The sequence below is a fragment of the Hypanus sabinus genome, chromosome 9 (assembly GCF_030144855.1).
Source record: "Hypanus sabinus isolate sHypSab1 chromosome 9, sHypSab1.hap1, whole genome shotgun sequence".
Lineage (NCBI taxonomy): Eukaryota > Metazoa > Chordata > Chondrichthyes > Myliobatiformes > Dasyatidae > Hypanus > Hypanus sabinus.
Genome location: NC_082714.1, coordinates 102,489,535 through 102,633,713, shown reverse-complemented (window position 1 = coordinate 102,633,713; position 144,179 = coordinate 102,489,535). Strand labels below are relative to the sequence as shown.

The 144,179-nt window shown below is 42.4% G+C and overlaps 1 long non-coding RNA gene across 1 annotated transcript; it reads left to right on the top strand.

The window, feature by feature from the left end:
- Positions 1 to 37,476: 37,476 nt before the first annotated feature.
- On the top strand, positions 37,477 to 99,353 carry LOC132398888 (uncharacterized). The gene is made up of 3 exons (XR_009513831.1): positions 37,477 to 37,698; positions 40,178 to 40,192; positions 96,271 to 99,353. It is a non-coding gene; the product is annotated as an uncharacterized LOC132398888 (long non-coding RNA).
- Positions 99,354 to 144,179: the final 44,826 nt, after the last annotated feature.

Genomic DNA, 144,179 nt, shown 5'->3' with positions numbered 1-144,179 from the left:
TTCTCCCTATCAAAGCCTTTTTACGCCAATGGATGGGTATCAAAAGTTTCTGTGATGCAGCAGGCAAACCAGATGAAGGTGAGATAAAAATGGGAGAAGTAATGTCAATCAAATTGTCACAGCTCTGAATTTTATATTGTGAAAAAGAATAGTTCAAGGTTAAATGTAACTGCTTCCCGAAAAGACTGGAAGGGTTCTTTTGAATATCTGTTGGGCTGAATTATGTTAAAATCATCTAAAGTCGGTGAATGATTAATAATTAAAGATAAAATGACACTTTCAAGGAACTGGGCACAGGGTTGATTCTTCGACTGATTGCAAGAATGAGTTATGTTTAGAGTCAAGGTTAGGGAGTACACATGAGGAGATATAGTTACAGAGAATGTTAAAACTAAAGCAGTTTAGAATACAGAGTTTGTGGTAGTAAACAATAACATAATATTTTACACCCTATAATCTTTGGTAATTTCTGATTGCATCCTGTCAAATGTTATTATTAAACATTGCAATTATAGATCATTACAATACTTAATAAATTTTGACTAGATTTAGCCCAGCTGATTGGCCCCAGAGGACAAAATAGGGGACTACAGTCTACATATTTCTCTTTACTCTTGTTTTAGAAAGCAAAGTTCTCAATCTGTTTTGATACAAAATGTTATGAATTTCAGAGGGTCAGACAAATGCTGAAAACGTATTACTTTCCATTCCAATGACCGTACAAATCTGTCACGGTTGAAAAGTCAGAGAGTCATTGAGTAATACGGCACAGATACAAGCCCTTCTGCCCACCAAGCCCATGACAACCACAGTGCACATACAACTAGTCCCAATTCCCTCCATTCAGCCCAAATCCACCTAATCAGTCCTGTACCTACCAAGTGCTTTTGTAAATTTTGTACTTGTGTCAAACACTTCCTTTAGCAGCCCTTTCCAAATACTCAAAACGTAGCTGATGCACCATCAATAACTCACACTGAGACGTAGGCGAGATATCGGCTTTTATTGACTGGAAGAAGGAACCAGGAGTGAGTGTCTATCATACAAGGTCCTGGAGACTGAGGCCGATCTTCAGGCCGCAGGTCTCCTTTATACAGGGGCCTGTGGGAGGAGCCACAGGAGCAGTCAGCAGGGGCGTGTCCCGACAGGCACATAGTTCACCACAGTAGCATAGATTTTTTTTATCAGTCTTTGCTAATGTATAGTTTTTTGCAAATTCTATTGTATTTTTAAAAATTTTTCCTGTAGTTACCTGCAAGGTAGAATATGGTAACAAATAAATGTCAAGGTAGTATATGGTAACAAATGAATTATTTTATTTTGATAATAAATTCTGTGATAATACATTCATTTTCAACCTTGAACTTTGAACCCACTACATGAAAATGTTGACCCGCGTTCCCATAAGACCATAAGACATAGGAGCAGAAATTAGGCCATTTGGCCCATTGAATCTGCTCCACCATTCAATCACCACTGATCCTTTATTTTTCTCCAGTTCCCGGCCTTCTCTTTGATGCCAAATCCAATCAAGAGCCTATCAATCTGCCTTAAATACACCCAACGACCTGGCCTCCACAGCTGCATGTGGCAACAAATTCCACAAATTCGCCACCCTCTGGCTAAAGAAATTTCTTTGCATCTCTGTTTTGAAATGGTGCCCCTCTATCCTGAGGCTGTGCCTTCTTGTCCTAGACTCTCCCACCATGGGAAACATCCTTTCCACATCTACTCTGTCTAGGCCTTTCAACATTCGAAAGGTTTCATTCTTCTGAATTCCAGTGAGTACAGACCAGAGCCATCAAACATTCCTTGTCTGATAACCCTTTCATTCTTGTGAAACTCCTCTGGTCCCTCTCCAAAGCCAGCACATCTTTTCTAAGATGAAGGGCCCAAAACTGTTCACAATACTCAAGGTGAGGTCTCACCAGTGCCTTAGCGTCACATCCTTGCTCTTGTATTCCAGACATCTAGAAATGAATGCTAACATGGCATTTGCCTTCCTCAGCACCAACTCAACCTGCAAGTTAACCATTAGGGTGTTCTGCACAAGGACTCCCGAGTCCCTTTGCATCTCAGATTTTTAGATTTTCTCTGCATTTTGAAAATAGTCCACACATTTATTTCTGCTACTAAGGTGCATGACTCTGCATTTTCCAACATTGCATTTCACGTGTCACTTTTTTGCCCACTTTCCTGTTGTAATCTGTGGTCCACCTCCCAACCATCGTTGGGAGGCGTGTATATAACTGCCATCAGTACCCCACCATAGGAAACATCCTCACCACATCCACTCTATCTAGGCCTTTCAGCATTCAATAGATTTCAGTGAAATCCCTCCCCCCATGCAGTAGTGTCGGCATGAGAGCCCATTTCTGTGTCGTGCAACTCTGTGTATTTCGATCAATTGAATGATGCTGTTATGATAGACTGAATGACCTACTTCTACCTATTGTGGCGAGCACTTGGTCCGTGATGACAGACGAGGAAGCTTGTTGAACTCAACAACCATTTTATTGTGATAAACACAAAACAGAGCTGGCAGCATGACCCGGAGAGTGAACCCGACTAGTCTCACCAAACAGGGGAGGCGACCATCACACACCCTGGTTACAGTCAGGGCGACCCCCAAATACACAAGTGAATAACTGTGTAACCCAAGCTAAAATGTAGCAACTAATGAATTGGAACTTCCCACCATAATCCCAGAAAAGCATTTTAACACAAGAACAATAAACAGTACTGGCATTAGAAATGCAGAAACAGGCTGTTGATCATGCACCCCCAGAACGTCACACTGCCCCCACCTGAGGGGACAGCCATCCCCGGCCTCTCCAGAGTCCATAAAAAAGTCCAAAAGTCCTGGTGGGTGTTGACAATGCTGCCTGTTTGTGTGAGGCAAGAGGCAGGGCACCCGGAGTGTCCTTCCCTTCCTTCAACCTCATTGAGTAAGTAGTGGCCAAGGGCTGACATGGTGCCAACACGACTGCCTTCCTTCGCGTAGCAACCACACCTGATATACCACATTGGACATGTGGTTAAGTACCTCAACCGGCCCCTTCCAGCGGCTTCCAAGCCTGGGAGATAGTGCCTTCTTCTGGGAGGGGCAGTAGACCTATACTGGGGTCCCCACCAAGCACTGCTGCATTGACAGTCCAGACTGCAGGCCCGGCCCCTTCCGGGACCTGCAAATCTCACAGTGGTGCACGAACAGCTCCACATCCTGCCTGTACCCAGGCCAGTAGAAGTGTCCATGGAGCCTGCCTAACGTGTTTGCAACTCTGAAATGGTTGCCCCCAACCAGCCCGTGCACCGATCGCAGCACCGTGGTGCAGAGCCCCTGAGGTACCAACAGCTGCGAGAGAAGTCTGTCACCATCGGACAACTGCCACCGCTGGAACAGCAACCCATCGTGGACCTCCAGCGTTCTCCGTTGCAAGTGCAGGGCTTTGGTCTCTGGTCCCGGGCGAAGACACCTGCCCACTCTGGCCGTCGTCCCACACTCAGCCATTCCCTCACCCGGGCCAGCATGGGATCGCTCACCGGTTCACTGCAACAGCTGCTGCTCCATGGTGGGGAGGTGGTCGCTGGCTGTCACCTGAGGAGCTGACACCATCACTTGCCCGTGGCTCAGCTGTGTTGTGCTGGGCCGCTGTGAAACCGCTGGTGATTGCTGCCCCCACTGGGTCCGCTTCCTGGAGCTGCCCCCAACACATTCCCAGCGGGACAGCAGGTCCAGGCCAAGGATGCAGGGCTGTAGGATGTCGGCGAGCCGCACCTTGTGCTCCACTGCGTTTCTCACTGCGATGCGCAGCCTCCTCGTCCCTCTCATCGCTGCACAGTCACCGGTGACCGTCTCCAGTTGAACTGCCGTCATTGTCCCCCCAGGCGGGGATGGCTGGTCTGAGATGGATCTTAGTGGTGGTTGAGTCTGCGTCCACCTACACCCATCATCTGACGCCCCTCACCACACAGTCAATGTATAAGCCTTGCTCTTCCCCAAAGCGGCCCACCCGGAGCAGTGACGATGGAGGGGTTCTGCTGGGTGGCGCTGCCCGCTCGGCGTTTCCTGATGGCAACTCTGAGCTGTGTTGTGGTGCCATTGTGGGCAGACCCGGGCCAAATGACCTGCCTCACCACACTGGTAGCCGAGGTCATTTCGTGGCCGGAGGCGGAGTCGGCGCGGCGCTGTTCGGACCCGTCTCACAGGCTCCTCCTTATTAGTTTTCTCCCCTCGGTGACACAAGCCCGCTAGCAGCATGCCAGGTGATGCTGGAATGCTTTGAGGGTGGGCTAAAATTGCTTCTGCTCTCTGCCTCGGCCAGCGATGATGATGATCCAGTGACGATGGTGATGTCAGGCAAATGTGCTGCCGAAGGCGCTCCAGCGTCGGCGGGAACTGGGGGTAGCCACGCCGAGCACAGAGGCGGAGGTCTGCTGCAAGCGCCCCTCAGTTTTCTCCCATACGGCGCCGTCTGCTGCACAGTTCTTCCCTCATTGCTTCTGCCCATGGCCTCTGCTCGAAATGTCGCTCAAGTCCCACTACGAGCACCCTGTAGTCTCGCTGCTCCACCGGCGTTAGGTCGAGGAGGGCCTGCAGGGCACATCCAGCAGCAAGGCAAGGTGCACCGCCATCTCAGTTGTGCCAAGCGGCAAGTGACTTGCACCAGGTAAGGCTCTAGGCAGCTGGTACCATTGTGTCTGAGGAGTTTCAGGGTAGCCCTTGAAATGGAAATCGCCAAGACCCTTTGTTTTCTCTCTTGCTCCGCTGGCGTCTGCCATGGTGCCCATCCTCCCATGGCAACAGAGTCTTGGGTTCTCAAGTACGGGTCACAATGGAGACAAGTGATGCACTCCGCTTTACCCCTAGGTTGGGGAGCCTGGGTATGCTCGCTCCATCGGGGCTCCCTGGGAAGGCATGATGCTCAGTTCTCAGGTCCTCCCCCTGGGTCTCGTCTTCATGAGCCCTGCCTGTGGGTGCAGGGGAGGCAAACTTCTCAGTCTCTCATCTTGTTCCCCGGGTCTTAAGGCACTCTATCCAACGTTGTAGTTCTTCAATCTCGTCGTCAATCTCGCATCCCGCTCCTGACACCAATGTGGCGAGCATTTGGTCTGTAATGACAGACGAGGAAGCTCGTTGAACTCAACAACCATTTTGTTGTGCTAAGCAAAAAATAGACTGGGTACCATGAGCCAGAGAGCGAACCTAACCGGTCTCACACCGACGGGGTAGGTGACCATCACACGCCCCGGTTACAGTTAGGGTGACCCGCAAATACACAAGTGAATAACTGTATAACCCAAGCTAAAATGTAGCAACAAATGAACTGGAACTTCCCACCATAATCCCACAAAAGCACTTATACACAAAGAACAATAAACAGTACTGGTCATTAGAAATGCAGGCTATTGACCACGCCCCCCAGAGCATCATAATGCTATATATTCTGGTGTTTTTATTGCAAAATAAATGCAATTTTTTTGTTCTAGTATGAATACAGAGGAGCTGCAATAAACTAAGACAGAACAATTGACTGTAGGTAAAAAGCAGATTACCCATCTAGACTGCAATTCTCTTTCAAGCACATGTCTGCACTGTTAAACTACTTTCCACTGACTGCTATTGATCCCCGCAAATTTAGATAGAAAAGCCAATTCCTGGTATAAATGGTTATCATTTTGTTGTGCTCATTGTCAGTCTTCAGAGAGATATATGTTGGAGATTCAATCAATATCCTCCACGTTAGATTCTGGTTTAGCGTTTCCTCCTGCTCCTGAATCGATTTTCTGATGGCACGGTTCAGCCTAATTGAGCAGAAGTTTATTTTTGTGGGGAAGACTTACCTTACCTTGGTAAGGGGGCTGGGCTGCAGGTGTGGCTGAAACAGCATTGATTCAACTCTCCCCTCCCCACCATGCTACCTGCTAATATCCAGGCCATTGAGAACAAAGCTGATGAGCTAAGTGCAAGACTGACCTACCAAAGTGAACTGAGAGACTGCTGTGGGCTATGCACCTGCTTCACTTCACTGTGCCTTTCAACTTGAAGGCTTCTCAGTTCCTTAGATGGACTGTAGGGAGCCCTTGGGAAAAGCTAGAAGTGGAGAGGTCTGCTTCTGAATTAACCCCTTGTAGTACTTGATCCTGGATGGCTTCTGCTCACCCAACTTGTGTACTGTTGCCCATACCACCTGCCACAGTTCACTTCAGTTATTCTGACTGCAGTCTACTTATCACCCTACATGAAAGTTGAACTGCATGAACTATACTCTGTGGTCAACAGCCCTGAAACAAGTAACACTGAAGCCTTCTTTATCATTTTCGGTGACTTCAACCAGACCAACTTCAAGAGAGCATTGCTGAAATTTTACCAGCATATCTTGTGCCCCACTTGGAGTCCAAACACTTGGGCTATTACTCTACAACCACCAAATATGCCTACCAAGCCACTCCAACTAGGAACTCCATCCCCCCACCCCACACACACGTACTGGTAAATCAGACTACCAGGCCGTGCTTCTTCTCCCTGAATACAAACAGAACATCCAATCAGGCAGAAGATACCAAAGCCTGAAAGCAATTTCTACCAGGCTCAAGAAGTTCCTACCTTGCTGTTACAAGACTATTGAATGTTTTCCTAGTACAACAAGATGGACTCTTGACCTCACAATCTACCTCATTTTGAACTTCCCCCTTAGTGTTGCACCTGCACTGCACCTTCCCTGTAGTTGTTACATGCTATTCTGCATTTTATACTATCCTATCTTGCATTAAGAAGAGCAGGGTGAGCAGTCTTAACAACTATCGCCCAGTTGCACCTACAACTATTGTGATGAAGTGTTTTAAGAGGTAGGTCACGGCTAGAAGCAAGGAATTGGACCCACTGCAATGGTCAACAGTGGATACAATGGAACTGGCTCTCCACACAGCCATGGATCACCTGGAAGCTGACTGTATCTACATCAGGAGGCTGTCTATTGATTACAACTCAACATCAAATACAATCATACCCTCAATTCTAATCAATAAGCTCCAAAGCTTGGGCCTCTGTACCTCCCTCTGCAACTGGATCCTTGATTTCCTCACTGGGATACCACAAAGTCAGTGCGAGTTGGAAATAACATCTCCTCCTCACTGACAATCAACACTATCCCACCTCAGAGATGCATGCTTAACTCACTATTCTACTCTCTCTACACCCAAGACAGTGTGGCTAAGCACAGCTTTAATGCCACCTATAACTTTGCCGATGGCACAACTATTGTTGGCAGAATTTCAGATGGTGGAAAGGTCTCAAGGACAGTGAGACAGATTAGCTGGTGGTGGGTGTCGTAACAACAACATCGCACTCAACATCACTCAGACCAAGGTATTGATTGTGGACTTCAGAAAGTAGAAATTGATTGAATGCACACCAGTCCTCATCGAGGGAAAGAGTGAGCACTTAACAGCACCTAGGTATCAACATCTCTGAAGATCAATCCTGGGCCCAATAGATTGATACCAGTACAAATAAGGCACAACAGTAGCTATATCTCATTAGGAGCTTGTAGAGACTAAGGTACACCAAAGATGTACTGTGGAGAGCATTCTAACTGGTTGCATTACCATCTGGTATAGAGGGGCCACTGCACAGGATTAGTAAAAGTTGCACAGAGTTGTAGACTCAGCCAGTTACATTATGAGCACTAGTTTCCCTAACATTGGCGATGCCACACAAAAGGTGGCATCCATCATTAAGGATCCCCATCACCCAGGACATACCCTCTTCTTTTTGTTTCCATCAAGGAAGAGGTACAGACAGACAGACAGACAGACATACTTTATTGATCCTGAGGGAAATTGGGTTTCGTTACAGCCACGCCAACCAAGAATAGTGTAGAAATATAGCAATATAAAACCATAAATAATTAAAAAATAATAAGTTAATCATGCCAAGTGGAAATAAGTACTGGACCAGACTATTGGCTCAGGGTGTCTGACACTCCGAGGGAGGAGTTGTAAAGTTTGATGGCCACAGGCAGGAATGACTTCCTATGACGCTCAGTGTTACATCTCGGTGGAATGAGTCTCTGGCTGAATGTACTCCTGTGCCTGACCAGTACATTATGGAGTGGATGGTGTCATTGTCCAAGATGGCATGCAACTTGGACAGCATCCTCTTTTCAGACACCACCATCAGAGAGCCTGAAGACACACACACAACTTTTCAGAAACAGTGTCTTCTCCTTGGCATCAGATGTCTAAATTGACAATAAACCCATGAACACTAACTCACTATTATTTTTTTGTTCTCATTTTGTACAACTTATTTATTTTATTTTTTTATATACATATACAGAGAACTTCTGTTAATTGGGACTCATTTTGGCCCAATTAAGCATCTGCCCCAATTAGCTGAAGTTTCATGGAAATAGTTAAACATGTATTAAAAGTATATAATTACCATTTAACTGAGTAACAAATTATGTATTGAAATGAATACAGAATAAACAAGTGCATTAACAATACTATTACAGTACAATAAAATTGTGTATTATTTCCTGATAGTTGTTGACAGAGGAAATCATTCAGTGTATGTTGTTGTGTTCTTTTGATTGACTGTAAATAATCAAAATCAGCACAGTCACTTAGTTAAGAGAAAAGACAGCCTTCATACAATGTTTTTAACCATTGTATCCTCCAAATCTTCATTTTTGTTATAATAATCAAGATGATTGTCAATACCTTCAAATTCCCTGTATTTCCTGACATGTTGAAGTATTGAAATCATTTCATTTTCACTCCCATCCATTTCAGGTATCTTCTTGCCTGAATTCTTGAAACCACAGTGAGCAAAATTATTCTGAATTATCTTATTGCTAATTTCTCAACAAATATCAACGATACAAATCACTGTTTTTTTAAACACAAACCCACACAGCTGACACTCTTCACTCTAAGCACGGTGTGGTGTCTAATGGTCACAGAAGTGCACACAGCTTATTGGAAACTGTTCAACAACAATTTCATGTCCCAATTAAGCACCATAGTGTCTCAAATAAACAAAAAGAATCCTGTCTATTTTCTGGATTTGTTTTTGTTCTTTAAGCATTGTCACAAACAAGTGGCTGCCCACTGAACCGATGGGTCAGTTAACTGGATTTCAGTGTATAGTCAGCCCTTTTTATCTGCGGGGATTGGTTCTGGGACCCCCCACGGATACCAAAAATCGCGGATGCTCAAGTCCCTTATTTAACCTGTCTCAGTGCGGTGGACATTAGGACCCGGCGGCGCAGCTCTGAATCCGCAGTGTTTCTGTTCATGAAAATAATCACGATCGCGATTAAAAATAAAGTGGAAGTAATAAAGTGATTGGAAAGAGGTGAAACGCCATCGGTCATCGGAAAAGCATTAGGCTACAGTCGGTCAACGTTCAGAACAATTTTAAAGACTAAGGAGCTGGTGCTAAGGACTAAGGACCTGAGGACTTGAGGAGGGCTAAGGCACTGGTGACCCCTGTTTCCATCTAAGGGGTCAGTGTGGATATAGTGGAGGATTACAAATACCTGGGGATACGAATGGACAATAAACTGGATTGGTCAAAGAACACTGAGGCTGTCTACAAGAAGGGTCAGAGCCGTCTCTATTTCCTGAGGAGACTGAGGTCCTTCAACATCTGCCAGACGATGCTGAGGATGTTCTATGAGTCTGTGGTGGCCAGTGCTATCACGTTTGCTGTTGTGTGCTGGGGCAGCAGGCTGAGGGTAGCAGACACCAACAGAATCAAAAAACTCATTCTTAAGGCCAGTGATGCTGTGGGGATGGAACTGGACTCTCTGACGGTGGTTTCTGAAAAGAGGATGCTGTCCAAGTTGCATGCCATCTTGGACAATGACTCCCATCCACTCCATAATGTACTGGTTAGGCACAGGAATATATTCAGCTAGAGACTCATTCCACTGAGATGTAACACTGAGCATCATAGGAAGTCATTCCTGCCTGTGGCCATCAAACTTTCCAACTCCTCCCTTGGAGTGTCAGACACCCCGAGCCAATAGTCTGGTCCAGGACTTATTTCCACTTGGCATAATTTACTTATTATTATTTAATTATTTATGGTTTTATATTGCTATATTTCTATACTATTCTTGGTTATTGCGACTGTAATGAAACCTAATTTCCCTAGGGACTTTGAGAATCGCAAGATCGCTATTAAGTCAGGGCAGGAGACCCAGGAAATGAGAGAGAGACGTTTGGAATGTCCTGGCCCTCAGCGATACAAAGCCATGGAAAAGGTCATTGTCTCTTGGAGACGAAATTGTGTATTGAATACTGTACTTCATGGAAGACCTCAGGCAACGTGGGCAGGTTGGGGGATAGCATCATTCCACCCTGATTGACATCTGAGACCCCGTGAGTGGGGATAAAAGAGGGTCTGGGGAACAGCCCCTTTAGGTGCACCAGAAGAAAAGCTAGAACTCCTGTAACAGCGAAAGCCGGTGGAAAAGCCCACGTGCATCCTTTTCCATTTGCCTCGGAATTGGTGTGTCTTGCCACGGAAGAACGGCTTTAGCTAACACAAAGGAACACTCAGCCTCCACCGACTCTCGAAGGATTGACATCATAAAAGGAATGGGCAAGTTTAAACACTCTCTCTTGACTCCAACCAAAGGCTGCAGCCTGCAGCCTGCAGCTTGAATGAACTAAAGTGACTTTTATATTTGCATCGGACAATACATTATCCCCTAGACAACAATAGAGCTATTTCTTATTGATTATTATTATACCCACGCTTTTAGATTTAGTATTGACGACATATATTATCTGTATGTTTGCATTGATATTATTTTTGTGTATTTTTATCAATAAATACTGTTAAAAATAGTACCATCAGACTTCAACGGACCTCGCTATCTTTGCTGGTAAGTGACCCAGTTACAGGGTACGTAATAATTGGGGGCTCTTCTGGGATTTGACACCAAATTGAGAGGCCAGTGAATCGGGCTTGTAAGTCCAAACTTGGATCTGGTTACATGGGTAACCAGACGGGAAAACCAGCTAAGATAGACGTGGATGAATTTATAGAAAACCCGACTCTAGAGGCGCTAGAGGCGGCCACTAAATCAGACTTGATAAATATGGCGAAGGGGCTAAACCTCGCAGAGGTGAGGTTGTCAATGAAAAAGCGGGAGGTGCGAAGGGCCATAACTCAGTATTATATTGAGGAGAATGTGTTTGCAGCTGAGGTATTGGAAAATATCCCTGAAAAGGTACCAGCTAGTGGGACGACTCAGTTAGAGTTGGAGAAATTAAGGTTGGAACATGCAATTCAGTTAAAGCAGCTGAGAAAGAGAAAGAAAGGGCCGAGAGACAAAGGGAGCATGCGCTCCAGCTAAAGGAGTTGGAGGTGAAAAGGGAGCAGGACAGGGCTGAGAAACAAAGGGAACATGAAATTCAGTTAAAACAGCTAAGAAAGAGAAAGAGAGAGCCGAGAAGGAGAGAGAGTATGGGGAGGCAGAGAAACAGAGGAAACATGACTTGGAGAGGGAGAAGTTAAGGCAAGAGCGAAGAGATCAAGGGTCAGACCGAGAGGAGTGGTTTAATGTTAGTCGGGAGTTGTACCTTTGTTCGAGGAGACGGATGTTGATAATTATTTCTTGCTTTTTGAGAAGGTGGCAGTGAATCAGAAGTGGCCCAGAGATCAGTGGGTGGCGCTGTTACAAAGTGTGTTAAAAGGGAAGGCACAATGAGCATATATGGCGTTGTCCATGGAGGAGGAAGAGGCGGAGAGTTATGACAAAGTAAAAGTGGCCATTCTCCAGAGTTATGAATTAGTACCTGAAGCATATAGACAAAAGTTCAGAAATTTAAAGAAAGGGTGGAATCAAACGCATACCGAGTTTGCCTATGAGAAGGGTGTACTCTTGGATCATTGGTGTACAGCAGAAATAGTAGAAGAGGATGTTTGGCATCTCAGGGAGTTAATTCTGATTGAGGAATTTAAAAGTGGTGTTTCGGAGGATATCTGGATGTATTTGAATGAGAAGCTGAATAAGTCCATCTCCGAATTTGCTAGGTTCGCAGATAAATTTGCCTTAACCCACAAGACAAAGTTTTCCTCGAATAAAAGTTCCCAGAGAGACCGTGGGAATGATAGAGAAAGCCTGCTGGCTGAGGCAGAGGTCCCGACAGGAACTAGTGGTAAGGTTGAGGGGGAAAGGCCAGACGGCCAGAGATTTCCGGGCTTGACCTATTTTAGTTGCGGAAAGGGGGAACATATTGCATCTAGGTGCTTTGCTCTGAGGAAGGAGACAGGAAAAGGGAAAGCAGCAGACACTATTGGATGTGCCATGGTAATCAGTAAATCGACAAGAAAGCCCCGGGTAGACAGAGTATGAGAAGGATCTGAGACTTGTATGTCAAACGGAACCATATCTGTGAGGGAGGGAAACACACCAGTCCCAGTACGGATCTGGAGAGACACGGGGGCTGAACTATCATTGATTCGCAGTAAGGTGCTGGATTTTGGTCGCAAGATTGGAATGGTAGCTGTGAAAGGAATAGGAAAAGGGACAGAAATGGTGCCCTTGCATAAGGTCATTATGGATTGTGAGCTGGTGTCTGGACCAGTTGAAATAGGGGTGCGATCAGAATTCCCGAGAACTGACGCGGATGTCCTTCTTGGTAACAATTTAGCCGGTGGTAATGTTTAGTCAGCAATGACGCTGACCAGCCGGCCGGTGAGTGTTGCGGCCCCGCCCCTAGATTCCAAGTTCTATCCCGCATGTGCGGTCACTCGCAGCATGTTGAGAAGGACAGCTGAGACAGAGAGCAGTTTAAATCAGGCCAGTATCGATTTGGCCGAGACATTTTTACCGACCCTGTACCAGGAGGGTGGGAAAATGGAGAATAGGAAAGTGGAAGAGAGTAAGGGAGAGGAGGTAGACCTGCCCTTAGCGAGGAGAAAAGTTCTAGAGGCACGAAATAAAGATGAGAAACAGAAAAAGCTGTTAAAAGGTCCAGAGTTGGACATGGATGATCTGTCTGGGTTGGCAGAACTGTTTGAAGAAGTTGAAAATTGTAAAGGTGTTCCCGATAATGAAATGACGGCAGTCCTAGATGAAAAGGATGCCATTACCTTGAAGAAGTCTGTTGAGTTGGCAGATGAGTTTGCTTCAGCCCGCGGGGTTGAGTTTACTCTGGAAGGGAGTTGCCCAGAGAGTAGCTGGGAGAATCAGGGGAATTTAGAATTTGGACCAGGTATGGGTATTGAAAGCCTGGAAGAGGCAAAGGTCCCATTTGAGTGTGCCCAAGATGTGGATGCACATGGTACTGAACCTAGTAATGGAGCTCAGAAAAAGTCTGAGGTATTTGATTCAGTTGAAAAGGAATGCAGTCCTTGTGGGTCAGATGGTCTTGGTCCAGTGAAGAAAGGGTTAACCTTGGTAATATTGGGAAGTGAGAGTTCCCAGGTGTTTGTGCTCGAAGGTGTGTTAAAAGTTAGTGAGGAGATCAAAAGTGGGGAGATGAATATTATTATTGAAGGAGAAGGGAAATATGTAGTTCCCAAATTGAATGAAGAAAATTTAAAGGCTGGACTGATATCAAAAGCAGCAATCAGGCTACAGAGACAATGGCGTGGTACCACAAAGCCTGTGAATCAATTACAGGTTGACTTGGAAGGTAAAGGGGCCCCACACGCTATTGTTATTCCAGAGTGTGGTGAAAAAAGGCAGAATTTGAAATGCTGTTTGAACAAAGAGTTTAAACTGAAAACTAATAGCCTGAAGGGTCCTGAAGAGATAACTAGCAACTTGCGTAAAATTAAAGAATTGGGTGGAAATTCAGAAGATGGTCTAAGTTTGGAACACATTGTTGATAAAATAACTCCTATGGAAGGAGCGGACAAAAGCCTATTTCGCCAAGGTGCACAAGCTCCCCAGGTGGGAATTAACCGGAAAAGAGGCAAGGGTTAATGGGGACGCCACTTTTAAATAGCAGAAGCCGGTTTTAAGGGATTTCGACAAAGCATGTGAATAATAAAAGACAACCCCCATGGAAGCCTGCCTGTTAGGTTTGAAAGCAACATAAAGATTAGTATTTGCATGAATTTTTGTAGTATACCCACAAGCTAAGATCACAACTCTTTAGTTTTGTTTGCTAAAGAGAAATAAGATATAAAAATAGGTGGTTATTAAATTGGAGTCTGATGCTACAAGACTTTAGTAAGGTACAAGATGTTAAGATATTAAAGGAAGTGATAATGCAATCGGTAACCATCTAGATACTGAATTGAATGTATAACTGTATTACTCTGTAGAAAAAAAACTTTGGTATTGTGTTAGATTCTAAAATCCTGTAAGACTCTGTATTACTTCGTTTTTTTCCGATGGTAAAAAATGCGTTGAAGAAAGAGGGTGTTACACCTGTGCCCCCCCTCCTTTTTAGTACCATCAGACTTCAACGGACCTCTCTATCTTTGCTGGTAAGTGACCCAGTTACGGGGTACGTAACAATTGAAATACACACGTTTCTTAAGTGTTTTATATGCATAGAAAGGTAAAATATATACTATATACAAAGACAAATGTTTGACTAACTGATGCTAAATAATACCAGATGTACCTGTTCTGACTTCAAATCCGACCTAAAGATGGACTCAGGAACGGAACTAGTTCATAACCCGGGGACTGCCTGTACTTTTAAATCATCTCTAGGTTACTTATAGTACCTAACACAATGTAAGTACTATGTAAATAGTTGTTCTGACGAAGGGTCTCAGCCCGAAACATCGACAGTGCTTCTTCCTATAGATGCTGCCTGGCCTGCTGTGAATTTCCAGCATCTGAAGACTCCCTCGTAATTGTTATACTATATTGTTTCGGGAATAATGACAAGAAAAAAATAGTCTGTACATGCTCAAACGAGTGCTGGAGAGAGAACTTCCGAATTTCCCGATCCGCGGTTGGTTGAATTCACGTTTGCGGAACCTGGGGATAAGGAAGACTGACTGTATTTCTTATTGTAATTTATAGTTTTTTTTATTATGTACTGCTGCTACAAAACAACAAATTTCACGACATATACCAATGATGTAAAAGCTGATTCTGATTCTCATTCTGACAGTGTCAGTGCACTGCATAATGGATCGACCTATACAAACAGTTTGCAAAATGAGCTTTTCACTGTGACATGTGACAACAGTAAATCTAAATCTAAACCTAATCCACTTCACAGCAACAGGAAGGCTCTAATGACACCCGGTAATGTACTTTAAATGTGTCCCGATGGACTCAGAAATTATGCCAGTCCAAGTTCTCAGAAGTCCTGCTCTGCTTAGCCAAAACATACAGGCTATGCCTTCTCCACACAATGAATTTCAACCCCTCTCTGCCAAATACCAAAAAGTTTATTGATAGTCTATACATTAAGGGGCAGAGAATTTCAATTATTAATGATCCTATCTGCATAGACATTTCTCTGAATCTCAATCTTAAGTGGCTGGTTCCTTATTCCGAGACTATACACCTTAGCTCTAGATTCACTAGCAGAGTAAACAGCCTCTTGCATCAGATGTTTGGTGTCAACAAACATTGGCAGTCCATTTCTGTCCACAGATGCTGCCTGACCCTTGCTCCAAATTTCAGCATCTTCCAGTTGTGTCTCCAGTCTCCTGCACCTACCCTATCAAGCTCTCTCCGGAGTCATAAATATTTCCATGAAATAATTATTCATTCTTCTAAATTCTGCTGAGGATGGTCAGTCAAACATAACATTGCTTTAGTTTCAGACTGCCTTCTCCCACAAATTAATCTAGTAGATTTATAAAATAACCACCAATTTTCATTAGGATACTTTTACATTAGAGTAGTTATTAAATTCTCAATGGTGAATCTGCAGAAAGACCATGGTTCTTGTGATATGACAGCTTCACAGTAAAACAACAATTTTTTGCGTGTTTATCTGCAGAAATTCTAGTTTCACCTCCTGCTGAATGCGTGATTTCCTGGTATGGTAACTGCTGTGCCTGTGACTGCAAGAAACTGCAGAGTTGTGGACAGAACAAAATACATCATGGAATTCAGCCCTGCACCCCTCCCCCCCCCCCCCCCCCCCCCCCCGCTTCCATGAATTTGTCACTACCTTGGTAAATTAGCCAGCAGGTTGCTGACAGCAGACAGCAGGAGATTGTAAATCTGGCTGATGGTGCTACCACAACACCTGCTCTCTCAATGTAAAGAGGGCCAAGGAGATGATTATTGACTTCAGGAGAATGAAACCAGAGGTCCATGAGCTAGTCCTCATCAGGAGATCAGAGGTGGAGAGGATTTTAAATTTTAAATTCCTTGGATGTTATCATTTGCAAGGATTTGTCCTGAGTCCAGCATGTAAATACCATTTTGAAGAAAGCACGGCAGCACATCTACTTTCTTAGAGATGTGTGAAGATTTGACATGACATCCAAAACTTTGACATCCACCACAGTATATATGTGGTGGAGAGTATGTTGACTGGTTGTGTCACAGCCTGTAATGGAAACACTAACGCCCTTGAATGGAAAATTCTACAAAAAGTAGTGGATACAGCCCAGCCCATCACGGTAAAGCCCTCCCCACCACTGAACTCATCTACATAGAGCGCTGTCAGAGGACAGCAGCATCCATCTTCTAGGATGCCCGCCATCCAGACCATCTCTCTTCTCACTGCTGCATCAGGAAGATACAGGACCCTCAAAGACAGGCAACACTCACTTCAGGAAGAGATATTACCCCTCAGCCATCAGGCTCTTGAACCAGAGGGGATATTACTCAACTTTGCTTGCCCCCTCACTGAACTGTTCCCGCAACCTATGAACTCACTTTCAAGGACTGTTCATCTTATGTTCTTGATATTATTTATTTATTAATATTATTTTTCTTTTCTCTTTCCTTTTGTATTTGCCCAGTTTGGTGTGTTTTTTTGCACATTAGTTGTTGTCTCTCCTCTTGGGTGTGGTCTATCATTGATTCGATTGTGTTTCTTGTATTTGCTGTGATTGCCCACAAGAAAACGAATCTCAGGCTTGTATATGTATCTCGATCATAAATTTGCTTTCAACCATGAGCTTTGAGTATAATCAAAGATCCCTAACTCTCCAAACATTCTCTCTTCCCTTTACCTCCCACTGGCCGAATATTCAAAAGCCTGAAAGTACGTACAACTGTTGTTGCTCAGTTGTTGTAAGACTATTGTAGGTTTCCCTTTCGAATCTAAACCACACAATCTATCTCTTTTTGTGTTTGTGCCTTACTGTGTATCTGCACTATATTTTCTCTATAATTACAACACTGTACTGCATTGTGTTACTGATTTTCACTCGTACAATCACTATGTCCTGATGTAATGGAATGATCAGTCCGGATGGCATGCAGAACAAAGCTTTTGAAAGTTCAAAAGGTGAAAGTAAATTTATTACCAAAGTATCTATGACGTATATAAGCTTGAGATTTATTTTTATGCAGGCACGCAAAGGAAAATAAAGGAATACAATAGGATCCATGAAAAGTCATACATAACTGAGGCAGAGTCCCTGAAAGTAAATTTACATGTTGTGGATCGTCAGTGCAAAAGCAAGTGAAGCCATCCGTGCCAGTCCAGGAGACCAGGTTATAAGGTAACAACTGTTCCTGAACTTGGAATGGGATCCAAGGCTCATTCACCTCCTGTCAGATGATAGCAGCGAGAAGAGGGGTCAAACACAGGCAGATGGAACGGGCTCAGGTGGGAGATCGCAGCTGGCACGGAGTTGAGAGGCTGAGCACCAGTCTGTTTTCTGCTCTTGTGCCTCATCACTTTAATCTGCCTTGAAGTCCACTCTGGTGCTTTCTCTTCCAGCTCCAGAGGTACCTGCAGTACGAAGAGTTAAGTTCCCTAAATCCCTCAGGAACTTTACACTGTGGTTTGGTATACGTGACAATGCTAAGCAAATTTTATTTACCTTCTGTATAGAATTTCAGACTCCCACTCTACACAAGCATTTACTTTACTTTTATTGTCACCAAACAATTGACACTAGAGCGTACAATCATCACAGTGATATTTGATTCTGCGTTTCGTGCTCCCTGAAGTACAAATCGAAGTAAGTGTAATAAAAATTTAATTTATAGATCATAATTAGAAAATAGAAAAGGGAAAATAAGGTAGTGCAAGTCAGGTCCGGATATTTGGAAGGTATGGCCCAGATCCGGGTCAGGATCTGTTCAACAGTCTTATCACAGTTAGAAAGAAGCTGTTCCCATATCTGGTTGTACAAATCTTCAAGCTCCTGAACCTTCTCCCGGAGGGAAGAGGGACAAAAAGTGTGTTGGCTGGGTGGGTCATGTCCTTGATAATCCTGGCAGCACAGCTCCAACAGTGTGTGGTGTAAAGTGAGTCCAAGGATGGAAGATTGGTTTGTGTGATGTGCTGGGCTATGTTCACAATCTTCCGCAGCTTCCTCTGGTCTTGGACAGGACAACTTCATACCAGGTTGTGGTGCACCCTAGAAGAATGCTTTCTATGGTGCACGTATAAAAATTAGTGAGGGTTTTAGGGGACAGGCCATTTGTAGTTCCCGTTCTTCAGATATATTCTGTCTTATTTTTGTTCTTACTATGAGAGTGGCAATCATACCTTTCTCCATGCAAGTCTCAATTTGACACCTTCTGGAGTAAGATGCAACAAAAATGTTTAATTGACTGGCAAGAGATTTAAATCAAATGGTAAAAATGATTATAGATTACAGTATACGCAGAAAAGGGCCAGTAACATCATGAATGATCCCACCCACCCAGCTCAGGACTGTTTGTCGCACGCCCATCAGGGAGGAAGCTACATAGCATCCACACCAGGACCACCAGACTCAAAAGCAGTTACTTTCCCAAGATCAATAGGTGACCAACACCTTCACCCACAAACACATTCCCCACACCCCCAGCACCATTCACTTCCTGCTGGTCTCCTGGTGTACAGGCACTTCTGTGTCTGTTGTCACTTTGTGGATATTCAATCAACCTATGCATATATTTGATGCATTTATGAAATTAATACCTATTATATTTACTTTTATATTTATATTTGTGTTCTTTATCTTATTAGGTCTGTTTTTGTTCCGCATTAAATCCAGAGTAACAATTAGTTTGTTTTCTTTTACTCTTTCATACTGGGAATGACATGAAACAATTCTGAATCTTCAATCTTGAGGTGGATGAAGTGCCTTTAACTGAAGGGTAATGGAGTCTAATATTCACAGCCTCATCACATTTAAGCAATGCTTGGGCATGTACTTGAAGGCCCGTGAACTATGAACTCAGTGTGGAATTAGACTGAATGACTTATCTTTTCTTTATCTGCCCAGAAATTATGGGCTGAATGATCTCTTTCTGGTTCATAATATTTGTTGATTCAGTGATTTAGTGATAGATCAATGTCTTCACTTCTTCTGTCTTGTCTTGCTTACATATTTGCAAATCTTCATATTTTCCCATCCAGCTCTGCACCATCAGCAGTCTTGGATCCATTACATGTCTGTCACACATCAGGCGCAATTCAATAAACTTTCAAATACACGACAATACATAAAATTGCTGTTCTTATCTGCTGGCTTTACCAATCTTCAGAAGTTAACATCCTCACGGATATAACAAAATGGCAATCATTGGCATGGCAGAGAATTATTGACCATCCATTCTTTCCCCTGAGAAGGTAATAATGGTGCTTCTTGCCAATGGTGTATGGTGCAAATATTTGCACAATATTCTAAACTGGTAAGTTCCAAGCACTGACTCAATAACAATGTCACATCAATTTCAGTCTGTGAGATTTTGCTGCAAAAAAAAAACGTCAGGATGTACCCTCTGCAGTAATTAAAGTAAACTTTAATGTGACAAGCTTTGCTTTACCAGATACAGATTATATTTAAATTCTTGATTAAGCATCCACATTACAAAGAGAAGGCAGTAGAATGGGTTTGAGAGGGGTAATAAATCAGCCGCGATGGAATGGAGAAGCAGACTTGCTGAGCCAAACAGCCTAATTCTGCTCATATGTATTACAGTCTTATGATCACACAAAGGACAGCAATGTCACCAATCTACTGCTCCACTTGTTACAAAGAAGAATTTTTACTTCTGGTTAATCCAAGTTTCTTACTTGTTCTTTTTATACTTAACCTCAAGATTGGTGGAAGCAGATTTAAAGTCATTCAAAGGGGAAATAGATCTGCAGATAATTGGCAAACATTAGCAGGACAATGTGGAGTAGAACTAAGTTACGCTTTCACAGTATCAACAGTGGCACAATGTATAGGCACTCAGTAATTGCACATTTACTACCCAAGCCTCAAACTTTTCCTTTTTGAACACCGAGAATAAGAATCAGATTTCAGAATCTTGGAGAGGAATTTAGGCCATTCCTCCTTACAAATCTGCCTCATCTCTGGGATGTTGCTGGACTTCCTTGCATGAACTGCTTGCTTCAGGTCCTTCCCCAACACTTCTATAGGATTAAGGTCAAGACTTCAACTCGGCCATTCCAAAACATGAATTTTCTTCTCTTCTTTTTAAACCATTCTGTTGTTGATTTGCTTGGGTCTTTTGAATCATTGTTGTGTTGTATTATCCAACTTCTGTTAAGCTTCTGGTGTTGGCTGTCACCCTGACATTGTCCAATAAAAAGCCCTGATATAATTTTGAATTAATTGTTCCCTCAACAATTGCAAGCTGTCCAGGCCCTGAAGCAGCAAAGCAGCTTCAAACCATGACCCTCCTTCCACCATGCCTCACAGTTGGGATGAAGTTTTAGTGTTGGTGTGTAGTACCCTTTTCTCTCCAAATGCAGTAATGTGCATTTGCTCCAAAAAGTTCAACTTTTGTCTCATCTGTCCAGAGACATTGTTCCAGAAGCACTTTAGAACATCCAAGTGACCTTTTGAAACATGAGATGTGTAGCAATTTTTATCTGGAGAGCAGTGGTTTATTCCATGGTGTACTTCCATGAACACCATTCTTGTTCAGATTTTTTTCTTATAGCGGACACGTGAGCAGCAACTTTAACAAGTTCTAGAGAATTCTGCAGGTCTTTTGCTGTTACTGTTGGGATCCTTTAGCATTGCACGTTGTGCTCTTGGTATGATCTTTGCAGGATGCCCACTCCTAGGGAGAGTAGCAACAGTAATGAGTTTCCTCCATTTGTAGACAATTTCTTTTACTGTGGACTGATGAACACTCAGGTCTTTTCCTGCCTTTTCCAGCTTCATGCATCTCTACAATTCTTCTTCTAAGGCCCTCTGAAAGTTGTTTTGATCGAGGCAAGGTGCACATAAACAGATCTTACTTCAGAAGAGCAGGCTCTGTCAGTAACTGGACTTTGTGAGTCTTTTTTATAGGGCAGCATACCTCTACAACCCACACCTCCAATCTCATCTCATTGATTGAAACACCTGACTCCAAATAGCTTTTGTAGAAGACATGTTACCCCGGAGATTCGCATACTTTTTCCAACAAATACATGTAATGTTGGTTTATTATTTCAATAAATAAATGAACAAGTATACTGGTATTGTGTTATTTAATTAATTGTTTTTTCTTCTTTTGTAAGGGGTTTCTTCTTTATGTTACTGCGTATGTTAATCAAAATGGCTTCTTTGTTTCGTTAAAAGTAAGAATGCTTCCTTGTTATGCTAAATGGTGAGAGGGTGCTTTCTCTCGAAGCTTGTTTGGGTTATATTTACTGATAACGAGAATTGTATTCGTTTGTTAACCAATCGGGATAGAGGTTATTCTTCTTGTGGGTCTGTTAAGCTAGTATTGTTGGCAGGCTTTTAGGGAGTCGGTGCGAGGGGCGAGAGAGAGAGGACGCGATGCTGTAAGCTGGACGATGGAACGGACCCCGAGCGGGGGTCCGAGGCCAGGGGTGCTTGGTTGATCACTTCGGGTGGTCGTGAGCTGCGAGTCGAGGAGGTCTGAGGGGATCAAATGGTGGTCAGAAGACTTTGTTAATTGAGCTCCCATGGTTGTGCACGAAGTGGTTTGGACTTTGATAAATTTGGCGCCTTTTACTTTTCCTTTTCTATTGCATCTTTATTAAGTACATAGTTCCAGTAAGATCTAGAAAGTGAACTCATGTAATCACATGTGGTGTACTGTCTGTTATTTGGCGGGGTGGGGACAGCACGCAGCATCCACACAAGCTGATCGCCCAGTTTGGTGGGGCCAAAGGCTGCTCCCCCCAGACGGAAGCGAGCTGAGTGACCCTGAGGCTTACCAAGGGGCTACATTTTATCTAGTTTTAGGTCTTATGTGAACATTTGATCAAATTTTATGTCACATTTATACAGAAATAGAGACAATTCTACAGGATTCACAAACTTTCTAGCACCACTGTATTGTGGGGATTGGCACTTGGACCCTACTTATTTACAATCAATTTCAAAATTTAGTTGAAGGCACCAAATTGGACCAAATGTGGGGTGCTGCAGTTTGATACATCAAACGCAAATGGCAGCCCTCAACAGTATTGATGTACAGAGTGATGTATAGTGGATGATCTTGTTGCTCTATTACATATTGTCAGGTATGATGTTGAGGCCATGACTGAATCGTGGCTGAAGGATGATTGTAATTGGGAGCTGAATGTCCAAGGTTACATGTATCAGAGGGATAGGAAGGTAGGCAGAGGGGGTGTCATGGCTCTGCTGGTAAAGAATGGCATCAAATCAGTAGAAAGATGTGAGATAATATCAGAAGATGTTGAATACGTGGTTTGAGTTAAGAAATTGCAAGGGTAGAAAGACCCTGATGGCTGTTAAATACAGGCTTCCTTACAGTAGCTAGGATGTGGACCACAGATTACAGTGGGAAATAGAAAGATGTGTCAAAATGGCAAGGTTATGATAGTTGTGGGAGATTTCAAAATGCAGGTTGATTGGGAAAATCCATTTGTTAATGGATCTCAAGAGAACAAGTTTGTTGAATGCCTACGAGATGAATTTTTAGAGCAGTTTGTCGTTGAGCCTACTTGGGGATCAACTATACTGGATTGGGTTTTATGTAATGAACTGGAGGTAATTCAGAAGCTTAAGGTAAAAGAACACTTATGGGGCAGTGATCATAATATCATTGAGTTCAAGTTGAAATTTGATAGGGAGAAAGTAAAGTCTGATGTAACAGTATTGCAGAGGAGTAAAAGAAATTACAGTGATGTGAGAGTTGGCCAAAGTAAATTAGAAGGAAAAACTGGCAGGGATGACAGCAGAGCAGCAATGGTGTGAGATTCTGGGAAAAATGAGGGAAGTGCAGGATAGATGTATTCCAAAAACAAAGTAATACTCAAATGGCAAAATGTTACAACTGTGGCTGACAAGGAAAGTCAAAGCTAATGTAAAAGCAAAAGAGAGGAAATACAACAAAGCAAAAATTAGCTGGGAGATGGAAGACTGGGAAGCTTTTCAAAACCTACAGCGAACAACTTTTAGGAAGGAAACTGTGAAGTATGAAAGCAATCTATCAAACAATGTCAGAGTGGAAAGTAAAAACTTATTCAAATATGTAAAAAATAAAAGACATGAGAATGGATATAGGACTGCTAGAAAATGAGACTGGAGAAATAATAATGGGGGTGACAAGGAGATGGTAGATGAACGAAATGAGTATTTTACATCAACTTCACTGTGGAAGACACTGGCAGTGTGCCAGATGTTGAAAAGTGTGAGGGAAGAGAAGTGAGTGTGGCTACTATTACAATGGAGAATATGCTCAAAAAGCTGAAAGACCTAAGGGTATACAAGTCACCCAGACCAGATGATTTGCACCTTAGGGTTCTGAAAGAGGTAGCAGTAGAGATTGTGGAGGCATTAGCAATGATATTTCAATATCGTTGGACTCTGGTATAGTTCCAGAGGACTGGAAAATTGTAAATGTCCACTTTTTAAGAAAGGACAAAGGCACTAGAACGGAAGTTATAGATTGATTAGCCTGAACTTGGTGGTTGGGAAGATGTTGGAGTAAATTGTTATGGATGAGGTGATGGAGTACTCGGTGACACAGGACAAGATAGGACAAAGTCAGGCTTCCTTAAGGGAAAATCTTGCCTGATGAACTTGTTGGAATTCTTTAAGGAAATTACAAGTAGGATAAATAAAAGGGCTGCAGTAGATGTTGTATATTTGGACTTTGATAAGGTGCCACACATGAGGCTGCTTACCAAGTTAAGAGTCCATGGTATTACAGGAAAGTTACTGGCATGGTTAGAGCATTGGCTGATTGGTAGGAGGCAACGAGTGGGAATAAAAGGATCCTTTTCTGGTTGACTGCCACTGAGTAGTGGTGTTCCACAGGGGTCGCTGTTGGGACAGCAGCTTTTTATGCTGTGTACCAATGATTTAGATTATGTAATAGATGGCTTTGTTGCCAAGTTTGCAGATAATACCAAGATTGGTAGAGGGCAGGTGGTGTTGAGGAAACAGGTAGGATGCAGAATGGCTTAGACAGATTTGGAGAATGTGTAGGTAAGTGGCAAATGAAATACAATGTTTGGAAAATACATGATCATGTACTTTGGTAGTAGAAATAAATGTACAGACTATTTTCTAATGGGAGAAAATCCAAAAAATTGACAGGCAAAGGGACTTGAGAGTCCTTGTGCAGAACATCCTAAAAGTTAACTTACAGGTAGAGTCAGTCATGAGGAAAGGCAACTGCAATGTTAACATTCATTTCAAGAGGTCTCGAATACAAGATCAGGGATGTAATGCTGAGGCTTTATAAGGTACTGGTGAGGCCTCACCTTGAGTATTGTGAACAATTTTAGACTTCTCACTTTAGAAAAGATGTGCTAGCATTGGAGAGGGTCAGAAGATTTTCACTAGGATAATTTCAGGAATGAAAGGGTTATCAAATATGAGGAATGTTTGATAGCTTTGTTCTATACTCACTGGAAAGTAGAAGGATGAGGAGGGATCTCATAGACACCTTTTGCATGTTGAAAGACCTTGACAGAGTAGATGTGGAAAGGATGTTTCAATTGGTGGGAGAGTCTAGGACAAGAGGGCACAACCTCAGATAGAGGAGCATGCTATAAAAACAGAAGAGGAGACATTTCTTTAGCCAGAGGCTGGTGAATCTGTGGAATTTGTTACTATAGGTAGCTGTGGAGGCTAGGCCGTTGGGTGTACTTAAGGCAGAGATTGATATGTTCTTGATTGGACATGGCATCAAAGGTTATGGGGAGAAGGCGGGGGAATGGGGGTGAGAGAAGGAAGAAAGGATCAGCCATGACTGAATGGCAGAGCAGACTCGATAGGCCACATAGCCTAACTCCACTCCTGTATCTTATGATCTTATGGAGTCTTGAGGTCCAAGTCCATTGCTCCCTGAAAGTGGCAACATAGGTAGAATAGGGTGGTTAAGAAGGCATGTGCCATGTTTGCCTTTATTAGTTGAGGCTTTGAGCTATAGACTCAGGTGTTATGGTTAGCTGAAACAACCAATGCCTATTGGTCTGTTGACAGCCTATGCCAGGCTGACTTTCACTGATTGATCATTGTTCTTAATAACAGTTTGAAAATTCTTGGGTAAATTACTTAAGCAGTCGTGCTTTGGGATGTACTCTTGAGTTCTGAGTTTTGAGATTTTTGTAGTTGTGTGCTTTTATGTAATAAACATTTGTTTAGAGTTCCAGCTTTGTTCTATCTCCTGGCTTCGGGTCTTATCACTAGTTATAGGTAAGCAAATACAATATTTTTCTCCGGTTTTAGACTCTTCCACCATAGGAAACATCCTCTCCACATTCACTCTATCAAGGCCTTTCACCATTTGATAGGCTTCAATGAGGTCAGCCCTCATTCTTCTCATTTCTAGTGAATACAGGCCTAGAGCCATCAAATGATCTTCATGTGACAAGCCTTTTAATCCTGAAATCATTTTCATAACCTCTTTGAACCCACTCCGGTTTCAACACAGAGCAGTGGATTTCCGGAATGTGTTGCCAGTGGTAACTGAAGAGAGAAAAGCAAATGAAGTGTTTAAAAGGCTCTTAGGCTACATCCACACTAGACTGGATAATTTTGAAAATGCCGGTTTCACGTAAAAACGATAGGCGTCCACACTATGCGTTTTGGAAAATATCTCTATCCACATTGAAACAGAGATTTTGGCGAATCTCCTCCTACTGTGCATGCGCAGGACACATCTACTGAAAACAAGCGACATGTTTGGTGTCAGATCTCGCCGTAAAAGTGCGAGTTTGTGTAGTTACAGACTAGAAAAACTTAAAATGACGGACAGCTGTTGGCTTTTGTGCAGGAAAACTTAAAACTAAAAAAAAACAAATACTGGAGCGTACGGAGGCAACCGACAGGGAATTCACGGACTGTATGACCCGGCTGATGACGAACATTGAAAAATTGACTAAATCTGTTGCATTAATAAAGCACCTTGTTAAATGTATAAAACATTTCTGCTTCAGTGTTATCTTGTATTTCCATACAATGTTACATTAGGCTGTTACACATCTATTGTCAGAGAAGTACTTGCATAAATAGGTAAACCACCTTCATACGAGCAAGGACAGAAAACAGGGAAAAGTGAGTATACTCATATATTCAGTAAGTTATGGGTCAAAGTATTTGTGAGTATATTTCTAACTCTTCTGGCTTCAGTCTCGTTGCCGTCTGTTCTGAAGTTGTTAGGCTGCGTTCAGGAAAACAATGAAATAGCGTTCTGCCATCTGACAGCGTTTTCAGAAGTCTCCGGTTACCCCGTCCACACTGATCTGCCCGAGCAACGTTTTCAAAAATACCCAGCCGAGAAAGCGTTTCTGAAAAACTCCGGTTTCTGGGGACGAAAACGCCATTTTAGTGTGAACGGAGGGTAAAAACGAAGAGAAAAGGCTTCGGTTACGGATTTATCCGGCGTAGTGTGGATGTAGCCTTAGATTAGCATCTGAATGTTCAGAGAATGGCAGAGTAGGGAAATTGTGTTGGCAGCTGTGTGCATACATCTACTGATGCTTCTGGACACATCATCAGTGATGTTCCTGGAATGATCGGGTGTTTCGGGTCTTTCAACATCATACACCCTTCTCCAGGTGAGCCAGCCGGGGCTGATCAGACCCCAGCTTGTGTCCAGATGGCTAGCTGCACATGACTCCATGGCTCCCCTCTCTTGAGCCACAGCCACCTTGAGGCCCTCTCTGCTGCATCGGTGGTACTGTGGATGGCTCTCCTCTTCCTCTCTCCCTCGATGCCCAAGTTGCTGAAGGCTCTGGCTAAGGAATGGGCTGTGAATCCCCTACAACCATATAACTATATAACAATTACAGCATGGAAACCGGCCATCTCGGCCCTTCTAGTCCGTGCCAAACGCTTACTCTCACCTAGTCCCACTGGCCCGCACTCAGCCCATAACCCTCCATTCCTTTTCTGTCCATTTACCTATCCAATTTTACTTTAAATGACAATAGCGAACCTGCCTCTACCACTTCTACTGGAAGCTCATTCCATACAGCTACCACTCTCTGAGTAAAGAAATTCCCCCTCGTGTTACCCTTAAACTTTTGCCCCCTAGCTTCCAACTGGGAGACACCTCACTCTCCATCCAGCTTGTTGGCAGTTGCACACCAGTCCTGTGTACTTCGATAGCTTCCTTTCAAAGGCCTCTTCCAAGCCATCTTCCCATGGGACTGTCAGCTCCAGCATCACCACCTTCTTCGAGAACAAAGATGAGGAGTAGATATAAAAGGTAGGGGGAGGGGGAAGGGGAAGAGAGTGACACAGCTGATAGATGAAACTGGGAGAGGGAGAGATGAAGTAAAGAGACTGGGAAGTTGATTGGTGAACAAGATACAGGGCTGGAGGAGGGGGAGTTCGATAGGTGAGGACAGAAGGCCATGGAAGAAAGAAAAGGCAGGAGGAGCACCAGAGGGAGGTGATGGACAGGTAATGAGATAAGCTGAGAGAGGGAAAAGGGATGGGGAATGGTGAGGGGGGGGGTATTAGCAGAAGTTTGAGAAATCAATGTTGGAGGCTACCCAGAAAGAATATAAAGTGTTGTTCCTCCAACCTGAGACAGGCCTCATCACGACAATATAGGAGGCAATGGACTGACACATGGGAATGGGAATAGGAAGTGGAATTAAAATGGGTGGCCACCAGGAGATCCCACTTCCTCTGGTGGATGGAGCATAGGTGCTCAGTGAAATGGTCTCCCAATCTACATCAAGTCTCACCGCTATACAGGAGGCCACACCAGGAGCACCAAGCACAGTATATGACCCCAACAGAGTCACAGGTGAAGTGTAATCACTTCTGTAAGGACTGTTTGGGGCACTGAATGGCAGGGAGGGAGGATGTGTAGCAACCACTTCCTGTTTTCCATGGTGTTCACTCCTTATATGACTCCCTTGTCTTTTCGTCCCTCCCCATTGATCTCCCTCCTGGCACTTATCCTTGCAAGTGGAACAAGTGCTACACCTGCCACTACACCTCCTGCCTCAATATCATTCAGGGCCCCAAACAGTCCTTCCAGGTGAGGTGACACTTTACTTGTGAGTCTGTTGAGGTCATATACTATGTCCGGTGCAGCCTCTTGTATTTAGCGAGACCCGACGTAGATTGGGAGACCGTTTCACTGAGCACCTACGCTCTGTCCACCAGAGGAAGTGGGATCTCCCAGTGGCCACACATTTTAATTCCACTTCCCATTCCCATTCCGATATGTCAGTCCATGGCCTCCTCTACTGTTGCGATGAGGCCACACTCAGGTTGGAGGAAAAACACCTTACATTCCGTGGCGGTAGACTCCAACCTGATGGCATGAACACTGATCTCTCAAACTCCTGGTAATAATCCTTCCCCTCTTCTTCTCCATTCCCCATCCATTTTCCCTCTCTCACCTTATCTCGTTGCCTGCCCATCGCCTCCCTCTGGTGATCCTCCCCACTTCTCTTTCTTCCATGGCCTTCTGTACTCTCCTATTGGACTCCCCCTTCTCCAGTCCTGTATCTCTTTCACCAATCAACTTCCCAGCTCTTTACTTCACTCCTCCCCTCCCCCTCCCAGCATCACCTATCACCTTGTGTTTCTCTTTCCCTTCCCCCACCTTTTAAATCTACTCCTCATCTATACCCTCCAGTCCTGCCAAAGGGTCTTGGCCCAAGATGCTGACCGTACTTTGTTTCCCATGGATGCTACATGGCCTGCCGAGTTCGTCCAGCACTTTTGTGAGGTCTTGCAAATCTCCTCTTTAAGGAACTATTCAAAGATTCTTTGTTCTTCTGCTTGAATGGTAGCATCTTAATATTTCATTTCTGGCAGGTTACAAGACATATAATGAATCCTCCCAGGCCTCATTTGGGACTACATGATGCAGGTCAATTCTCTGCCTTCGTGGCCAATGAGATTCAATAGCAACATTGATTTCATCTGCTGCTTTATCTCACAACGTCTGCTCAATATATAATGAAAGACTTTCTCTCCACTATCTCAGTTACCTAGATAGGCTTCTTGCAGTGAATTCCAATAGCCTGAGCTGCCCTGTTTGCTCTGCGATGAGCACCTCACTTGAACTCCACAGCTCACAATCTCTCAATACGAGTCCATGTGTTATCTTAACTTTCAGGCAGAGTTTAAATTTGATGGATTCATTAACCAGTGTGTCTGACACCATATATCACTATCAGTCCTGAAGATACTGGAGGATAGCCAATAAGTTAAACTAATAGAATGCTTTATTGGAGAAAAAAACGTGACAGAGACGTGCGTTCTCTCATTCTTCTTTTCTGCTCTGTGTCTATCATGGACAAAAAGCAGCTGGCTTCTACACAGTGAAAGATTTTGTCCAGAAACTCCTCCCTCAAAGTTGCTGCCATTTGTACACAGAGTTAAAGAGCAATACAACATGCAGGCAGGCTCCTCAGCCCAACTCATTCATGCTGACCAAGATTCACTTCTAAGCTAGTCCTATTGTCAGGCACCTGGTCTATACCCACTTCATTGTCCTTGTACCCACTTCAACCACTTACTCTCTGAGCTTAATCCACACATATACACTCTCTCTCTCTCTCTCTCTCTCTCTGAATGAAAACTCTGCCCCCTCAGATCATGTCCAAATCTATCCCCTCTCACTTTAAAAACGTGTTCTGTAGTTCTTCGTTCCTCGGCCCTGGGAAAAAGACTGTGTGCATTCGTTCAATATATGCCTCTCATGATTTTATACACCTTTGTAATATCACCCATCAGTTTCCTTCATTCCAGGGAATCAAGTCATAGCCTGCCCAGCCTCTCCTTGTAGCACAAGCACTCAAGTCTTGGCAGCAATCTTGTAAATTTATTTCCTCTGCGCTCTATCCAGCTTAATGATGTCTTTACTATAACAGACAAACAGATCTGTACATATCTATGGTCAAGTGTTGCAGTCCTTAGGGGGCATCAGGAGCACAGAGGAAAACATGCTGGAAAACTCCTAATCATCACTAATTCCTGCATGACAAATAACCACTCAAAGTGGAGAAGGAGGGTTCTGTGAACCTCAAGATAAAGTATCTGGAGCACACAGAAGCCTTGTGTCAAATGAACAGTGCACAATACACAATCTACCTACTTACCCAAACATCAGCTACCTTCTGCCCCATCTGCGGAAAGGCCTGCAGTTCCCACATGGACTGCGCCAAGCATCCACTGTAGTAGAGATGAGTTGCCCTCAGTCCTGATGGATTCTCTTAGAAGAGGGAGAAAACAAATCTTACCTTTAACAAGCCATAACCCTGACAATGGTGCACAGGTATTGTCAAAGGTTTCTTTGTGCTTCTGACTTCATGGAAAACATTCATGCTACTCAACTCATAATAAACACAAGAGATTCTGAAGATGCAGAAAATCTTGGATAATGCAGAGAAAACCCTGGGAAAACTCAGCAAAACAGGCAGCATTTATGCAACCTGACTTGTGGATTTCCTCCAGCATTTTGGGTGACCTTCAACTGTTTGAGATCTCTGGAAGGTTTCAATACATATATTGAACCTCATTATAGGTCACCTCATTATAGGAAGGATGTGAAAGCTATGGAGAGGGTGCAGAGGAGATTTACCAGGATGTTGCCTGGTTTGGAGAACAAGTCATATGAAGCAAGGTTAGCAGAGCTGAGACTTTTCTCTTTGGAGCATAGAAGAATGAGAGGGGACTTGATAGAGGTCTACAAGATTATGAGAGGCATAGATAGGGTGGATACCTGTTTCCCAGGGCTCCAATAGCAAACACCAGAGGGCATATGTACAAAATTAAGGGAGGGAAGTTTAGGGGAGACATCAGGGGTAAGTTTTTTTACACAGAGAGTTGTGAGTGCCTGGAATGACTTGCCAGCGATGGTGGTGGATGCTAAAACATTAGGGGTATTTAAGAGCCTCTTGGACAGACACATGGTTGAAAGAAAAATGGAGGGTTATGGGGTAGTATGGGTTTAGAACTTTGTTTTAAGGGTTATATGGGGCGGCATAACATGGAGGGCTGAACGGCCTGTACTGTGCTGTAGTGTTCTATGGTTCTATATGATGAACTCTCCCACGACTCACTTATGGGCTTGATAGTATGGTACAATTCTCTGATGTTATGACTAATAAGATATAGGAGTATCATTGATGTCAACTGTTGGTTTATCTCACAATATCAGCTCAACATACAATGAAAGGTTTTCTCTCTACTATCTTCATTCTTCAGACAGGTTTCATACATGCACTTCCTATAGCTTGAACCCTCCTCTTCATTCCGTGATGTGGCACCCCAATGAAACTCTGACATGTTTGAAGGGCCACACGGCTCATTCCTTTTCTTTCTTTCAATCGCTATCCTCTTATGTTCTAAGTCACTGCCCCTTCCACATGTAGTGTTCCATTATATCAGTGAGAAAATATTCTTGCCACCTCTATCTGTATGTTTCTCAGGCTGAATTGCCTTTTTGCAGAAAAGCTGGGCACAGTTTACACAGAGCAGCAACTCAGAGGAAGTGTAGTACTTGACCATTCTAACTCATCAGTGATGCCAGGCAGATCATTCCATCAAGCAGGATTACCCAAGAGTGTTTCCAGCAAAGATTTGTCACAATTCTCTTTTGCAAACAGTTGCCACAAACCACAAAAGCAACTGAGTTTATTTAGCACAAGTAAAATCATGTGATTTTGCTCAAAGGTGAATGAAGATGAAACCGCACAGGTTGCCAGGCTGGCAAACCAGTCCCTGATCTGGACAAGCAGGACAACCATCCGTGTATCCTTTCGCTTAAAACCTTGTTTTCTTCAGCTGCCTTTGCCAGGTTCCTGCAATGTCCTCGGTGCTGGACTGAGTCAAAGTAATTTACCATTAGTTGCCTTTGCATTTTAGCTCTCAACTAAAGTAGGAAAAGATCTGTAAAAATGTTTCTGGACTGGTAGTGGGGGTGTTGATGTTTCTCTGGGTGCAAGAACTCTGTCTCATCCTGCGAGAAATGCCTTTCTGATCACAGTCTCTCCCATCAGGTAAATAGAGGCAGTGGGACTAGCTGGAATGATTATACATCCGGGATGTACTCAATGGCCTGAATGGCCTCCTTCAGTGCAGTGCACTTCTATGTTGGAACCCCTCGTTGAATTTCAGATGATGTAGCAAAACAGGCTGTTCGGTCCATCATGCCCTTGCCAGCGACTGCAAAGCATGATCTTTAGAATATAAAGGCAAGGAGATAATGCTGAGCCTTTATAAGGCACTAGTCAGGCTGCACTTGGAGTATTGTCAACAGTTTTGGGCCCGATATCTCAGAAAGGTTGTGCTGTCATTGGAGAGAGTCCAGAGGAGGTAGACGAGGATGATTCTGGGAATGAAGGGGTTAGTATATGAAGAGCACTTGGCAGCTTTAGGTCTGTACTCACTGGAATTTAGAAGAATTCCTGAGGATCTCATTGAAACCTAACGAACGTTGAAAGGCCTTGATGTGGAGAGGATGTTTCCTCTTGTGGGGGGGTATCCAGATCTAGAAGGCACACCCTCAAAATTGAGGTTTGATCCTTTAGAACAGAAGTAAGGAGGACATTTTTTTAGCCAGAGAGTAGTATATCTGTGGATTGCTCGGCCACAGACTGTGGTGGAGACCAAGTCTGTGCATATATTTAAGGCAGATGTTGATTGTTTCCTTATCATTTAGGACATCAAAGGATATGGCAAAAAAGCAGGTGTATGGGGTTGAGTGGGATCCAGGATCAGCTATGATGGACTGGCGGAGCAGAGTTGATAGACTGAATGGCTTAATTCTGCTCTATGCTTATGGTCTTACGGTCTATCAACACCAGTATTCAAGCCATGAGATTATGTGAAGAAATATAGCCAAGCGGTTGAAATTTGTAAGAGACTCATTGTTTGCAAAACTTTGAAGGGAAGTCCACGTTCATAGATCGCACAAAGTAGCTGCGCAAGTTGCTAGGATAGCAAAGAAGCCATATGATATGCTGGTCTTCATTAGCTGGGAGATTCAGTTCAAGAGTTGTAAGGCAACGTTGCAGGTCTATAAAATTCTAATTACACCACTCATGGAGTATTGTGCTCAGTTCTGGTCATCTCATTACAGGAAGGATGTGAAAGCTTTAGAGGTGGTTTAGAGGAAATTTACCAGGATGCTGCCTGGATTAGAGAGCTTTAGAGAGTTGTGGAAACCAGCCTCCCTTCCGTGGACTCTGCCTACACTTCCTGCTGCCAGCGAAACAGGCATTATTAATCAAAGAGTCCACCCGCCCCAATCATTCATTCTTCTCCCACTGGGCAGAAAATGCATTGGATGGAAAACTTATACCACCGGGCTCAGTGACAGCTTCTACCCTGCTGTTATAAGAATGTAGAATGATTCCCTAATATGATAAAATGGACTCTTGACCTCACAATATACTTTGTTATGATCTTGCACCTTATTGTTTAAAAATGCTGCACTTTTTCTGTCACTGTTTCATCTTGTTCCACATTCTGTTAATGCACTGTATAAAGTTTATTTTGCATGAATAGTATGCAGTATTTTTACTGTACCTCAGTATATGGATATAAACCAATTCCAGTTCCAATAACAATAGGATAGAAGCTCTCCTTGAGTCTGCTGGTTCATGCCATCAGACTTTTGTAACTTCTTTCCAGTGGGAGAGGGGAGAAGAGAGAATGCCTGTGATGGGAGGGGTCCTTGAGTATGTTAGCTGTTTTAGCAAGGTAATACCAGCAACTGTAGGACTGAGCACCCAGAGGAAGTAATTAGTTGGTTTGGTTTTTTCCCCCACGCATTTCCTAGGAACAAGTCAGTTGTGGTCATTTATTGTACCCATTGCCTCTGGTGTGGCCTCATCTACATCAGTGAGACCCAGTGAAGATTGGGGTCCACTTTACTGATCACATTTGCTCTGCCTGCCACAGAAAGCTAGATCTCTTTGTGTTCACCAATTTCAATTCAAGATTGAAGAATGTTGATGCTATTTCCGGTACACAGGTATAAAGGAGAATGAAATAATTGTTACACTGGATCGAAGCAGCACAAAAACCACAATAAAGTCAAGGACACAATAATAAAAAATAATAAATACAAATAAATAAGATAACTTGTATACATAGATTGATTGTGTGTCCATAAAGTGATGCTAAGTGCAGGAATGTACATAAGGTGGGAATTTGACTTCCCATTCCCATTCTGACCTGGCCTCCTCTATTGCCATAATGAAGCCAAACTCAACCTGGGGGAACAATACCTCATCTTCTTTCGGGGTAACCAGCAACCTGATGGCATGACCATTGATTTCTCAAACTTCCAGTAATTTTTTCTACCCTCCCTCCTTCTCTCTTTTTCCATTTGCCATTCTGGTTACCCCTTCACCCCTTCACTTCCCCACACCTCATATCACCTTCCTCTGTTCCCCTCCTCCTTCCCTTTCTTCCCTGGGCCACTGCCCTCCCTTACCAGATTCCTTCTTTAAATCTTCAGTTCTCTTTACCTATTCCACATATCCCCTCCCAGCTTTTTACCTCATGCCCCCTTCCCCACCCACCAAACTTACCCCACTACATAGCCTCATCTATCGCCTGCTATCATTTACCCCTTCCCCTCTGCTCACCTTCATATTCTGACTTCTGCCTCCTTCCTTTCCAGTCCTGATAAAGAGTCTCAGTCCAAAATCTTGATATTTTGTTCCCCTGTCTGACATGCTGTCTGACTGACTGAGATGCTCCAGTATTTTGTATGTTACACCAACTATTAGAATACAGTGATAAATAACCTTTAGGTTTGAGCAGAATCACAGGAATCATTCCTAATGGCGCTTTTCGTGGTGCTGCATGAAATGTTAATTTAGGGCCTTCTGTATAGAAGAGGAATTAATTATAGGCGGTGAAGTTTATGAAAGCAAATGTCGTTCTATTGCAGTTGAGGGAGCATTTTAATTACATGCTTTAACAAAGCAAAGTGTTTTAAAGTGATGAATGAGCTCAGAGCTTCACACTTAGCAGAGAAAAGGGTGAATGAATGCACTTCACAATTTTAGATACAAGGCTTTTAGAGATGAGTTGTGACCATCACATCCACACCGGTCTTAAGTGGCAAAGGAAATGGCTGCTATGAAGGCTACCTTTTGATGACAATATTAAACCTTTCTATAAAGGGTCACTGACTACTGCTCTAAGCCTCTTTAATTAGAAAAATGCAAATCCATTTGGAACACACTTATCTTGTTACATCTATATAAAAATTAAGTTAGGCCAAACTTAGGGTATTGTGTGCATTTTTGGTCATCCCATTGCATGGAGGGTTTGGAAATGGTGAAGCAGAGATTTACTAGGATTCGGGGGTATATGCTATAAGAAAAGTTTGGACAAACTTGGGTTGTTTTTTTGGGCTGAGGGGAGACTGATAGAAGTTTATAACATTATAAGAGACATCAATAGGGTAAACAGTCAGAATCTTTTACCCAAGGTAGAAGTGTCAAGTAAAAGAGGACGTGCAGTTGAGTTGGACGGGGGGGGGGGGGGGGGAATTTTAAAGAGAAGTGCCAGGCAACTCATTTAACTGGAGAGTCGTAGGTGTCTGGAACAAGTCTGTTCCAGACACCTACGACTCTCCAGTTAAATGAGTTGGTAGTGGTGGAAGCAGATAGGGAATGGGATTTGAGAGGCTGTCAGTCAGACCCAAGAACATTCAGGGAATGGAGGTATATGAATCATAGGCAGAGAGAAGGGATTCAGTTAATTCAGTAGGGAGTGCAGCATAACCATGCTGGGCTGACGGGTTTGTCCCTGTTCTATGTTCTATTGTTCTCTTGATTACAAGTGAAGCAGATTCAGTCTGGCAATGGGATTTTCTTGGACTGTGTCTAAGCTCTAGTCATTAGTAGTTGATTAATAAAACAGCAGAGTTAGCAGGTGGGAGGGAGGGGCCGTGAATGACAACAGCGACAATTCACTTGCACTAGTCAATATGCAGCCTTATCCATCTGAGCAAGGACCAAGGAGATTCCAATAAAATTCCAGAATGTAAGTGACATTTTTGAGTTTCATAAAGACAGTGTTGGTTGGAGATACCCTTAAGACTACATGTGGAGGAGATGCTGGAAGGGGCTTGTCATCTCATACACAGAAAGTTTCTGGGCCAGATCATAGTTGATCAGACCTATTTATACACCAACCTTTATAGATACACTACAGAAACCTTCATGTCCTAGATGTGTTGTGGTTTGGTATGCCAACTGCTCTGCCCAAAACCTCAAGAAATTGCAGACAGTTGAGGGCATATATCAGCACATCGGCAGTTTCCCTCCATCGACTCTGTCCACACTTCTTGCGCTGCTAGCAAAATCAAACACTCCTCACACACTGGAACATTCTCTCTTCAGCCCACTCCTATTGGAGAGAAGATGCAAAGGTCTGAAATCATATACCACTAGCCCAAGGAGTGCTTCTATGCCTCTGGGATAATACAGAAGGGTGGAAGACTGACTGTGTGATAAGGTGTACTCTCAACCTCACAACTTACCTTGCTGTGTCTTTGTATTGGCTGTCTACACCGCACCTTATCTGTATCTGCAATACTATATTCCACAATCTATTATTATTTTCTCTTATATTGCCTCAATGCATTGTTGTAATGAAATGGGCATCATGCAAAACAAGGATTTTTACTATATACGTCAGTTTATCATCACCTCTTCTTGTTGCTGCCATCAGAGAGAAGGCCCAGGACCCTGAAAACCCACACACAATGATCCAGGTAGAGCTTCATCAGATTTCCAAATGTTTTTTTGCACTATTTATTTATTTTTTACTTTAAAGTCATCTGATATGTTTTCTCTGTGCTGCTGCAAAGCAACAAGGTTGATGCCATATAAGACTGTATGAGTAAATGATTCTGATTCTGACTCACCAAGTTAACAATTTACCAATTTGCCGTTGCCTATGCTGACCTTTTGCGGCTGTGCAGCAGCTGGTTGTGACCCTTCAGGACTCCATTTCAGCTCATGTCACTAATTGAGGACACTTAAAAATTTTAAATTGATCCAAACAATTCAAAACTGTTTGTTTCATGAAAATAAGTTAAGAAATAGCATATTTTACTTCAATTAATATCAAACTAACAGTTAACAATGTTAAATACAAATCTACAGAAACAAAGTGGACTTACATTTTCTGGCTTTAGTCCTGGCCTTCGGTGCTCACTCTATGAGGTTTGTACATTTTTCTTTTGACTTTGGTTTCCCTGGGTGTTCCAGGTTCCTCTACACCCCAAACATGTACTGTAAATGACACCTAGTTGGTGGACGAATTGGTGGTGGTTGGGGAGTGTGAGGAGGGGAGTGGAGCTGATGTGTAAGTGAGAAAGAGTAATGGGAAAGTAAGTGGAGACTGTGTAAATTATTTGAGATCTGGAGTCAACTCAGCAGGCTAAAAGGCCTAGCTTGTAAGGAAATGCAATATAAAAGAAAGAAAATGAAACAAAAGATTTACCTTTTTAATTGAGACCAGTGATCCCTAGCTGTACTCGTTGCACCAGCTCAGTTTGATTTAATTTGAGTGGTCAGATATAAGGAATATTTGACCTTTCTGATCAGAACATAATGTGATGAACCTGGATCCCATGGTGCAGTAAGTACAGAGCATCCGCCTGCACTACAGCTACTTTCAGCAGGACCTTCTGCCAGCCCATTACTTTACAATTCCCCAGTGTTTCCCTTATACAATGCATTAATTCAAGCTTACATCAGAAACTTTTTATTCCATTAGTTTCCAACATATTCATTCAGTGACAATCAGTAAAAAAAAACACAAATCAGAATATAGTTGTAAAGTTTCCGTGAAAACACCATCAAACGAATTCACTTACTTTCTTAGTTTCTAGTTCATATGGAGCTGTTGTTTCCACTTTTTATAACCTTTACTAGAATTGATTTAGCAGCCTTATACTCAGGAAGCATTAAGGTTAGTATTGATCCTATGTAAATATATGTTAAAAATGGTCTTATTTAATGCATAAATAAAAAATGTGGCCCATGTTGACTTAATAGAAGACGAATGTTCGAATAAATCAATTTGATCCTGTTATTTGCATCTAAGCAAGTTAATTAAATTTATAATTTTATTCTGCTGTATTATGAGATAAAGATTTTGGAGCATAAGAAAATTAACAAAGCAGTAAAGTGATGATTAGTGTGATTTTTTAAAAAATCTGATGTGTTAAAATAACTTTAAATCATGAAGAATAATGGTTGATTGGAATTGATTTTGTATGTTATAGGCCAAGTCTGCAATTAATTTGAGGAATGCCACTGTAATTTATAAATAAAAGTCAAATAGCTTATTACTATTCTAAGTCATACAACCTCTAAACTCTTTACACAAGATGCATTGTTTGAAACAAGGCATTTTTGCATTTATTTTAGTTACTCAGAATTGATGAGATTTCTGTTTACACCATTTAAATAGACTACTAATAGTTAAAACAAATGGCAGTTAATACATTTAATCACACACTATGACATTATAACCAAAGTGAAGCCATCTTTTAAATTCTGAACAGGTAGAATCACATTTTATTCTGAAGATTGTATCTAGGGAATTCCCTGCTGCCTACTACAGTAAAACAAAGCGAGGTTTGAAAGTAGCTCCAAATAATTGTTGACTTCACTGCAAACTTCATAAGTTAGTTATAATATAGACAGGAAAACAGTCATAACAGTCGACAATAACCACTTGGTAGGGCAAGGAAACAAAGAACCAAATCACATCCACAGCTTGCCCCTGACTGTTTGCAAATCCTATTAGTTAAGGAAAATTTAAAATACTCAGTGAGCAACAGGTAGTGAGAACCCTGCAGATACATGACCTCTAGTCAGATAGCGATCCAGAAATAAAATGTTTGAAGTTACCAATTTCATGCATCCTCTGCTCTTTTATTAAATTCATCAGATTCTGTAACTCAAAAAGTACAGAAGCAAAATAAGAAATAAACGCTCCTGTATCTCATTTCAAATAGAAGTCTGGAAGAAAGTGAAGTCCAATATAATTCCAAAAAGCCATGCCACAGAAGTGATGACATCTAGCAAGGCAGATCTGAAATAAAGCCATCAGTCACTGTTTAGCTTCCTGTACAGCTGGATTTAGTAATGTTTAATGGTGGCACTTACCTGTTTCAAACATAATTTCACGAACTACACATGTTTAGCCACAGCATTGAAACACCTCATTTGAGAGATTGGAGGGAAGATTTTGTCATCAGTATATTGTAAGTTACAGTTCCAGCAGTTAAAAAAGGCTAAAGTCAGTCTGCCTGATCTTTTCTCTACCATGTTTTGTTGGATGAACCATCAGTTCCACTCAGAGCTGCTCTTCTTGGAACACAAAGTCTGGTGGAACTCAGCAAGTCAGGCGGTATCTACGGAGGAGAACAAACTTTTGCAGCATTTTACTTCTCTTGATCTCCAACAACTATTCACTCATCAGCAGAATAGAAAAATGTGGTTGAGAGAGAAAACAAATGAACCATGATGAACTGGCAAAGCAAGTACGATGGGCTGAATGCCCTAATTCTGCCCCTATGTGTAATGACTGTAGAGGAACACATAAACATGTATTTTGTACAGATAAGATTTTAGGATGAAAGATCTTTACCAGAAGTTTTATCTCTGTGTTTTTTTTCTCTCTCTACAGATGCTCCCCGACCTGGTGAGTGTTTCCAGCAGTTTCTGATTTGGCATTAATTAAATGTGATGAGGAATCCACATCTTCATTGTTGCAGAAAGATTGATGAAGTCGGTAGCTTTCTGTTTGGAGCATAGAGGATGAGATTTTGCATTAATGCACAGGATTAAGAAGGTGCTTGAAAATGGCAGAGGTGTGATTTTATACTTTGTGGCTCAGGATCACTTCAAACTGCTTTACAGATACTAAAATTCTCCTTATGTGCATCCCTTAACATCATGTTGGACATGCACCTGCCTTGACAAAATAGGGATATAAAGCTATAAGCAGAAGTACAACTAAACCCTTTGAGGCTGTTGCAGCTTTCAGTGAGGTCACAGTGATCCCATCCTTTACTATCTAACCAGCCTGATTCCCTATGTCCTTTGATTCATTTAGTATCCAAACTTCCATCAATTTCAGCCTTAACAAACTCAAGTTCTCAGGCCACAGAGCTAATGTATTCCAATAATTTACAACATATAGATAAATACATATTTTTTTCATGATCTCTGTCTGAACTGGTCGAGCATTTATCATGGAGTCATACAGCATTGTTGACCATCAACCACTCATTTACACTAATCTTACCCTAACTCATACCATACTCTACCCACATTCCAATCAACTCTCTCCACATTCTACGCTCTCTGGCAAAGCTCACTGCAACTAGTAAACTACCAACCCCATGCCCAGATGGCATTTCAAGAAATCTGATCACTTGGCTGTCCTTTTACCTGCATACATGCAAAGGCTAAAGAGCAAGGTTCCAGAGATAAGGACAACAAGGAGGTCTACACCAGAGGCAGAGAAGCAGCCATGAGAGTGGACTGGACTGTGTTCAAGGATTCATCAGAGGATCTGAACGTTTACAACACAGTTGTAACAGACTTTATAGCAACAGTCATAAACGAGTGTGTCCCCACAAGATTGTTCAGAGCCTTCCACAGCCAGGAGCTTTGGACTGACCATGAGATCCTCAATCTGCTAATGGCCAAATCAGAGGCATTCAAGTCTGACAACCAAGTAAGATACAAGAGGTCTAGGTACAATCTGCAGAAAGCTGTCTCATGGGTAATACTAGTCTTGAATCAATGAAGGGTGCTCAATAATTGAATGATGTTACCTCACACAAAGTGAAATCAAGTGACATACATAGGTGACTACAGAGCTTCGCTTCCAGATGAGTTCAGTGCCTTCTATGCTCACTTTGACTGTCAAAACATGAAGGAAACTTCACAAGCTCTCACAACTCCTGATGACCCTGTGATTTCAGTCTCTGAGGCCAATGAGAGAACATCCTTCAGCAGAAGAATATACGGAAAGCATCTGTCCCACAATCATAAACCAATTTACCAATTTAACAAATTTATCAGTTGCTAGGAGACCTTTCCATTGTCCCACAACAGCAAGATAGAAGCTGGCCTTCAGTCTGGTTGTAACATCTGTGCAGAACTTTCTTGTCTCATGTGACTGGTCGCCGCACTCTTTATGAGAAAAATCAAATTAAATAGTATTACACTAGGTGTTAGTGGGCCTTCAGAAGCTCTAGATATTAGAAGGAGGCAGTGAATAGAAAACACACATGTCTGGAGGTAAGTTTTGTTTATATAAAACAATATATACAAAATATTTACATGAGTAAAAACAATTCAAAATTCCAACATTCTGCTTAGGTTCCAAATCTCAGGTATCAAACAAAAAACAAATTCCTTTTTAATTAGAATCAGTGAGATTCATTAGAATAACTATTGTAACTCCAATTTCTCTAACTATTTAAATCTAGTGTTGTTCTCAATTTAAAGGTTTACAGACTAACCTTTCCTTTTTATTTATCCCGACTTAGTTAGAAAACTAATTGAATTCCTATTCTTAAGTATTATGGTTAGCTTCCATTTCAGTTCGTCAGTATGTCTACAAATTGAAATTCAAATTCAAAAATTATATATCTGTACAACTTAACACTTTTTAAAACTTAAAATCATAACAAATCAAGTAAATCTTATTCAGCAACTTCTCAGTCTTTGGAAAAATAATCAGTTCTTGCAGAAAATCAAATTCAGATCCTTCGAATGAGAATAAACTTAGACATCCAACTGTATTAAATCCTCTACATTATTAAACATTTTATTCCTGTGCTGGTTCTTCAACCTTGGGTGGCTCACTATCTTGTTTCAGTAGTTTGTATCTTTAGTTTCTAATAGTTTGCTGTGTTTCTCTCGCTTTCCCACACTGTGTCAGCTATGCTTCGTTCTCGCATAGCTTCCTTTTCCCCTAAGTTCTTTTTTTTTTAAGTTTGGTAAACCTCTTTTTTTATCCTGCCACTGGTGGAGCTTCTGGTATTACATCTTTGGGTTTAATTAAACTGGGCACATGGCGGTACATGGCTTAAGGCTTCTGTATCTTTGGCCTGAAGGGAGGGTGACAAAAGACAGTGTATATTGTGGATGGGGTCCTTAATTATGCTAGCTGTTTTACTGAAGCAGTGAGAAATTTAGACAGCGTCTATGCAGGGGAGACTGTTTCCCTGACATGCTGAGCTGAGTCTTCAACTCTCTGCAGGTTTGTGTAGTTACACACAGCTCAGGTGCCATACCAAATTGTGATGCATCAAAGGAGGCTTTTCATTGTGCACTAATAAAAATCTGTAAAGGTCAATTGGAGACCATTTCGGTTCTGCTAATCTTCTCCAACATCATTTGAATCAGCTAAATATGGTTTCAGTCACAGTCCTTCCACTTAGTTGACAGCTTAAATATTAGACTACCAAACTCAAAAGGCCACCAGCAAATAGATTTGTGCAAGTGCACAGGAAATGTTGGTTCACAGCGGCATTTAAGCTCACAATAGAACCTTTGAATAATGAGATACATTACTTTTACATCTGCTTCTACGAGCTCTCATGCTGAGTCGTTTGCCAACCGGCTCAATAAAGCCAGACAAATAAATGCTAGGAAAGATCTGTAACTACTGCCCTGTGACTATATGCTACCTATGTGTTTCTATAGCATTGTGTGATATAAATTTTATGGAATGATAGCAGACCAGTTATGTTAATACACTGCTAAAGAACAACATGGACAATTGGTCAGGAGACATAAATTCAAACCTCACTTAAACAGTTAGGAAATTAAAAACAAGGAAAATCTGCAGATGCTGGAAATCTAAATATTACACATAAAATGCTGAAGGAACTGAGAAGGCCAGACAGCATCTATGGAAAAGAGTACAGTCAATGAGCTCTGGTAACTAGTTGCTCATTTCAAAGTCCTAGGAGACGATTTGGTTCACATCAGCCAGACTGCACACCACAACAAGAATATATGAACACAAGTACTACATCAAGATGCATAGACCCAGGCAGCATCCTATTTGTGATGTATTCCAGTCTATTTACAAAAGTGACATCAGACTGATGTTAGATCAGCAAAAAGCAGGACAAATTCAATTCAACCACCCATCGGTCCACTCTCAAACACCTGTAATATATTGAAGTTGTCACCAATCTGTGCTTATAAATGAAATCTATTCACTAATCATCAAGATTTCAAGCATAATAATCTACTGGAAAAACACAGTAAGTCAAACAATATCTGTGGGAGGAATGGAATAGCCAACATTTCCAGCTGGAGCCTGCATTGGGATTGAGAATGGAGAGTTGGGATGACCAGTATAAAGAGAAGTGTGTGTGTGTGTGTGCTACTTGGACTTCCAGCATCTGAAGATTTTCTCCTGTTTTAATTTCCTAGTGCTGAGAAATGATACTGAGGTGATTAGTGGACAGAAGAGGGGTGTGAGGTGCATGCAGGTAGTGCCACGTGTGAAGGGGAGCAAGAGTGGAGTCAAGCATCTGTGGCTGAAAGAAGAAAAACATCATATGGCTACAGTAGTAGGTTCTGTGAGACCAAATCTCTTGCTCACCCTCATCCTCTGTGGTTTACACAGTCCTCCAGCTCTTCTGGTAGATTTGGTAGGTCAAATATGATGGCAGAATATAACATTACTGGCAAGAATATAACATTAATGGCAAAACTCATAGCAGTGTGGAGGATCAGAGGGATCTCGGGGTCCAAGTCCATAGGATGCTCAAAACTGCTACGCAAGTTGACTCTGTGGTTAAGGTATATGGTGCATCGGCTTTCATCAATTGTGGGACTGAGTTTAAGAGCCGAGAGGTAATGTTTTGGCTATATAGGACCTTGGTCAGACCCCACTTGGAGTAGTACTGTGCTCAATTCTGGTCGCCTCACTACAGGAAGGATGTGGAAACCATAGAAATGATGCAGAGGAGATTTACAAGGATGTTGCCTGGATTGGGGAGCATGCCTTATAAGAATAGGTTGAGTGAACTCGGCCTTTTCTCTTTTGAGCGACGGAGGATGAGTGGTGACCTGATAGAGGTGTATCAGATGATGACAGGCACTGATCATGTGGATAGTCAGAGGCCTTTTCCAATAGAATCTATTGCATCCGGTGCTCCCGGTGCAGCCTCCTCTACATCGGCGAGACCTGACGCAGATTGGGGGATCGCTTCGTCAAGCACCTACGCTCCGTCTGCCACAACAGGCAGGATCTCCCGGTTGCCACTCACTTCAACTCTCCCTCTCATTCCCATTCGGATATGTCCATACATACCCTCCTCTACTGCCATAATGAGGCCAAACTTCGGTTGGAGGAACAACATCTCATATACCGTCTGGGTAGTCTCCAGCCCCTTGGTATGAACATTGAATTCTCCAACTTCCGGTAATTCCCCCCCTCTCCCTTCCCCATCCCACCTCTACTCTGTCTCCTCTTCTAGCTGTCTATCACCTCTCATGACTCTGCTTCTACTACCCATAGTACTTTCCCCTTAGATTCCTTCTTCACCTCTCCTGCCCATCCCCTCCCTGCTTCCTCTCCCCCACCCCTTGATCTTTCCTCTGATTGGTTTTCCACCCTTTCCCCACCTTCTTTATAGGGCCCCTGCCTCCTCTGCCTTCTTTAGTCCTGACGAACGGTTTCGACCCGAAACATTGACTGCTTCTTTCAACATATGCTGCCCGACCTGCTGAGTTCATCCAGCATTTTTGTAGGGTCTTTTAAGAGACTCCTGGATGGATACATGAAGGTTAGACAACTAAAGGGCTTTGGGTAGGCCTAGGTAGTTCGGCACAGCTTTGTTCGCTGAAGGGCTTATATTGTGCTGTAGGTTTACTGTGGTTCTATGTTCCAGAATGTTCTTATCAAGACTTTTTCTCTCTGTCGCTCACCTACACAGCCTCCTGATTCCAGCCTTCTTCCCTCCCCTACCTGCACTACCTGCCTGTCACTTCACACTCCTCCCCAGTCCACCAAATGCTTTGGACTCCTTTCTGACCAGTCCCTTTCTCCTTTTCATACTGTCCATCTCACCCATCAGGTCTTTGATCTGAAATGCCAGCAACTCCTTTAGCCTCTCAGATGCTGCTCAAGCCACCGAGTTCCTCCAGCAAACTGTTTTCTAGCTCCAGTTTCTGGCAGTCAGTCTCTTGAGCCTCGACCCACTTAATAAACCTCAGTTAGTTCATGTATTACTCAGCTCCAGATATCACTGCAGCATTGGTTCACAGATAACCAGAAGAGTTCCGGGAGTGAAGTAAAAATAACTGCCTTTAAATGCAATAGCGCATCTCTCCCATCCCAATGAGCTCAATGCATGTTAAATTTCTGTGGGCTCTGTGTGTGTTTTGAGCAGTATGGCAATGAAACTACACCACCAGTCTCAACAGACACCTATGTAACCCACGGCATATGCCAGATTAGCCTTCTGAAGGGGGAGCCCTCAGAAAGCACCTGTCCTTAGAAGCTGTATATGGATACTTAGAGACATTCTTAATCTATCCCTACTTCAATCTTTAAGAAGACCTCTACCATCATATTACAAAAGAACAAGAAGGCAATGTACCTTTAAGGAACTCTATGGCTCAGACCTAATGGCTAAGATCCTGCTGAGTTCCTCCGATGTTTTCGAAGTCTGCTGCCGAATGCCGGATTCTGGCATCTGCAATCTCTTGTGTTCAGAGTTCTTTAATGAGTTCCACCCAATGTCTCTGACAACAACCATCATGAAGTTCTTTGAGAGGCTGATCATGGCATGCACTAGCTCCAGCTGCACAGGCAATTCATCTACTGCCGAAGCATATTCACAGCATTTGTTATCTCCTTGGCTCAGCATACATCACTGGAGCATCTGGACAACCAAGACACCTTCATCAAATTCTTGTTTATTAATTACAGCTTCACTTTCAATACCATGATCCCAGACAAACTCGTTGCTAAAATCCCAGCCCTCAACACCTGCTTTTGCAACTGGATGCTTGACTTCCTGACCAACAGACCGCAATCATCTTTTAGGCAGCAACAACTCCACCATGATAATGCTCACACTTGTGCCCCCCAAACCTGCATCCTCAAACCCCTATACACTCACAGATTTGTAGATCATCCCACTGCAATGGGTCATATCTCAAATAATGACAAGTCGGTGTACAGGAAGGACATAGAGAGCTCAATAACACTGGGTCGCGACAATGACCTTTCCCTCAATGTCAGCAAAATGATTGAGCTCATAACTGAGTTCTATTACAGTTATTGGATTTCTTGAGTATGCTTACAAGAAAATGAAACACAAGGTTGTATACGGTGACATATATGTACATAGGTAATAAATTTACTTTGAACTATGTAACTCAAAGACAGCAAAAAAGGAAAAGTAAAGGCATATGATATAGGAAAAATTAGTGGGAAGTTAGAGGATTGGGAAACTCTTTAAAAGGAACAGAAGGCAACTTAAAAAGCCATACAAGAGAAAAGATGAAATATGAAGGTAAGCTAGCCAGTAATATAATGTTGTAATGTAATATAATGTCAATTATTGGTCACTAGAAGTAACGTTTTTGGTTTGAAAACCTTGCAAAGTGTGAGGACCATCTCCTCTATCCTTCATGGCAGATTCAGTCAAAATCGTATCCCATTTATTAATTAAACGTACCATTGCAGCAATTTGTTGGAAGCTTTAGAGTGTACTTATTAGTTATCCTCAGCAGTCAAAATGTTCTTTCCTGATAATATTTGTGATCACATTATCATCTTGCTCTGTCTCTGAGGAAATTTATTCACTTATCAAATCTTTAGAGAGCATTTTCAATTTCTTGCTGGCAACTCAAGGGTATTAAGCAAGTGTGCTATCATGGTTTGAATAATGAAGCAATTGATAAAAGTTCAGAAAGAAGATAGTTGGATCTGCATAGAAATGGAAGATTAAACCATCACTACATGTATCCATTGGAGACAACATGAAATCATACTAACACCTCACTCATCCATAAAGTTAAAATTGGTTGCAAAGTCTCTGCACTGAGGTAATAATATGCAAACTAACCCCACAAACCCATCAGACCATGAAACAAATCCACCTATACTGCAGACAATAAAATCAGACACAAGGCCTGAAATTGTAAAGAATATTGATGTATACTCACCTCTCTCAAACAGTGGAGAGGATAACATTGAAACTCATAATGAGTAGCCCATCAGATTAATCACAAGCAAGCATCATCCCTGCATGGATGCTATAGATTCAAACTCACCTCATCAAACATCGTGTACAGACCATTTATATCAAGTACAAACCCTCCTGCACACTATCCAGAGCAGATAATCAAATGTAGCCCCTTACTAGCACTATAAAGCAAACCCATCTCTTCCATACTGTCCAGAGCATAAAGTCAAGCCTAAGTCTCTGATTCTCATTCCTTGGCCTATGAATAAAATTCCCTTTTCAGGTACTTTAAAGAGGACCATCTGACACCAATCCCTGACATTTCAAATGTTAAGCTCAAAAATCCACAGAATCAAAATGCCGAAGAATTATCCCATAAAGAAAACATCACCACAACATAAGACCATTGATATAAGAACAGAATTAGGCTATTTGGTCCATCAAGTCTGTCCTGCCATTCAGTCATGGCTGATTTATTTTCCTTCAGACATGGCACTGCACAGGTGCATCAATGCTACAGTAGTGCAATTGCTTTACATGCAAGGCATTCGATGTGCATTTAATCAGCATGGATTTTCTGCTAGTAGTAGTTATTTTTGATGTTCTGTGCAGTAAGTCCACACCTCTGTGTAATCCTCTGCCTTCTTGGAGCTTTTAAAGCAGTGCTTCTCAATGGAAGAAAACAGTTGACATTTCCAGCAACTTGACACGATGTATGTTTAAATTCAGCAAGAAATACAGTAAACGTTCGCCAACTGATAGTTATCTGATAAATTTCAGCATCCATAGAACTCTATCTAGATATTACTTTGCACTGCTGTATGTTATATTATTATTGTTTTTAAACAGAGCCAGAAAATATTTGACTGCATGCATAGTAGGTCTGTTGCTGCAGCAGTTACAATTTTTCTTAAAGATAAAACACCTCCTCCGTTTTATTTGCTAAAACCTACATTGGTGACCCCAGTGCTCTAGGATGATTCCAGAGTTATTGAACATGTTGGCCGATGCAGTTGCTTTGAAACTTCTGGAATTTTGAGAGAAAAATGCAGTTGCTTGGTCTGTACGAGCCAAGGACCAATTCGCACTGTGAGAAATCACCACCGACAACAGCAAATATTTCTGTGTGGTAGCATTGATCAGCAATTCCACAGCTGCAAGAGTGTTCCACTCTCCTCAGTAAATTCAATTTCTTTGCACCTATTTTACCTCCCATCAATGTGTACAGCACTCTTGGGTTCCTGCTGGCCTGCATTCCACCTTGTTTGCTTTCGTCCACCATGATGCACACCAATAACCCCCTAGGTCCCCTTTCAATGGCCTGCTCCGTGCTTTGGAATGGAAAGAAAAGACTTTTATCATAGATAAGAGAGATAAACCCAAATGTATTTCGGTAGATCGCCTTAAACCAGTCCACCGAGATTTGGAGGTTTCTGCTACTATGCCCCTGCTGTCAAGACATGACTGTAACCGTATCAACACACCTCTGGATGAGCCAGAGGCCCTGGCTGTTCCTCCACGCATGGAACATAGGACCCAAGGTGGGCAGCTCATCTGAACTCCGGACAGATTCACAATGCTGTTTTTAGTGAATTCTGGAGGGGTCTTTGTGGGTAATGTAATTGGTGGAAATGTACATTATTCACAACTCACCAACATTGAGTTGGGGGTCACTTTAAGAGGCTAGCCTGATGACGCGTTACATGGAGTTCTGTATTCGCACTTTTTGTGTTGTGTTCGGAATACAATAAATGAGTTAGCTAAACAGTTAGCTATTCTGTTGAAACAATCCAGACATAAAATTACTGCCTTGATCAGTTTGTATCTCCTTAGGTAATCCAAAATAAGCAAAAAAATTTATAAGGGCCTTTGTCACAGTCTTAGCTTTTATATTCCTAAGTGGTACTGCCTCTGGAAACCTAGAAGAAGTACACATGATAGTCAACAAATACTGATAACCAGTTTTTGTCTTTGGTAATGGACCAACACAATCTACAATAACTTTAGAAAATGGTTCACCAAATGCTGGGATAGGTTGTAATGGAGCTACTGGTGTAACCTGATTTGGTTTACCCACTATTTGACAAGTATGGCACGTTTTACAAAACATCGCCACATCTTTTCTTAGACCAGGCCAGTAAAAATGTTTTAAAATCTTGTCCACCGTTTACCTTACCCCTTGATGTCCACCTAAAGGCACACTATGAGCTAAAGTCAAAATCTCATTTCGATAAGCTTTTGGAACAACTACCTGGTAAACAACATTCCAATCCTCACTTGCAGGAATTGTAGGCGATCTCCACTTCCTCATCAACACTCCTTTTTCCGTAATATCCTACTGGCACCTTATCAATTTCACTATCTAGTAAAACCTGCTCTCTTAATTTTATAATCTCAGAGTCTCTATTCTGCTCTGCTATCATCTCCTTCCTAGACAAAGATAAATCTTTATAGTCAGACTTACTCCCAGAATCTTGTTCAAACAACGAAGATAAGAAAGTCTCTGACACATCCTCAAAACACGAATCCTGAGTTGAACAGTCCTGAATAACAACCTCATTCTGCGCATCAATCTTTTTAGCCATAGCTCTAGTCACAACACAGGAAGAATCTGTGTTAGAATTCAACTCTGGTTCCTCTGACTCCATTGTCAGATGCACTTCAGGAAAAACTTGTCCACCTGCCAAGTCATTACCTAACAATAAAGAAATACCCTTCACAGGTAAGCTATGCTGTAATCCTACTTTAACAAATCCAGTAACTAACCCCGACTTTAAATTTACTTTATGTAAATGTACAGGCATAAAATCACTTCCAACACCTCTTATGTAATTTACCTCACTAGTATCAGACTTCATTAAACTTCAACACACTGTCTAACATCAATGATTGAGAAGCACCAGTATCCCTAAGGATTTTTATTGGCACCAGAGTAGATCCTTCCTTCAAGGATACAAACCCTTCAGTTACAAAATGATCATATCCCTTTCTAACTTGGTCAGACTCTAACAAAGCCTCATTTGTGTTTATCAAACCCTGTAACTTTACAGGTGCTTCAGTATGTTGCACACAAGCATCTGGAACTGCTTCCTTCTCTTTCTTTTTCAATTTGAAACAGTTAGCTATTACATGAAACACGAAACATTTCCACCATTTTATTTGCGAAAACCTCCAATACAACCTGACTAAGTACACTCTATTTGTTTTATTAAATTATCTGATAGGCATATTAACTATTCCATATGTAGAGAATTGCATTTAGTTTTCCCGTGATGTACACTGCACCAACAAACTCGGGGGTGCATATTGCAAACTCATCCAGGTTCATTCCAGATGTTCTGTTTTGCAGAATGACTCCTTAAAGGCAGCTTGAAGCAGACATGTTGTGGGCAATTTCTCTTTGGCTTCACCACAAGAAACAAAATTTAAAAACAAGATTCAGATGATCTATTTATATAAGATTTTCCATGGGGGTTTATAATGATTATTCATTATGTATGGACAAGGGAGCAGACAAGATAATCTGAAGTTTTTCCCTCTCACTATTGTTCTGTTGATTTGTTATATTCAAACTATTGTCTTCTAATATCTCAACCACATTTAAGTCTCTTTTAATAAACATATTTCCCAGAGGGTAAGGCTCATTCAGAACAACTGCATTGAATAAAGCCAAACCAACATTCACACACATTTCAATGTTGGAAACAAACTGGCCATGCTTCACTGAACTGATAACCACTCTGTCAGATATTTCACTAGGAATCACAAAGGTAAAGCAGTTGATGCATTTATAATGCATCTCTCTGATTGTATCCTCGTTTTCCTTCAGCTAAATTCCGTCCCTTGCCTTTTCTTCTCCCTGCTTAGTCTGTAGCCAAATAAAGTTCCTAAGATCAAATTACAAAGAAGTATATTTTGCATTGTCTTGCATGCAAAGATTTATTGACATTTCTCAATGTACTGTGGTTCTCCAGAGCCGTAGTTGACAGCTCACCCCAACATTCCTTGCAGAACTAATATTGTTCTTGTTTTAAAATGCATTTGTGGCGTGCATGTTCAGTAGAATTATGGTGTGATGCTCAAGTTCATTTATTTTACCTTGGGTTATATAGCTGCTCACTTGTGTGTTTGTGTTGCACCCTGAATGTAACTGGAGTGTGTGATAATCTTCTCCCCGATCTGTACCTGACTGGGTTAGTTCTCACCGAGCTATTGCACTCTGTCTGTTATTGTGCTTGTCACAATAAAAAAGGCAGCGGAGATAAAGTAAATGATATTTTCTCATCCGTCATCATGGACCGAATGCTGGTCACAGTACGTTGCACAAACATCCTTGTTACTGGGGTTTTCTCCACAGCTCCAAGGTGTGGAGACAAACTGCAGCAATTCAAGACAGCTCCCCATCGCACTCTTAAAGGTTATTAAAGATGGGTAGTAGATGCTGCCCTTGCTAAAAGTGGCTGTATCTTTAAAAAATTACAATACTACAGATTGGTTGCTTGTAGAAAATGTATCAGAGCATCGCAGAGGAGTTGTGTTCCTAGAAATACATTTGTATCATTATATTATGTAACACAAACCACATTTTCAATGGCAGCAAAGTAAAAGAGCTGGTCATTGACTTTAGGAAGGGGGACAGAGTACACGCTCCTGCTTACGTCAAAGGTACTGAGGTTGAGAAGGTTGAGAGCTTCAAGTTTGCTGATTTTATTGATGCGCCACAGAATGCATTCTGTCTGGTTGCCCAGCAGCTGGGCATGACCAGCTCTGCAAGTGACTGCAAGAAACTGCACATGCCTCCAAGCTCAACGACATCTTCTATCTGTCATGGTCCAACCATGAAGAGGCCATGACCAAGAAAATGCACCAGCACTGCTACTTCATCAAGTGGATAAGGAAATTTGGCATGTCCACTTTGACCATCTCCATTTTTTATTGATGCACAATATAAATCATCCAATCAGGATGCATCAAAGCTTGGTATGGCAATTACTGTAGCTAGGTTGCAGAGAGCTGTGGAAACAACCTAACACATCAGAAAAACCAGCCTCCCCTCCATGCACTCTTTCTGCACTTCTCATTGCCTTGACAAAGCAGCTGGCATAATCAAAGACTCAATCCACCCAGACATTCTCCCTTCTTTCCTCTCCGTTTGGTGATGTTGTAGGATAATGTAAGTGGTGGAAATATACATAGTACACAACCTCTGACATTGAGTTGGGTTCACTTCAAGACTGGTTGGACATGATGACATATGATGTGAAGTTCTGTTACCATGCCTTGTGTGTTCACTGTTTCAGAGTACTATAAATAAGTTGTTACAGTTTTTCTTTATGCCTTATGTCATTTTATTTGTGAAAACCTATATTGATGATCCAAATGCTCTAGCTGGGTTCCAGGGTTATTGAATATGTCAGCCAATGTAGTTGCTTTGAAACTGTTGGAGTTTTGGGAGCAAAATGCAGTTGCTTGGTTTGTACAAGTCAAGGCACAATTCATGCTGTGAGAAATCTCTGCTAACAACCCCAGATACTTCTATGTGGTAGCATCACTCAGCAACTCCACAGCTGCAAGAGTGGTGAGTCTACTAGAACACTCACCTAAACAAGATAAATGCCGATCGAAGAAAACTCATCTTTTACAGACTTTGGACTATTGTAGTCTGAGCGCGCTAAACAGTTGCTCTCCTTGCCCAGCCTCTGCAATGCTAAGCCATCAGACCTATGGGAGCACATGCTGTGAAATCCTGGGAAATCACTATCCTTGATTTATTCTTAAAGAACTCTTCATGCAGCAAATGCATGATCAAGGTCACATAGCCTTCACTAATGCACCTGTGAAAGACTATAGGGAGTTTGCTAAAATGGTTATAGTCAACACTCATCCAGGGAATGGTACATAATGCCATCTCTTTTCCTTGTCTCAATAAGCCAGTCAGCAAGGCCTCCAACATAAGCATGGAAAGCAGACTACTAACTAATGTTGTGAAACAGACTATGCCAAGTCTGTGTTGTTATCATGCTCGCTTTGGAAAGAGCACAAGGAAGAGCTAATCATCTAGCAGCTTCAACAGTACCAGCACATTGGGATATCAGAGGTCTGTGAACACCACATATTCCAGCTGCCAAAGATGCCTACTCTTTGTTATGGATACCCTTTCAGGGCGACACTTTCTGTGTGACACAGATGCTCAAGTGAATATGCTGCCAGCATTGCCTATTGATGAGCAGGCAAAGAGCAATGAAACCTCGCTGGAGACCACCAACAGCAGCAGGATCAAGACTTACGGGACACGACAGGTGATGCTCTACTTCAGAGGGCAATGTTACACATTGGATTTCATCCTGGCTAAAGTGGCTAGATGTCTGCTTAGTGCAGATTTCCTTGTGTGCCCAAGAACTGCTGGCTTGTGCATGTCAAGGACATTGGGTCATTACCCTGCTCATGCAGTAGGTTCCCCACAGTGACTCTGTCAAGTGCATGCACCACTGCATGTGAGTATACTTGACTGCCGGGCAAATTCCCAAATTTCCCCAAGCTCATGTTCTCCACCACAGTCCCAAAACATGGGGTCAAGCACTACATTTCTACAACAAGACTACCAGTTCATGCCTGCAGGTGTAGATTGGACCCAGAAAAGCTGGCAACTGCAAAGACTGAGTTTGCAAACATGGAAGGACCTGGTATTGAATGAATAGCCCTAGGCTTTGCCCCTCCATATGGTCCCTAAGCTGCCGAGGTGTTGATTACTGATGCCTTAACTAGGTCACCACCCCTGATCATTTCCTAGTCCCAAATATCCAAGACTTTATGGCTCATTTGGCCAGAAAGTTAATTCTTTGTGCTACATCAGGTGCCTTTGTGCTTAGACGACATTTCAAAATGGCTGTTATAACCCCATTTCGCCTTTTTGAGTTATTGTGCATGCTGTTGGGAATGAAAAATACAGCACAGACTTTTCAATGGTTGATAGATTCTGTATGAAAAGTATTAGATTTTACTTTTGTTTACTTGGACACACACTTGTCGGCAGTGCCTCCAAATTGGAACACGGATTTTATCTCCACACACTCTTCCGGCATTTAAGCCAACACAGGTTGATAATTAACCCTGCTAAACTCCAGGTCAACTATTGACTTTCTCAGCTGTCGCATCTCTGCAGAAGGTGCGCAACCCATCCCATCAAAAGTTGCTGCTATTATGGATTTCCCACCACCCTGCACTACTAAAAAAAAACTACAGGAGTTTTCAGGTGGAGAAAATTTCTATCACCACTGCATTCCCCAAGCTGCTGAACTTACGCTCCTCCTGTTTAGTGTGTGTAAAGTCAATACCCTTACTCAAGTGCTTGGCTGGTCAGTGGACATGACCAGGGCATATGATGATACCAAATGACCTCTTTCTAATATGACCCAAATGACGCACCTGCTCCCCAATCGATACTGCTTTACTACTATTACAGCCATTAAAAGCCATTACTATTGACGATTTGGAATATACTGTGGATGCTGTGCACAGACAGCTGGTCAGAGGCTTTTGGCAGCAGCTCACCTGGTAGCTGCTATCCCATCAAAAGGAAGTTCAGCACATTTGACTGTGAGACTCTCAGTCTCCATCTGGCTTTCCGCCTCTTTCATTTTCTTCTAGAGGGTCACCATTCACAGTAGCTGTTGACTACAGGCCCCTCGTGTACACAATGACCAAAATATCAGAACTTTGGTCTCCACTGTAGCAAAGCCATTTGTCCTACATTTCTGAGTTCACAGCAGTTATACAACATTACAAAGGGAAATATAATGCTGTAGCTGATTGTCTCTCACAGCTAGCCATTCAAGCCATACACATAGAGGTTGACTATGCTGACATGAAAGCAGACCAAGATACTGACCCAGATGCTTACCAAACAGCAGTCAGGGGCCTGCCATTGTCTGACTTTACATTTGATAAAGCTGGAATTTCTCTCCTGTGCAATGTCTCAACTGGTCGTCCTCATCCCACAGTGCCCACAGACTGGAGGCGGACTGTTTTTAACTCCATACAGAAACCGGTTGCACTGAAGTTTGTGTGGCACTGCCTCAGAAAGGACGTGTGTGATTGGAGTCCAGCCTCTGGCAAGCGCCAGCTGGCAAAAATTAACTCTCATATCCAAGCCACAGTGGCACCTTTGGAGGCCCCTAGGCATCGGTTTGTTCATGTCAACATGGACCTTCTTGATTCTCTTCTCCCCTCCCATGGTTCACACATCTCCTTACCATGGTGAACCGTACCCTCAGATGGCCGGAGGTTATCCTTCTAACATCGACAACGGCTATAGGTGTGGTTCCGGCGTTCATCAGCACCTGGGTTGTTCAGTTTGGCACCCAGTCTGATATTGCTTCTGACCACCGTCCCCAGTTCATATCAGACCTCTGGGGTGCAATGGTGTTAGACTACGTCACACCATGGCGTATCACCCACAGTCCAATGGCCTTTGCGAGCAGTTTCACTGCTCCTTAATGGCTGCTCTTGAGGGTTTTCTTGATGAATGAGTGCTGGCATGATTGTCTCCCATGGGTCCTGATGGGGCTCAGAACAGCTTCAAAAGAGGACCTGCAGTAGTTGGTATTCCGGCAGCCATTAAAGTGCCAGGTGATTTCATTCTTGGCACCATAACTGCCTGGTCGGCCTCTCAGTAGCAAACTGCCTTCCCAAGTAAATTCAATTCCTTTGCACCAATTCCTACCTACTATCATGGGTTCTTGTTGACTACATACTGCCTCTTTTGCTTTCATCTGCCATAGCGTACCCCAGCATTCCCTTAGTCCCCCTTACCATGGCCCATTCAGCATATTGGAATGGAGAGAAAAGACTTCTATCATAGATAAGAAGGGTAAAACTGTATGTGTTAATGTAGATCACCTAAAACTGTCCCACCAAGATTTGGAGGATTCCACTACCATGCCCCTGCTATCATGACATGACCACGAGCGTGTCAACACACCTCTGGACAAGCCAGAGGCACCTGCTAAGTCTCCACCCCTGGAACATACGACCTGAGTCATGTTGTTCATCCGACCTCTGGTCTGGACTTTTGTTGTTCTTTCACATGCTGTGTCTATTTACTTTTAACATTCCATATTAACTTTATTCTGAGTCTCAAACTTCTGTGTCATGATTTCCGTGAGGGTAAATTTCTGTTTGGAATGGCTGTAATGTAGGGCTCACCTGTGTTTTTCAGAGTCCTGACAGATATATTAAAGCATAGCATAAATTCATCTAACATGCAAGGAAGAACACATAACATGCTGAGTTTCTGAACTCTGGCTGCAGGATGCCTATCCAGTTAGAGTCGTTGTTATATTATTATAGATCAGGCACAGCACCTGACTCTCCCGTCCCAGAGGATCACAGTCTCAGCCTGCATACAGGGGCAATGCACCACTGCAAATTGTTGTAACTTTACTCATTCTACAGTGAGCTACACGTGACTTCTCAACATACGAGAATTTACATTCAGTAACCATAAACAACTTGAACAAAAAAGTTCACTTAGAAGACACTTCTGAGACACTTAGTCTAGTAACTAGTATTGTGAGACTTTCTGATCTCCAGTCAGGCTTTGTTAATGAACAATGATTTGGGATTGTTTGGTTCTGATGTTGAACTCAGTAGAGCAACGAACAATCAGCTGGAGGAATCCAGCAGGTCAAACATCATCTGGCAGAGGAAAGGAATTATGTAAGGTAGAGACCCTGCTTCAGGACTGTGTTAAGAAGGTGAGGGGGTGAGAGAGAGGTGCTTGTGGGATTGGAGCAAAAGGAATGGTGTCACAACTGCAAACACTGTCGTGGAGTCTGGGTGCTCCCTCAGGTGAGGAGCTGAAAGAAGATGAAAATTATGCACGTGAGAATGCACACATTCCAGCCAATCTGTTATTGTATCTTACTCTCTTCCCTTATCTGCAGTCTTGATCAAAGCACAGTGATGGCAACATTCCTTGCTTACCTCAGTGCACATTCCGGGAAAGATTAGAGATTGAGAGAGATGTTGCTAAAGGAGCAGTATTTAATTTACCTCTAGGTTTCTGCTTTTAAGCCACACTGCCAATGCTAGCTTTTAGTTCGTCTGAGAGTTTTAATTAGCAGCTTTGTAGGCCTGGCATTTATTATTTCCTTTGTTCCGTTCAGTTCTTAGTCAAAGTCAGCAAATAGTTCGTTCCGTGCCTATGTCTCTCCCTCCGCACTTGGGCCATCACCAAATTCTTGTCAGCAAGATTTGACCACTAAATGGGCCCAGTAGAGAGAGCATAGCTGAAATTGCCACTGTATTTCATTGGTCAGGTGGGGGAGAAGTTAAAATCAGTGGAGGACAATTTGGCGAAAATAGCTCTTACAGTATGACAGCTACACTCAGAGTGGCAAGTCCAGTCCAAGCTGCAATAATGGGTGTCAGCACTCACAACGGTCAGCCAGAATCGACTGGCAGCCAGTACTGCTCTCATTGCTGCTACTCAGCAGCTCCCTGCCAGGACAGCCCAACTTCCAGACCTGGCACCTTCCTACCTTCCTCTGTTGCAGTCTCATCAGACTCAGCCCCAATTCCCTACAAAGCGAAACCCAACATCCGGAATGGCAGCAATGCTTCTCTACCAGACAACCTCAACATCTTTTATGCTCACTTTGAAAGGGAGAACAAAATCACATCTATGAGGATCCCTGCAGCATCGGGTGACCCCGTGATCTCTGTCTTGGTGGCTGACTTCAGGCTGTCTTTCAAGAGCTGAACCTTTGGAAAGCAGCAGGTCCTGAAGAAATACATGGTAAGGCTCTGAAAACCTGTGCCAAACAACTGGTGGGAGTGTTGGAAGACATTTTCAATCTCTCATTACTACAGTTGGTAGTTCCCACCTGCTTCAAAAGGTCAACTTGCCAGGGCCCAAGAAGAACAGTGTCAGTTGCCTTAACAACTATCATCAAATAGCATTCAGAGCTATGGAGGTGAAATGCTTTGAGAGGTTGGCCATGGCTAGAATCAATGCCTGTCTCAGGAAGGACCTGGACCTACTGCAATTTACTTATCTCCACAATAGGTTTACAGCAGATGTGATCTTAATGGCTCTCCATGCAGCCTTGGATCACCAGGACAATGCAAATATCTTTGTCAGGATGCTGTTTATTGACTACAGCTCAGTATTTATCACCATCATTTCTACAGTCCTGATCGAAAGGCTGTAGAACCTGGGCCTCTGTATCTCCCTCTGCAGCTGGATCCTTGACTTCCTAACATAAAGACCACAACAGATTGGAAATAAGTTTGCCACCTCGCTGACGATCAACAGACACACCACAGGGGTGTGTGCTTAGCCCACTGCTCTACTCCATCTACAACCATGACTGAGTGGCTAGGCATAGCTCAAATGCCATCTATAAATTTGCTGATGATTGTTGGCAGAATTTCAGATAGTGATGAAAGCACGTACAGGAGAAAGAAATACCAACCATTTTGTTGAGTGATGTCGCAGCAACGATCTTGCACTGAGTGTGAGCAAGACTAAAGAGCTGATTGTACAATCAGGAAGAGTAAGACAAGGGAACATAAACCAATCCTCATAGAGGGATCAGAAGTGGAAAGAGTGAGCAATTTCAAGTTCCTGGGTGTCAATACCTCTGAGGACCTAATCTATTGATGCAGCTATAAAGAAGACAGGACTGCAGCTATATTTCATTAGGAGTTTGAGGGGACTTGGTTTGTCAATTTAAAACATTCAAAAACATCTACAAATGTATTTTGGAGACCATTCTGACTGGCTGCATCACCATCTGGTGTGGGGAGGGGCTACTGTACAAGATTGAAATAAGTTGCAGAAACTTGTAAGATTAATCAGTTCCTTCCTGGGTGCTAGCCTCCATAGTATTTAAGACATCTTCAAGGAGCGGTGACATACGAAGGCAGTGTCCATCATTAAGGATCTCCTTCACCTGGGACATGTCCTCTTCTCTTTGTTACCATTGGGAAGGAAGGTACAGAAGCCTGAAGGCACACACTCAGAAGTTCAAGAACAGTTTTTTTCCCCTCTGCCATCTGATTTCTATATGAACATTGAATCCATGAATACTAACTCACTAATTTTTATTTAATTTCTAATTTTTTTGCACTACTTATTAATGGGTATATATATATATAATTAACACAATTCACTTTTTTCTATATAGTTTCATGTATATCATTGTACTGCTGCCATAAAGTTAACAATTTCACAACATATGCCAATGATATTAAACCTGATTCTGATTCTGTTTTGGGACCCACAGCCGGCATCTCATCAGGTTTCCACTCCAAGCTCCCAGCCAGACTTGGAAGTGAGTCAGGAGCTGCAGACAACACTGCATTGTCTTGTCACTTCCAACTCTAGAACCCAGAGTTCGAGCTGGTTTGGGCAAGGATTGCTCACAGGAGCCGCCAATTGTCCTCCACTGGCATGTCCCCCTTTCACTGCCAAACTGGATTCCATTCTTCCCTGAACAAGAGATTGAAGTTAGAGTCCCTGTTGCTGAACATTTAGTCCAATGCCAAAAGAACTCATGGAGATGGGCCAGGGCTTCTCTGTGCACACCCAGAAACAATATGCCTGGCAGGCTGATTGCCTCTGCCAGTAGGTGAGGTCTCTCAAACCATGGAAGAAGTCCGGCTGACGTCTAGAGATCTTGAATTGAGAGTAGAGAGGAGCAAGTTGCAAGTTCAGTTGTAAGTTAGCCCAACATTAGATGGGACCATTCATAGTGCAGAAGACAATTAACAGAGCCTTGTATAGGCTGCACCTACTTTTACCATGAAGATTCATCCAGTGTGAGATGGTATTATTAAATCATTGGTTTAAAAGAAGGTGATTTTTGCCATTGATAGAGAGAACTTCTTTAATTTGGAAATGGAAGTGGTGCCAAGGACCAGCACTGCAAAGATATGTCAATGTTTGCTGTCACCAGGGCTTTGAAACAGCAGAACAGATATGGGAGCATTGTTTAGTTTTCTCTTGATCACTGAGTGTTTCCTGGATTGATTGAGCAGATGGTGCCTCAAACTGCACAGGTGGCTGGGTATAGTCAAGGGCTATTGAAGACTTGAGCATTTGCAGTAGCCACGAACAGGAATATGCAACTAGGTACTGTGTTTATTTGAAAAACAAAAACTGTTGTTCCTGTTACTAATGTGTAATAAAACAGATTTTTGAATGTATTAATTGGATAAGAATCCTATCAATGTTTTGCAGCAGTTACCAATTTAGTTGACTTTGCATTTCCTGTAAATTTCTGATTGTGGAATTAAAGGCATTATATTCATAAACATATGGCATTAACTCGGAGACAGAAAAGAGAGACCGGTGGGAAGTGTCCAATGATGTTTCTAGGGCCACAGTCTTATGTGATGTAAAAGAGTAAGCAGATACACTGATATACACCAGTTAATGGCCTCTGAATTTCACTTCTGTACATGGACCATAAAACAGCACAGAACAGTAGAAGCCCTTTGGCCCATGATGCTGTGCTGACCTACTCCAAGATCAATCTTTCTCAAACCTTTTGCCCTGGAGGAACCCTTGAAATAGATTTCAGGTCCCAGGGAACCCCTGCATAAAAATTATATATAGAGCTCACAGTGCATGAGTGTGATCAGTAAGTTGCAGAAATAATAATCCAAAGATATTTGTCAATGCTTCTTTGAGTAGAGAATGAATTTTTCTCCACTCTTTCTTGAAAAAAAAAACAGATGGTTAAGCTTTGCACACCTTTCTTCAGATTACTCTTTCCTTCTCTCTCATAATTAAAAATTAACTCATAAGGCAAACATAATAAATTTCTCAATTCTGGTTTGAACTTGAAATAAGCATACACAGATATCATCTTCAACTGAAATAAGACAACTATCCTTGCTCTTGATGCTTGTTAAACAAGAGAAAAGCTTGCTCACACCTGTAAGAAGTTGAAAACTGCAGCAATCTGCTCATTGCATTCCTATGAATAGCAGGATACTCCTCTTTCATGGAAATCCAGAACTTGTCCACAGGCAGGGCAGTAAATCTCATTTTGAGTGCGCGATCAGAGTGCAGCTCACAAACTTTTCTCTCAAAATCTGAGCGGAAGATTCAGCGAAAGAGTCCCTCACCCAGTCATTCACTTGTGTTGAAAGAGAGGAAAAATACTTCTCAGTTTTGCTCTGCCATTCTTCCAGGTGGTTTTTAATAAGACTAGAGACTTTCTGATATCCTTCCTCACTCTCAAGTCTAAGCAACAGTGGAAACATTTCAAGTTTTGCAGTATGACTTTTCCAAATATTCAGTTTCCTTTTAAAACCGAGAATCTTGTCACTTGAAGTCAAAACGTTTTCTCCAGGGCCTTGCAGATGCTTGTTTAACTGGTTCATATGACAAAAAAGGTCTGTTAAGTAGGGTAGTTTCTGCAGCCATTCTTCATCTTCAAAGCATTTAGCAAAATATGGCCTACTATTTTCTTGAAAGTACTCTTGCAATTCACCTTTCAGCTTAAACACCGTTTTGAGAACTCTTCCTCTGCTAAGCCACAGTGTTCTGGATGGAGCAGGAGAATGCTGTGTTCTTTGCCCAGGTTGTCGTATCAAGTGAACTGCCCTTAAAGCTACTAAAAGACTTACTTCCTGTCCCTTTACTGACTGTGACTTTATTTTCAAAATCTTTAATCTGTTTGTTTTGAGATTCCAAAAGTCGTTAAAATAATTGGCACTTTTACGTGTGGTATGGCTGTGATTTGTAGTTAAGAGTCTTTTCAATTTTGCTGGAGCCATTGCTGCATCTGTAGGTTGTTTGCCACAGGCTTGACACAACGGAATAGGAAAGCATGGATCTCCAGTCCACGTAAAACCTGATTGATAAGTAGCCTTCATTGTAAAGATGTGGTACTAGTTGCTTACTTTAGTCCTGCCCGCTGCTCTTGTCTCCAGGACCCAGAAGAGACTGGTGGACTTCTTCTGGGACAACAGGAGGTATTGGGTCTCTGCTGCAGTCCTGAGTCTTCTGGTGGCGGAGTGCGGTCAGTCATTGGTGTGTGTGCTGTGGCTCTCTGCTTCGGGACCCTGCACAGATACCTGTACGGTGACTACCCTCCGAGATGGACTAGCAACGTGCTTCCTCCGCCGGGGACACTACCTGTAGGAGGGAACGCGGCTTCCTGCGGACAGCATCAGCCATGCCGCTTTGAGGGAACTACTTCACCTTTACCCAGAGCTGTTGAGGGTACGGGCTCTAGTTTCATCCAGAATGGGTGCTCCCAGTGTGTAGCTGCGAGGAGGACTGGTCCCCATTCTATCAGTGTGAGTGTCGGGGGGTGGGGGAGAATGGGGTGGCTCGGGGAAGTGGAGGGGTTCCAGCGGCACCACTATCTGATGGGCTGGAACTGCTCGTTGGACTCAGGTGTCAGATATCACGTGGGAGCCTTCTGGCAGGGATGCCTACCGTGCCGTTCTGTGATGCTCCAGAGCATTTCTTGTACGGGCTGCTTCTGCACATTTTTCACTTCCTTGCCTTCGTCTGCCAACCAGACTCACCTTGACGATCTGTTTTACCATCTGGCAGCAGAGGAGGTCCCCAGTGGAGATCTCTTTATGCAGGGGTCCTCTCCCTGTACACTGGGGACCTGGGTGGAGGGGTCTTGCTTAGGGCAGTACCATGTAACAGGTCTTTAAGCAGGTTCACTGACACCCTGTCCACCTGTCAATTTCTGTGGCTGGGGGGAGTCAGTGTACCACATTGATAATGCATGTGAGAAGTCGCAGCCCCTGGTTAAGATTCTGAAGAGGCAGTTGCTCAGGTTCAGTCTGCACTTTAGGCCTGCGCTCCTCGTATACGGGCACCCAGAATGGAAGGGGGTGGGTTGTGGAGAGGATCTACTGGTGGGCTTGCTTGTGGGCCTGTCCAAGATGGCCATTCATAGGTCTAGGTGGCAGAAAGTCCAGGTCTCTGCCAGGGCCAACTGCCTGCCCCTTTTCCAAGGATACCTTTATGCCCTGCTGTCCTTGGAAAGGGAGCCTGCGGTCACAATGGGTACAGTGGGGGATTTCCAGGAGCGGTGGTCCCCAGGGAATTGACTGTTTTGCAGACAGTAGTCACCATATTTTGATTTGAATTTATTCACTCTCGTGTAAATATTTAAATGTTTGTACTTTGTGTGTTTGTTGTGTAATTTAACTTCAGAGGTAGTGATTAGGGTTCTTCCTGTTAGTTCAAGAACCAAATGGTTTACGGGAAGTAGCTGTTCTTGATCATGGAGGTGTGGGACTTCCGGCTTCTGCTCATCCTTCCCAATGGGAACTGCAAGAAAATGGCATGTATTTCCCGTCTTGAGGTAGTATCTCATGTGCTCTTGATGTTTTGGTCTGAGTCCAAGACTCTCATCCTTTCCTGAATCTCTGACCTGAAAGATTAACTCTGTTTCTCTTTCCATTGATGCTGCCTGATCTGCAGTGTATTTCCAGGTTTTTCCGTTTTCCTCATATGGAACTTTCCTTGGTTAACCATATTAAATAGTAATTAATCTATTGATATGCGAGTGTGCTGCTTTATAACTGACATCATAAAAATATTGTCAATACATCAACTATCAGCATGTCAATATCAGTGTTTATATCTTTCTCACCAATATTGATCCATTTTTGTGCAGAATGTGTTTCATAACTGAGCAGCAACAGGCCCTGGCTTGGTCCGTATTCGACTTCTATTTCCTTTCCTTGAGTTTCACTGGCTAAGAGGACTAATAACACCAATCAATAGACTGTTAAAATCTACATTGGAGTTCCATTGGTCACCCAAATTAGTACAGCTTGGATCTTCAAACATTTTTCAACATTAGTCCAACATCTAGGTATCTCAGCACTGCCTGCAGTGACAACCTTCCCCATTCATGTGCACACAGCAGAATGAGCTGAGAGAATCTTTTGCCTTGGTGTTGGATGTATTTGAACCCTATACATGTACCTTCAGCAACAAACTTCTAAAATACAATTTGTTTATTTTGTATATATATAAAAAATCTTCTAGTGAAATAGAAAGCCCTTGTAGAAGAGAAAGTCTGACATTTGAATGGCTCTTTATAGATCCTAGTTGAGATGTCCTGAAGCACTTTGTAGCCAAAGTTTATTTATGGTCGATGCTACCTGACCTACTGCTTGTTTCCAGCATTTTCAATTTTTATCTCAGATTGTTAGTAATTGCAGTCTTTGATTTTTAATTTGCCTTGAGGTTTGGTTGTTGTTTTAATAAATCAAATACAGCAATGTACCAGTTTGCACATTGGACTCACGAACAATGGAGATGTAAAGATCAGATACTCAGCTTCACATTAATATTGGATAAGAGGTAAATATTCTCCAGTGTTAGAAATAATTTCACAGCTCTTCTTCAAATCCGTGCAACAGAAGCTTTCAATCTCTTCATCTCCACCCCAACAGAGGATACAATGTCCAATCTGAAGCATTATTTCAGTACTGATCTGTCAGATTTATGTCCTGAAAATGCAAGAACACATACAAAACAGTTCACCCAGTATATTTAAGCCTTTAAGTTAAACATGCCAGCTTGTGGAGAACAGGTGAGACCAGAATATTTTAGTTTCACTGAAATAGCTAAAAAGTATAACAGCCTTTATTAGATACTTAAAAAAAACAAAAACAAGATCTTCACCTTGGATGGAAGAGTGAGTTAGGCCAGAAAACAAAATCCTCACAAGTCTCCTGGAGAATTGATTTATATAAAGTGGAAAGTACCATATATTTGTACACAGAAAATGCCTTATATTGATGGAGTTGGCCTGTCCTGATCAGTAGTCCAGCTGCATTCTTGAAGTCAAAGAGAGAGAGAGATACAGGCGCAAGAGACTGCAAATGCTGTTTTTCAGGATTTCAAACTATCTGCTGGAAGAATTTAGTTGGTGTGCAACATCTGTGGGAGGAAAGGAAGACTTCAGTAAAACATTTGCAATAGGGTGAAACTGCATTCAAGCAGCATCCTCTTGGACACGTCCTTCTCACTGCTGTTGCTATGGCATTGAGCGCACCCATGGAGGGTGGCTATTTACACACCAGGAATTCTGGAAAGCTGTACAGTCTTGCACATGACAGTTGGGACTAAAATGCACCAGATCCTCGTTGTTGAGTTACTCTGGGCTAATTATGCCATGGTAGCTCAACCTAAAGAAAGCCTAGAACAGCTAATGGGCGGACTCTGACATGCCAGTGAAGAGATGTGATTAACTGTCAATATCCGGAAGCAAATATCATGGTCCAGTAATGCAGCAGGTTGTAACACCATCAATTAGTAGTGATAATATCTTACGGGTGACTTCTGACAGATTCACGGAGAAATGCTCCATAATTGATAACACACTGTAGCTTGATACTAAAATCAACATGCTCATTGCAAGTGCTCCAGCTGTTACATCCAAGCTGAGCAAAACTGTGGACAAACAGAGACCTGACTGAGCACTTCAAACGCTGGCTTTAACAGGTCTATGTCCTTGCTGCGTTCCACTATAATAGAGAGGTCTGAATAGCTTGTGACAGGCTTAAGAGCAAGCTTAATAGTTTCAGTTTTCTCTCTCTGATCAGTGCTGTTGCGTGAAATGAAATCACAGAGAAAAGTACTGGTGGCTTCTTTGTTCAACAAATCAAGATACAACAGGCACCATATGGAGATACTTTCAGTTGAAATGTCTTGCTGGCCCGACGTGGAGCTCGATATTTTATGTGCTAAACATCAAAGGACAATTCTATATTTACAATGTATGGACAATGCTTTCTTTGAAACTTCACACCTGATTCGCACCCACACCACAAACATCCAACTGAACTTTAATCAGCAGGGTCTGGTCTGGGATTCACGGTGTTTAGGAATCCATTTTTCAGAGCTGCCCTCCAAATTAAATCCACAATTCATATTCAGATGTAAAGTCTGGTAGCCAAAATAATTCACTAAATGTAAATGTACTAACTATGAAAATTGTTCTGACATATCCTCCTCTTGATCTTCCTGAACACAAATAAATTTGTACCAGGAAAGGTGAACCTAAAGGAGGAGCCACTCAAACAGGGCAGCAGAATTGCCCTGCCTTGGAATCCCCCCTCAATTACTTTCTGTCCATCTACATCTACCCTATCACCCCTAATCACTACCTACAAAATTCTGAGCAGAGAGATTGTTCCAGAAACTTGAACAACAGTCTTTAGAAATGCGGCTTCTTTCTATGCCTGTTGGTTCTTTCCTTGCTGGCCGATTGCAGCTTAATCACATTCCTTGTCTTCAATCCTTCATTCTCTGATCGCTAAAACCCTCTCTTTCCAGGGCCTCTAGCAAGGTAAGTTCATCAGGCTCACTGGCCCTCTCATTAATGTACAGGAAGGGGTTGGGGTGCTCTCTCTTTGAATGACTGCAAGGATCTCTCCCTGGTGGCAACCCCTTCCGAACTGTCCAGTCGATTGCTGGGAGGACTGCTGAAAGGGGCCAACTCATTCTATTCACTCCCCAGTCAGTCTGGGGTGGCGACCTTCAGATTGCTGGGTGGACTGCTGAAAGGGGCCAGCTCATTCTATTCACTCTCCATTCCCCACTGGGGGTGGCGACCTTCAGACGCCGTATGTGATCTCCCTCAGTCTGCCATTCTGTCAAAGCTGTAGAGCAATCTGTCTCCATTTTAACTTAAATTTCTCCCTCTCTGTTTTCCCCAATACCTTTTCTATTCTATGCCATTCGACTAATCACCTACCTTCAGCAACCAGCCTTCATTTCGGTGTACCGTCACTGAATAGTATACTATTCAGGGTTTCTGTCATGCTCCCAGTCTCATACTTCCACGTTTCCTGTGGGTGTGTTTTTGACAACTGTGGTCAGGTCTGGTGTGGCGAGCTGGTGTTCATCTCCTAGGTCCTATGTAACTACAAGGTTACCCTGTACATTTGATCCCCTGCACTGTCCATACGATCAACAAGAAGGTGAGTCGTATGGTTTAACCTAAGTCCAGTGCTTCCACTGGCTGCCTGGCCCAGTCTGCACACAGACACAAGTGTCACTTGTTAGAAGAACCATCTATGGTCCTATCTATTTGCCCTTTCAGGCAGACCCTCACCATGACTAGGTCACCTGGCTGTGGGAGGACGATCTCCTTTCCCTCCGGCTCTCTCTAATCAGCAATGTGCTGCTGCTGTTTGCTTGGTCCTTTCCTGACACATCAGCCATGATATCAGTTCAGTAATATCTGCCTAATGCATGGTGGTGCCACCACGAGTCCTTCCTCCCGTGTCCAGCTTCCATCTAGTCTCTCCTTTGCTCCTTTTCTCCTCCATTTCTCCTTTTCTGCCTCTGCCTCCTCAAATAATCTTACTGAACTGACTCCGTTGCTTCTTGCTGCACACCTGCAATTTCGATCGCCATCGTTCCTCTGCTGCCCTCTTCACAGTGATCTCTCCCAATCATTTCCTTTCTGCTCCCTACTCTCCCCTTTCTGGTTAGCCTTTACTTTAATGGCTGCCACCTCTGCTGGTAGACTCACTGCTTCCAGCAGTTGTTGTGTTAGGTGTCCGTGCTGAATTCCTGCCCTTCTGCTCTCAGCCTCCCTGTGTTCAGGAGCCCTGCAATGGCATGGGGTGTGTGTATTATGAGTTGTCCCATCATTGCCAGTTCACTTACTTGCACTGCCCAAGCGGTGCAGTGTAAAGCTGCTATGCAGCAGGTGCCTGTTTCGTTGAATAATATCCCTCTGGCCTCCTTGTGTCCCCATGGTCCTGCTCCGCTACTGCGTTGCGGTAAGCTCCCCCTTTGCAGCAGTATGGGTGAAAGGGCGAGATGCACCTGGTAACCATAGTGGGAGTGCAGAGACCAGGACATTCTTGATATCTGTAAAGACCTTTTCCTCATCTGATCCCCATCCTACTTTCTCCAGAGGAGCTTCCCTCCTTTAATCAAAGCTTGCATCGGGGCCACTAGTGCTCAGAACCTTGATATGAAATTGTGGCAGTAATTGAATAGACCCATTAACTTCTTCACTCTCCTTATGTTTACTGGGCAGGGCGTAAAGCTGATTGAAGAACATCTGTCATCTAACATGTCCTTCCTTCACTGGGAAATGGTGTAGTCTAGGTACTCTACAGTCTGTTTTCTATCTGAGTTTTGGAGTTACTGATTTTAAACTCCTTATCTCATAATATCTCGAAAACACTGGCTGTTGCCCCTAAATGAACTGCTTTATCTTCTGAATCAATCAGTAGAACATCTGCATATTGTAAACGGGTCGACCGGTAAGGTGTTAGATTGAGTTTTCACATAGTCTGTGCCATGACCTTATGAGGAATGGCCTGGGGAGACTCTGGCCAATGTGTACTGCTGCCCACCCGGGGTGAAGGGAAGTCCATGTTGGGATTCGGGTGCTAAGGGGAGCCCCCATAATCCATTCTCGATATCCAGGTCTGAAAAATACCATTATGTTCTGGAGAAAGGCCATTCAGAATGGTTGCAGGGCTTCTCGCAATGGGATGCAATATCAGCCTGACCTTAAGGGCGGGATCATCTATTCTTAATCAATATGATATATTAGGCTTATTTACCGGCCATATAGGCGAGTTAGTAGCTAACACAGTTCTCTGAGTATCCCCTGGGGTTTTAGTCCTTCACTTTATCCTGAACAGTTGTTAGTGCGGCAGTTGTTATAGCATGCTGCTTATGGGGTTTATGCAGGCCGCTCTCTATTTTAATTGGGTTTATCTTTATTCAACAACGATCTTGCTTGTGTTTAGCCCATATTATTGGGAACTGCTGACAAAGAACCCATAGACACCATCCTGGCTCCAGTCTTTGACTATGGTTATGTATTTTATTGGTTGTATGTGTTAATTGCCCCTGACTTATCCATATTATTTCTCCCTTTCCCGAATATAAGATAAAACGGCCCCTGCTCCCCCTAGGATGTCTATTCCAAGGACAGTGTCTTCAATATTTGGACAGACCCAGAAATATACTGGAAGCTGCACTCCACCAATTTTGAATATTTGCGACTCGCTTCTTTCGGCTTTCACCATTTTTCCTCTGACACCTGTAATATATACTGTATAGCCTGCCTGGTTGTTGGTAAGGGTAGGTCAGTTATCAATACCGACGCCCCTGTGTCCACCAGAATGTTGCATTGCCGGCCCCCTGACAGTGTACATCCGCGGGTCGCCAGCACTGGCAGTGGGGGCCGCCACCACATCTTTTTCTGTACTAGAAGCCATTTTCACCAGATCGACAGTCAGAATGGTCAGACTGGGCACTGATGAGATAGCGTGTCTGCTGTGACGTTCACCTGTTTTTCTTTCCTCTTTGTTGGACACAGTCTCCAACCATGTCCCGATACTTTACTCCGCCACATCTATTCCAGCAGTTCCTTGCTTCATGCCCTGGTTGCTGGCAAACAAAACAAACCCTCTTTGATGTCACAGAAGCTACATCAGCTTTACGATTTCTCTTGCACTTTCTTTGGCCTGTTTCACAGGCCCATGAAACTATCACAGAGTAGGGCAACCCCACTGCTATCTAAAACTTCCCGGTGGGCTGAGCTCAGGCCTTACTTCAGCATTTTCAGGAAGACTTGGTCGTTCCTCCCTGGATTATCCAACCTTGAGTACTCCTCACACACTCAATATTTATGTCTTACATAATCCATGGCCGTCTCATCAGCTCTTTGAATCGCTACCATTATTGTTCCGCAGTCAGTCTCGCCTCCTGCCAGTCGCTGCCTCGCTTCCTCCTTAAAAGAGCAATATCTTTCTTCACTGCTGGCATTCCCTGTAGTTGTCCATGTACATCTCGCACCCCCGGGACATAGTGTCCCACATATTCCTCGAGCACTTCACTTTTACCAACACTGGTGAAATTCAACCATTTCCTCGTGCTTGCACCAGAATTCTGAATTCCTACATGCAATTTTAAGTGAGCGCAGCTCTGACAAAAAGTTCTGTTTCTCCTGGGGTGAAGGGCGTATGAATCAGAGTCATAGGCTGGCTTGGATCATTAGGGTTCTCAAACTGATGTTACTTGACCTCAATGGGTGCCATGCTGACAGGTATATCTGGGGTAGACCTCTCCCTGAAATATCTCCACACTAATTCCCACACTATGCAAAATATAAATGATGGGAACCAGTGAAACAGAACATACTTAAAACCATAGAGCATGTACTTGGCAATCTGCCACTTTTGAGCACCTGAACTCCTGCTGCCTGCTGTAGTCACTTGAATCTAACATTCAGCCAAGGTGCTCGTGCGCGCACACACACACGCACTCACACGCACACACACACACACACACACACACACACACACGCACACACACGCACACACACACACACACACACACACACACGCACACACACACACACACACGCACACACACGCACACACACACACACACACACGCACACACACGCACACACACACACACACACACACACACACACACACACACACACACACACACACACACACACACACACACACACACACACCATCTGCTAAAATGCAAACCCTCCAGAATGAATATACACACGCATCCCCCCACCATCCCAAACCTTCAATAACCACCCTTTGCAACTGGTGGCTCTGACTCATCAAATTAACACTGAATGTTTCATCTCTTACACAAACACTCATGTACGCGCACACACTGGTATCTACCATTTCAGCTCTCTGTGCTTGTGATACCTCGTGATCCCATGTACCACTGATCTAAACAGATCCAAGTGTGAGTGCCAATTTTAAATCTACTCACCCACTTCGACTACTAAGATTGCTGGCCACACGAAGGGTCACAAGAAGGTATCCCACTTCTGACACTAAATCTTGTTGCCTGAGTGAAGTCGCTGAAGAAAAGTACTGATAGATACAAACACGAGGAAATCTGCAGATGCTGGAAATTCAAGCAACAAAATGCTGGTGCCCCACTGAACTCATTTCTGCTTCCCCCCCCCCTTGTTCAATCCCTTCCCACCTATATTCATGATACTTCTCACTCTTTGAATTTTTTGAGTGATTTCAAGTTCCCTGGCCCCCACCACCTTATTTTCACCATGGGTATCCAGTCCCTATATACCTCCATCTCCCACCAGGAAGGTCGGAAAGCTCTCCGCTTCTTTTTGGATTCCTGACCTAACCAGTTCCCCCCTACTACCACTCTCCTCCGTCTAGCGGAATTAGTCTCAATAATTTCTCCTTTGGCTTCTCTCACACCCTCCAAACCAAGGGTGTATCTATGGGCACCCATATGGGTCCCAGCTATGCCTGCCTTTTTGTTGGCTTTGTGGAACAGTCCCTGTTCCAAGCCTATACGGGTATCCATCCCTCACTTTTCCTTCGCTACATCGATGACTGCGTTGGAGCTGCCTCCTGCATGCATGCTGAGCTCGTTGACTTCATTAACTTTGCCTCCAACTTTTACCCTGCCTTCAAATTTACCTGGTCCATTTCCGACACCTCCCTCCCCTTTCTTGATCTTTCTGTCTCCATCTCTGAAGACCGCTTATCTACTGATATCTACTATAAGCCTACAGACTCTCACAGCTACCTGGACTATTCCTCTTCCCACACCGTCTCTTGCAAAAATGCCATCCCCTTCTCACAATTCCTCCGTCTCTGCTGCATCTGCTCTCAGGATGAGGCTTTTCATTCCAGGACAAAGGAGGTGTCTTCCTTTTTCAAACAAAGGGGCCATCATCTACCATCAACTCTGCTCTCAAACGATTCTCTCCCATTTCACACACATCTGCTCTCACCCCATCTGCCCGCCACCCCACTCACCTACCAGTCCACCAGCCTCCAGGTCCAACATAGAATTATCTGTAACTTCCACCACCTCCAACAGGATTCCACTACCAAGCACATCGTTCGCTCCCTCCCCTTTCTGCTTTCCACAGGGATCGCTCCCTATGCGACTACCTTGTCCATTCGTTCCCCCCCATCCCTTCCCACCAATCTCCCTCCTGGCACTTATCCTTGTAAGCAGAACAAGTGCTACACCTGCCCTTACTCTTCCTCCCTCACCACCATTCAGGGCCCCAGACCCTCCTTCCAGGTGAGGTGACACTTCACCTGTGAGTCGGCTGGTCTGGTATACTGCGTCCGATGCTCCCAGTGTGGCCTTTTAGATATTAGTGAGACCCAACACAGACTGGGAGACCATTTCACTGAACGCCTACGCTCTGTCCACCAGAGAAAGCAGGATCTCCCAGTGGCCACACATTTTAATTCCACGTCCCATTCCTATTCTGATATGTCTATCCATGGTCTCCTCTACTGTCAAGATCAAGCCACACTCAGGTTGGAGGAACAACACCTTATATTCCATCTCAGTAGCCTCCAAACTGATGGCATGAACATTGATTTCTCTAACTTCCATTAATGCCCCTCCTCCCCTTCTTACCCCATCCCTTATTTATTTATTCCTCTTTTTTTTCTCTCTCCCTATTTTTTCTCTCTCTGTCCCTCTCACAATCACTCCTTGCCTGTTCTCCATCTCCCTCTGGTGATCCCCTCCCCCTTTCTTTCTCCCTAGGCCTCCCGTCCCATGATCCTTTCCCTTCTCCAGCTCTGTATCACTTTTGCCAGTCACCTTTCCAGCTCTTAGCTTCACCCCTCCCCTCTGGTGTTATCCTATCATTTCAGATTTCCTCCTCCTCCTCCTCCTTTCAAATCTCTTACTTTCTTTTCTTTCAGTTAGTCCTGACGAAGGGTCTCGGCCCGAAACGTCGACTGTACTTCTCCTTATAGATGCTGCCTGGCCTGCTGCGTTCCACCAGCATTTTGTGTGTGTTACTGGTAGATACAAAGCAGCTTCTTTATTGACAAAAAAAGGTACACCAGGCATCATATGGAAATGCTTACAGTCAAAAGGTCTGTTGGCCAACCTGAGGCTCAATATTTTATGTGCTAAACATCAAAGGACAATTCCATATTTAATTACAATGCTTTCTCTCAAACTACACATAAACTTCACACCTCCTGATTCATACCCTCACCACAGACATCCAAATGAATTTTAATCAGCATTGTCTGGTCTGGAATTCATGGTGTTTAGGAACCCATTGCTCAGTGCTGCACTCCAAATTAAATCCACAATACATATTCAGATATAAAGACTGGTTGCCAAATTCATTTGCCAAATATAAATGTGCGGACCCCAAAAATTACTCTACTATCGGTACTATCAGCATCTCCCAGAGGAACAGGATCAAAAACTTGCAAAACCTAAGAGCTTAATTGTTTACGGATCCGAGGACACTGTACTGATGATTCGGCCATGCTCACCAGATGGATGACTAGAGATTAAAGATTGACAATGAGCTTCATTTGTCATATGTATCGTACTGCGCAAAAGTCTTAGACACATATGATTGTATATATAGCTAACCCTTTAGCACAGTATTGTAGTTGTCAGCATAGAGCAGACAGTGAGTTTGTACAAATGGCAGGAACAAAGGATGTTGGGAATAGCAACATTGGAGTGCCACGGGAGGGGCAAGAGAGAGGTGGCAGAGGAGGAATGCCAGGAGCAGGAGGTGGCATGAGAGATGACACACCCAACCCTGAAATACCAGGCAAAGTTAATTCATTCCAAACAATATTTTATTGCTCATTACAGAATGTCTCTGGTGCTTCCCACTTCATCCCTTTCCTTTCCCCTTTTCCCAGCAATGATTCCCCTCTCTCTGCCTGTTCCCACTCTCAGTCTACAATAGAGACCCATATCAGAATCAGATCTATCATCACTCACATACATCATGATATTTTTATGTAGCAGCAGTACAGTGCAATACATAAGATTACTACAGTACTGTGCAATAGTACTTCTTGAACCTAATAAATTGGCTATTGAGTGTATATTTTTGGTGTATGTCTTTGTAGCCTGCTCTTCTGCACACCACTGTTGTAACATATGGTTATCTGAGTTACTGTCACCTTCTCATCAGCTTGAACCAGTCTGGCCATTCTACTCTGACCCCTCTCACTAACAAGGTGTTTTTGCCCACAGAACTGCTGCTCACTAATTTTTTCTTTTCCGCACCATTCTTTGAAAACTCTAGAGACTGATGTATCTGAAAATTCCAGGAGATTCGGAATTTCTAAGATGCTTAAGCCATCCTGTCTGGCACCAACGATCATTCTACAGTCAAAGTCACTTAGATCACATTGCTTCCTCATTCTGATGTTTGGTTTGAACAACTGAACCTTTTGACCATGCTTTCATGCTTTGAGTTGTTACTACATGATTGGCTGATTAGGTATCCACATTAATGAACAGACTTGTGGTCTTATTAATGAATGGGTGTAGCTAATAAAATGGCCATTGAGTGTATGCACCACCCGTGCATAATTGCCTCTTGGAATCCTTTTAAATCTACCTCCCTCTTACTTTAATCTTATCCTCTCTAGTTCTTTTCTCCCTTTATCTGGGAAAGTGACTGTGGACATTCATCACAACTATTCCCTTAGGATTTTATAAACCTACATAAGGACCTGCTAGTCTTCTTCACTCCAAGGAATAAATTGACGACCTCTCCCGATAACTCAGTCCCTCAGGCCTGGGCAAAATTCTCATAAATCTTCTTTGCACTCTATCCAGCTTAATGACCAAAACTTTACACAATGCTCTTGTATATCAGCAACATAATGTCCCAGCTCCTATACTCAATGATAAAGGCCAGTGTGCTAAGCACCCTCTTTACCACCCTGTCCCTACAACACATATTGTTTATTTCTCCAACCACAAAAGAAAACTCACCGTGTGGTGTCTGATTATTTTCATTGCAAAAATAGCACCATATCCAATGAACACATACAAAATGCTGGAGGAATTAGGCATCTATAGAGGGAAATAATCAGTCAGTGTTTTGGGCTGAAACCCATCATCAGGACAAAGTCACAGGAAGAAACATTAACAATTTATTCCCCTCCAGAGATAGTGCATGACTTGCTCAGTTTCTCCAGCATTTTGAGTTTATTCCTTTGGATTTCCAACACCTGGAGATTCTCTTGTGCTTAGTCGGTGTCATGGCTGGAGACTTGTGTGTCATTGGGGAGGCTGAAAAATCTCTCGCTGTGGGCCCAAAGACTCGGGGTCTTCGTGATCTTCAGACACAGAGCTCGACAAAAGTGACGATATGGACTTTTATCCTCATAAACTAGCAGGTTGTTGTTATGTCTCTCGCTAGCTGTGAAAATGGGGAACACCTCCCTCTGCCTTGCCAGGGAGAGAGAGAACCTGTGGGTTGTCGAATTTCAGATGAAATGCGAAGACTTTGGTGTAACCTTGGTCTGTGTCTTTGCTATTGCTTAGCACACACTTGGCCTTGGTGATAGTACTGATGCAAGCTTTTTTTTGCTTGTGAGGGGAGGGGGGGTTAGTTGCTCGCTGCCGCTCATGCGTGGGAGGGGGGAGCTGGGGGGGGACTTTCGGGTTTTCATGGTTAATAGTCCTTCATTCTTTGGGGCACTTCTCTGTTTTCGTGGATGGTTGCGAAGAAAAAGCATTTCAGGAAGTGTATTGCATGCATTTCTCTGACATTAAATTTGACCTTTGAACCATGTCTAGGATAGAGATGGGAACACACTTCAGTGAGGTCCACTTCAACCATATGTGGACGTGATGGCAACTTATAACAGTGCAGACCATAAGATTTTCTCCTCAAATCCATGAGGGCTTCCTGCCTTGTAGTGACAATTGAAGTCACATCACCCATCACCTTCCAGTTTCTGAAATCATTCCAACCCACATCTACCTATCACTCACTCACCTGGACACACCTATCACCTGTCAGCTCCTGATCCCTTCACTTTTTTTTATACTGACATTCCTTTCAATCCAGATGAACAGACTCTACCCCAAATATTGACTGCCCATGTCCCTCCATAGATGCTGCCTGACCCGTTGAATTCCTGCAGTATTTTGTGTGTTGCTCTTAATACTCAGCCAATCGGTTTTGGTGTGTTTCCATTATACAATCTGCTTTCAATAGCTGTTCTGTACCCCACAGCCCAATACCTCATTAGACAATTATTCTCCATTTCTCCATGCTCGACCCTGAATCTTCATCAATAAGAGTGATTTTTTTTTCACTTCCAGCTATGTTTTAGATTCCATACATTGTACTCTCACCCTAGAGGTTTAAGTTAGTTTGACTTGAATTTACATATTTCAGGCGAAACATGTTGAGCTTGTTATAAATAATGACACTGGGCTGCATGCTAATAATGCTGCCAAGCAAACTAATATCTCCACTGAGAGTTTCACTCACATGATAAACTAGTTACCTGCAAGAAATGCAATGAACATTTTTTTAGCGTGTCACGCCAGACAGTCAGCCATTCTTGTCTGGCACGTGATATCAGGATTGGTCTCCTTTCGGATTAATCAGGCCGTGATATGCATGTTCCTGACTCAACCCTTGTTTTTTTAATGAGGCCGAGTGGCTAGCTCGATGCTCAACCTGGCACGGATGGAAAGCGTGCCTGGGGGTGGCCCGACTTGAACTCGAACTCGGGAGCCTTTACTCCAGAGTCTGACGTTGATGCCATGGCGACACCAGCCGGCCTGCTGCTGGCATGAATGTGAACACAATTTGATCAAGAAATCATTAGGGTTGATACCTTCCAGTGGTAGAGTCAACTTTCTTAGCAATGTATAAACTTCATTTTAAGACATGTCGATGACACAGTGCTATCAAAAGCCCAAGTGGATTTGTTCTGCAAAGGGGTAGAAAAGGAACTGAAAAAAAAACTAACAAGCCCTGATTTTAACACTGAGTGCAAACCAGGCTGTTGGGCAATTAAAATAAGGGCAACTATTAACTCGCAATAACCCCATTGTTACCTTCTGTTATCCTAATCTTTTGAACTGCAAAATTCCACCATGAACACACAAAGTACAATTACCTCTCAGGCAAATGATCTTCTATTTTCATGAGGTTTGAGTGGCAATGACAGAGAGGCCAAGTTATCGGGTGTAGTTAAGGCAAAGATTGTTGATAGGTTCTTGATTGGTAAGGGTATTCGAAGGTATAAGCAGAAGACAGTAGAAGGAAGTTAGAAAGAAAACCTGCCATGATTAACCAGCAGGACAGCTCAAGGGGTTGGATAGCTTTATTCTGCACATATATCTTACGATCTAATGGACTGTGTGGGATGCTGCCAACCATCTCCTATCATTATAGCATGCACCTAGTCTTTGCCAAACTCAATGCATTAGCTGAGCAAGCACCTGCTTTATTTTAACCCTTTAAAGTCCGTTCCTTAAGGTCGTGAAACTTGGCCTACTGTTCCTGAAACAGGGTGGTGTGACACTGATGAACACACTATTGTTGTTTCAGAATGTGTAGAAACGAACTATTTTCACACATACGAAGGGAAAAGGAATTCAATGAATGTCGATATCAGAATCTCCAAACCAGAAGAGAACACCAATTAATTATGCAAAGCCTCAGAGGATCTGGAGATAATTCAGCAATTTCTTTTCTGATTGAAGCCTATTTCATTCTGTTCATAAACATTATCCAGGTCACCAAAAATGTTGCGTCTAAGGTGTGCGTGTGTGTACTCATCTATTTCTACTAGCACACAATGGAATTTAAACTGTGCACAAAAGCTTGCCACCCTCTACCTTGTTGTCATGTTAAAGATATTTCACGACCGTACACATCACATTTCCTTTTCCGGTTTCTGATGCGGACAGTATTGACAATGTGGAGCTTGTAATGATGTGTCTGCAGATTTTAGAACAGGCTTATTTATACTATGTTTATTGATTATTCAATGTGCACAGTTTGTTGGCACTGGGCAAACAATTGCACAGCACAAGAGTTTTGCACAACTGATCATTACAAATTAGAGGGAACACTGGTCACCGACTTTTTCCTCACCACTCCATTCTCCTCTCTATGCTAGACATCTCACCTCTGCACTCTTAGGCCTGACGCAGGGTTCAACCCAAAGCATCAACACACCTTCCCTCCCTTAGATGCTACTTGACCCACTGAGTTCACACAGCAGGCTGTTTGTTGCTCCCGATACCAGCGTCTGCAGCCTGCTGTGTCGCCACTGACCCCTTGTCATCCATGTGGATGAATCTTGACTGTTAGTTGATTTTCTCGTCTCCATTAATTTTATAATTAATAAACAAACAGCTGCTTTATATGTTAAATACTGATGGGGAAAGAAATGCATCCTTGGTTGCAAGCACGAACCATACATGGTGTTCACAGCAGCAAGTTGCTGTCTGCTTCCTGAATTTGATTCTATGACTGTAGTGGAACCAGGTTCCTGAGGCAGAGTCTGATGCATTTCTTTGCTGGTGCCAAGGGTGATTTTTTTTCTCCTAGTTTGCTCCTGCAAGTACACTGTGGATGAATCTTTCATTACATACAATGACATAATATTTATGGCACAGAATTAAACCACAAGGTTGAACTGTCTACACTGGTGATAATGCTCCACTCAAGTCTCCTGCCATTTCTTTTATCCATCAACATTCGTTTTTTCCCTTCACCTGCTTATCTGGCTTTCTTTAAATGTAAACTGTCAACCACATCATGCCGCAGCAAGTTCCGCATTCAGATCACTTTCTGGATGATGAGGATTTTCTGAAGTTCCCAGTGGTTCACTGTCATTTATTAAAATTCTGGAGACTCCAGGGAAATGTGAGGCAACTGATATCGTGCTCGTACTGCACACGTGGTTTGACTGGGCAATGAGAGGTGACACTCAGACTCAAGGAGCATTTCACACTCAGAAACAGCTGACAGGTTCCGTGACACCCTGGAAATCTTGACATCTGTGAGATTATTGAAGCAGATAGGCTGCTGGAAGTGGATCAGGAGTTAGAGAAGAGAGAAGTCGAGAAAGTAAGAGAAAAAGAGCAAGAGTGAGGATGAGAAAGAGAGTAAAAGGTAGGGAGAGTGAAGAGAGATTGCACAAAGGCAGGAGGAGAATAACAAGATAGAGGAAAATATTCAAATTCTCAACAGTGAAATGTCTATTTACATCTGCTCCTGTCCACATTAAGCCAGCCATGACCAAATTATGGTCAGGTTTGAGATTTTTAAAACTAGCATGTAATTGGACTTCAACTACATGGTATTTGAAATTAAATGATTACAAGTTTTTTTTTCTTTGTCAGTGACCTTTTTTATAGTCTGATTCCGGTAATAGTTTGTCAAAGCATCCCATCGAATGTTTTTATTCCTTTATATCCATTTGTCATATGAGGTGACAAGTCAAAACAAAATAAATCCTATGTACTTTTCCAGAAGGAAACCCTCATTGAGAAGGCACAGGTGGGGTATGTGGTGAACTACATATACCTGTCTGGACTCATCCCTTGCTGACTGCTCCTGTGGCTCCTCCCACAGACCCCTGTATAAAGGCGATCGAGGCCTGAGCCCGGCCTCTCAGTCTCTAGGATGTAGTATGGTGGTCACTCACTGCTTGTTCCTTCTTCCAGTCAATAAAAGCTGATATCTCGCCTTTACGTCACAGAGTGAGTTATTGATGGTGCATCAGGGTAGTACATTAAAATCATTAAACATTTTGAAATATAAATGTTTAACAAGGATTGATCAGTGATGCACCATCAATAACTCTCAGAGACGTGAGATGAGATATAGACTTTTATTGGCTGGAAGAAGGAACAAGCAGCAATTGACCACCACACAACATCCTGGAGACTGAGGCCGGGGCTGTGTCTCCAATCTCCTTTATACCGGGGTCTGTGGGAGGAGCCACAGTCTGTGGGAGGGGCCACAGGAGCAGTCAGCGGGGGGGTGGGGGGAGCGTGTCCAGACAGGTATATGTGGTTCACCACAATCAGCAGAAAGGAAAGCAGGGCCACTTTATCATTGCCCCTTGGAAACCTAATTGACCTCCATTTGTGAACAACTTTGTTCTGTAAAGTCAAAAAATGTCATTTACAAAAGAGTGTAAAATAGAATGATCACTGAAACATTTAATCAAGAAAAGTTTGTCAATTTATTGATTTGCCCCATTCCTTCTCCAAATGCCACTTGCTTGCAGATACTTTAATTCCTCACTTAATTAGGTGGATTATCTGCCGTAGTGATCACTCAAAATGGCAAAGGGAAAGTCAGAAGCTCTCTATTCATGGAGTAATAATCCCAATTTGCATTCTTCAGGCTACAGTGTTATGAGTTGGGGTGACTAGTAACTGCAATATTTTAACAAGATATGGTGACACTTAAAAATAGACAGAGGAAAACAAAGATTGAGAGAGAGAAGGATGTTGAAGAATGAAAAAGAAAAACAGGAAAGATGGGTTAAGAAAGCAAGGAGAGGGACAGGATAGAGAAAATAGGGAACAGAGAGAAAGAGTGAGAGTGAGCACCAAAGAGGAGAATATGGATGGGAGAGAAATAGACAATAGTACAATTGGAACAAAAAGAGAGGGAGAAACAGAGTCAGAGGTTGACCAGGGGGAAATAGAGATGGCAAGATAAAGACAAAAGGAGAGAGGAGGAAAATAGGAAAAACAAAGAGAGAGAGAGAGAGAGAGAGCGAGAGAGAGAGAGAGAGAGAGAGAGAGAGAGAGAGAGAGAGAGAGAGAGAGAGAGAGAGAGAGAGAGAGAGAGAGAGAGAGAGAGAGAGAGAGATGGTGCAGAGATGTGTGAGGAGGAAGAGATCCAGAGAGGGAAAATAAAGAGGAAAAGGGTAGGACAGAAATGACAAAGTTTAGAAAGCCATTGAAAAATATACAGTTAGGAGAAAGAGATAGACAGATAGATAGAGAGAGAGAGTGAGAGAGAGAGAGAAGTAAACATGGTAAAGAAAGAGGAAGGGATGAAGGATGAGTGTCAGGACATAGATTCATAGATCAACTAAAGCAGTTATGTAGAGGAAAATAGGAACAGAAGCCAAAAGTCTCAGACAGAGATGGGCAGGGGGTTAGCAGAAAGGGATAGAAAAGAGGAAAGAGAGAGCAAGTAGTCGAAGAGTGATCAATGGGATCTACCTAGCCATTGTTCCCTCTCATTCTCCTCTTTGTGGTGAAAGTACATTGTTAATTCTGAACTACCACCAGCTTTATTTCATAATTTTAGCTGTTTCTTACTATGGGAGTAGGAGCTCATAAATCTATCCTTTCAGTTAAATTAATTTACCTCTGCAGACTGATGTGCTATCACAGTCTATTTAAGCAAAGCTCACAGTAAGATTCAACTCTGATTTCTTATTTTCAAAATATTTGCCCATTGCTCATTTTCCACAGTCATCTGTGTCACTGAAACTTACATCAGTCTCTGGTCACCTCAAGGTCACCTAAGTGCATTACTGACAGGACATAAAACTAAACTGTGCCTAATCCTACCTTTTTGCTTAGAGATTCACACCTCTGCTCCAGGAGCTCATCAGGGTTTTAAGCCTCTAATGCACCAGTCAGAAAAGGTGCATGTTGTACATTGCTGCTGCATCGTCAGCCACATTATCCCATAGGATGGTTGACTAAGACTGAGACCCATCCAAAAATTCCATCAGACATCAAACAGACCTCTGGAGAAACTCAGCAGGTCAAGCAGCATCTGCAGAGGAAAAGAATTGTCATAATATCAGATCACGATGCTGCATTAGATCTTGATGCAGGATACTGAACTGAAACAGCAACAATGCATCTGGACCAGTGGAATTCATAGAAAAGATTGTTGGTTGCTCAAGATTCCAACATTTGCATTCTCTTGTGCTCTACTCAAGCAAACTGCTTAATTCCCCTGGTAACAAGAGCAAGTCAGAAGATGGCTAAGTCCCTCCTTTCTGGCTGCACATATCCCTTCCACCAAGATTTAAGTTTCAAGCTTGGTTTCTTTCTTTTTCGATAATTTTATTAATTTTCACATAGAATACAGAGTACATAAGGATGTATATTATGAATCCAAAAAAAGCATAGTACCAAATACATTGTATTAAATCACATTTGCAATCACAGTACCCTATATTCAGAATCAAACACGTACATTAACTGAATCGTAATAATTTTATTATAAAAAAATTCAAAATCGAAGCTGTTTGGTAAAGAAAGCAAGATGGAAAAAAATCCTTATCACATAGTGATTTAGGTTATTAGCCAATATCTGTACCTTCACACCAAATCAAAGGTTTTGAAAGTGGTTCAAAAATGGTCCCCACAATGTTTGTAAGCCTTGGTTAGAATCAGAAGTTGAACAACGGATCTTCTTTAAATTTATGCATGACATAACATCACGTAACCATTGAACATGAGTAGGTGGAGCAACATCCTTCCATTTAAGCAACACCACCCTCCTAGCTATAAGAGAAATAAAAGCCAATATATGCAAATCAGATGTCCCCAACAATACCAAACAAGGCAGTCAAAGAGTTAGGCTTAAAATTTACTTTAAAAAGTACAGAAAAAGTTTGAGGCCTGGTGTCAGGCAAAAAAATTCCTTCTTCTAGGTCAACAAACAAAGGAGATAGCTACCATCTTCAGAAGAACATGCACCACTCAACCCCTCTTTACATCGGTGGCACGGCAGTGACAACTGCGAGCAGTGATCCCCAATGGTTCAAGAGCCTGATGGTTGAGGGATAATGCACACAACTCTTCCTGAACCTGGTGGTGTGAGCCCTGAGGATTTTGCACCTTCTTCCTGGTGGCAGCAGCAATAAGAGAACATGACCTGGATAGTGGGGTCCCTGATGATGAATGCTGCTCTCCTGTGACAGCAATTTATGTAGATATGCTCACAGGAGGAGAGGACGTTACTTATGATTGACTGGACAGAAACAACAACTTATTGTAGGATTTTCTGTTCAAAGGCATTGGTGCTTCCATGCCAAGCTGTGATGCAACCAGTCAATATACTCTCCACCACAGATCTATAGAAGTTTGTCAAGATATTAGATGTCATGATGAATCTTTGTAAACTTCTAAGGAAGCAGAGGTGCTTTCTTTGTAATTGCACTTATGTTCTCAGCCCAGGACTCTGAAAGAATAACACTGAAAGATATAAAGTTGCCAAAACTCTCCATTTTGATCCTCTGACAAGAACTGGCTCAAGGACACCAGGTTTCCTCCTCCTGAAGTCAAAAATCAGCTTCTTGGTCTTGATGACATTGAGTCAGAGATTTTTTTGTGACATTGCTCAGCAAAATTTTTAAACTGATCACCACCTTTGATACGGCCAGCAGTGTTATCAGCAAACTTAAACATGACATTGGAGCTGTGCTTAGCCACACAGTCATAAGTGTAAAGTGAGTAGAGCAGGGGCTAAGCACACAGCCTTGTGGTGCACTTATGCCGATGGAGATTGTGGAGGAACTGTTCTTGCCAACTGAACAAACTGAAGTCTGAAAGTGAGGATATCGAGGATCCAATTGCACAAGAAGGTATTGAGGCAAAAGTGTATTGTCATGCACTTTGGAAGAACAATTGAAAGGATTGACTATTTTTTGAAAGAAGAGAAAATACAAAAATCTAATGTGTGAAGGGATTTGGGAGTCCTTGGGCAGGATTCTTGTGGTGAGGAAGGCAAATGCAATGTTAGCATTCATTTTAAAAGGGCTAGAATATAAAAGCAGGGATGTAATGTTGAGTCTTTATAAAGCATTGATGAGGCCTCACTTGGAGTATTGTGAGCAGCTTTGGGTCCCTTCTCTTAGAAAGGATGTGCAAAAACTGGAAATTGTTCAAAGGAGTTCACAAAAATGATTCCAGGATTAAATGGCTTGTTATATGAAGAGTATTTGATGACTGTGGGCCTGTATTCACTGGAATTCAGAAGAATGTGGGGTGACCTAATTGAAACTTATCAAAAGGTGAAAAGCCTTGATAGAGTGGATGCAGAGAGGATGTTTCCTGTGGTGGGAGAGTTGAAGACCAGAGGATACAGTCTCAGAATAGAGGGATGTCCTTTTAGAATGGAGATGAGGAGCAATTTTTTTCAGCCAGAGAGAAGTGAATCTGTGGAATTCATTGCCTTAGGCTAAGTGAAGGCCAATATACATATTTTTATGTATATTTAAAGCAGAGGTTGACAGATTCTTGATTGGTCAGGGCATAAAGGGATATGGCGGTGGGGGATTGGGGAGGCAGGAGTCTGGGCCTGAGAGGAAAAATGAATCAGCCATGATGAAATGGTAGAGCAGTCTCAATGGGCCAAATGGCCTAATTTTGCTCCTGTATCTTATGGAACTATGGCCTAAGACTGAATATTCTTTGAAAACTAAAGTTCCTTAAACCTGTTAACCTTGCTTTTTATTCTAACTTTGCATATAAACTTGGTATTCTCAATATTTCATTTCTGAAGACTACACATTTAACAACCATGTCTTTGCCAGAATACAACCTGTCCTAATCCATAGTTGCCAGATATTTTCTGACGCATTTAAATTGGCCTTTCTCCAGTTTAGAATCTCAGCCTGAGGACATGTCATATCCTCTCTATAATTATCTTAAAAATGTTCCCAATTGCCTAATTTTTAAGTTCCTGATCTGATCTAGGCTGTCAGATCAGCATAATGGTAAGGGCCAGTTTGTGGCAACATTGGAAGGGAAATGTAGTATTCATTCTACAGCTTCAACAACTCATCCACCATGGTGATTATATTTATAAAAGGGGAGGCAGGAGACAATGGTATGAAAATTGTTGCTGCTCTGAAACCATCAGTTATGTTTTCATCACCTAAACAATTATAAAGAACACCCAATAATAAGACTATTCACAAATTTGCTTTCTCTCCTGTTAGCATCTATATGATTTACTGTTTCATAGACGATGAAAGCTGGTGATGTCAGAGACATTTAATTCAACATAAACGTAACTGAAATAAAAGACCAGCCAGTTCAATTGAATTGTGATGATAGGATTGTCAGACATCACAGTTTCAGAAGGGTTTGGGTTCATTTTCTGTGACCACAGACCCATAGAATCATAGAACACTACAGTACAGTACAGGCCCTTCAGCTCTCCATGTTGTGCCGACCCATATAATCTTTATAAAAAAGTACTAAACCCACACTACCCCATAACCCTCTATTTTTCTTTCATCCATGTGCCTGTCCAAGAGGCTCTTAAAAAGCTCCAATGTTTTAGCCTCCACCACCATCCCTGGCAAGTCATTCCAGGCACTCACAACCCTCTGTGTAAAAAACTTACCCCTGATGTCTCCCCTAAACTTCCCTCCCTTAACTTTGTACATATGCCCTCTGGTGTTTGCTATTGGTGCCCCGGGAAACAGGTACTGACTATCCATCTGGAATGAAGCCTGAACTTAAACTTCATCTGTCTTTGCCTCTAAAGGAATAATAGCTACCAATACATGCAGATTTAAGCCTGATATTTGCTTCTAACTGACCATCACCACAAATGCACCTCAAGGCTCTGTGCATAGCCTCCTGTTCTATGCTGTATATGCAACAGGACTAAGCACAATTCCAATGCTATCTTCAAATTTACCAACAGCACTTCTGTTGGATGAATCATAAGTGCTGTCGACAGAGCTTACCAGAGCAAGACAGGTCACCTGGTTGAATGGTGCTGCAAAGTCAACCTCTCACTCAATATCAGCAAATGAGAGAGCTGATACTTGACTTCAGGAAGCGGAAGGAGAATGAACATGCACCAGTCTCCATTGGAGGATCAGCAATGGAAAGTATCAGCAGATTTTCATTCCTGGGTGTTAACATAACAGGTGGACTCAAATACTTCATTTCCTACTCTGCATGCAAAACCTTAATCCAGTTTTGTGACATGGGTCATAAAAACAATCTTTCCTTCAATATGAACAAAACAAAGCTGATTATTCTTTTCTGAAAGGTAGGTGGTGTATATGCTCCTGTCGACATCAACAGTACTGAGATTGAGAGAGTTGGGAGTGTCAAGATCCTGAGAGTTCCAACTCAGTGGACTGGACCATGTTCAAGGACTGAATGGATACAGTTGGCATGGACTTCATGGATGAATGTGTCCCCACAAAATCATTCGGAGTCTTCCCAACCAAAAACCATGGATGAACAAAGAGTTTTGAAATCTGCTGAGGGCTAGATTAGTGGTGTTTAGGTCTGGGGACCCAGGAAAGTACAAGAGGTCCAGGTAAGCCCACTGGAAAGCCATTTCACATGTGAAGTGTCAATTCCAGACCAAACATGAATCAGAGAAAGATGCTCAACAGCTGAGGCTGGGCTTGAATACCTTCTACAAAGCAAAGCCAAGCAAGATAAATGTCAAAATTGTCGGGGTCCGGTCCGGTCTGGAACCTGCGTTCTGGGTCTTGATCCGGTCCGCGGACTCTGAACTCCAGGTCTTGCAGCTGTCCCTCCCATCACCCTTGAGCCAGTTAGGATCCTCCTGGCTTTAGGAGGCACACCTGTGGCCAATTGAGCTGCAGGTGTTTATAAGGGGCCTTGGGACTGAGACTGGGCTGGTGGTTGTTTGTTCTGTATCCTGTTTACCCTGCCCAGGTTCTGACCTGCTCTGTATTTGTTCTGTCCAGGTTGGTCTTCTCCCCTGCTTTTCCTTGCATGTGCTGGTCCTGCTGCTCTGCCTGTTTTGCCTTGCTTGTTCTGTCACACTGTCTGCCTGCTTCTCCCGAGTTACCTGGGGATCATGGCTGTTGTGCTGGTCACCCTGGACCTAGTCCTTGTTCTACCCCTTTGTCTCTGTTAGGCAGGTCCAGCTGGACTGCTGCTGCCCGGCAGGGCGTTCTGCCCTTTACTATCCGTTGCCTCCGTCGGGCAGGTCCGGCTGGCCTGATGCTGCCCGGCGGGGAGTTCTGCCCCTTCCTCCCCCCCCCCCCCACCCACTGTCTGACTCTGGAATCCTGCTCTGCCTGCCTGAACTTTGGGATCTTGCTCTGCCTGCCTGACTAAGACTCTCTGTCTGCCTGAACCCCAGCATTGCCCCTTGCATGCCATGGCATCCCCCTCCTTTCCTACCCCCAGTACTTCAGTGCCTGCATCCTGCACTTGGGTCCATTCCTGTCCCCGCTGCTGACAAAAGTGTATTCACTCCCAGATGAACTCAATGCCTTTTATGCTCATTTTCACCGATAGAAATTGGAGGCATTTTCATGAATCCCCACATGCCCTGACAACCCAGTGATCTTGGTCACTGATGCTGCCATGACAGCATCTCTCAGAAGGGAAAATCTATGGTTGGTCCAGATGGCATAGCTAATGAGAAGGTATTTGTTGGGTAGATAATAGCCAGAGAAGCAATTAGGAGACCCAAGCGTATGACCAATAGGGAAGGAAGGGCAGATTTAACGTTTTAAAATCCTTTCCAACAAGACAAAGATGTCACTGTTGGAGACGGAGTTGGAGTGAGCCATTTAGAGAGGAGTTCAGCTGGAGGAGTTTTGATGCCCATCCAGCTAAACCGGGTGTAAGTTTGGATCACTCTAGGTGCTGGGTCCTAGTGTGGGGATGACCTGCTTTTTGGATGATTTAAATGCCAGCCCAGATAGACTAGAAAGGCTGGTTGTCCAGGACTGGAGGCAAGGGTTGGGCCAATTTTGCTCACTCTCCCACGATGTTCACTCCTCCCTCTGCAGCACTGAAGCTGTGAGACTGCTCCAGCTGCTATGCACTTAGTGTCTGTGAGCTTCAGGATGATTTACCCTGCTATGTGATGAACTGAGACCAAGGCTTTGGGTCTGGTCCAGCTGCTCTGGGATTCAGGGCTATGAACTCAATTTGGTTTGGAATGCTGTTGCTTTCTTATTGTTTGCATGATTTATGATTTTTTTTTTCTTTCTCTGTGCATTGGGTTTTGGACTTTCTATTTATAATTGGTTTCTTTTGGATTTCTTGTTTATGGCTACCTGTAAGCAGACAAATCTCAAGGTTGTATAATTTATACATACTTTGATAATAAAAGTACTTTAGATGCTTTAAAACAATTATCATTCAGGTAATAGCACTGAACAAAAAAAGGTTAACAAGTTACTTATTACACTGCTACATGTGAGATTACGTCAGTGCAAAACTAGCTTCAATATTTGTCTTATGCAGTATATACATGTACTCTATTTGCAGTTATTAAGTCCAAAATGTTACAAATGTAGTTCATATATATATTAAATCGTATCTCCTGCCATCTCAAAGGAGACTGATACATCTCTTATGGAGCCAGAGAATCATGGAGTCATAGACTCATTCAACATGGAAACAGGCCCCTTGGCCCAATTGGTCCATGCCAGCCAAGATTCTCATCTAAGCTAGACCCACTTGCCAGCATTTGCCCCATCTAAACCTGTCTAAGTTTCTTTTTTAATGTTGCTTATGTACTTGCCTCAAGCACTTCCTCTGGCAGCTCATTCTATATACTGACCACACCTCCCTCTGGGTTAAGAAGTTACCCCTCATTTCTCTCCTCTGTCACCTTAAGTCAATGCTCCCTAGTTCTGGATTCCACAGCCTAGGGGAAAAGACTGTGCACATTCATCCTATTGAAGTGTGTCGTGGTTTTATACTCTTCTGTAAGATCACACCACAGTCTCCTACACTTCAATGAAAAAACTACCAATGTACTCAACCCTCTCCATAATCCAGTCCTTCAAGTCCTGCCAACATCCTTGTAAATTCCTTTCTGTGTTTTTTGTGGCTTAATGCCATTTTTCCCATAACAGGGCAACCAAAACTGGACACAATCTTACAAATGCAGCTTCACCAGAGTCTTGTGCAATTGCAATATAACATTTTAAAGCTAGACTCATTGATCAGCCTGATAAAGGCCAGTGTGCTGAAAACATTCACCACACTGTCTGCTTACACTTTCAAGGAACCAGAAACTCCTCGGTCCCTCTGTTCTCCCTGGAGCCCTCACATTCACTGTGAAAATCCTACCCTCATTTGACTTCCCAAAGAGATAGGAGTCAATTTTACAACTGGCAAATTTGTGCATCTGCCAACATCTCAGTGAGTATTATAATCCTCAGCAGTGAAATGAATTACAACACAAGTTGTGAATGCCAAAGATTCCTTTACACAGAGACAGGCAAGAATGTAAAATTCATTACTGCACAGAATAGCAAAGCCAAAAGTCACAAAGGGATAACCAGGTGATATGAAAAGGAATATGGGAATCTGCCAGGAAAGCTGGACAAAAGATCTGACGGTACTTAGGCAGAAGTCAACTATTGTCCAATTTGTACCAAGAATCTTAGTCCTCTGCCATGTGTTTGATTTAATTATATACAAGTAACTTGACAAACAGGCATGCACAGTCTGATCAATTATTCTTGGATGATTTATACCAGAGATATCATAAAACTGAAATAATTTTTCTCAAATGATTTCCATTTCATTTTAATGTACATTTTAGATTAATTCCAACCTCTCAATACAACCTGGAGTGGGGTTCCAGTGCCAGAGGTGAATACAAGAGGGCAGTGCATGCATAAATAAATACTAAGCAGGCAGAAGTTCCTGAACTAATTCATTTGTAGAATGAATCAAATTAAGATATATAAATGTTCTTCCTTTGGTCGACAGCCGGAACAGGGATAGAAATGAGAGAGGACTTGAATAGTAAATTTAATTTCTTGTCTCTCACCAGCTTTCTTTCTGACTCTGCGACTTGTTCTGGAGCAGAGTCACAGCTGCAATGTTGACACCCATCACTTCATTCCTATTTAGTATGCCCAACCATATCTTAATACTTCGTCAAGTCTGGTCTCTGTACTATTAAGGATCCTGGGCCCTACACATTGATGCAAACATGAAGAAGGCGTGCCAGTGGCTTTACTTCATTAGGAGTTTGAGGAGATCTGTTATGTCTCCAAAGACACCAACAAAACTCTATAGATATATCATGGAGAGTGTTCTGTCTGGTTGCATTGTTCCTGGCTGCAATGCACAGGTTCAAGAAAAGCCACCGAGGGATGTAGACTTAGCAGCACCATCATGGGTACTAGCCTACTCAACATCAAGGACATCTTCAAAAGGCAACACCTGAAGACGCACACTTAACATTTTAGGAACACCTTCTTCACTTCCATTTAAATGTATTACAAATTGAATTGAGTTGACTTTATTACTTACATCCTTCACGTACATGAGGAGTAAAAATATTTACTTAATTTCTCTGTTTAAATGTGCAATGTGCAATTTATAGTAATTTGTAATAAAAAGTAGGTACAACAAGACAGTCAATATAACAGAGGAATTAAGCGTGAATTAATCAATCTGATGGCCTGGTGGAAGAAGTTATCCCAAAGCCAATTGGTCCTGGCTTTAATGCTCTGGTACTGTTTCCTGGATGGTAGCAGCTGGAACGGTTTGTGGTTGGGGTGACTCAGGTTCCCAATGATCCTTCGGGCTCTTTTTACACACCTGTTTTTGTAAATGTCCTGAATAGTGGGAAGTTCACATCTACAGACGCACTGGGCTGACCACACCACTCTCTGCAGAATGAGTGCAGTTCCCATATGAGGCAGTGATGTAGCTAGTCAGGATGCTCTCAATTGTGCCCCTATAGAAAGTTCTTAGGATTTGGGGCTCCGTACCAAACTCCATCAACCATTTGAGGTGAAAGAGGCACTTTTGTGCTTTTTTCACCACACAGCTAGTATGTACAAACCTCGTGAGATCCTCAGCGATGTGTATGCTGAGGAACTTAAAGCTGTTCATCCTCTCAACACCAGATCCATTGATGTCAATAGGGGTGAGCCTGTCTCCATTCCTCCTGTAGTCCACAACCAGCTCCTTTGTTTTTGCGACATTGAGGGAGAGGTTGTTTTCTTGACACCACTGTGTCAGGGTGATGACTTCTTCTCTGCAGGTCGCCTTGTTATTATTTGAGATTGGGCCAATCAATGTAGTGTCGTCTGCAAATTTAATCAGCAGATTGGAGCTGTGGGTGGCGACACAGTCGTGGATATACACAGAGTAAAGGAGGGTACTTAGTACACAGCCCCGAGGGGCTCCTGTGTTGAGGGTCAGAGGGGCAGAGGTGAGTGAACCCACTCTTATTACCTGCTGGTGATCTGACAGGAAGTTCCGGATCTAGCTGCACGTCAGGGTAAGCCCGAGGTCTCTGAGCTTCTTGTGAAGCCTGGAGGGAATGATGGTGTTGAATGTTGAATTGTAGTCCAAGATAAGCATTCTCACATTAGCATCCTTCTTCTCCAGGTGTGTAAGGATGGTGTGTAGAGCTGTCGCTATTGCATCATCTGTCGATCAGTTGGGGCAGTAGATGAATTGTAGGGGTCCAGTTTGGGTGGTAGCAAGCTGCAGATGTAGACCTTGACCAGCCTCTCAAAGCATTTACTTATTGAGGTGAGAGTGCAACAGGACGCCAGTCATTCAGACATGTTACTTTGGTCTTTTTAGGTACAGGGACAATGGTGGATTTTTAAAGCAGGAGGCCACTCTACACTGGGAGATTGAAAATGTCTGTAAACATGCCTGGCAGTCGTGCCACGCACAGCCTGAGTTCCTGCCCTGGGACGCTGTCCAGTCCCGCAGCCTCGTGACTATCTACTTGTTGGAAACACCTGCGTCCTTCAGCCTCAGAGATGACCATGGTGCAGGTCACTTCAGCGGCTCTCCTCAGAGGCTCAGTGTTGGTGACAGCAAACTGAGAGTAAAAAAAAGATTTTGCTCATCTGGGAGAGAGGCAGCGATGTTGGCAGCACCACTGCATTTAGCTTTGAAATCTGCGATGGTGTGCAGACCCTGCCACAAACTGCTTGTTGGTGGAGAGTTGTGTCTGGATCTTGTCCCCGTATTGTCGTTTTGCTGCCTTGATGTCTTTGCACAGATCATAGCTGCATTTTTTGAGTTCCTGTTGGTTACAGGCAGCGAAAGCTCCATCTCACGCAGTAAGTGCAGCACACATGGAACTATTGATCCAGGGTTTCTGGTTTGCATAGACCCCAACCGAATTTTGGAGGATAACATTTTTTGACGCACTTCTAGATGAAGCTTGTGACCTCTTCCGTAAACTCGGAAACATCCTCATCTTGAAGACATTCCAGCTGACGTCATCAAAGCAGTCCTGTAGCATGGAGACCAGTTGGTCAGACCCAGAGTGGACGGTTTTAATTATGACTGCCTCTTATTTCAGCTTCTGCCTGTACATGGGCAGAAGCAAGATGGAGGAGTGATCCAATTTAAATATATATACCTTCTTTTAACTTCTAGGTTTTCTTTGGGCTTGTACTGTGCTGTTGTGGCAAAACAACAAGTTTCATGATGTATCAGTGATAATGAACTTGATTCTGATTCTGATTCCGATATTGATTCTGAACTTGGAAGTAGCTTGAGACGAAGGATCCACCTTGCAATGCAGTCTGAAGCTTGTTGTAGTTACTCCAACCTGGGCTGAGCTCTGTCAGCATCGCAGCTGAGTTTTCACTTCCCACCAATTCCATCAGCCAGAGACAGCTTTCGGTATTTCCACGGTTCAGACGTAGTTTTCTGACCTTGTTTATGCAGCTGTGCTATGCCCTATGGCTTTGAGATTATCAAACACTATGTGGATGGTCTGTTAATTAAAAGAAGGTATGGGGCATTAGCAACTCAGATATTTTAACCCTTTATTCAGAATTTTCTTCCACAGCTATGCTACTGTGGTGCCCCTTTTTTGGTCTATTTAGTTGTCATCCTACCAACATTACTGTATGAAGATTAATCATAGACCGTCTACAGTGGGCACCTGAAAGCCCTGGAATTATACCACCAAAGATCCTCTAGATCATCTGAGTCTCGATGATGAATGACCTCTGCTCTGCCTCCTTCTCCATCCCTCTGCACGACAACAAGTCAATACCTGTCACCTTTACGTATAATGGACAACAACATACCGGGACAAGGTTGCCTCAAGACTATGTTGAAAGCCCAGTGGTATATGCAGCTGCTGTACGAGACAGCTTGAACACATTACTATTGCCAGGCACTAGTGTCATTTTACAATATGCTAATGATCTGCTGGAGGCCTCCGTGACTCTTGCAGATAACCAGGAAGACTGTATCTTTGTTAAACCACCTGGCAGCCCATGGACACTGAGACTCATTATCAAAGGTACAGTTCTGTCAAGCAACTGTGACCTATTTGGATTGTGTTCTGCAGCAAAGGCATGAAAAGACTTGCTCCTGAATGTCCACAACTCCTAGACCAGAAAACAGAAAGCAGATGCTTGCACTTCTCAGAATGACAAATTACCGCCGGCACCATGTAGGAACAGGAGGAGTGACACATCAAGGAGAGCAGTGGTTTGCGCCAGGGCTAACTGTAGCAGGAGAACAGCTGGTCAGAATTTGTGAGATTTGCCAAAGAAATAATCGAGGGAAATACCTTGCCAAATTTAATCATCTGCCCACCCCAGAGGCTTCACTTATGAATTTGCAGATTGACTTTGTACCTATGCCAGCAAGTGGGGGATATAAACATCTCTTAATAATAGTGGTCATGTTTTCTAAATGGATAAAGCCCTTTCCCACACAAAAAGATGACTCAAAGACGGTAGTTACATTATTGATGAAGGAGATTATTTCCCATTTGGGATTCCTTGCAAGTTTAGTAGTGATTGAGGAATGTATTTTATGGGGAAATTAACTAAAGCTTTGGGGCAAGCTTTTCCTGGGAGTGAAATGTGCCCTACCAACCACAATCATCGGCATTAGTGGAAAGGATGATTAGAGAATTGAAAGACACTCTGGCCAAAGTATGCCAAGGGTGAGGATTGAAGTGGCCTGAAGCACTGCCGAGTGCACTATATACCTTGAGAAATCCTGTTAACAGGACCACCAAACCGAACCCTTTTGAAATATTGATGGGAAGACCTATGCCCACGGATTCTAGAGCCCCTTTGAAAAGTGCCCAGATGGAGTTGATATGGACTGATATGAAAACCCTAGAAATATTGAAAGCTCTAGGTGAAGCTATCAGAATCAGAATCAGGTTTATATTTACTGGCATGTGACATGGAATTTGTTAACTTAGCTGCAGCAGCAGTTCAATGCAATACATAATCTAGCAGAGAGAGAGATGAAAAGAACATAATAAATAAGATGAAACATAATAACTGAACAAGTCAATCAATTATGTATATTGAACAGATTGTTAAAAAGGTGCAAACAAAAATCCCTGTATATTATTAAAAGTGAGGTAGAGTCCAAACTTCAAAGTCCATTTAGGAATCGGATTGCAGAAGGGAAGAAGCTGTTCCTGAATCGCTGAGTGTGTGCCTTCAGGCTTCTGTACCTCCTACCTGATGGTAACAGTGAGAAAAGGGCATGCCCTCGGTGATGGAGGTCTTTAATAATGGATGCTGCCTTTCTGAGACACCACTTCGTAAAGATGTCTTGGGTACTTTGTAGGCTAGTACCCAAAATGGAGCTGACTAGATTTACAGGCTGCTTCTTTCGGTCCTGTGCAATAGCCTCCCTCCCTCCCCCCCTCCATACCAGACAGTGATCCAGCCTGTCAGAATGCTCTCCACGATGCAACTATGCAAGTTTTTGAGCGTATTTGTTGACATGCCAAATCGTTTCAAACTCTCTAATAAAGTATAGTTGCTGTCTTGCCTTCTTTATAACTACATCAATATGCTGGGACCAAGTTAGATCCTCAGAGATCTTGACACCCAGGAACTTGAAGCTATTCACTCTTTCTACTTCTGATCCCTCTATGAGGATTGGTACGTGTTCCTTCGTCTTACCTTTTCCTGAAGTCCACAATCAATTCTTCCGTCTTACTGATGTTGAGTGCCAGGTTGTTGATGCAGCACCATTCCACTATTTGGCATAGCTCACTCCTGTACACCCTCTCATCACCACCTGAGATTCTACTAACAATTGTTGTATTGTCAGCATATTTGTAGATGGTGTTTGTGCTATGCCAAGCCACACAGTCATGACTATACAAAGAGTAGAGCAGTGTGCTAAGCACACAGCCCTGAGGTGCACCAGTGTTGATTGTCAACGAGGAGGATATGTTATCATCAATCTGCACAGACTGTGGTCTTCTGGTTTAGGAAGTTGAGGATCCAATCTCAAGGGGAGGTACAGAGGCCCAGGTTCTGCAACTTCTCAATTAGGATTGTGGGAATGATGGTATTAAATGCTGAGTTATAGTCAATGAACCACATGCACCCCTCATACAATCTCTTCTCCCTCCTGCTGTCTGGGAAAAGGCTCCAAAGCATTCGGGCTGTCACAACCAGACTATGTAAGTTTCTTTCTCCAAGCTATCAGACGCCTCAATAGCCGAAGCCTGGACTGACACCTTGCCCTATTGTCCTGTTTATTATTTATTGTAATGCCTGCACTGTTTTTGTGCACTTTATGCAGTCCAGTGTAGGTCTGTAGTCTAGTGTAGCTTTCTCTGTGTTGTTTTTTTAACGTAGTTCAGTCTAGTTTTTGTACTGTGTCATGTAACACCATGGTCCTGAAAAACGTTGTCTCATTTTTACTATGTACTGTACCAGCAGTTATGGTTGAAATGACAATAAAAGTGACTTGACCTGACTTGAACTGCATACTGACGTAGGTGTTTGTGTTTTCCAGGTGATATAAAGCCATGTGAGAAACCATGGAGATTGCATCTGCTGTTGACCTATTGTGACAACAGGCAAATTGAAATGGGTCCAGGTCCTTGCTGAGACAAGAGTGCAGTCTAGTCATAACCAACTTCTCAAAGCATTTCATCATTGAATCAGAATGAATCAAGGAAAAATGACCATGGCCCTGCACAAACCTGGGGAGAAAAATACACATCCATTTAAACCAGGTGTTTATACATGTATATATTAAATCACTGAAAAAATCTCTGTTTCTCTTCTAGGCGGAAGGTATCCTATCAAGTGCTGCTAACCACCCAAACAGTGGCCAAGGTACAAGGCAAAGCCAAATGTATCTGCATTAGCCCTCTCTTACTGAGTGTGATAATGTACCAGAAAGGAAGGAAGGCTGACGAAAAGTGAAGTGGCTAATGATACATGGACTGATTTGCCTTAATACTTTACCGTCTAGTCTTGCCTGTGCTTATAGTACTTAATTAGGCATAGGTTATGTATATGCTACTTGGACCAACATGTAAAGTTGCTGGGTGTGTATGGGGATTCCTGCACATGCACGTGAGGGTGGGGTGTGCATCTACAGCCAATACACTTCAATGAAGAGGAACAAGAATGCTTCCAAGCTAAACTCAATGCCTTAGCAGCAAACTGGCCAGGTGAAGGGAAAGAATGGATAACACAGCGAGCAGACAAAATACAAGCTAATAAGCCTGATTGGCTATCAATTTCTGGGAGTAATTGTTTCAGGGGACGGCACGTAAGATCATAAGATATAGGAGCAGAAGTCAGCCATTCAGCCCATCGAGTCTGCTCCACCATTCAATCGTGGGCTGATCCAATTCTTCCAGTCATCCCCACTCCCCTGCTTTCACCCCATTCCCTTTGATGTGCTGGCTAATCAAGAACCTATCTGTCTCTGCCTTAAATACACCCAATGACTTGGTCTCCAAGTGCTTAACTATTGTTTAATAAACTCTAATGTGCCGAAATTGCATGTAGCTACCCAGACAGCTGAAAAGTGCTGGTGTCAGGCAGATAAGACAACACGATTTATGGGAATGAGTAGGTGTAGAGAGAAAACTAATAATGGTGGGGTGACCCATAGCACTTCTGAAATATCTCCAAGGTTTCTAAATGACACATTCTGGATATGTGGGAATCAAGTTTACACCTGGCTACCTTTAACTGGACTGGATGTTGTCACCCCGGACTTGTGGTGTCTATGGTGTGCTACGCTCATGAACTAACCTCAACGCTCTTGCGAAAGGAAAGGGCAATTACAAACACAGAAAGGTTCTGGATGAAAGCCTTCCTTTATTATGGGAGAGGGAAAGTAGCAGAGGAGATCATTAATATGGTCTCAGCCTTTGAGAAATTAGCTGACGACTGCCTCAGTCTAAGATGATACGCAAAAGCAAATTAAAGGCTTAACTGCTGAGGTAATAGCCATTTGAATTGTGGCCCTGCAGAATAGGTTGGCCTTAGGTTTTATTTTAGCTGAGAAAGGATGTCAGTAATGCTGTACCTATCTCCCTGATTAATCTGAAGGCATAACCCACAAGGCTAACTGTATACAGAAAAGTGTGAAAGAGGTACGTAAGATCGGAGAAGAATTCCATGACTGGTGGCCTTTTGGAAACATCTTTGTTGGTTGTTGGGGAATACTGGTACATATAGAATTATTATTGCTGTAATAATAGTAGGAGTTCTTGCAACCTGAATCATATGTGCAATTCTACCCTGTTCAACGAATCGCCCCACTTCGATGTTCCCTCATGTTAATGCCAACGCGTATGACCTCAGATACAATGAAGATGAATGTTTAAAGATGTGACTACTGCCCCCAGGGTATGAGGTCCCTATTGCTGACAATGACCTATAGAGTTGATCCTACTATCAAAAAGGAGAGAATGGTGGAAGAAAATTCTAAATATGGGTTAAAATATCTGAGGCTACGTCCATACTACACCGGATAAATCCATAACTGAAGCTTTTCCTCTTTGTTTTTACCCTCCGTCCACACTAAAATGGCGTTTTTGTCCCCCGAAACTGGAGATTTTTAGAAATGCTCTCCAGAGTGTGTAATTTTGAAAATGCTGCTTGGCCAGAGCAGTGTGGATGGGGTAACTGGAGAAATCTGAAAACGCTGTCAGATGGCAGCACACCATTTCATTGTTTTCTTGAATGCAACCTAACAATTTCAGAACAGACGGCAACGAGACTGAAGCCAGAAGAGTTAGAAATGTACTCACCAAATACTTTGACCCATAACTTACTGAATAAATAAGTATACTCACTTTGCCCTGTTTTCTGTCCTTGCTTGTATGAAGGTAGTTTACCTATTTAAGCAAGTACTTCTCTGACAATAGATGTGTAACAGCCTAATGTAACATTGTATGGAAATACAAGATAACATTGATGCAGGCATGTTTTATACATTTAACAAGGTGCTTTATTAATGCAACAGTGTTTGTCAGTTTTTCAATGTTCGTCGTCAGCTGGGTCATACAGTCTGTGAACTCCCTGTCAGTTGCCTCCGTATGCTCCAGTATTTGTTTTTTTTTACTTTGAAGTCCTCCTGTGCAAAAGCCGACAGCTGTCCATCATTAAGTTTTTCTAGTCTGTAACTACACAAATGTGCACTTTCACGGCAAGATTCAACACCAAACACGTCGCTTGTTTTCGGTAGCACAGTAGGAGGCGATTCACCGAAATATCCATTTTAATGTGGACAGAGATATTTTTTGAAATGCATAGTGTGGATCCCTATCATTTTTACATGAAACTGGTGTTTTCAAAATTATCCGGTCTAATGTAGATGTAGCCTGAGTTGCTAATGCCCTGTACCTTCATCTGCCTAATGTTTGTTAATCTCAAAGCCGTAGGGCATGACACAGCTGTGTAAACAAGATGAACAAACTGTCTCTGAATCATGAAAATACCAAAAGCTGTCTCTGGCTGATGTCCCTCACATTTTGTGGAATGTAATAAGTTACACAAGATTAATGTATAAGAGAGGCTGTGACCATTGCTCTTTGGAAGACTGGCGATCACACTGTTAGCTGAGCAGTATTGTCCCCTTATTCATGAATAAATGTATTCTCTAGCCTCGTCGAAGTCCATGTCCAATTTCTTTGTGACCAACTTCAATGGAAGCTACTTAGCAAATTTTTCCCCAACAGTGACAGTTAGAGCAATGCGATTACAAACTTTGGAGTACAAATCCAGCATCATCTGTAAGAAGTTTGAGCGTCCTTCCCATATGCACATTTTGTTTCCTCTGAGTGCTCCAGTTTAATTTCACAGTCTGAAGACATACCCATTCATAGGTTAATTGGCAATTGTAAATTGTCCCATGATTCAGCTGGGGTTAAATCATGAGTTGCTGGCAGTATGGCTCAAAGGGCTGTAAGGGCATTTCCACACTGTAGCTCCAAATCAATAATAAGTAAAAAGTTTCATTTGAATCTCTAGATTGCGGTCTTCAAAGACTCTTTTCCTTAATCTTACATAGGGTTCCACCAGTGCTACTCAAGTGGTGACTGATGTCTGAGTTGATATCTGCATTTGAGGAGGGAATGCTGCCAATGTAGGGAAAGTGCTCTGCATTTCCAAGGGCGATATTGTCAACTCCCATGGTGAGCTGGACGAATGTGTCGCTACGTTCAGATATGGCCCAAGTGTGGAGTGAGAGACACTGAAGTGGGTCAATAGTTCACAGACTTTAATGCAAACAGAGCTGGAGGGAAAGAAAACAATAAAACATAAGAGCAAACAGGCCATTAACTAAAACTTTCCATCTTTGGAAAATGAAGCCAGTACTGCGGCTGAAAGGAATAACTGAATATAAAACATATACCACTAGTTTTCAGAGTCAGTTGACTGGACAGTCCAATTTCTCAGGCAAAGAGGCAGTGAAACATTGCTGTGTCTTGCTCAAGTCTTGACAAGCACTACGAAGAAAAGAATGGTGTTAAATACCATCACAATGAAATAATAATTAGCTGACATGCGCATATTCATGAGCACAATTGCCATATCTACGCTGCCAAATCCATGGTTGTGACAGAATGGCTGGTTGGGTGGTGGCTGATATAGGACCTGACTTTTTTATATTCAAGACAGGACCCAGGGCCCTATATACCTTGCCAAAGGCATTCAGGATACATGGAGATCTTCCTCAGAGCATGCTATGATGGTGTTGCCATTTACATACTGAAGCTCCATGATAGTGGTGCTGCTGTTCTTGGCCTTGAACAGTTAGAGGTCGAAAAGCCTGATGTCCATTCTTTACTTGATTGGGATTCCCTGTGGCAGACTGGGCTAACAGCAAGGTGAAGGGTGGCAGCAATGAAGATGGGAAGTAGGGTGGGTGCAATGATACAGCCTTGTTTGATTCCTATCTTAACAGTGAAGGGTTCTGATTCAGCGTCACTATTGCTGAGTACTGTGACTAACATGTCAGCCATCATGCAGCAGCCTCAGTATCTGTAAGTGCAGTACTTGGTGGGACAGCCATTTCTTGATAGTATACCCCAGAGAGCTTGGCAGCCTACTGTACCAAACGCCTTTGTCAAATCTGTGAAAGCCAAGTACAAGGATCACCTTTGTTCACAGCATTTTTCCTGTAATTGCCATGCTGTGAAGATCATGTCGGGGGTACTAACAGCTGGGCAGAAACCTCATTGCAGTTCAAGGAATACCTCTTCAGACAGTGGAAGGAGGTGGTTGAGAAGGATGCATGCAAGCACTTTGCCTGTTGGTGACAGGAGGGAGATGCCCCTGTTATTGCCATAATTAGCCTTGTTTCACTTCCCAAAAATGGTCACTATTAGAGCATCCCTGACCTCTGAGGGCAGTTCTTTCTCGGGAAGTAAGGAGAAGGGGTATCAGGTTGATGGGATTCCTCTGGTGGAAGCCAACATGATGGAATGGGCCAAATGGCCTCCTTGGGTGTTGTAGTTAGTATCCAGCAATGAATACTCAGTAATCATGTTGTCCAGGACTTGGCTGGATCTTGACTGAGCCAGGGTTAGCACTGAAATCCCTAACGCAATAAACATCTCATCAGCGCTTCTTCTAAGTGATACTCAATGTGGAAATGCACAGAACCAGCAGCAGTGGATGATAACCATAAGACCAGAAGAAATGGGAGAAGAACTAGGCCATTTGCCCCATGGAGTGTGGCCCACCATTCGATCATAACTGATTTATTTGCCCTCTCAAACTCATTCTCATGCCTTCTCCCTGTAACATTTGATGCCCTTACTAATCATGAAACTATCAACCTCTGCTTTAAGGCCAAAGACTTGGCCTCCACAGAATATGTAGAGCATTTCGCTCTGCTTGGCCCTAATACTGTGAGACTTTGTGGAATCTCGAGTCAATGAAGAGAACTCCAAGAGCACACCATACACTGGTACCTCTTTTCAGTCTGCCTTGCCAGCAGAACAAACACGTAGAGGAAATGTAGTTAAGGAGACTGAGGTTTTAATTTAGTTCAGATAGAGACAGAGCACAGTAACAGTTCCTTCTGGATCAAAGAGCCTGTACCACTTTATTACACATGTAACCAATTAACTTACTATGTCTTTGGAATGTGAGAGGAGACCAGGGCACCCAGAGAAAACAGACATGGTCAAGGGAAGAATGTACAAACTCCTTACAGACACTGTGGGACCTTACAGGTCACTAGAACTGTAATAGTGTTACACTAACCGCTGCCCCCTGACAAATAGCAGTGGGTGGTTTTAATACAGTGACCTCTGGGTCATGGGCCCAGCACGCTCCTACTGAGTGACTCTGCTGTTGGATATAGACTGGAAAATATGATCCGTGATTGCAGTATAACTCCTGAAGGCTATTTCTTGACAAGTCTTCTTCTTCCTTCACCTCTCCTCTTTCCTCTACTTCTGCTTCACCACTCTGTGGCTGAAGAAATTCCTCCTCATCTCAGTTTTACAGGGATATCCCTTTAGTCTGAGGCCGTGTCCCCAAATTCTAGACTCTCCTACCAAAAGGAACATCCTGTCCATGGAGGGCACAGGTCTCTACAGGCCTTTTAGCTTCCCCACTTTAGTTTGGAGTCAACAGTATTTGGCTTCACTGCTCCAGTGAGGATACAAAAATTTATTGAAACTGGTTAGTTTAAGGGATCCTGAGGTGATTCGGAGGCAGACATTCAGCTTCTTATGGGCACTACTATCTCACACTAGGCAAGCAGATCCACATCACTGGAAGTAACTTAGTGTGCCTGTTAAAGTCCTGATTGTCCAGTGATGTATTAGCCTACTCGACTTTGTAAAACATATGAAATTAGCTGTGAACAATAAAAACTGTGTCATATGACCAAACAGATTTCTGGACTGCTACAGTGTCAGCAGAGAGTTCCAGAGATTGCCGTTTTTCTCAGGGGAGTCTAAACTAGAGGGGTCAGGTTTGAGATAAGAGGAGAAAGGTTTAAAGTGGACCTGCAGAGCAAGGTTTTCACAGAGAATGCTGGTTATATGGAACAAGCTTTCAGAGGAAGTGGCAGAGGCTGGTGTACTTAACTGGAACTTGGATAGGAACGTGGAAAGGTAGGGTTTTGAGGTATAAGCTGGGTATCCATTTTCCCAGGGTGGAAGACAGGTGGGGAACACAGGAGATGGAATGTCTTGTTACAGCTGTATAAGTCATTGATAAAACTATACTTAGAGGACTGCAAAGAGTTCTGGTTCCCCAGATATAGAAGGGATGTTATTGAACTAGACAGGCTGCAAGAAAGGTTCATGAGCATGTTACTGCGATTGGAAGACTTGGGTTATAGGGAGACTGCATAGGCTGTGTCTTTTTTTTCTCACTGGAGTGTTGGAGGCTGAGGAGTGAGCTTATAAAGGTTTATCAAAACATGAAGGACATGGAATCATAAAATCATAAGGTGAATTGACACAGCCCTTCCCCAGCAATGAGAACCCAATACTGGAGGTCCTAGGTTTAAGACGAGGGTGATGGATAGATGGAATGAGCTGCAGAGGAATTGGTAGAGGTGGTAATTGCAAAGTTTAAAAGTCCTTTGAACAGGTACTGTACATGGATATGAAAGGCTTAGTGAGACATAATGTAAATGGGGCTAGTTCATGTAGGTAGCTTGGTCAGCACAGACAGGTTCAGCCAAAGGAACTACTTCCATGCTAAGTAATTCCACAAATCTATATTCCATGAATAAACTACACAGACCTTTATCAGCTCCTCATATCTCAGTCTGCACACTGTGCACTGGAGTTTGTTGTTGGGAAGAATCCCACTCAGTACATTGCTTTACACTGGTGGTGAGGATGCCAGAGCTTCAAAGCCACTAAAAATGGTGATGGCATTGATGACATTGGAGGATGACATGGCTGATGAGTCTCTTAGGCAAGTCCAAAGTACAGATCCTAGCACAGGGAGAACAAAAACATGGCAACATTTGGTGTGAGCAGAAGGGCAGGTGCAGTACAGCAAAAAGGTCAGCCCAGTGCCAGACGGACTAGACTGGAGATATGGGAGGCTATGACAAATTGGGGAACCTTCCCATTTTACATCAAATGGATGGCTGTGGATTTGAGGACAAAAGCTTGAAATGGGGTCATCAAGTAGACACTCTGAAGAGACTGCACAGCAACTCCTCACCCATTATTCATATCCAACACATGGGAATGGTCTCATTAAGGCTGTGGTTGAAAGTGTTGTGATTTGGCCAGACACTAAGCAAGGCATAGCTGACCTAGTTGATGCTACCTCTGTGTGTCAGGGTTACAGAACATGATAAAATAGGCCGTAGTCAGCATGGTTTCCTCAAGGGAAAATCTTGCCTGACAAATCTGTTGGAATTACTTGATGAAATGACAAGCAGGATAGACATAGGAGAATAAGCGGGTGGTGTGTACTTGGATTTTCAGAAGGTCTTTGACAAGGTGCCACACATGATGCTGCTTAACAGATTAAGACCCCATGGTATTACAGGAAAGAGACTAGCTTGGACAAAGTAGTGGCTGACTGATAGGGAGCAAAGAATAAAGGGAATAAAAGGAGCCTTTTCTAGTCAGCTGGCGGTGACTAGCAGTGTCCCACAGGGGTCTGTGTTGGGACAGCTTCTCTTTACATTGTATGTCAACTGGTTTGGATGATGGAATCAGAACCAGGTTTATTATCACTGGCATGTGTTGTGACATTTGTTAAAATAGCAGCAACAGTTCCATGCAATACATGATAATATAGAAAGAAAAATCAATTAATCAATTACAGTTTTCATGAGTTCAATGTCCAATTAGAAATTGGATTTCAGAGGAGAAGAAGCTGTTCCTGAACTCTGAGTGTGTGCCTTCAGGCTTCTGTGCCTCCATCCTGATGGTAACAAATAGAACAGTGCATGCCCTGGATAATGGGGCATCATAATAATGGACATCTAATAATGGACATCAACTTTCTGAGGCACCGCTCATCGAAGATGTCCTGGTAGAAGGAATAAAAGCGTGGTCTATTTTCTAAACAGGGAGAAAATTCAAACATCCAAGTTTAAAACGACTTGGGAGAGCTCATGCTAGCTTTCTTAAAGGTTAATTTGCAGGTTGAGTCTGTGGTGAGGAAGGCAAATGCAATGTTAGCATTCATTCTAAGAGGGCTAGACTATAAAAGCAAGGGTGTAATGTTGAGGCTTTAAGGCCTCACTTGGTGTATTGTGAGCAGTTTTGGGCTCCTTATGTTTGTAAGAAAAGATGTGCTGACATTGGAGAGGGTTCAAAGGAGGTTCACAAAAATGACTCTGGGATCAAAAGGCTTGTCAAATGAAGAGTGTTTGATGGCTGTGGGCCTCTACTCACTGGAATTCAGAAGAATGAGGGATGATCTCATTGAAACATACCAAATTTTGAAAGGCCTCAGTGGTGTGGATGTGTAAAGCATGTTTCCGGTGGTGGGGTAGACTAAGACCAGAAGACACAGCCTCAGAATAGAGAGGCATCATTTTAGAATGGAGATCAGGAGAAATTTCTTCAGCGAGAGAGTGGTGAATCTGTGGAATTCATTGCCACATGTGGTTGCAGAGGTGAAGTCATTGTGTATAATTAAGGCAGAGGATGATAGAATCTTGATTAGTCAGTGCATGTAAGGAGCTTGTATGTTCCCCCCGTTACCACATGGGTTTCCTCCAGATATTTCAGTTTCCTCCACAGTCCAAAGAAGTACCAATTGGTAGGTTAATTGTTCATTGTAAACTGTCCCGTGATTAGGCTTGGATTAAGCTAGGGGATTGATGGCTGCCACAGCTCGGAGGCCCAGAAGGGCCTATTCCACGCTGTAGCTCAATAAATAAAAAATATATAAATAAATTCCAGAAGCCTTGATGTACTGCTGACAGGATCCTGCACTATCAGCAGGTCAGCAGAGGAATTAAGGTCAGTTAGTCTGCCAGAAGGTCGTGAATCTGCTGCTTGCCCAGTCAGTGAGGCCAGTCACTTGCTGGAAAATGGAACCATTCACTCGGTGCCTGGTCCAATCACTTCGTCTCCTCTCATGACCCAGACAACATCTGACTCACACTAAGTTCTCCCCAGATGAACTGGTTATGGACCACAACCCATAGAATAAATCTGGCATAAATTTGAATTTGGAAAGGGTAGTAAAAGAGAAGAAAGAGCAAGCCAGTGTGAAGTGTGAAAATTATTGGAAGATCATTCCAGCTAGAAGACTGAGACAAGGGTGCTTACACATCTGTAACATGTGTAATGGTGGAAAATAGAAATTCTTTTCGGAAAGGTTGGGTCCATAAAATGCATGGTAACGACCAAGGACAGCTACAGGACAATTTATATGGACTACACGATGTCAGGTCAGAAATGAAGATGAAGAAAACTGGCATGGATTAGAATAGAACTAGATAAGATAGGAGAAAACATACCAGAAGATTTTATATATAAATGGGGATCCAAATGGATACGGGGAAAGAAAGAATCTCTTATATTAAGACTTTTGATTGATTTATGGAATAAGGTAAATACAGATGATGAAATAAAGAAATCCTTATTAGCAAAAAGAACCTTAATTCAAAATAGGCTTATTCCTTTCACAATGGATAATCAACTTTTACATAACTGGTTTCAAAAAGGGATCAGATATATAGGTGACTGTTTTGAAGAAGGTATATTGATGTCGTTTCATCAATTAAAAAATAAATTTAAAATATCAAATAACGCTCTTTTCTGTTATTTTCAATTAAAGGCCTATTTATGAGATAAACTGGGTCAATGTTAATGCCAAAACCTAATGAAATAGAAATCTTAATTCAAAAAGGAAAAATTTAAAAATTTACATCTCGTATGTATAATTTGATTCAAAAACAGACAATTAAACCAGGAATTCATAAATCAAGACAAAAATGGGAAACTGATTTGAATATTAAAATTGATGAAAAAAATTGGTCAAGATAGTATGAAATGTCCTGATAGTATGATAAATACAATAAATGTCTGACTTAGATTAGTACAATATAATTTTTTACATCAATTATATATAACACCACAGAAAATAAATAGATTAAATTCAAATTTAACTCACCAATGTTTTTGATGTAATCAACAAATTAGTACCTTTTTACATTCTACTTGGTCTTGTTCTAAAATTCAACCTTTTTGGATAAATTTAAGACTTTTATTGGAACAAATTGTTGGAATACAACTCCCACATAGCCCAATATTATTTTTATTAGGCAATATTGAAGGGATAATACCGAAACCTAAATTGAATAAATATCAGAAAAAAATAATAAAAATTGCATTGGCAGTAGCCAAAAAAGCGATTGCAGTTACCTAGAAATCAGATTCATATTTAACTATGGATGGTGGAATAATGAAATATATAGCTGCATTCCACTTGAAAAAATTACTTACAATTTAAGAAATGAATATGAAATATTTTTGAAAATTTGGCACCCCTATCTGCAAAAGATAGGATTAAATATATAGGTCCTTTGAAGATAAAATTATAAGTTATTTGGGGAAAATAAAAACTGAAGTTATTTTGAACTCCATGGAGCATGTGGGGATCCTCCGATATCCAGGCAATTTTTCTATCTTTTTTTCATTTTTTTCTTTTTTTCAGATAGGGGTCTAAGGGGGGGAAGGTTAAGGGGAGGGGAAGGGCCAATATTAATTTTTCACTATTTTAATATTTTATTCATTGTATGTAATGCTCTTAAAATAATTAATAAATTAACTAATTAAAATTTAAAAAAAGAAATGATGATAGTCAGGGGTATCAAACACTAGACAATCCTGCAGAAATGATAATTGAAGAACAGGAGGCAGTTCAATGGAGATTGAAACCCAGAGCCTGGGAGATGCTACAGAAAAGCCCCAAGCCAGACAAATAATCAGCATTAGCAGTTTCCAGAAAATGATGCCCACAAAGTCCCTGCACAATTCATTAGGTCTGGAAGAATTAGAAAATTGAGTCTTGAATCTGATGTAGTGAAGGCCAGCATAAATGTGCACCTTCTCACCCACTAGCTAGTCATCCATCCCATCCGATACTTCCCTCCTCTGAGAAACATCTGCATTTTCCACACTGACCTCATTGCTCATCATCCCATCATCAGACTCAAAGGATTCTCTAGGAAGAAGAGCCTTATTATTATTTGTTTCAACTTTGTCTGAACCAGGTGTTCAGAGTTTGAGTACTGACTTCATGTGAGAAACAGCCAAACACCACTGATTCTCCTAGCACAAATGAGATATGTAATATTACACTTCCAGAATTCAGAAAGATCCCAATACTCTGCAAAGACTTAGGTAGCAGATGTATGACATAATTACTGCCAAGTATCTATTAATAATGTAAATAGATCTAATTTTATACTATCATAGCAAGCAATCCTTGATCTGGGGAACCTTGAAGGTGATCTTGTGCAGCATAGCTCAATGGATATGAATAATATTCCCGTTTCAGCCTGATACAGCTGAGAATCACAATTGCTCAGTTAATAAACATGTCTTAATGCAATTGAGTAATCTATCGCTGCTAAAAACATCAACAGAAACAGTGCTGATTGTGGCCATATGTCTCGCTGGACTCCTTGTAGGGAATGTGGCTTCCGGTCAGAGATATAGGTGCATTTAAAAAAAAGGGGTTTCCCCCTCCCAATATCGACTATCTTGCTGTCAAATGTACAGACTCTACTAAATAAAATCAAAGATCTCAGAGCTGGGGTGCTGTATCAGAGGGACATTAGGACCATGTGTCGTTTATTTCATGGAATCCTGGTAAATCACTTCTGTACTTTCTCAAAAGCAGAGGTGGAGGTGTATGTCTCATGACCAGCTTGTCTTTGTGAATAGATGTATCAGTGCTGCCCCAATTCTGCTCACCAGACCTGGAATATCTCGCAATTAAGTGTTGTCCATTTTACCTGCCGTGGGAGATTTCTGAGATCATTTCACCTCAGGCCAATGTCAAACAGGCTCAAGATCAGGGATGGCCAACCTATGGCACATGCATCAAAAGAGGTGCATTGGATGATTATAAGTGGCGCATTGCACCCCAATGATAATAATAAAAAAGAAAGCCCACTCATGCAAAAATATTAACCAAAACTGATTTAACCATATAAACATATAACAATTACAGCACGGAAACAGGCCATCTTGGCCCTTCTAGTCCAGGTCGAACGCTTACTCTCATGTAGTCCCACCTACCTGCACTCAACCCAAAACCCTCCATTCCTTTCCTGTCCATATACCTATCCAATTTTACTTTAAATGACAATATTGAACCTGCCCCTACCACTTCTATTGGAAGCTCGTTCCACACAGCTACCACTCTCTGAGTAAAGAAATTCCCCCTCGTGTTACCCCTAAACTTTTGCCCTCTAACTCTCAACTCATGTCCTCTTATTTGAATCTCCCCTACTCTCAATGGAAAAAGCCTATCTATGTCAACTCTATCTATCCCCCTCAAAATTTTAAATACCTCTATCAAGTCCCCCCTCAACCTTCTACGCTCCAAAGAATAAAGACCTAACTTGTTCAATCTTCCCCTGTAACTTAGGTGCTGAAACCCAGGTAACACTGTAGTAAATCTTCTCTGTACCCTCTCTATTTTGTTGATATCTTTCCTATAATTCGGTGACCAGAACTGTACACAATACTCCAAATTTTGCCTCACCAATGCCTTGTTCAATTTTAACATTACATCCCAACTCCTATAATTAATGCTCTGATTTATAAAGGCCAGCATACCAAAAGCTTTCTTTATCACCCTATCCACATGACATTCCACCTTCAGGGAACTATGCACCATTATTCCTAGATCACTCTGTTCTACTGCATTCCTCAATGCCCTACCATTTACCATTTATGTCCTATGTTGAGTATTTCTACCAAAATGTAGCACCTCATACTTATCGGCATTAAACTCCATGTGCCATCTTTCAACCCACTCTTCTAACTGGCCTAAATCTCTCTGCAAGCTTTGAAAACCTACTTCATTATCCACAACACCGCCTACCTTAGTATCATTTGCATACTTACTAATCCAATTTACCACCCCATCATCCAGATCATTAATGTATATGACAAACAACATTGGACCCAGTACAGATCCCTGAGGCACACCACTAGTCACCGGCCTCCAACCTGACAAACAGTTATCCACCACTACTCTCCGGCATCTCCCATCCAGCCACTGTTGAATCCATTTTACTACTTCAATATTAATTCCTAATGATTGAACCTTCCTAACTAACCTTCCATGTGGAACTTTGTCAAAGGCCTTATTGAAGTCCATATAGACAACATCCACTGCTTTACCCTCGTCCACTTTCCTAATAACCTTTTCAAAAAATTCAATAAGTTTTGTCAAACATGACCTTCCACACACAAATTCAAGTTGACTGCTCCTAATCAAACCTTGTCTATCCAGATAATTATATATACCATCTCTAAGAATACTTTCCATTAATTTACCCACCACTGATGTCAAACTTACAGGCCGATAATTGCTAGGTTTACTCTTAGAATCCTTTTTAAACTATGGAACAACATGAGCAATCTGCCAATCCTTTGGCACCATCCCCGTTTCTAATGACATTTGAAATATTTCTGTCAGAGCTCCTGCTATTTCTACACTAACTTTCCTCAAGGTCCTAGGGAACATCCTGTCTGGATCTGGAGATTTATCCACTTTTATATTCCTTAAAAGTGCCAGTACTTCCTCCTCTTTAATTGTCATAGTTTCCATAACTTCCCTGCTTGTTTCCCTTACCTTACATAATTCAATATCCTTCTGCTTAGTGAATACCAAAGAAAAGAAATTGTTTAAAAACAAAAAGATTTGTAGAAAAAAATCTATAACAGGAATTCAAGTAGCTTAGAGCTAGAAATGGGTTTTACTGAAAATAAGTCTAAAACTTAGCAATTATTTTTAGCAATTTTATTATTTTGTGCACATCCTTTGGTGAATGTTATTTTCTTACACATTAATCTGTTTTCAATTGATAAAAGATGTTCAATAAGTCAAACTAGGAAAGAAGGACTTTTGTTCTGCAGTCATTCCATAACTGTTCAATACACATTTGATACTTGTTTGATCCTGAGGTGCCAGGTGTCTGCACCAGCGGTGCATCACAGGAGTTTGCCAGTCAGTTTACAATTGACACTCGTGCGCTACAGAGTTGTGCTTTGCTTGTCCTTTGTGAACATTTGCGGTTTTGTACTTTTCGAAAATTAAGCTTTGTTTTTACATTCAGTTACCCATTACAGTGCAAAACAAAATAAGCAAAAGAAAAGTAGAAAGTGATAGTAAGCGTGAATTCAATGAACAGTGGGAAAATGAGTTCTTATTTATAGCGGGTCTGTCGGGGAAGTTGTGCATTGTTTGTGAAAACACTTTCTCACATAATAGAAGACAGGATCTTAATAATCACTATAAAACACAACATCAGACTGAAATAGAAGGAAAACTGAAGCTAGTGCTTGGGTCTGAGTTATGGAAAGAATATATGATTAAAAAAAGGAAGAAATCAAAAGAAAACAAAATATATTTGTTAGAAGTCTCATTAAGGTAAGCAATGTTCATCTTCTTTTTATATTAAATAAATATATCATGTAAAAATGCTAAATGCGTCTATATTAACATATTTTTACAAGAATTGAATGGGGGTACAAGAGTTGTATGGTACATCTGAACTCGTGCGTGAAAAAATTGACACATGGAATGTAAAAGGTTGGCCACCCCTGCTCTAGATGATCTGAGCAATGGGATCACCATGAACGAAACAGCACATCCTGATGCCTTCACCATCATTTAGGGGAATTTTAACCAGGCCAACTTGAAAAAGTCACTAAATAATTACCATAAGCAAATCACTTGTAGTACCAGAGGAAATAACGCACTGCTCCACTGTTACACCACCATCAAGAATGCCTACCATACTATTCCACACCCTGTCTTCGGAAAGTCTGAGCATCTGGCTGTACTTCTACTCTCTGAGTATAGGCGGTGACAGAAGACTGCAGTGCCAGTAGTGAGGACCAAGAAGGTTTGGACAAGGGAGGCACAGGTGTGCTTACAGGATTGCTTTGAATCACTGGACTGGACTGTATTCAGGGATTCATTTTAGAATCTAGATGAGTATGCTGCAGTTGTTCCTAACTTCATTAAAACTTATGTGGATGAGAGTGTGCCTACAAAATCTTGCTGTACATTCCCAAACCGAAAGCCATAGATAAAACAGGAGGTTTGTCATCTGCAGAGGGCTAGATCTGTGGCCTTTAAGCCTGGTGACCCAGGTCTGTACAAGAAAACCTGCCATGACTTGAGGATGGCTATTTTAAGAGCAAAGAAACAATTCCAAGTGAAGTTGAAGGTGACATCAAATGCACGTCAATTCTAGCAGGGTTTGCACGACATTACTTTCTACAAAGCAAAACCCAATAGCATGAGTGGCAGCAATGCTTTACTACCCAATAAGCTCTGTGCTTTCTATGCCCACTTCGAAAGGGAGAATATAACTACAGCTGTTAGGATCCCTGCTGTACCTGGTAACCCTTTGATCTCAGTCTCAGAGGCTGATGTCAGGCTCTCTTTAAGGAGGGTGAGCCCTCACAAGGTGGCGGGCCCCAATGGAATACCCCAAAGGCTTCGAAAATTTGTGGCAACCAACTGGCAGGAATATTCAAAGACATTTTCTTTTTTTTTGTAATTTATTTTTTATTGAAGTTCATCATCAAACATTTCCATAAGATATATTTCAGATACTGTACATATATATCATATATTCATATTTGCTACAAATCACAGAATATTTATCTGAGGTATTCACTCATAGAAAAGAAAGAACAAGCAAAATAAGAAAACTATGTACAAGTAGGGAGTGATCTTTTTTTATACAACATATTCATTGATTTGTGAGCATAAAATCAGGTCTATGAGGTGTTATGTAACCTCTCACTGCTATGGGCAGAAGTTCTGGCCTGCTTCAAAAGGCAACAATTATACCCGTGCCTCAGAGAAGTAGTGTGAGTTGCCTTAATGACTATCACCCAGTAGCACTCACATCTGTGGTAATGAAATGCTTTGAGAGGGTGGTCATGGCTAAAATAAACTCTTACTTCAGCAAGGATCCGGACCCACTGCAATTTGTCTATTGCCACAATGGGTCCTCAGCAGATGCAATCTCAATAGCTCTTCACACAAACTTCGATCACCTGGACAACACAAACACCTGCAAGGATGCTGTTCATTGACTGTAGCTCAACATCTAACACCATCACTCCCACAGTCCTGATCAATATGCCATAGAACCTGGGCCCCTGTACCTCTGAGTGCAATTATATCCTGATCTTCCTAATTGAAAGACCACAATCTGAGCAGATTGGTGATAATCAGCAATTAGTGATAATTCTCCTCACTGAGGATCAGCACTGACGCACCTCAGGTATGTGTGCTCAGCCCATTGCTCTACTCCCTCTATCCCCATATATATGACTATACCCATAGCTCAAATACCATCTATAAATTTGCTGATGTTGCAACCATTGTTGGTAGAATCTCAGATGGAGAGGAGAGGGCATACTGCAACGAGATATACCAACTAGTTGAGTAATGTCACAGCAACAACCTGGCACTCAACGTCAGTAAGATGAAAGAGCTGATTGTGGACTTCAGGAAGGGTAAGACAAGGAAACCTAAACCAATTCTTATAAAGGGTTCAGAAGTGGAGAGATTGAGCAGTTTCAAGTTCCTGGCTGTCAAGATCTCTGACAATCTAACCTGGTCCCAACATATCGATGCAGCTACAAAGAAGACAAAACAGCGGCTATATTACATTAGGAATTTGAGGAGATTTGGTTTGTCACCTAAGACAATCGAAAACTTCTATAGGTGCACTGTGGAGAGGCTTCTGACGGGCTGCATCGCTGTCTGGTATGGGATTGGGCTACTGTACAAGACTGAAAGAAGCTATATAAAGTTGTAAAATCAGTCAGCTCCATCTTGGGTACTAGCCTCTGTAGTATCCAAGATACCTTCAAGAAGCAGTGCCTCAGAAAGTCGGCATCCATTACTAACAACCCCCACCACCCAGGACATGCCCCCTTCTCATTGTTACTGTCAGGAAGGAGGTACAGAAGTCTCACGGCACACACTCCGTGATTCAGGAACAGCATCTTTCTCTTTGCCATATGATTCCTAAATAGACATTGAACCCATGAACACTGCCTCACTTTTAAAAAATATATTATATCTGTTTGCAAACTATTTAAAATCTACTATTTTATATATATAGCTAACAAATATCACAATACACATTGATGATTAAAAACCTGATTCTGATTCAGATTCTGAGTTTGATTCTGAAAAGAATAGTTACAATGGTTTAGTCAACAATATAAAGTGCTCTGCCTTTTTTATTGGTATCTAAAGAAGACTACAACACCACTGGTAATATATGTTGGAATCCCCATCAATCGTATTGAACGGTTAGCATCGAATTGATGGAGAGATTTATGAAGAGCGATGAATAACAGACTGTTTTGCTTCTCCACAGACCCAGTGGAGAAGTGGAAAAGTCAGTTCATTCAGCTAAGGCTACATTAAACAAATGAATCACAGATTCATTTGATCGAACATCACTGAGAGACACAGATGCAGCAATTCTTCCAATTTTAAGGGCAACGTCAGAAGGGCAATTTAACACCTAGGAGGTTTAGGGAGTTGGTGAACTGAGCCTGACTTAGTGTCATTTGGAACAAAAAGCAAAGAGACTATACAGTTAGAATAACTGGACAAGTTACAAAGGGGTTCATTCGTAATGTGCCATGTCATATGATGTGGGTGATCATGGTCTTTCCATGACCATCATCATTCATGACAATCTTTTTTTACAGAATTGGCTTGCCATTGCCTTCTTCTGTGCAGTGTCTTTACAAGACGGGTGACCCCAGCCAGTATCAATACTCTTCAGAGATTGTCTGCCTGGCGTCTGTGGTCACATAACCAGGAATTGTGATATCCTCCATCTAGTCATATGATCACCCACCATATAACCATATAACAATTACAGCACGGAAACAGGGCATCTTGGTCCTTCTAGTCCATGCCGAATGTTTACTCTCACCTCATCCCACTGACTTGCACTCAGCCCATAACCTTCCATTCCTTCCCTGTCCATATACCTATCCAATTTTACTTTAAATGACAATATCGAACCTGCCTCTACCGCTTCTACTGGAAGCTTGTTCCACACAGCTACAACTCTCTGAGTAAAGAAATTCCCCCTAGTGTTACCCCTAAACTTTTGCCCTCTAACTCTCAACTCATGTCCTTTTGATTGAATCTCCCCTAGTCTCAATGGAAAAAGCCTATCCATGTCAACTCTATCTATCCCCCTCATAATTTTAAATATTTCTATCAAGTCCCCCCTCAACCTTCTATGCTCCAAAGAATAAAGACCTACCTTGTTCTACCTTTCTCTGTAACTTAGGTGCTGAAACCCAGGTAACATTCTAGTAAATCTTCTCTGTACTCTCTCTATTTGGTTGACATCTTTCCTATAATTCGGTGACTTCACATGACCCTGATCGGGGTCTATGCAGGTGCTACAACTTGCCCAAAAGCGATCTGCAGGCTAAAGGAGGGAAGGAGTGCCTTACACTGCCTTTGGTAGAGACGTAAATCAATCCTACCAAAGGGGAGGGGTTCATTTTCTTCAATGGAGTTTGTGGACTGACTCCGCCTAGAAGGTAGGAGATGAGAAGATACATTATCAGTGAAACAGCTAGGTAAGCAGTTTTGAGATCTAGTGTACCTTATGAAAATTGATGTGAGTATAAGAAAAGCCCATGTAGACAATTGGCTTGAAATGAAAGACTGTCAGGAGAATAACAAAGAGACCATGATATTGAAATGAATCAAAGTTCAGAAAGCATATCTCATAGTCTTCAAAAATCAGTAACAGGTAATGTTTTTGATGAGAGCACATCATTAAATGTAGAAACTGACAGCACTCTGACAATATCCACACATTCAATAAAAGTACACCAGTAACTTTGCACAAATCAGTGAGTGCAAAAGATCTTGGAGAATATGCTTGAACAGCACCAGTTGACTCATTGCATGAAACCTGTTTACCTCATCATTAGTAGAGTGGTTGCCTCATTGCCCCACCTCTGTATGAAATGGATCTGTGACCAGCAATTGTGTGCTGTACGCAATCTTCAAACTACTACGTTACAGGTGAAGGGCGATGCATTTGACTATTCAGAAGGATTTTGATAAGGTCCCACACAGGACTTTGACAAACAAACTCACAACATATTGCATTGGGGTAAAAATTTGGATGGATTGAGAATTGGTTAACAGATAGTAAATGAAGGGTAGAACAAAGCATGTCTACTGTAGCCTTTCCCACGGGGTACCACATACATCAGTGTTTGGCCATAGATCAATGCAGCACCGAGGCGGAGGTAACTAAAACTCATGGGGGGGGGGTGGAGGTGTGGGTGATAAAAAGTGAACAACAAAGTTTCCTCATTAGATGGGAGACCGAATTAGCCTTTTTTTTTCCAGGGCAGAAATAGCCAATATGAGAGGGCATAATTTTAAGGTGATTGGGGAGGGGGAATATAATTTTTTTTTACACAGAGTGATAAGTGAGTGGAATGCACAGCCAGGGTGGCATTAGAGGCAGATACACTCGGGAGATTTAAGATACTCTTAGATAGGCAATAGAATACAGAACATAGAAAACCTAAAGCACAATACAGCCCTTCGGCCCACAATGCTGTGCCGAACATGTACCTACTTTAGAAATTACCTATGGTTACCCATAGCCCTCTATTTGTCTAAGCTCCATGTATCTATCCAGGAGTCTCTTAAAAGACCCTATCGTAACTGCCTTCACCAATGTCGCCGGCAACCTATTCCAACCCATTTACCACTCTTTGCATAAAAAAACTTACCCCTCTCATCTCCTCTGTACCTACTTGCAAGCACCTTGAAACTGTGCCCTCTCATGTTAGCCATTTCAATCCTGGGAAAAAGCCTCTGACTATCCACAGAATCAATGCCTTTCATCATCTTATACACTTCTTCCCACCATCACTCCAAGGAGAAAAGGCCAAGTTCGCTCAACCTATTCTCATAAGGTTTGGCAAAAGAAAACTGGAAGGCTATGTGGGAGTGAGAGGGAAGTGTTAGATTGATCATGGAAAAAGGTTAAAAATTGGGATGACAACATGGTCCCTTTTTCAACGATAATACACAGTGGACTTTTCAGGCCTGAATCCTGGTTTCTCTGCCCAGTGTAGCTGTTTATTCCCCTCCACTGATGATGTTTGACTTGCTGAGTTCCTCTAGCAGTCTGCTTGTGTTTCTCAACATGTTCCAGCATCTGCAGAATCTAATTCAATGAATAAATGCTGGTCATTGATTGGACTAGATGCTGGGCAGATGACACACTGCAGTTGCAACATGAGGGAAATGGTGGACCCATCATGTCTAACAGTGACCACATTTGCAAGCAAGCATTGCTTTCTTTGGAACTTTGGCTCTGCACACTGCAGCATATTAGGGAGGGGGAGAATTGCCCAGATGTGGACTTACAGGAGGCAGTCATGCCCCTTAGACTGACTGTCTCTGAAGTGGTGAATGGTCAGGGATGGTCAGGCATAGTGCCACTGCAGATGAGATAGGTAAAAGTTTTGGCAAGGTAGATCTGATGGAGCCCTGGTCCTTGTCCAACAAGTACCAGGTTTTTACTCCCTGTGTGGATGGGAGAGGGGCTGGAGGGAGAGTGTGCAAACATCCCAAAAGCAGCAGGGTACGAGGAGCCATTCACAGAAGGGGAGAATATCAGAAGCAGGTTTTATATCACTGACATGTGTTGTGAATTTTGTTGTTTTGCAGCAGGTAGTACAGTGCAATGCATTAAAAATTATGTATGTGTAAGAATGAATTAAATAAGCAATGCAAAGGGAGAGTAAAAATAGTGAGACGGTATTCATGGGTTTATGGACTGTTGAGAAACCTGATGGCAGATGGGAAGAAGCTGTTCTTAAAACATTAACTGTGTGTCTTCAAGCTTCTGTACTTCTTATTTGATGGAAGCATTGAAAAGAGGACATATTCTAGATGGTGAGGGTCCTTAATGACAGATACCCCCCTCTTAAGGCATCAGCCTTTGAAGATGTCCTCAGTAGTGCATAGAAGAACATGGTAGTAGCAGAAGACAGTAAGGTTAGAGGATCAGACAATGTTTCCTTTAGAAAATACAGAACTCCTGGGTTGTTTTATCTGACTGATTCCAGGTTTAAGAACATATCATCTGGCTGGGAAAAAAACATAGAGTGGGCGGGGGTGGTGTGTGGGGTTGGTAGTCGAGTCTCCTATTGATCTATGCGGGCACTAATAGGTGGGAGTATCTTGGGGAAAAATTTAAAAGCAGAACCACAAGGGGGTTTATTTCCTGAGCTATGTGCAAAAAGGCAAAGGATAAAACAGAGTAGAAAGGAAAATATGTGATTCAAAGTGTGGTGTGGGAGAAAGAGGTTTTGATTCATTGGCATTGCCACTGGGCAGGAGAGAGCTGATCCATTGTGATGGGTTATACCCAAAATGTGTTGGAACCAATATCCTGATGAACTACCTAAATTTGGTTGTAAATAGGGCTTCAACAAAACAGGAGGATGGAAAACTCCAAGAACAAGATGTTTAATAAGTCAAGGGAGAAAGGAAGACTAGTGTGGAGGAACATTTGATGGTTCTGGATCTGTATTCACTGGAATTTAGAAGAATGGGACCAGTATCTCATTGAAACCTATTAAAAATTGAAAAGCCTAGGCAGAGTAGACATGGAGAGGATGTTTTCAAAGGTGGAAGGATCTAGGACCAGAGGGCACAGGATATCTCTTTAGAACAGAAATGATGAGGAATTTCTTCACTCAGAGGGTAGCGAATCTCTAGACTCCATTGCCGCAGAGGCTATGCAGGCCAAGTCACTGAGTATATTAAAAGTGAATATTGATAGGTTCTTGATTAGCAATGGCGTCAAAGATCACAGGATAAGGAAGGAAAATGATATTTACAGGGATAATAAATCAGCCATAATCAAATGATGGAGCAAACTCAATGGGCCAATTGGCCTAATTCTACTCCTATGTCTTATGGTCTTATAGAATCCTCTTGAATGTAGTTCAGTACTGCATAATGTAGTACTGCACACAATTTTTATCCTTATCATTGTCTTTAGATACCAGAGTCATAGAAAAGCACAGAAACAGGCCCTTTGGCCCACCTAGTCCATGAAAAAACTATTTAAGTTGCCTACTCCCATTGACCTGCACTGTGACCATAGTCCTCCATATCCCTACCATCCATGTACCTATCCAGACTTCATTTAAATGCTGATATTGAGCGTGCTTGCACCACTTGTGCTGGCAGCTTGTTCCACACTCTCTCAACCCTCTGAGTGAAGAAGTTTTCCTTCATATTCCCCTTAAACATTTCCCCTTTCACCCTTAACCCATGACCTCTGATTGTAGTTCCACCCGACCTCAATGGAAAAAGCCTATCTATAATTCTATCAAACCTCATCTCAATTTTCTGCGTTCTAAGGAATAAAGTCTTAACGTATTCAACCTTTCCCTATAACTCAGGTTCTCCAGACCCAGTAACATCCTTATCAATTTTCTCTGCACTCTTTCAAACTTATTTACATCTGTTCTGTAGGTAGGTGACCAAAACTGCACACGATACTCCAAATTAGGCCTCACTAATGTCTTACGCAACTACAACATAACATCCCATCTCTTGTAATCAGTTCTTTGATCTATGATGGCCAATGTGCCAAAAGCTTTCTTTATGACCATATCTACCTGTGACACCGCTTACAATGAATTATGTAGCTACATTCCCAGATCCTTTTGTGCTATCACACTCCTCATTATCCTACGGATTACTGTCTAAGACCTGCTGAAGGGTTTTGGCCTGAAACATTGACTGTAGTTTTTACCATAGATGCTGCCTGGTCTGCTGACTGCCTCCAGCATTTTGTGTGTGTTGACTCTGTAAGACCTACCCAGTTGGTCCCACTGAAGTGCAGCACCTCACATTTGCCTGAATTAAATTCCATCTGCCATTTCTCAATCCATTTTTCCAGCTGAATTAGATCCGTCTGCAAGCCATGATAGCCTTCCTCGCTGTCCACTACACCCTTAATTTTGGTGTCACCTGTAAACTTGCTGATCCAGTTACCACATTATCATCCGGATCGTTGATATAGATGTCAAACAACAATGGAACCAGCACCAATCCTTATGGCACTCCACTAGTAAGAGGCCTCCAGTCAGAGAGGAATCCATCTACTACTACCTTCGAGTTCTCCAATCTGTCCTGACTGAGCACTGCCATGACATTTTCCCTGACTAGTAACGCCACCCCTCTTCCTTTAATCTTTCTCGCTCTACTGTGTCTAAATCAATGGAACCCTGGAATATTGAGCTGCCAGTCCTGTCCCTCCTGCAACTAACTCTCATTAATGCTTACAATATCATAATTCCAGGTGTTGATCCATGCCCTGAGCTCATCTGCCTTTCCTACAATACGTCTTGCATTGAAATATACACAGCTCAGGACACTAGTCACACCATGCTCAACCTCTTGATTGCTAAGGTCTTACCAACATCTGTCTTCACAACCTCTCCACTAACTCTTCTTGCAATCTGGTTCCCATCTCCCACAACTCTAGTTGCCCCATCATGCAGCATTAACAATCCTTCCTGCTAGAATATTAGCCCCCTTCCAGTTCAGGTGCAAACTCTCCCTTCTGTACATGTCCCACTTCCCAAAAATCCAAAAATCTTATGTCTTTCCTCCTAAACCAACTCCTGAGCCACATGTTAAACTAAATTATCTTCCTGTTACTGGTCTTTCTAGCACATGGCACGGTAGCAACCCTGAGAGCACAAACCTTGATGTCCTGCCCTTTAACTTAGCATCTAACTCCCTCAACTCCCTTTGCAGAACCTCATAACCTTTCCTACCCATGTAGACATCTGGACTGCTCATCCTCTCATTTAAGAATGCTTAAGATCTCGACCCTTTTACCCAGGAGGCAACATACCATCCGGGAATCTCGTTTGCACCCACAGATACTTCCTTCTGTTCCTCTAACAAATTGCTTACCACCACCGCTCGTCTCTTCTCCTCACTTCCCTTTTGAGTTGCAGAGTCAGGCTCAGTGCCAGAGACCTGACCACTGTGACTAAGGGATTGCCCACAACAGTATCTAAAGTGATATACCTGTTGTTAGGGGGATGGCCACAGGGGTACTCTGCACTGGCTTCATAACCCCTTTCCCCTTCCTGACTGTCACCAGTTTCCTGTGGTGCTGTACCTTGGGTGTAACTACCTCTCTATATGCCCTATCTATCACACCCTCAGCCTCCAGAATGATCTGTTCATCCAGTTCCAGCTCCAATGATGCGGATTGTTAGAAGCTACAGCTGGATGCGTTTCTCACAAGTGTAGTTGTCAGGGACACTGGAAGTCTCCCTGCTTTCCCATCTTCTGCAAGAGAAGCATTCAACTATACTGCCTGGCACCTCTACTGTCCTAACTCAGCAAATGTAAAGAAGGGACAGGAGAAAAAAAAAACTCTACCTACAGTTATTGTTTTGCCTTCTCTGATTGAAGCTTTTTGTTACTGAAGCCTCAAAGAGCTAAAGCCTCAAAACCTCCACTCTAATTGCCCACTTCAATGATAGCCACTGCAACGATGAGCACTCGATTTGCCCCTGCCTTACTTTAATATGTTTTTGCTAATCAGTCCTGAATTCTGATTTGCTGCTGCTCAAAGTTCCAAAACTGTTGCGAGTCACTACTTTTTTGACTGCATCAGTGAACCCAAGTGAATTACGTCTTCTTAAGCTTCTGATCTCTCTGATTTGTCGCTGCTCAAAATTGACCAAAAGATTTCCTGCAGCTTTGCTCCTGGGGTCACCTGTCAATGTAATGAGTAAATTTAGATGGCAATGCAGCAAAGAAGTCAGATATTGAACCTCACAACACACACAAAATGCTGGAGAAACTCAGCAGGCCCAAAATATCAACTCTACTTTCTTCCATAGACGATGCCCGGCCTGCTGAGTTCCTCCAGCATTTTATGTGTGTTGCTTGGATTTCCAGCATCTTCAGATTTTGTCTTGCTTGAGATATTGAGCCTCAGATGTTCGAAATGTTTACAATTTTTTTTTGCATGCAAGGCCATATTGTGTAAGCCCCTTGAACACTAACCATTTCAGACCATTGCTCATCCCCAAAACTCATGATGTGTCATAGCTTGTTACTAATATGTGATTCCATGTGCATACCTTGTAGGTCTTCAAGAACGTTGGATGTGCAAGTGATGAGTTTCCCTGCTCATGTGCCCTACAGTGAATACTGCCAGGACTCCCACTCTTGCTGAATGTGAGCACTTTTAACTAACACTATGCCTGCACTTCTTAAATGGGAGCTGGATATAAACCTATGCCTGGCAGGAAGCATACGGTCTGACCATAGGAACTGCAGCACAAGAATCACGGATAAGGACTGGTGATCCCAGTGAAAGGTGTTGACACTGAAAAGGAGCTCTTACTTGCTGGCGGGGGAGGGGAAATGGACTCATCCAGGGCAGAAGTGAAGTGGGAGCTGGGTGTTTAAGGAAGAAATTTTGCCCTGAATGCTGCAAGGTTAAAGACTTTCTTCCATATGACTATGTTTCCTTTTGACACAGGAGGAGACCACTCAGCCCATTGAATTCATGCCAGGTTACTGTGTAAAACCAATCCCCCCCCCCCCATCCCATCAGCTCTCCTCAGACTGTACTACTAGAGGCAATGTACAATTAACTTATTGGATGCCTTTTGGTGATAAGGAAAACATATGAGCAATGTTGAAATGTTGACTTCATTCTGACCTGACCTGACCTGCTGAGTTCCCAGCACTTTCTGTTTTCAGGGCAGGTTTCTAGCCTGTGGTGTGGTTACGCAGCACCTGTGACTACATGAGGATGGAGAAGGTGAGGTGAACTCCTCTGCCCCCTTCCTTGCTGCATACCAAGGACATCAAGAGATCTTATCCACCCACTCCCTTGGGTCCTGAGCCTCTGTATGGTTAGCACCCTCAATTATAGAGAGTTGATGAGATTATGGGGAGGATAAAGTGGCTTTGGTGTAGGCTAAGTGTAAGGGGATGGTTGGTGATCAGCGAAAGCACAGTGCTGGGCGCCAAGGTAGCGTAGTGGTTAGCGTAGTGAACTGCAACACTATTACAGTTCAGAGTTCATGTCCAACGTCCTCTATAAGAAAGATTGCACATTCTTGTGGTGCTCCAATTTCCTCCAAAAACATACTGGTTAGTAGGTTAATTAGTCATTGTAGATTGTCCTGTGATTAGGCTCGAGTTAAATATGTGGGTTGCTGGGTGTTGCGGCTTGTTGGGCTGGAAGGGCCTATATCTATAACTAAAAATAAACCTATGTGTGCCTTCCACAGCAGACAATGCATCACTACAAAATCCCTTCCTGAGTGACAGATCTACAGGTATCTCCTTCAGCAACTGCACAGAAATTCAAAAAGGAGTAAGTGGCTACTCTCACAACCTGTAAACAGTATCTGGATCAGCACTTGAATCTACAGAGCTGTGTACTGTAAATGGGAGATGATGGGCCAAAGGGCCTGTTCCTGTGCTGTGTGACTCTGTGGCCCCTAAAGTATTGAGGAAAAGGGCTTTATCTCCTCAGATAAAGGCAGCAAGTTGCTCCCAGGTTGCTTGAGATGGTTTTGCCCACTCTGTGAATCCAGGCACTCATGGACCAGGGGACTTTGGGAAAGGTCCTCTGAAAGGATCACAGAGCATTGCACTGCATTCTGGCTGCATTGTGTGCAAGAAGTTCTAGGCCAGACCCTTCCCCAGGGTCAAGAGCTTGAGCTTTAGGAGGAAGCTGGACAGTCAAGGACTTGAATGTTTGGAATGAAGAGTGAATATATGGATATATGGAGAGGCATTGATAAAGTGGGTGGCTGAGGTCTTTCCTCAGGTCTAAATCTAAAGCACATACAGTGAAATATGTAATTTGTGTTAATGACCATTACACCCAAGGATGTTCTTGGGGCTTATGTCCCCATGTATACTGACACCAACATAGCATGGCAATCATAAGGCCAAATTATGTCAATCCCATCCATGTTGACTTGCCAAGTCCATAAGTAAATTGAAGTCCAGTCCATATAGCCAGAGCATGAAAGAGCATGGGGAGAAAGCAGGGGAGTGGGGATGACTGGAAGAATTGGATCAGCCCATGATTGAATGGCGGAGCAGACTCGATAGGCTGAATGGCCTATTTCTGCTCCTATATCTTATTGTCTTATTATATGTAAATTGAAAAGTTCTATGAATACCATATTGCCATCTCTAATTTCCTCTTTTAACAAATGAAAAAAATAGAGCTTTTGGGGAAAAAATTACCAAGGAAATCATTTATAAAGTCACAATCCCATAAGGAAGAGCTTTCCCTTTCCCAGGCTGCTGAGATGTTAGATCAAGATGGCTACTTCCAGTTGTGGGTCACATTCCTCCTAGATCTGACAGTTTTTGCTTCAGTCATCAAAATGATCCAAATGATCTTTTTATTGCCCATTTATGAGTTTGATCCTTGCGTGTGGTACATTATTTCCATGTGGGATTAAGAGACATAGGGATGAAGGGTGCAGGTGCCAGTTGGAGCAGTCTGTATTGATAGGAGTATGTTGATGGATTTATGTCAGCATTACAGGGCAGTAATTATAACATTCGAAGGTCTTGACATACTTACTGGTGTCGTGATATGTTTCCTGGCATTTTACATGAGTTCCTCCTCTAGGGTATTTCCCTCTCACCAATCACTCTCACTCAGAAAACTTAGCCACACTCTCCAACACTTCTCTGCCCTTCTCTCCTGCATGGTAGCCAACATGCGTGTTCCTGTCACTGTTCAGATATCCTAAGATGGACTGATAACTTTCTGTGATTATGCATAAAAGCCGTGGTGGCTACAATATGCAGGGCGTGCCCGCAGGGACGTTAACAAGCTAAGAGTTAACACGACTTTTTGGATAAAGACAACACTATTCCTATCATTTGCAAAAAATGTCAGGGTCTTTCAGGAGAATCAATGTCTTAGCACTAATGTTTCAGCTCTGCAAAGAAGATGAAATTCAAGTTCTAATCTGATGAAAATTTGCATTTGTCTTTGTAAAGGAAGCAAATGGTGTGAAAATGATAATAAAGAGACAAATGGTAAGCTTTGGACAGAATGGGTTGATGTAATAAAAGGATAAGTGTTACGGAAAGTTCAAAGTCAGAACAGGATGATGGAGAAACCAGAACTGGTAACCATTTTTCATTCATCATTGGATTCAGGAGCAGAGCCAAAGAGCTGGAAGTTCATCTTTAAAATACTACTCAGGAAAGGGAGAGGAAGTGTTAGAGATTACAGACCCTCTCTCCCCCACCCCTGACTGGCATCAGTGGCAGGAAAATTATTACAAGTCATTATTAAGGATACAATAAACCTTCATTTGTAAGGAAAGATTCTTAAAGAGACCCAACATGGATTTGTTAAAGTCAAACTGTGTTTAATGAACTTAACTCAATTCTTTGATGATATATACAAAGAAGATAGATCAATTAGTAGATGCATTCTTGGATTTTGGAAAGCATTTTTCAGTTTGCACACATTGTGCCATCTCGGTAAGAAGACAAAAGCTCGTGAAAGTGAGAAGAAAATGGCTTTCACTTGGAATTGGGAATTGTCCACTTGAAAAAATAGTGTGAGTTGGCTTCATAAATATTGTCGCTTTGAGTGGGAATTAAGGCAGGAGTTTGAGAATGAGCAAATGACCAGCAAACATCCAGATGAAGGACTATATATAACTGGCGTCAGGCACAGTTTGCTCTATCATTTGCAGACAATGTCAGGGTCTTTCAGGAGAACCAATGTTTCAGCTTTGCATGATTTGTTCTGGAACAGAACACAATGATGAAGATTCCAGAGAAACAAATATGGCAAGCACTGCCACTTACATTGAAAAATGCAAACAGTTTTGAAACTTTCTGACAGAAGTAAAAGGAATAGTTAACTCAAATAATTATTTAATAACCAAGATCAATATGTTTTTGTGTATCAAGCGTATTAAAATATCAACCCATTCAACAGAACAGCTGTGGAACATACCACAAGGCATTACCAATTTGCTTCATAACCTATTGAAGTTTGATCCATTCTTTTGGGCACTCTAACGTCACTAGTCTGTCTTTCAATTTGTGTTCATGAGACTATTGTGATAAAATTATGCATATAGTGAATTGAACACAAATAGCAAGACTGCAAAATTAGTGTGTGGAACCTTGGCATTATTTGAAAAATCAAGTTGGACTTAGCACCACATTATGAGTTTAGAACATGGTTAAAATTCTGCCTTCACAGCATGCAGAATGCAAGTCAGACTTCTGGAGGCATTTAATCTTTAGATTGTCAGAAAAGCTGACAATCAGATTGACCTATAACTAATGGATTAACCAATAATGGATTCCAAGAGGGGGAATGCAGCCAAACAGTTGCAGTAGCTCATGGCTGTTTAATCTATTTCAGCTTGGGTGATCATACCAGCGGTCAATCATTGTGCTTAACTAACTATTGATTAGAGAATTAACAACAACTTGCTTTGATATACTGCACTTAGGCACTGCAAAATGTTTGAGCAATATTCCTGGATAATAATGGTCACTTCACAAAGACGGGTTCCCAAATGAGCTAGTCCAATTTGCCTGCATTCATCCCATATCTCTCCAAACATCCATCAACCTGTCTAAATGCCTTTTAAACTTTCAAATTTTACCTACCTCTACCACTTCCTCTGGCATCTCACTCCACATATGCAACAGCCTCCATTTGAAAAACTTGCCTCTCAAATTCCCTCTAAATAGTCCCCCTCTTACCTTAAGCTTATTATATGTCCTCTGGTTTTAGTATTTCTGGTTTTAGAATTTCCTACACTGGAAAAAAGATTGTGACTAACTTGACTATCAATGCTCATCGTGAATTTATAAACCTCTATAAGGTCACCCGTCAGCCTCCTTCACTCCAGAGAAAATGGTGGTAGTCCTGCCAAAGGGTTTTGGCCTGAGAACTCGACTGTACTTGTTTCCATTGATGCTGCCTAGCCTGCTGAGATCCTCCAGAATTTTGTGTGTGTGACTTGGATTTCCAGCACCTGAAGATTCTTTCTTGTTTGCAGCCTATCCTGTTTCCCCTTATAACGCAAGCCTTTCAGTCCCAGCAATACACTCGTCAATCATTTCAGCAGCCCACCTATTTCATCACATCCTTTCTGTGGTGTGGAGGTGAGAGCCGTACACAATCTCACCAATATCTTATCGAGCTGCAATAATGTTTTATACAGTGAAGGCAAGGATGCTGTATAACTTCGTCACCACACTGTCTTCTCACGTTACCACATTTAGGGAACTATGTATCTGCCGCACCCCTCAATCTCTCTGTTTTACAACACCTCTGTTCCAAGCTCTGTCATTCATCGTGTAATCCTGCCCCGGTTTAATTTCCCAATATGCATCACTTTGCACTCGTCCAACTCAAATTCCACCTGCTATTCCTTGATCCACTTTTCCATTTGACCTAGGTCCTGTTTTACATTTAGACTCCCTCATTGCTGTCCACCACACCACCAACTTTGTGGCATTCGCAAATGCACCGATCATGTCTGCATTCTCATCCAAATTATTACTGTATATGACAAACAACGGTGAACCCAGAACTGATTCCTGCAGATAACCACTGAACAGTCTGAAAAATAACCCTTAACTACCACCAGGCTAATTGTAGCCATCTGGGCAATTCTCCTTAGAACCCATGTGGGTTAACTTTCCAGACAAGGCAACTTGTCAAAAGGCATAAAAAAAGTCTACGTAGATAATATCAACTGCTCTGCCCTCATCAATCTTCTTGATTTCCTCTTCAAAAATACTGAATCAAATTTGTGAGACATAATTTTTCACACATAAAACAACACTAACTTTTCCTAACTAGTTCCTGCCATTCCAACTGATGATGGATCCAGTCTTTCCGCATTCACTCCAGTAAACTATTCTCCACAAATGTTAGGGTCACCACCCTGTAGTTCTCTATGTTGTCGTTGCATTCCTTCTTAAACAAAGGAACAACATTAGCCACGCAACAATTTTCCAGTATCTCATCCATGTCAAAGGAATGTATAAAATCATTCCCCTGTAATATCTTTCCTTGCTTCCCACAGTGTCCTGTGCTTTAGAAAAAGAACATAGAACAATACGGCACTGTGCAGGCCCTTCAGCCCACAATATTATGCTGGTTTTTAATCTAATCCATACTCTTAAAATCAATCTAATTCATAACTCCCACATAGCCCTAATTTTCTTTCATGTGCTCATCTAACAGTCTGTTAAATATCCCAGATGTATCAGATAAAAAGATACCCTCAAGAAGAAACAAACATTGGTTATTCTTCTCATGGTAAGGAGCATACTTGTAAAAATTAATCATCTCCACAGTAAGCTGTTAACAACCATCCCTCATGATAACCATTAAGAACCAATATGGTGTCAAGAACCTTTCTCCTTTGTGGTCCTCTATATACAGTCCACCATCTCCATTCCAGATGGGGACAGGCATCTAAGATATTCACTAGATGTTCATTAGATGTTCACTAAGATATTGGAATGAGGTGCTCCAGACATCAAATGACAACAATCAAAGAGAGATATCTACCTTGTCCAGAATACTGGATGATTCCCAGTGCCTGCAGTAATGCATTTTGGTAGGATCTGGTGATTTAATTAACCCAAGAGAAGCACTTGGACAAAGATGGCAGAAGATCATTTTAAGGGGAAGGTCAGTAATTAGCGCCTCACCATCCTTTAGGCCTTAGCAATTGAAGCAAAAGGAGGCCTCCTGCTCCGGGGAACTGTTGGTAGTGGCAGAATGCTGCAACCAGCCACCTCCACAGCAGAAGGCCCACAGTGAACCTTGGTAGTCACTCCACTGAGGATCGTCCTGCTGAAGGGTCTTGGCCCAAAACGTCGACTATACTCTTTTCCATACATGCTGCCTGGTCTGCTGAGTTCCTCCAGCATTGTGTTTGTTCAGTGCCTCTTATGCTCGTTTTGGCTGAGAAAACATGGAAGTACCTTCACAACCTCCCATAAACTCCAACAACCCTGTGATTTCAGTACCTGAGACTGATTTGAGAGCACCTTTTAGGAACATGAACCCACAGAAAGCATCTGGCCCAGGGAGTGTACCTGGCTGAGTACTGTAGACCTATGCCAATTAACTGGTTGGAGTGTTCACTGACATCTTGAATCTTTTGCTTTGGCAGTCTGAAATGCCCACCAACTTCATGCATAAGCATACACCAGGTTGCTCTTCTTTGACTACAGACTTCTTTGTCTAGCATTCAACACTATCATCCCCATGGAAACTAATTAATCAGCTCCAAGACCTAGGCCTTGATGGCACCCTGTGCAAATGTATCGTTGATTTCCTCACTAGTAAGTTTAGTTTGCCAACAACATTTCCTCCACAATCACCATCAGCACAGGTATGCCACTCTAAATAAGGCCCTTAATATTTTTTCTGCTGCTTGTGTTCAGAGCCAAGTGAGTCCTAGAGTGTTGTTCAAATTTTTGTAACATTATCATTGGAACAATTAAACTCTTAATGTGTACTTGTCAGTTTTGAGAACCTTCAGTTATGTATTAGTTTTGAAGCAATATAACTGTAAGAATATTCCAAGAGTTTAGTTCCCCCTTTTGAAAATAATAAAGTGTGTTGGTGTTAAAGTTATTAAATATTTATATTTATATACACAGCCTTGAGAAAAAAGTTAAATTAAAGACAATATTGAATTTTTAAATTAGAGACATGGTATGTTTCCTTTTATCAGGGGAACTTACCATAGCTGTAAAGAAAGTATTAGAGATAAATTCTGAAGTCTGATTTTTAATAAAGTGAGTTTTGGAAAGTATAATTAGGTAAAAGCAAGAAATTATTTTTGTTTCATAGACTTGAAATTAAAATGAATGGATGATAAATCGTTCCCTTTGGTAATTTTCAGTTTTTTATTGTTATCTGAAATAACATAAAAGTATCTGAAGAAAGAACAAGATGTAAGTAATTTTGTTTGGAATCACGTGACTTTCCTCTCCTTTCTCTCCTTTCACTTCTTATATTTTTATAGTGATGAAGTTGTGTTTCTGAAGTAATGTTGTAAAAATAATTCCAAGGAAGCTACCCCAACATTAGCCTTCCAAAGCAAAATACCTCAAAATTAAACTTACTGTAGTTTAAGGTTAAACATTACTAGAAAAACTGGGAGAACATTCTGTGGATTTGCTGCATTTCAAGGACAATTTGGGGAAATTGAATTGAACATGACAAAATATGAGTGAGACATTAAGAATATGGTAATACAGTGTGGGATCACAGTGAAGAACATGTCACAAAACTTGTAGAATTATTTGCCAACAATCTTACAATTTCTATATGTGAACTTTTAAAAAGGTTTTAAAAATGGCGCTTTTAAAGAGTATAAAAGTGGATAAGTCTCCAGGTCCTGACAAGGTATTCCCTAGGACCTTGAGGGAAGTTAGTGTAGAAATAGTAGGGACTCTGAGAGAAATATTTCAAATGTCATTAGAAACAGGGATGGTGCCAGTGGATTGGTGTATTGCTCATGTGGCTTCATTGTTTAAAAAGGGTTCTAAGAGTAAACCGAGCAATTATTGGCCTGTAAGTTTGACATCAGTGGTGGGTAAGTTAATGGAAAGTATTCTTAGAGATGGTATATATAATTATCTGGATAGACAGGGTCTGGTTAGGAACAGACAACATGCATTTGTACATGGAAGGTCATGTTTGACAAATCTTATTGAATTCTTTGAAAAGGTTAATAGAAAATTTGACGAGGGTAAAGCAGTGGATGTTGTCTATATAGAATTCAGTAAGGCCTTTGACAAGGTTCCACATGGAAGGTTAGTCAGGAATGTTCAATTGTTAGGTATTAATATTGAAGTAGTAAAATGGATTCAACAGTGGCTGGATGGGAGATACCAGAGAGTAGTGGTGGATTTGTCTGGTTGGAGGCCGGTGACTAGTGGTGTGCCTCAGCGATCTGTACTGGGTCCAATGTTGTTTGTCATTTACACTAATGATCTGGATGATGGGGTGGTAAATTGGATTAATAAGTATGCAGATGGTACTAAGATAGGTGGCATTGTGGATAATGAAGTAGGTGTTCAAAGCTTGCAGAGAGATTTAGGCCAGTTAGAAGAGTGGGCTGAAAGATGGCAGATGGAGTTTAATGCTGATAAGTATGAGGTACTTCATTTTTGTAGTCAACATAGGACATACATGGTAAATGGTAGGGCATTGAGGAATGCAGTAGAACAGAGTGATCTAGGAATAATGATGCATAGTTCCCTGAAGGTGCAATCTCATGTGGATAGGGTGGTGAAGAAAACTTTTGGTATGCTGGTCTTTTTAAACAGAGTATTGAGTATAGGAGTTGGGATGTAATGTGAAAATTGTACAAGGCACTGGTGAGGCCAAATTTGGAGTATTGTGTATAGTTCTGGTCACCAAATTATAGGAAAGATGTCAACAAAATACAGAAAGTACAGAGAAGATTTACTAGAATGTTACCTGGGTTTCAGCACCTAAGTTACAGGGGAAGATTGAACAAGTTAGGTCTTTATCCTTTGGAGCATAGAAGGTTGAGGGGGGACTTGATAGAGGTATTTAAAATTTTGAGGGGGATAGATCGAGTTGACATGGATAGGCTTTTTCCATTGAGAGTAGGGGAGATTCAAACAAGAGGACATGAGTTGAGAGTTGGGGGCAAAAGTTTAGGGGTAACATGAGGAGGAAATTCTTTACTCAGAAAGCTACCTTTACACAGGTAGCTGTGTGGAACGAGCTTCCAGTAGAAGTGGTACAGGCAGGTTCGATATTGTCATTTAAAAAACAATTGAATAGGTATATGGACAGGAAAGGAATGGAGGGTTATGGGCTGAGTGCAGGTCGGTGGAACTAGAAGACAGTAAGCATCTAGAAGGGCAGAGGTGGCCTGTTTCCGTGCTGTAATTGTTATATGGTTATATGGTTATAAGATGGACAAAGTCATAAAATATGAGAACACTTCTGGGTCACTTCTGGGATTTAAATTACTCAAAGTGCTGGTTATTTAGTCCAAGTGGGAGTACATTATTAGCATTTTAATGGCAACTAAGATGTTTGCAGTTTCTGTTCTACATCCTTAAACAGCCAGCAGGGAAGTTTGTCCTCAAATGGGAAGTTCTGCAAACTTAAATTCCCTGGGTGTGTATTACCCAAGAGGTATCAGTCTGATCTTCTTTAAGTCAACCAATGTGTAGTTAAGTAAGGAACTTGTTGCCAATCCCCAGCCCTGGCTGTGACACAATGAGATAAGGCTTAATCTCCAGATGCCAGGCTCTTTTGAGGATTAGTTGAAAGAAGAAGAATGACTTGTCTGAATGATGTGTGGCTTGATAGTTGGTGAGGATGGCTTGGACACAAATACTGGAGTATCTGAGGCTGGGATCAAGACTCAGTCTCAATTGGGATTGACAACTGAGAACAAAACAAACGCTAGACAAAATCCCTGGTAGGCTGACAATTGAGCACTAAACCTATGTTCAGGTGATCCTTAAATACTCAGTTCTTAGCACTCAAAACATCATTATCAATTAACAGGAATGTCCTAAGCCCTAAAAGAGGCCCTGCCAGCTATCTGTACTCAGGAGAGTTTGAGCATTTAAATCTTGCGCACCGGCGTGGTTAGAAGTGTCCCCTAAAGCTGACTCCTGAGGGCCCTGGTTGCTTGGAGAGGTGGTGATGGTAGTCATGGATGAGAGTCAGATCCAGAATGCCTCTTTCCAGCACCCACCTCCTTTTCTTGGGTCCGAATCCCTCCTGTTCATTAGGTATCGCAGAACACCTTGAAAGTACACAAGTCCAGAAGTCTTTTCACCATGAACACTGTTCCTCCTCAATAAATCTCAGTGGCAGCGGGGCTGAGCTGCTGGCGTTAGACAGGTTTTAATTTAGAGATGTGGATGGTGGGGTTGATCTTTAGAGTCTTGGCGAGCTGCAAGGTGTTCAATCACCGAGTTTATTTTTTTCAGAATCTTAAAGGGACCAATATACTTGGGGCTAACTTTCTAGATTCCACTTGGAGAGGCAAATCATGAATGGATGGCAAGATCTGTTGCTCAGGCTGCAACGTGGTTCCCAAACTTCTCCTTCGATTTGCCAAGGTCTCCATTCTCCAGGTAGAGGCCAGCAAATCCTCTTTTGCCTTCATCCGTTTCTCCTTGCAGTATTGGATAAGATCTTCTGCCGCAGGAATCCCAACCTTGGCTTCTTGTACTGGAAGGAAAGACACAGGATAGCCAAACCGGCACTTGAGCAGTGACATCCTATGTGCCGAGTGCTCTAAGGTATTGTGGGTGATCTTTGCCCACATCAAATGTCACACCACTCATTAGGACTTTCCGAAGCCAGGCATCTCAGGGTACATTCTAAATCTTGGTTGGTCTGCTCCATCTGGCTGTTGGACTGTGGGTGAAATCCAAAGGAAAGACTCACTATTGCTCCTACCAGTATACTGAGAGGCTTCCAGAAATGTGATTAGAATTGTGGACCACAATCGGAGACAATGCCCAACAGGAATCCGTGGACCCTGAAGACCTGGTCCAGGATAATCTTGGCCGTCTCCACCACGGAAGGTAGCCACTCCAAGACAATGAACTTGCAGGCTTTTGAAAACCAATCAACAACCAACATGATGACCTTGAATGGTGGGAGAACCAAAGTCCATGGAGATGTGTGCCTAAGGTCTTTTCCAACCGAGTAGGGAGGTGGAGGAGCCCTTGAGCTCAGGTACAGGGCACCTTGTTCCAGAGCAGACCTCACATTTCTGCATGTATTGCCCAACTTCTCTTATTATTCCGTGCCACAATAACTCCTCTTGATTACCTCGAGGGTCCTGGAAATCCCTGAGTGTGCAATCATTCTTTACGAATGTCCCTATTGCAGTACCTGGGACTGGATGGAACTTGGGATGAACAGCTAACTTGGATGTCCTTCTCAGATATCTCCCCTTGCACTTGGTTCTTGTGAACAAGAGTACTGATTCTCCAATGGATTTGTGCTACTACGCTGGCTTGGGGCAAAATGGTCGTAGGCTACTCCTCTCGTTCCAATTCATCAAAATGATGGGACAGGGCACCTGGTTCTTGGCCCCCTCCAGCCAGTGATGCCATTGCTCCAAAGCTAACTATACCACAAGAAGCTCCTGATTCTCAACGTCATAGTTCTTCTCTGCCGGGGATTGCCACCTGCAGAAGAATGCACACGGGTGCAGTTAACTGTCTGAAGGTGATCGCTGAGGCAAGACGGTGCCTACTCCTTCGATAGTAAACCATTGTTTAAGCTCTGCAAAAGCAGCCTCCACTTCAGTAGTCCGGTCATAAGGGCCTGTGGCTTTCTTGGTTAGGGCCATCAGTGGAGCTGCCACTGAGCTGAAGTTCCCGATGAACCTCCAGTAGAAGTTAGCAAACCCCAGTTTGATATTGGATGATGGTGGCCAGTCTCTGGTGGCCCAGCTGGAAATTATCACTAGAGAAGACAAAACTCAAAAATGAATCAAACAACACAGAAAACTTGGACTTCTTCACTTGAGGTAAAGTCCATGGTTTAGTAGCCTCTTTAAAATGTCCCTGATGTGAGCAGCATGCTCCTCCATGGACTCCTAGAAGATTAGGATATCATCTAAGTAGTTGAAGGCATGCTTATGGAGAATATCCCAGAGAAAAGGCAAAAGGAGGTGGTGTGTGTCTTCTGATAAAATTTTGTTGGTGCTCTGATGTGGTGGTTTTGTCGAACTAGTGTACCCCTGATTTGGAACATCTAACAGTCAAATGCTGTCCATTCTATTTACCTATGGAGTTCTTATCCATGATCCTGACCACAGCTTACATACCAACAGCAACCGACTATAGCCAAGTGCTCACGATACTGCATGATAACGTGTTCCTCCAAACAAGCAACAGTTCATCCCGATGCATTTCAAATTATAATCAGAGACTTCAACCATGCTTGTCTGAAGAAAATCCTACCTAGTTACCATCAGCATATCACCTGTAGGACCAGAGTTTTTAACATACTCTTCCACTATCTAGTCGGCTAGTCAGGGAAATCCGATCACGTGGCTATTCTTCTACCTACACACATGGAGAGGCTAAAGAGCAAAGGTCCAAAGATTAGGACAACAAAGAGGTGGTTGTGGCACACAGAAGAGCTGCTACAGGGTTGCTTTGAATCAGTGGACAGGGTTGTGCTCAAGCACTCATCTGGGGTTCTGAATGAATTTGCTATGCTTGTTTTGTACTTTACTGAAAGAGCTGTAGACAAGTATATCCCTACAAAATCATTCAGTGTCTTCCCCAATCAGAAGGCCTGGATGAACCATGAGATTCGAAATCTGCTGAGAGCCAGATCAGAGACATTCAAGTCTGGTGACCAAGAAAGTCACAAAAGGTCCGGGTGTGATCTTTGGAAGCCATTTCAGGGGTGAAGTGGAAATTCTGAGCCGGATTTAAATCAACAAAGGGTGCTCGAAAGTTCCAGCAGGGCTTGAGTACTATCACCTCTTATCAAGTTAAATCAAGTGACATCGGAGACAGAAGGACTTCACTTCCAAGTAAGCTGAATGCCTTCTATGCCTGTTTTGGAGGAACCATTACAAACTCCCATATTCCCCGATGATCCTATGATTTCACTCTCTGGAGCCAATCTGGGAATTGCCTTCCGGAGGAGGTACCCAGCCACATACCAGAGACCTATGCTGATCAACTGACTGGTGTGTTCACTGAGATCTTAAACCTCTCGCTTTGCGAAAGTTAAATTATATTGGTGCCCAATAACAGCATGGTAACCTGCCTGAATGACTATCACCCAGTTGCACTTAAGTCCACAGTGATGAAGTGTTTTGAGAAATTGGAGATGAAACAAATCAACTCCTGCCTGAAAAACAACTTACATCAGTTGCAATTTGCCCACGAGAACAGGTCCACAGCTGATGTCATCTTATTGGCTCTTCGCTCGACCCTCAAAAATCAGAATAGCAAAGGTGCATTCGTCAGGATGCTCTTTTTCAACTACAGCTCAGCATTCGATACTGTCATCTCCGCAAAACTAATGAATAAGCTCCTTGAGCCTAGATACCTTGACACAAATTATCAGCTGTTTCTTCCCCCTGACAGATAATGCCCGAGTTTCTCCAGCAGCTCCAAATTTCAGCAGCTGTAGTCTCTTGTGACTTCAGAGATGTTGAGAATTGTTTGTCTATTGGCAGAAGAAGATATCAAAGAGCAAGTCATAGAAGCCAAAGACTGGAATTAATATTAGAGGGGTACTCAATAGTCAGGATATATATGATGATCTGAAGGGTTTGTTTCTTTGCTGTGAGATGCCATGAAAGATATTTAAGATAGAACGTGAAAGAAGATGTGGAGAAGTTTTTTTTAGATTGAGTTGCTACGATCTGCCTTAAAATGTGGAAATTTGATGTAGCTTTCGAAAGAGAACTGCATGTGTGCTTGAAAGAAAGAACGATTGTGTGGGGGGTGGGTGGGATGGGCGATGAGAAAATCAAATGTAAGAGAAAGGGAATAATTAATTTTTTTAAGGGATTCAAATGGGCAAGCTTGCAAGATTCAATCTTTCAGTACTTTGAATACTTGTAACAATTTGTCGAGCAGATTATCATATCTTTATCACATTTAATTTGAAAAAATCTTTTGGGTATTTATTCCAGCTTTGCTTTTCACCAGTTAATATTTATAATCTCCAATATGACTATCTGCCTTATTTAAAAGTTATATTCAGGCTTTATCTCTTCTAAACCATTTAATATTTATGTACTTTGTTGAAATCTCTTTAGGGCTTAGAAATTGAGTTTTTAATCCATCTTTATAGCTCATTCTCTTTGTACTTGCAATCATTCCTTTGCTGTTCCTTTTAAACTGCCCTTGAGGGGAAAAGGAATAAGAACTGTAATTATATCATAGAATAAAATAAGTAATGGAAAACAGGAAATGAGTAAAGTTTAAAATGCAATGGTTGTTATTACATGCACATGTTTAAAAACATATCGTTTGAAGTCTGCACTTGTCTACTCTTGACCATCCTTCAGGTGTTCCTGAGTTGCTATTTTGAAATTCTCTAACATATGAATTACAGAACACCTGGACTATCATGCATAATGTAACACTATCATAACTGAATCAAAATTGGAATCAAATTGATTATTACTTAATTTGATGATGTGAAATTTGTTGGTTTTCCAGCTGCAGTTTAGTGCAAATATACAAAACTACTGTAAATAACACAGATATAGCACAAAGAAACAGAAAGGTCATGTTTATGAGTTCATGGACAGGTCAGAAATTTGATTGTGTAGGGGAAGAAGCTGTTCCCAAAACATTGAGTGTGGGTCTTCAGGTCTCAACCTCCTACCTGATGGTCATATTGAGAAAAAGGCACACTAGGGATGGTGAGAGTCCTTAATGATGGATGGCACCTTCTTGGGGCATTGCCTCCTGAAGATGTCTTTGATGGTGGAGATGGTTGTGCTTGTAATGGAGCTGGCTGAGTCTACAGACCTTTGCAGCCTCTTGCAATCCTTTGCTTTGGACTCTTCATATTAGATGGCAATGAAACCAGTCAGTATACTCTCCACCATGCAGCTATAAAATTTTAGGAGTCTTTGGTGATTTACTTAATCTCCTGAGGCTCCTAATGAAGTGGAGTCTCTGGCATGCCTCAGGGATGCTCAGAGATGTTGACACGCAGGAACTTGAAGTGATTCACCTTTTCCTTCACCAAAACTTCAATAAGGATGAGTGTGTTTTCCCGACCTTCCCGTTTCCTGTGCTGTGGAAGACGGCCTGCCTCGTTCCTGTACCAAAGACGCTGCGCCCCAGTGGCTCCAATGACTACAGACCAGTGGCATTGACCTCCCACATCATGAAGACCCTGGAGAGACTTGTTCTAGAGCAGCTCCGGCCTATGATTAGGCCACACTTAGACCCCCTCCAGTTTGCCTATCAGACCCGACTAGGAGTTGAGAATACCATCGTCTACCTGCTGAACCGTGTCTACGCCCACCTGGACAAGCCGGCGAGCACTGTGAGGATCCTGTTTTTTGACTTCTCCAGTGCGTTCAACACCATCCGCCCTACTCTGCTGGGTGAGAAGCTGACAGTGATGCAGGTGGATGCTTCCCTGGTGTCATGGATTATTGATTACCTGACTGGCAGACCACAGTACGTGTGCTTGCAACACTGTGTGTCAGACAGAGTGGTCAGCAGCACTGGGGCTCCACAGGGGACTGTCCTGTCTCCCTTTCTGTTCACCATTTACACCTCGGACTTCAACTATTGCACAGAGTCTTGCCCTCTTCAGAAGTTTTCTGATGACTCTGCCATAGTTGGATGCATCAGCAAGGGAGATGAGGCTGAGTACAAGGCTACAGTGGGAAACTTCATCACATGGTGTGAGCAGAATCATCTGCAGCTCAATGTGAAAAAGATTAAGGAGCTGGTGGTGGACCTGAGGAGGGCTAAGGCACTGGTGACCCCTGTTTCCATCCAAGGGATCAGTGTGGACATGGTGGAGGATTACAAATACCTGGGTATACCAATTGACAATAAACTGGACTGGTCAAAGAACACTGAGGCTGCCTACAAGAAGGGTCAGAGCCGTCTCTACTTCCTGAGGAGACTGAGGTCCTTCAACATCTGCCGGACGATGCTGAGGATGTTCTACGAGGCTGTGGTGGCCAATGCTATCATGTTTGCTGTTGTGTGCTGGGGCAGCAGGCTGAGGGTAGCAGACACCAACAGAATCAACAAACTCATTCGTAAGGACAGTGATGTTGTGGGGGTGGAACTGGACTCTCTGACGGTAGTGTCTGAAAAGAGAATGCTGTCCAAGTTTCATGCCATCTTGGACAATGACTCCCATCCACTCCATAATGTACTGGTTAGGCACAGGAGTACATTCAGCCAGAGACTTATTCCACCGAGATGTAACACTAAGCGTCATAGGAAGTCATTCCTGCCTGTGGCCATCAAACTTTCCAACTCCTCCCTTGGAGTGTCAGACACCCTGAGCAAACAGGCTGGTCCTGGATTTATTTCCACTTGGCATGATTAACATTATTATTTAATTATTTATGGTTTTAATATTGCTATATTTCTTCACTATTCTTGGTTGGTGCAGCTGTAACAAAACCAAATTTCCCATCGGGATCAATAGAGTATGTCTGTCTGTCTGTCTGAAACCCACAATCAGTTCCATGGTCCTGCTGATATTAAGTGCGAAATATTTGTTGCAACATCACTCAACCAGCCGATCTACCGTATTCTTCACCTCTTCATTGTTAACTGTGATTCCTCCAACAACAATGGTGTCATCAGCAAATTTATAGATTGTGTTTAAACTGTGTTGAGCCACATAGTTATGAGTATAGAGAGAGTAGAGCAGTGCATTCTGCAATCGATTATTGTGTTTCCCTTGTACTAACTCAATGCACTGATGTGTTGAATTGATCTGTATGGATGGCATGCACTGAACCTTGTTGTGTGACAATAATGAACTAATTTACCATCTAGCCAGTTCTGGTTATCGTATCAGTCTGATTCCTGGTATGGTAGTACCGTACGAGGTGTGACTATACTTGTCCTCAAAGGGAAGTGATGGCACTTAAGCAGACAAAATTCTGACAGGGCTGGACAGATTGGAAGCAGGACAGAAGCTTCCTTTCACTGTAGGATCCAGGTCAAGTGGAGTGAGACGCGCTTTCATTACTCAGATGGTGCTGAACCTGTGGCACTTCCCAGCTATGGAGCCAAGTCACTGAATACATTGAAGGAGGATGTAGGTTTCTAGACACACAGGGCATCAAGAGATGTGGGAGTGAGATAGAGGACCAGCCATAAACATGCTAAATGGTGAAGCAGGGGTAGACTTCAATGACTCTTGCTGAATGCTATCAAGTCCACAGTTACAGATTCAATTAATTTATTTATTACATGGTGCATCAAAGCATGCAGTGAAATGTGTCATTTGTATTAACCAGCACAAAATAACAATGCGCTGGGGGCAGACCACAGGTGTCGCCACAGGGTTCGGAGCCAGCAACAAGGAAGGAGCAGTGATCTATTTCCAAACGGATGTGGAGTCAGCCAGAAATTAAACTGCTCCATTTGTTCTTGTTGAGATTTGCGAGCAAAGAAGATATAGTAAGTTTCTGAAACTGAAAGTAAAGTGGGAAAATTTGCTGTATAATGGTTTGAGAAATTTCATGATTTGGAAACTGGCCAAGTACTTGCCATTTGGTTGTAATAAACTATTTATGCAGCCATATTATCTGGCATTTACAGTGTTCAATAAAAAGCCTCTAATGGAATTCTGAGGCTGTGAAAATAAAGATTCTGTTTGTAGTGAAAGATGCACTACAGGTGAAATCCCCTTACAATATCCCTTGTGCTGTGAGCTGTCTGGGTGTGGCAGTTGAAATGGGTTAATTCAGCATTATTTCAGAAAAGTACATCTTTTCATCTGGACTCAAAAGAATTTCAGCTGGCAAGAAAGATTTGTTAAGGAATAAACAATGAGGGAACACCCTTATTGGTCTGAGATTTTCTGCTAGCCTTGCTGTGATCAATATGATTTCAATCTGGAAAAAGGGATTGACTTGGAGAAGGTTCAAAGGAATATCCTTCCCTCCATTCTAAACACAATCCTTTTTCAGAATATTGTAGGTAAGCATGTGAGAGAGACAGGGATATGGTACTGAGAGAGGATCAAATGCGATCGCATTGAATGGTGAAGGACTAAATGACCTATCTCCGCTTTTGAGCAGCCCTGTTATAAGGTAGTGGTCTTCTATGGCACTGTGGCCTCCTATACCATAAATTCCTCCAGATTCATGACTCAGTATCCTGTATTGTAGGCTAGGTTCTTGCCCATCTTTGGTGCTTCAGGATTGTGTTTACTTTTGAGACTGCTGTTTGCAGCTACTGCTTAAGGCTTGATTTGGCACTAGTAATTGTTTACTAATATCACAAGTAATACTTTCCTTAAAATCTTCATTTTTTTTTACAGAGGTGTTCTGTACATTGTGACTTCAGGGATCTGGATTGCTGAGTGATAACTGTCAAATTAAGCAGGATTATGAACCAAATCCCAATCTCCTATCCCAAAAATTTTGTAGGTTTTTCTGACGTTCAAATCATTGAACGAGATTACCAATTCCCGTCTCTTAGTTAATGGCAATGGGGAGTTGACACTGACCAGTGACACCTTTAAAATGAAAGTATCGAGGACAAGCATATGATAATATGTGAACCATATGAGTTAAACTTGATCAAAATATCTACAACTACTTTGCAGAAATGGATTGTCTGTTTCTGAAACAGAGTCTTCACAGAAAGTCAGAGTGCTTACTTAACTATGTCTAATGAAACCAAGCCTGCCACTCTTTTTGTGCTTACATTGGCAACATTCTGTGACTGTGATTGACTGCTGCACTATCTACAAATGATTCTTACAAACAGCAGGAGCTCAGGACGTTGTTACAGAACAGCTTCCCTCATTAGAACACAGCAATGAATCAGAACTATTAATAAATGTCCTCCTTAAAGGAAGCTGCTTATTAGCAAGCATCTACAGTGTTTACATTCTGTGATAACACTCAGCATGCAACTGCACGCATGAGCACATTATCTATTCATCTTGTCAGATTATATAAAATCAGGTGACAATTTTTTTCCATTAGAGAAACAGTAGTAAATTCCAGAGGTTGGCCAGGTGTTTGGTGGCATCAGGAACCTGAAGTGCAATAATTTTCCTTTTGAACAGTACAGCACAAGAACAGGTCCTTCAGCTCTTGATGTGCCAAACTAATTAAACATCTAACTAAACTAATCCTTTCAAGTGTTACAATATCCCTTCATTCTGTATGTTCAATTGCTCGTCAAAGAGCCATTTAAGCACTTCCATTGTATTGACTGACATGACACATAATGATGATGATAATGATTGAATTAGCAGCACCAGTACCCCTGATTACACATTCCAGGCACTCATCAATCTCTGTGTGCAAAATATGTCCTTTGAACTTATCCACTCTCACCTTTTGCACAAGACCACAAGACTGCTTTGTAACAATAGAAACTAATCAAAAGAGAAACAAGGGAGCCGGGAAACAGGTCCACATAGTTTTACTTTCCTTTTCTTCAGTGAGGCGAGCACATATGATGTGGTGGCGCAATCACATACTGTACGCAATTCTTGAACTTCGTACACAAAACCCATAATGAATTAGGTAAAGAAACAAAGAAGGCTTAATCAAACAATGTACTACTGAGATACTAAATACACAACATTCCTTCCTGCTAAGCTATAAACTCCAACTCAATATAGACTGTATTTCGACTCAAATATGTAAGATATTGCTCTCTAGTTATTATATATACAGACCGTATACGACTACTATAGAGACATCCACAGTATAGTACTTTTCAAATTGTCCCATTCAAGCCTGAATACTTAATCGCTGTGGAGTATTTCTTACTCTTGTGGGGTAACATCTTTCCTGAAGGCGGTGCGGGTCACTCTTCTTGATAGGTGAGTCTTGTGGCTGTGAAACTATCTCAGGTTCTGGGGCAACCTCTGTGGTGGTTGTTGGAGTTGATTCTGGGACTGCACAAAGTAGTTCTGACAGCTGTGGGCACCTTTCTTCTGGACACATTGGCATCTAGAATTGTTCATGGCAAAATACTCGATCTATTGAGCTTCTCCAAGGCACCAGACAAAGCTCTGAGCCAACGCTTTCAATTTGTCCACCCCTAGAAGTAGCTCCTTCAGCACTTTAGTTCTCAGCTTGGATGGTACAACAACTCTCAAACACCACATAAGGCATCCCTTGTCAATGGCAAAACCCTCCCACAACTGGTAAAAATGAGGAAACTGAAATTTCTGCAACACATTCCAGCCATTTTGAGTTGTTAGGTAAACCTGAGACATTGTGAGGACTTTTCTAGTTGCCCCTTGGGTCATCTCTGCAATAATAGGGAGTCTTTTGATTTGCGTTATGGAGAAAATCTCAATAAAAGTGTCCTTTTCTGTAATTTTTCATATATTTCCTATTCCAAGTGTAAACAGGACAACCCATCAGCGTTTCCATGATTTGTTGTCCTATCGAATACAATAGGAACGGAATTAGGCTATTTGAACCATTGAGTCCACTCCACCATCCAATCATGGCTGATTTATTACCCCTCTCAATCCCATTTCCTGTAACCTTTGATACATTGACTAATCAAGAATCTATTAAACTCCACTTTAAATATACCCACAGGCATCTATGATAATAAGTTCCACAGCTTCACCACCCTTATACTCTGTTTGAAATGGACATCCCTCTCCAGTTCCACTATATCTAGGTCTTTCAATATTTGATAGGTTTTGATGAGATTCCCACCTTATTTTTATTAACTCCAGTGACTCTCTGGCCAGAGCCATAAACACTCAAAATATGTTAACCCTTTTATTTTTGGCATCATTCTCATGAACCTCCTCTGGACCCGCTCCAATGCCAGTACAACTTTTGTTTGATAAGGGGCCCAAAGCTGCTCACAATACTCCAAGTACAGTCTGACTAATGCCTTTTAAAACCTCAACATTACATCTTTACTTTTATATTCTAGTCATCTCAAAATGAATACTAACATTTGCCTTCCATATTCTGAAAGTCAACCTTCAGGAAATTCTGCACAAGGACTCAAATTCCCTGTGCACCTCTAATTTCTGAATTTTCTGCCCATGTGTTGTTTTCAATTCAAACTGATTGGGGTCTACAAGTGAGGAAATTGAGGATTCAGTTGCCCAAGGAGGCCTAGGTTTTGAAGCTCAGGTTGGAAAAGCAACCACATTACATTCTATCTGAGCAGTCTCCAATCTGCTGGCATGAGCATCGATTTGTTGAACTTCAGTTAATTGCTTCCCCCTCCTCTCCTTCATCATTCCCCAGCATCTGTGTGCGGAAAGGATTTGTTGATATTTTATGTTGAGATCCTGTATCAGGACTGTGGCAGTCCAGAAATTCATGAGGCTTGGAAGGAGAATGAGTATGATCTCACACACTACTGAGAGGCCACTCC